The 112,325-nt window shown below is 34.8% G+C and overlaps 16 protein-coding genes and 1 non-coding gene across 29 annotated transcripts; 9 read left to right on the top strand and 8 right to left on the bottom strand.

Moving 5' to 3' along the window:
• Positions 1–5,459: 5,459 nt before the first annotated feature.
• Positions 5,460–6,953, top strand: LOC109009603. 2 transcript variants are annotated; one of them, XM_018990152.2, is made up of 4 exons: positions 5,460–5,569; positions 5,841–5,969; positions 6,074–6,288; positions 6,447–6,953. In XM_018990152.2, the coding sequence occupies exons 2-4, from the start codon at positions 5,880–5,882 to the stop codon at positions 6,727–6,729; spliced, it is 588 nt and encodes a 195-aa protein (XP_018845697.1). In that variant the 5' UTR covers positions 5,460–5,569; positions 5,841–5,879; the 3' UTR covers positions 6,730–6,953. The 2 variants fall into 2 exon arrangements, with proteins under 2 accessions (XP_018845697.1, XP_018845696.1); XM_018990151.2 differs by having other exon boundaries at positions 5,523–5,626; positions 6,447–6,926.
• A 2,038-nt stretch (positions 6,954–8,991) lies between these two features.
• On the top strand, positions 8,992–12,133 carry LOC109009601. 2 transcript variants are annotated; one of them, XM_018990148.2, is made up of 4 exons: positions 8,992–9,198; positions 9,761–9,879; positions 10,275–10,489; positions 11,627–12,133. In XM_018990148.2, exons 2-4 carry the CDS (start codon positions 9,790–9,792, stop codon positions 11,922–11,924), a joined length of 603 nt encoding a protein of 200 aa, XP_018845693.1. In that variant the 5' UTR covers positions 8,992–9,198; positions 9,761–9,789; the 3' UTR covers positions 11,925–12,133. The 2 variants fall into 2 exon arrangements, with proteins under 2 accessions (XP_018845693.1, XP_018845695.1); XM_018990150.2 differs by having other exon boundaries at positions 8,996–9,198; positions 9,741–9,879.
• Positions 12,134–13,265: 1,132 nt separating this feature from the next.
• LOC109009600 (protein arginine N-methyltransferase 1.5) lies at positions 13,266–24,354 on the top strand. The gene is made up of 23 exons (XM_018990147.2): positions 13,266–13,552; positions 14,617–14,734; positions 16,222–16,331; positions 17,200–17,289; positions 17,583–17,648; positions 18,661–18,740; positions 18,852–18,927; positions 19,025–19,111; positions 19,694–19,778; positions 20,062–20,153; positions 20,243–20,278; positions 20,913–20,981; positions 21,367–21,435; positions 21,541–21,594; positions 21,713–21,787; positions 21,873–21,965; positions 22,046–22,149; positions 22,398–22,446; positions 22,531–22,617; positions 22,831–22,936; positions 23,239–23,326; positions 23,639–23,732; positions 23,986–24,354. The coding sequence occupies exons 1-23, from the start codon at positions 13,415–13,417 to the stop codon at positions 24,067–24,069; spliced, it is 1,950 nt and encodes a 649-aa protein (XP_018845692.1). The 5' UTR covers positions 13,266–13,414; the 3' UTR covers positions 24,070–24,354.
• Positions 24,355–24,754: 400 nt separating this feature from the next.
• On the top strand, positions 24,755–28,864 carry LOC109009599 (protein starmaker-like). The gene is made up of 4 exons (XM_018990144.2): positions 24,755–24,937; positions 25,080–25,442; positions 26,270–28,236; positions 28,503–28,864. Exons 2-3 carry the CDS (start codon positions 25,090–25,092, stop codon positions 28,194–28,196), a joined length of 2,280 nt encoding a protein of 759 aa, XP_018845689.1. The 5' UTR covers positions 24,755–24,937; positions 25,080–25,089; the 3' UTR covers positions 28,197–28,236; positions 28,503–28,864.
• An 849-nt stretch (positions 28,865–29,713) lies between these two features.
• On the bottom strand, positions 29,714–34,380 carry LOC109009598. Of its 2 annotated transcripts, none has more exons than XM_018990142.2 (9): positions 34,195–34,380; positions 33,982–34,062; positions 33,630–33,872; positions 32,792–32,900; positions 31,810–31,855; positions 31,174–31,259; positions 30,940–30,998; positions 30,106–30,234; positions 29,714–30,006 (listed from the first exon to the last, which is right to left on the bottom strand). In XM_018990142.2, the coding sequence occupies exons 2-8, from the start codon at positions 34,050–34,052 to the stop codon at positions 30,120–30,122; spliced, it is 729 nt and encodes a 242-aa protein (XP_018845687.1). In that variant the 5' UTR covers positions 34,053–34,062; positions 34,195–34,380; the 3' UTR covers positions 29,714–30,006; positions 30,106–30,119. The 2 variants fall into 2 exon arrangements, with proteins under 2 accessions (XP_018845687.1, XP_018845688.1); XM_018990143.2 differs by having other exon boundaries at positions 33,630–33,863.
• Positions 34,381–35,044: 664 nt separating this feature from the next.
• LOC109009597 (ribosomal RNA small subunit methyltransferase H) lies at positions 35,045–38,509 on the bottom strand. Its single transcript, XM_018990141.2, has 5 exons — positions 38,006–38,509; positions 37,132–37,383; positions 36,770–36,838; positions 35,780–35,972; positions 35,045–35,568 (listed from the first exon to the last, which is right to left on the bottom strand). The coding sequence occupies exons 1-5, from the start codon at positions 38,381–38,383 to the stop codon at positions 35,147–35,149; spliced, it is 1,314 nt and encodes a 437-aa protein (XP_018845686.1). The 5' UTR covers positions 38,384–38,509; the 3' UTR covers positions 35,045–35,146.
• A 691-nt stretch (positions 38,510–39,200) lies between these two features.
• LOC109009596 (guanine nucleotide-binding protein subunit gamma 2-like) lies at positions 39,201–40,460 on the top strand. The gene is made up of 4 exons (XM_018990139.2): positions 39,201–39,571; positions 39,729–39,781; positions 39,893–39,937; positions 40,027–40,460. Exons 1-4 carry the CDS (start codon positions 39,362–39,364, stop codon positions 40,115–40,117), a joined length of 399 nt encoding a protein of 132 aa, XP_018845684.1. The 5' UTR covers positions 39,201–39,361; the 3' UTR covers positions 40,118–40,460.
• Positions 40,461–40,887: 427 nt separating this feature from the next.
• On the bottom strand, positions 40,888–53,237 carry LOC109009594 (ubiquitin carboxyl-terminal hydrolase 26). Of its 5 annotated transcripts, none has more exons than XM_018990135.2 (15): positions 52,890–53,237; positions 52,039–52,150; positions 51,349–51,942; positions 50,681–50,936; positions 48,686–49,440; positions 48,175–48,283; positions 47,315–47,493; positions 46,759–47,043; positions 46,475–46,682; positions 46,143–46,205; positions 45,657–45,887; positions 44,148–44,411; positions 43,679–43,820; positions 41,656–41,852; positions 40,888–41,289 (listed from the first exon to the last, which is right to left on the bottom strand). In XM_018990135.2, exons 2-14 carry the CDS (start codon positions 52,116–52,118, stop codon positions 41,758–41,760), a joined length of 3,261 nt encoding a protein of 1,086 aa, XP_018845680.1. In that variant the 5' UTR covers positions 52,119–52,150; positions 52,890–53,237; the 3' UTR covers positions 40,888–41,289; positions 41,656–41,757. The 5 variants fall into 5 exon arrangements, with proteins under 5 accessions (XP_018845680.1, XP_018845682.1, XP_018845679.1 ...); XM_018990137.2 differs by having other exon boundaries at positions 40,888–41,285; positions 52,039–52,134; XM_018990134.2 differs by having other exon boundaries at positions 52,039–52,134; positions 53,006–53,237.
• Positions 53,238–55,216: 1,979 nt separating this feature from the next.
• On the bottom strand, positions 55,217–60,764 carry LOC109009593 (uncharacterized protein At2g24330). Its single transcript, XM_018990132.2, has 6 exons — positions 60,239–60,764; positions 59,698–59,988; positions 58,655–58,799; positions 57,162–57,271; positions 55,893–56,316; positions 55,217–55,718 (listed from the first exon to the last, which is right to left on the bottom strand). Exons 2-6 carry the CDS (start codon positions 59,974–59,976, stop codon positions 55,441–55,443), a joined length of 1,236 nt encoding a protein of 411 aa, XP_018845677.1. The 5' UTR covers positions 59,977–59,988; positions 60,239–60,764; the 3' UTR covers positions 55,217–55,440.
• Positions 60,765–62,041: 1,277 nt separating this feature from the next.
• On the bottom strand, positions 62,042–66,657 carry LOC109009590 (pentatricopeptide repeat-containing protein At5g24830). Of its 3 annotated transcripts, none has more exons than XM_018990125.2 (6): positions 66,417–66,657; positions 66,147–66,313; positions 65,601–65,795; positions 63,267–64,863; positions 62,843–63,101; positions 62,042–62,481 (listed from the first exon to the last, which is right to left on the bottom strand). In XM_018990125.2, exons 1-4 carry the CDS (start codon positions 66,420–66,422, stop codon positions 63,417–63,419), a joined length of 1,815 nt encoding a protein of 604 aa, XP_018845670.1. In that variant the 5' UTR covers positions 66,423–66,657; the 3' UTR covers positions 62,042–62,481; positions 62,843–63,101; positions 63,267–63,416. The 3 variants fall into 3 exon arrangements, with proteins under 3 accessions (XP_018845670.1, XP_018845671.1, XP_018845673.1); XM_018990126.2 differs by having other exon boundaries at positions 66,147–66,298; XM_018990128.2 differs by lacking the exons at positions 66,147–66,313; positions 66,417–66,657 and adding an exon at positions 66,006–66,125.
• A 400-nt stretch (positions 66,658–67,057) lies between these two features.
• LOC109009591 (cryptochrome DASH, chloroplastic/mitochondrial) lies at positions 67,058–73,303 on the bottom strand. Its single transcript, XM_018990129.2, has 13 exons — positions 72,808–73,303; positions 72,505–72,644; positions 72,185–72,397; positions 71,948–72,073; positions 71,735–71,809; positions 70,772–70,888; positions 70,639–70,685; positions 69,919–69,995; positions 69,616–69,691; positions 68,863–68,932; positions 68,650–68,773; positions 68,179–68,228; positions 67,058–67,877 (listed from the first exon to the last, which is right to left on the bottom strand). The coding sequence occupies exons 1-13, from the start codon at positions 73,241–73,243 to the stop codon at positions 67,656–67,658; spliced, it is 1,773 nt and encodes a 590-aa protein (XP_018845674.1). The 5' UTR covers positions 73,244–73,303; the 3' UTR covers positions 67,058–67,655.
• LOC118343863 lies at positions 67,382–67,577 on the top strand. Its single transcript, XR_004797653.1, has one exon. It is a non-coding gene; the product is annotated as a U2 spliceosomal RNA (small nuclear RNA).
• A 648-nt stretch (positions 73,304–73,951) lies between the features above and the next one.
• LOC109009592 (putative RNA methyltransferase At5g10620) lies at positions 73,952–77,604 on the bottom strand. 2 transcript variants are annotated; one of them, XM_018990131.2, is made up of 8 exons: positions 77,468–77,604; positions 77,324–77,364; positions 77,057–77,199; positions 76,824–76,890; positions 76,094–76,171; positions 75,263–75,408; positions 74,705–74,779; positions 73,952–74,293 (listed from the first exon to the last, which is right to left on the bottom strand). In XM_018990131.2, the coding sequence occupies exons 1-7, from the start codon at positions 77,520–77,522 to the stop codon at positions 74,740–74,742; spliced, it is 570 nt and encodes a 189-aa protein (XP_018845676.1). In that variant the 5' UTR covers positions 77,523–77,604; the 3' UTR covers positions 73,952–74,293; positions 74,705–74,739. The 2 variants fall into 2 exon arrangements, with proteins under 2 accessions (XP_018845676.1, XP_018845675.1); XM_018990130.2 differs by lacking the exon at positions 74,705–74,779.
• A 1,733-nt stretch (positions 77,605–79,337) lies between these two features.
• LOC109009589 (probable plastid-lipid-associated protein 8, chloroplastic) lies at positions 79,338–81,785 on the bottom strand. Its single transcript, XM_018990124.2, has 4 exons — positions 81,502–81,785; positions 80,839–80,962; positions 80,344–80,523; positions 79,338–79,719 (listed from the first exon to the last, which is right to left on the bottom strand). The coding sequence occupies exons 1-4, from the start codon at positions 81,727–81,729 to the stop codon at positions 79,526–79,528; spliced, it is 726 nt and encodes a 241-aa protein (XP_018845669.1). The 5' UTR covers positions 81,730–81,785; the 3' UTR covers positions 79,338–79,525.
• A 3,269-nt stretch (positions 81,786–85,054) lies between these two features.
• Positions 85,055–88,590, top strand: LOC109009588 (selenoprotein H). Of its 3 annotated transcripts, XR_001999081.2 has the most exons (5): positions 85,056–85,359; positions 85,884–85,980; positions 86,957–87,016; positions 87,647–87,750; positions 88,043–88,590. XR_001999081.2 is itself a non-coding variant. In XM_018990123.2 (4 exons), exons 1-4 carry the CDS (start codon positions 85,124–85,126, stop codon positions 88,121–88,123), a joined length of 474 nt encoding a protein of 157 aa, XP_018845668.1. In that variant the 5' UTR covers positions 85,055–85,123; the 3' UTR covers positions 88,124–88,590. The 3 variants fall into 3 exon arrangements, 2 of the variants coding, with proteins under 2 accessions (XP_018845668.1, XP_035538620.1); XM_018990123.2 differs by lacking the exon at positions 87,647–87,750 and having other exon boundaries at positions 85,055–85,359; XM_035682727.1 differs by lacking the exons at positions 86,957–87,016; positions 87,647–87,750; positions 88,043–88,590 and adding an exon at positions 86,112–86,192.
• A 1,462-nt stretch (positions 88,591–90,052) lies between these two features.
• Positions 90,053–91,502, top strand: LOC109009587 (fasciclin-like arabinogalactan protein 14). The gene has a single exon (XM_018990122.2). The coding sequence runs from the start codon at positions 90,479–90,481 to the stop codon at positions 91,358–91,360; it is 882 nt and encodes a 293-aa protein (XP_018845667.2). The 5' UTR covers positions 90,053–90,478; the 3' UTR covers positions 91,361–91,502.
• A 14,748-nt stretch (positions 91,503–106,250) lies between these two features.
• LOC109009586 (flowering-promoting factor 1-like protein 2) lies at positions 106,251–106,695 on the top strand. Its single transcript, XM_018990121.2, has one exon. It carries the CDS (start codon positions 106,335–106,337, stop codon positions 106,665–106,667), a length of 333 nt encoding a protein of 110 aa, XP_018845666.1. The 5' UTR covers positions 106,251–106,334; the 3' UTR covers positions 106,668–106,695.
• Positions 106,696–112,325: the final 5,630 nt, after the last annotated feature.

Here is a 112,325-nt window from a genome sequence, read left to right as displayed (position 1 = left end):
TCGAGTTCAAACAAATTTACCACCGACTTTATTCTCAATCTTATTCGTAAAATATGTGCTCTACACGTCAGCACTTTCGATTCCATTTCCTTATTAACAATGATAGGCCTCTTCTTGTTTTTGTTTTTAATTCTGTTTGTCCAAACCTATGATCATTTTGGTATCATAGTTGTCTTGTACTTTTAAGTTTGTTGATTGATTGTTAGTTTTCTCCCATATTATATATACAGTGCGTGTTGACGTAAATAAGGTACCTCCGAGTTCCATCACAAGGGAGCTCTTTCTTGGGCCATTCATGGGCCACCGTCACATGCAAGGCAGACTAGCTTCGGTTCCAAAAATAATCCCCTTAACTTCCAAATTTTATAAAATAATTGATTTTTTTTTTAAATAGATCAAATTAAAATTCTGACCCAAGAGTTACCTAAACCCCTGGAATATATTCATATCGTGTAATAATTTTCTATTCTCCTTTTGTCTAGTTTATTTTCATAATTATTTTTAACTCATATCATTTAATTAATATAATTTTTTTAAATTCATACATAAAATAAAATAAATAATTCAATTATTTCAAATTTTAAAATAAAAATAATATTAAAAATATATATTCTAATAATATTTTATTTAATTTTTAATTTTAATTTCAATTTAACTCATCTTATGTACGAAAATAAACGATGAAATCTCGTTGAAGCTTTTTATCATTCAATTATTCTCATTTTTGTATGCAAGAATTTCCCTTTTATATTTTTCTTTTACTTTCATTTGTTTTCTATCTTCTTCATTTACAAAATTTAGAAGATAAACGTTGAATATATCAAGAGTGATGTTTCATTATTGTAATACGATTCATGTATCCTTGAGTTGATAAATATTGATAATATTTGTTTGTACTTGAAATATATTTATAATATTACTTGTTTGATTTATGTATCAAACATACAATATTAAAAAAAATTAATTAATTATAATAACAGTTCGAGCCTTCAAATATAAGTTTCTTGATCCATTTAGCTCATAGCCACTTCCTATATTTGGTTGTTTATTTATAATTAAGAATACTACAGTCATAAAAATATTTTATAAAAGTAAATCTATAAACTGACATAATTACTTCATTGATACTGTAGGTATTGGTTTCTATAATATTAGATCTATATTGATAAATTATTATAAATTTACATGTTGTATTTATTTTTTTCTTAAATTAAGATAAAAAAATTAAATTTGACCAATCCAGGCGAAGATGTCACACATCCACGTAAATTTATAAATTGACATAATTTGATACGATACGTTAGATATTGAGATTATTTTTACGAGATTTTTTGTGATTAGAGCATTTTTCTTTCTAAATTTATCCCCAGTGTTTCTTTTGGTCGGAGGTGCAACGTTAATTGGAGTGGTTATTGCTGGCACGAATCTGGCTTTGCAAGGAAAGATTTTATGATGTCCAAAATACGCTGGCACTGGCAGCCACCATTTATCCATTATACAATGCTGAATTTTATCTACTAAATTCACTTTGGTAACCGAAATTTCGATCCATACAAATTGAAAAATGCCGAATTTAGTAGATAACATTAACGTGTTAAAAGACAGTGTATAGCTACTTCTGAAATCGCACTGAGAGATTTATGTATCATTTGGATAGTAAGTTATGATTAGATGAGTTAAGATGAAAGTTAAAAATTAAATAAAATATCGTTACAATATTATTATTGTTTTGAGATTTGAAAAAGTTGAATTGTTTATTATATTTTGTGTATAAATTTAAAAATTTTTTAATGATGAGATGAGATAAGATAAAATACTTTTACTATACAAACGGCCCTTTAATACAAATTGCAGTTATGCAATACTCTTAATGACCAAGTTACCATTTTACTTGACTACGTACGACTAACCTTGATTAGTAGATACATGAATTGACTACGTGAAAGCAAACGGAACCAAATTGTGATTGAACGTTAACTATAGCCCTCGGCCAACGTTGTTCATCTTCTATGCCAGCTCGATTGATCCCACCCAAGACCTTATATGCCTCTGAGTGCACCTTATCAAATCTTCACCCCTGCCTCCAACGTGCAACTTGCCAATGATTTGAAAAATTGATAACACCAATGAAGAATTTAGAAACGCAACGCGATATCCAGCAATTGATTTTTCACGAAAGCATTTCAAAACTTTAGAAAATTAGCCTCAGCGTTGTTTTCTGCTTCAACTTTGATAACCTCAATAAGATGATCTATAAGAGCCGATATTCCATTTCTACAACCAATGGCGTCAACTATTTACAAAATTTTGCAGGAATGAAATCAGAGAACATCAACTCATAAAGAGTAAAGAAAATAAATACAAAAACTTTGTACAGAAAATTAAACACTGCTATGTTGTTTCAATAAAAATTTTCCACACATTCCATTGATGATCAGTACACAATATATACAGGAATACAAATCTATTTAAGGTAATTACACTAGTGTTGTGGTTGTAATGTCCCTGTATTTACACAATGCATATATGGAAAGGTTTGTGACAACCATAATTGTAGCCTAAACTTAATCTCATCTGGCTTTGACTTGATTTGTGCAATCTTACTTAATATGCTTCCACAAGATCGTGCTTCTATCTGCAAGACCAATCTTATGCCTAAGAATTTTTGTACGTTGTCGTGACAAGGGCTTTGTGAGCAAGTCAGCAAGTTGATCCTAAGTGTGAACATGGCGAACATGAAGAGTCCTACATTGAACTAAGTCACGTACAAAGTGAAGATTAATATGAATATGCTTCATCATTGAGTGTTTGTCGGGATTGAAATTGAGATATGTGACTCTAAGATTATCACACAATAGAGATGGTGGGGACTAAGTGGGAACCCAAGTTCATGAAGAAGATTAAGCAACCACATAGTTTCAGAGGCTCCATTGACAAGGGCTCTATATTCAGCCTCTGTAGATGAGCGTGCAACTGCTCACTGTTTCTTAGAGCTCCAGGATATTGGATTTGAACCAAAGAAGCTGATATAGGCCGAAGTAGAGGTGCGATCATCAACATTTATAGCCCAGCCTGTGTCAAAGTAGGTAGTTAGAATCAAGCTTGCAGTCTTTTGAAGGTGGATACCATGAAAGATGGTTTGCTTCAAGTAATGAAGAAGACGCTTCATAGCTGTCCAGTGTGTGACTGTTAGTTTGTGCATAAATTGGGACAGCTTGTTGACTGCAGATAATATGTCTGGGCGAATTAGAGAGAGATAATGAAGAGCTCCAAGTACACATCTAAATTCTGTGTTGTCCATAGAGGATCATCAACCATTTTAAGTGGTGTACTGGTGGATAAGGGAGTATAAACATCTTTAGCACCCACCATGTTTGTTCTGGACAGCACGTCATGAACATACTTGTGCTATGACAAAAATAATCCTGCACCAGTAGGAATAACTTCCACTCCCCTAATTAAACATTGCTCTGTTGTTTCAATGAAGATTTTCCACACATTCCATTGATGATCTATACAAAATATATACAGAAATACAAATCTATTTAAGGTAATTACACTAGTGTTGTGGTTGTAATGTTCCTATATTTACACATTGCATGTATGGAAAGGTTTGTGACAACCTTGATTGTAGCCTAAACTTAAACTCATTTGACTTTGGCTTGATTTGTGCAATCTTCCTTGATACTTTTCTCTTTATGAGTTTGAAATATAGAAATATGGATAGGTTTCGAAATTGAAATTTTTACACAATCTTTACTCTATGAAATCAACATAAAGAGTAAAATCAAACACAAATCTTTACTCTTTATGATTTCGAAATCTTCACACAAACTTCCATAAAAACTTCTACAAATTTAGAAATCTTCTCTGCAAAGTCTTTATGATTTCGATTTTGAGTTACGATTTTGTCAAATTAGATGAAATCAGAGAAAATCAACCGATAAAGAGTAAAGAAAAACTTCAAAAAAATAGAGAACAAGTTACTTTGAACTCACCCTAGCTTCAACGTTGAAGAGATGCAACGGTGATGAAGTGCAGCGCCAGTGATGAGCTTCTGCCAAGAGCTCCTGCCAAGAGAGAGAGAGAGATGAGAGCTTTTGTCGAGGAGGTGTCTACTACTTTACTCACTCAATTTTTGGCCATTTATTTTGACACCTCATGTATTTTATTTTTATTTTTTACTTAATAGTTAATAAAGTCATTATTAGTGTATTGATTTGAAAAAAAAAATTAAAATGATAAAAAAAATCTGAATAAAAAAATTGAAAAAAAATAAAAATATATTTTTAACCTAACGGTAAATTTGAATGGTGCACTCTGAGCGGCAGAGTAGCACCGCTCTAATAATAATATAAAGAAATCAATTAGAGGGACGTAATCATACCAGTACTAAATATGGAGATTTACAGATTATAGTTTTAGAATAATTTTATTTATCGTTCTACACACTACACATTATATTTATTGTAATTTTTTTTCTTATAATAAGTATATGGTGTATGGATAATAAGTAGAACAACTCAATTAGTTTAACAACAATGAAATAAAATAAAAAATAATTTTAAAATATATAAAATCTATGGTATAGAATGATGAATAACATTCCTCGTATAATTTCGGGTCATCATATTTTAAGAAATTTTGTAAGTCTATTATTTAAATATAAAGTCATGCAAAATGCAACATTAAATAATTTGAATTGAAAATGATATAATTCAAGACGAATTATAATAATATTTATTTAACAAATAATGTAGGTTAACGTTAAAGAAGGATATCGAGTAAAAAATAAAGAAACGTGATTATATAATTCCCCGCATGGTACGTACGTACAAAGTTATACTTTGGACTTGCCTAATGATACATCGGCTATTCCAAAAACTAAGTTAATATATCATATGGTCTAAACAACGCAGTTCATAACTTCATTGGAATGTCAGAGAGGAAAGAACAAACCAGAAAGAGCCAAACTGGCCGGAAACAAATTTTGATCACCTAACTATAGTCGGAACTAAATGAAAAATTATAAGGACTTGATGATTTTAATTAAGATGAATATTATGTATAAGCTATTATTCATTTTTTCACTCAATATTCATAACTTTTTTTATAAAATGTGAACGTATTTTTTATTAGATGTGAAAATGCTTTTTATAAAGTATAAAATATGAGGGGATGAATAATAACTAATAAGAAGATTTCTTTAATTAATTGATTGGAGGCTTGCAGGGCATAAAATTAGAGATACAAAATCTCAAAGTACCAACTAATTAACCGTTGATAAAATTAGGAAAAAAAATCTCTTGATTATAAGTCATGACAAGAAACAACAGCTCAAATACAGCTGGCAAGCGTTACGTTGGACTGACAGCCAAGTGGCATCCCATTTTAGGTAAATATCAACAAGATTCTGTATCCATACACTTACAAGTGCCCCAAATTCGAACCCTGAATTTATGCCGACAAATTGCCCATATGCTTAACCTTGCATCCTTTTATTTATAACCAACAAAACCTTGTTAATTTGAGCCCATAGAGAGTCGAGTCCTTGAGAGAGGACGCAGAGGTAATGTTGTTATCTCATTCATTTTACTTTCTCTCCTCTTCTCTAATCTCTTGAACGGTAGGTTTATCTTCTTCTTTTTTTTTTTTTTTTTCCCTTTCTCTGAATCTTCGTTTCAGCATTCAAACTTTCCCACATGTTTTGTTCATTCTGCATATTGTAAAAGATTTATGGTTGGTTTTTTTGAATCGTAAACTTGAATCTCTGCATCCCACTTTCGTTTTCATGCATATATCCTGTTATTAATGTCTGCGATCGATGACCCATTGCACAGGGGCTTCAGCATCCCATTATATATTTGTCATCTTTGAGCATGGCGGTCACTGCAACAAAGATGGCTCTAATTGTGGGCGCACTTGGTTTCATCTCCTTCATGTTCGGAATCTTTGCCGAAACTAAGAAGGTATATATAATATATTCATATGATCTTTCTTATAAATTAAATATAATTGCCGAAACAACCATTACATATGCTTTGATATGTGTATTTAATTGTCCCTTTTATAGCCTGCGAGTGGAACTCCGATTCCCGGAAAAGGTGTGGTGATTTGCAAGTACCCTTCCAGCCCGACAGTTGTTTTCGGTTATCTTTCAACGGCGTTTCTCGTAGCTTCGACGGTGGTGGGATACTTGTCCCTCTTTTATCCTTACAAAGGAAGATCTGTTCCGCAATCCGCGCTGTTCAAAAACTCTACCTTCACTGTCTTCTTCAACATTTCTCTGTAAGTCCAACGATTCTTCTCTAAAGTACGTGTAGTTTCACCATTAATGTATCATCCAGATCCAGGGTGGGTGGTGAACAATGATTTATAAGCGGAGAAAAATAATTTTCTACAAATTGGGTGTTAATTAAGCGAAATTTGTGGGCTCGCGCGATCAGGTTCACGGCGGGACTAGGGGTAGCTTTCCTGTTATGGCCAACAATAGCGGAGCAACTTATCCTGTCACGCAACGTGCATCATAATCTGGAGACCGACTGCCCCACAGCCAAAACAGGTCTGCTGGGAGGTGGAGCTTTTGTGTCCCTGGATTCGTCTCTCTTCTGGTTGGTTGCGCTGATGTTAGCTATCAATGCCCGGGAGGACTATCTAGATGACACGCAGCAGGAACCCATCAATGGCGCGATGGAAATGGCCGAGACACCGCAACGGGCTTATATTTGATTATCCAATATTGTTGGTCTTGACTAATGCTTGCTTGATAAAAAACGAAGATGTCTCGCTGTCGGACATTTGTGATTAGGTTGATTGTACAAGGATTAATTGTTCTGTATACAGGAAGCTGGTGGATTTGTAGCAACTCTCACTGTTAATAACGTACGTCTATCTTCGGCATTTTGCTCATCTCCTCTGTTTTCTTTTCCCGGATATTAGTTCAGTTGCTCATCTATCTTTTCTTTTTTGTGTTTATTTTCCTCCAAACGAAAAAACAACTTGATGGTATAAATACGTAATATGCAAGATGGACGTTTGGAATGCCAGTGATTTATTGAAATTATTAGTTTGAATATATAAAATTTCTCAACACATATCATCTTATTTTATCTGATTATTATAATTTTTTTAAATTTTTATTTAAAATATAATAAATAATTTAATTTTTTTAAATTTTAAATTAAAAATATTATTAAAAATATTTAATTTTATTAAAAAATATCTTATTAAACTGTGTAACTAAACGTAACGGCTTGGGCTGTAGATTTAAGAAGACGTGGAAGTCGAAAAGCCGGCTACTTCAACCTGCCTTGTTCGTTGGATCATCTTATCAATCTTTCTTATCAGCAATCCAATGAAAGTGAAATACAATTGTCCTATTGGGAGTTGTCTTCTGAGTATTTTGTGCCACTGCAATTTTAAAAGAGATCGCAGACGTCTGTAACTAGTTATTCTTGACATGACATGGCTATTTTTGCCGGCCATTAATTTGATTATTTATGATAGTGATAGGTTATTATTTTCGATCATCTATTATTTATAGTATATTTCAAGTTTTTTAATCATTAAAATAGAAATATAATTTTATTAATAATTATTTTCTTAATCATTAAATAAAAAATATAATAAAAAATATATATAAATTAATAAATAAATAATAAAAAAATAGTAACCTAATCATTCTCGGATATTGTTCTTATTAATCGAGGATGATATAATATATATATATATATATATATATATATATACATGAGCGGTTACAGCCCATGTAATACAAAAAAATAGAAGAGGATGATGTTTTTTAAGTTCTGCTTCTTTAAGTAATTTCATCCTTACATATTACGTTGCATAATCACCACAAATTAATCAATTACCATCTCTCTCCTTTTATTTTTAATAATTAAAGAAAAAACTCCCACGATGCCCGGGTTGCCAGTGGTTCTTCTTAATCCTTATAGCATGAAAGGAAAGTGTTCGCAACTTTCCGGTCACAAGTTGCTTTCTTAATTAAAAACAAATATTAAGTAGTTGAGAATATCTAATAATTTTTAAAAAAAATCAAAATTAAAATTTTATTTTCATAAATAAATACCTCTTACAAATCAATTGTGCTAAATAGGTGTTAAAAATGTGATAAAAATAATTGAACATACTTCTTCTCATCAGTTTAACCTTTTATGATTAGTGGTGATTTCACATTTTATTAAATATTGAGTTCATTCTAATTCTACACTTTATCTTATTTAATTAAATATTACATATATTGATAAACCACTCATTGAGAACAAATATAACTCACATGTGAGTAAAAATATTAAAAATATAATATAAATAATTAAATCTATTTATTTCCGTTAATTTAAATTTTTTAGATAAATAATAATTTATAGACATTTTGATTTGGAATTTTGTGCCTATCTCCTTTTACTAGGAAGTCAAAATATATTAGCGTGGAAAGTGGAAATTATCCGTCCGGCTACCCCACTTGCTGATTACTTCATTGATACTGTAGGTATTGGTTTCCATAATATGTAATATTAGATCTATGTTGATAAATTATTATAAATTTACGTGTTGTATTTATTTTTTTCTTAAATTAAGATAAAAAATTAGATTTGACCAATCCTGACGAAGATGTCACATCCACGTAAATCTTATTTATTAAGGTTTAGTTCCGTTTGAATTGATAAGTAATCTTAATTCATTTCATCTCATCATTATAATTTTATTAAATTTTTATATAAAATATAATAAATAATTCAAATTTTTTAATTTTAAAATAATAATATTAAAAATAATATTTTATTCAACTCATATAAAATCATCTCATCTCATTTTAACTTCTATTCAAATGATATCTTAAGCTACCATCCATTACTCTGGACTAAAATTTATCTAATATGGCCAAAAGTGCAATCCAAGATTCCAAATCCAATTAGAATATTAGATTATTATTATTTTTTTATACAATTACAATTAGAATATTAGATTAGATAAAGATAGATTCCAGGAACGACTTTTGAATCTCAGAAACAAACGGAACCAGGAAACCAAGAAAGACTTTTCTATTTAGCCATGTCTATAAGCTTGTGTATGCACTGACTCTCAGAACAAGGAGAGAGCGAGGGAGATAGAGACAGAGAGCGAGGGACTGATCTCTTGCATTCGTTCAGAGCTATTCCCTTTCATCGATCTCAGGTATAACACAGTTATACGAACCCCAACTTTGTAAAATATTCATGTATTTTGTTTAGATATTTGTCAGAAGCCCTGTTCGTTTAAGCAGATTAAAATCCTTTGAATTTTGATAAATTAGATTCAGCGAGAAAAATTTCCCATGATGATGATTTTCTGGGAACTTAAGCGGATGTAGAGCCACTTGAGGGGATGTGGTTTATTTTCATGAGAAAAAGTTTGCCTTTTTAATTTTTTTATTGACGATTACTTATCCTTCCGCATTTCATTCATCTCCGTTAGGTTTGCACTTAGCACAAATAAGATATCTTCAATTTCCTCCTAGAAAACACATCGCGTGGGTATTAGTTCTGTTTTGGATTGAGCAATGAGATGAGATGATTATAGATGAGTTGAATAAAATATTATTAAAAAATTTGTGTGAAAATTTATGAAAAATGATGAGATGAGATTACTCCGAAATCCAAAGCCTTAATCTTACTTTTCTTCATTTCATTATCCGCCCTTTTCTTTTTTTGTCTAATCCGTTTTGGTGGGACTGACAGATCTACACGATCGTTTGCAGTGAATCGGTAGTTCTTCTGTTGGGGGGCAATGGCTGTTTCCGTGAGACTAATGGCTCTCATAGTAGCGTGTTGTGGCGTCGTTTCCTTCATATTTGGAGTTGTTGCTGAAAACAAGAAGGTAAAAAATAGATTATGAGAAAATCTCTGTAATAAAAGGATTCACCATTCCACTGCTCTTTGCTCTATTTGTTTTCTACGCATGGAGAGTAATATACGAGAAAAGAGTTTCGATGTAGCAACTTCGTAAATAGTTTTGAATCCAGGTTTCGAGAATGCTGTTCTTTCACGAGAAGAGAGGCTCTTTCACATATATTTATTTTTCTTTCAGATTTGACTGAAAAAATTTCCCTACAGATTTTTTTATTAAAATATTTTGACTAATTATACCTACTTCTTGATTTGATGTTTTTGTGTAATTGTCTCAACTAAAATCAATAGAGATTTCTACTAATAATTATGTTTCCTTCTTGTTTACTGTCTCATAGTTCTTCTCGTTCTCCATGCTCTATACAGCCAGCGTCTGGAACTCCAATCACAGGGAAAGGTGTTGTTATATGCAAGTATCCATCTGATCCTACTGTCGTTTTGGGGTATCTGTCAGTAGTATTTCTCATTGCAACTACCGTGGTTGGGTATTTGTCACTGTTTTACCCTTACAAAGGAAAATCTGTTCCACAAGCTGCCTTGTTTAGAAGCTCCAACTTTGTTGTGTTCTTCAACATTGCCATGTAAGCATACTTTTCTCAGTTCTCACTGTCCCATACTTTTTGATATTCACATTTTACTCTGATCGCTGGAAGAGACAAAGATTTATCATTCAGAATGTCCAAAGAATTATTAATTTGGATGCCGAAAGGAGTTACTGCACAAAAAATTCTTTATAATTAAAGCAGACCAATACCAAATGTGCAATCCCAATATGTGCACGTGTGTATATTGTTTAATTTTGCTGGCGAATTGGAATTTTGGTGTATGTTTTAACCAACAATAATAGTAGGTTTTAATTGTTATATATCCAACTGAAGGTTATGAAAGTTAATAAAATCTGAATTTCTTATGTTCTGGTTGTTTGAATATGGCTTTGCACCCTGTAAATGTTGAACCCTACAGGGAAATAATTCCTCCCTTCACTCACCATAAATTATATAAAATAAGAGATATGAAACCCTTGGTTGGATGAGAGGACCATCTTTGCCTCTTTCAAATTGCGACCCATTTCTGTTTGGAGGAAAGCTTCATGAAGTAAATTTGATTTCTGTGAAATTGCAGACACTTTTTTTTTTCCAAGTGTAGCACAATGAATCGAATCTATTGATGCTCACTGGGCTGCTCTGTTGCTCTGATCAAGGCACTGGGAAATCTAAAATCCAGTAGCCTTACACCAGCCGTGTTTTCACTTGTGAAATCATCTATTTATCTGTTAGTCATTCCATTATTATGTGCCACTCTTATCGTCCTTATTTCATATGCATATTTTGTTTCAAATGTATTTAGAATAATTTCCCACTATTAGATGGTCAGACTTCTACCCCTGTCAACCCAACTCTTAACCGGTTTGCTATCCTGACAGCAGTTATATGGGTTTTGACTTGGAGCTTTTAGGTCCTTGGTAACCTTTATAGAGAAGGGTTTTTACTGTTATGATAGGCCCACGGGGATTTTTTGAAGATTGTCTTCTTGGCACTCTAGATGACTGACTTCAATACTTCATATTGGAGATGCCATTGGTGCTGGTATCTTATAACGGCTGAAGTATCTTATATTGGAGATTGTCTTGGCTAAACTTTGATGACCACCTTTAATAAAGTGGCTAAAGTATCTTATTGACTCTTCTTTTGTGAATTGGGGTTGGTTACATTACACAGATTTACAGCTGGATTGGCTGCAACTCTGCTATTATGGCCAACGATAACAGAACAGATTCATCTTACACGCAATGTTCATCACAACCTCAATACGGATTGCCCAACTGCCAAGACCGGTCTCCTTGGTGGTGGTGCTTTTTTATCCCTTGATGCATGCCTTTTCTGGTTGGTTGCCCTTATGCTAGCCGACAATGCTCGAGAGGACTACTTTGATGAAACAGAAAAGGACGGTGTTGTGGAAAGAGGTCAGGTTTTCGTAGATGATTATACGCACATACCTGCAAAGGCCAGTGTGTGAAGTATCTGTTGAATATGAGCACTCTTTGGGTTTAGGCTCCTTTAGTTTTCTATGCTTCTCTAGTTTATATATACTATGTCATCAACATCTTTGAACACCTTTATGGCGATTGGAGTTTGGTTGTAAAATGTAAATATTGTTTCGGCCTGGATTCTACTTTGTAGCATGCATAAGTTTGTTACAAGCCAAACTCTTTTATCGTTTTTTCATACCCCATCACAAGTAATAGCCGATTCCAAGTTGGTGGACTTGAGATTTTTGATGTTCATTAGTGGCCATCGGAAATTGACTGCCCAGCGAAGGCTGTGAAAATTCTGGACTTCAAAACAATGGTTTTCGGCTGACCGTGGTGCACTTTTCCAAGGCCTCAGTTTATTCGATCGATGGAAGAATATTAATCCATATTTCATACCCCATCACAAGGATCCTAAACATTTTTTATTATTTTCCATCTCATCTAATTTTCCTAACATTCCCTAATCTGGGTGAGAGGAAAAGTATTAAAGTTTCCTAATTACTCTACCATATTTTATCGGGTAATGTCATATACAGTCTTAGATTTTATCGGGTAATGTCATATACAGTCTTGGAGTGAGTGAGTTATGCTACATACAGTTATTTTAGCGTACTCTTTGTATACTCTAATATGATTGGTCAAAATAATTATTTTATATTAAAAAAAGTGTTGTAATCAATCACATAAATGGAGTGCACAATAAATATGCAAAATTTATTGCATATAGAATTTTTGATATGCATATATTAATATATGTGTATTGACAAGTTCGTTTATAATGTATTACGTACGTAGATCCCAATCAATATGAGAATTTCAAAATTACAAATAAGAAGTTGGTTTCAAACAATCTAAAATTATGAAGAGTTATTCTATTAATATTAAGTTGACGTGTAAAACATACCATTTACATCACTTAATTGATAAAATTTGATTTGTAAAATTTAATATTTAAAATTTATATTCCAAATCAAATCATGCCATATAAATACTTTAACATACCTGGTTGATAATAGAATTTTTCAAATTACAAATGAGGGTATAATCCTAGTATTTAATATAACGATCAAGAAAATTTTTGAAGGCGATATTGCGAGCAGAATGGTTTTTTTGTTGTTGTTGTTCATCATCAAATTAGGGTTGACTAATTTGGACTTAAGGATTGGGCTGGGCTTCCAGTTAATCTCAAATTAGGGTTCATTAAATGGGCTTAAGGGCTGGGCCGAGCTTCCAACCGAGTCGAACCCCCACCCACCTGGTTGCAATATCAGTTGGGTGAAACCCGCCTACTAAGCCATGCCCAAAACCCTAGTTCTCGGCTCCTATTTATACAGAGCATGAACGTTTCCATATAGGGTCAATAAAAACCCTACTAAAACCCTCTCGGCTTGGCGCCTTTACATTCATACCTCACCATTCCCCTAGGAACCCAAAGAAACTTCTCCCTGTCTGTGTGTGATTGAAGGTGAAGAAAATGCCGCTAGGGGAAAGGAATTGGGATAAGAGCGAATCTCGGTACTGCGGGGTGGAGACGGAGTTCCATGATGACATGCCTCAGCTTTTGGCTTACAACATTTCTTCTGGTGGCTTCGATTTCGTCGTGGCTCCTCTGGTTCGTACTATTATTCTCGTTCGCAATCGTTTCTAGCCTTAGTGCATTTTTATATTCGCAGGAGTTTTAAAATCGATGATAAATCATTTTTCAATCTGGTTTATGCTTATTAACTCACAATCTGCACGCAAATGAAGTGAAAAATTGAGAGTCGGGCTAAAATCATTGTCCACTCCGGCGTAAGCTTATGCACTTGTAAGCTCCTTGTACATGGAGCTTATATATTATGTGAATATGGATATATATGTAGTGACTAATTAGCACCTAGGTAGATCGCGTTATGTGTACTTGCATATAATTTATGGTGGCCAATTAGCCACTCACATAGCAGCTCAATGCTGAAGATTTTGTGTGAATGGTCAGTAAGCTCACCTAAAAAAACTCTTTGTTAATGGCCTTTGATGGTGTAGCTACTGGATTATAGAGTTTCACCTTCGGGCTGTTAGCTACATTCATATGAATATTTACTTCTGCCAGGGTTTTGATAAATTGTAGTCAGCAATGTGTACGATGGCAAGTACATTTTGCTTGATTCAAGTGATAGGAAGAAGAAGGTTTGTGTTGGAGGCACGAATTATGATTCTTGATAGGAACTAATTGAGGCACTTTATGCTACTTCAGTTACATGTTAGCTTTGTAATGCTGATGTTGTGCGTGCTTGGTTATTTGACAAGAACTTAGATGCTTTATTTGCTTCCGGTGGCCAATTAGCCAATCACATATTGCCTCATGGCTGCTGTTTTATGTGAATGGTCAGTAAGCTCACCAACAGCGTAGTGTGTTGTCAGCCATTAAGCTGTGACACCAAGGTCTGGTTTCACTTTTTGGCTGTCAACTACATTCTTGTATGTGAAATAATCTCTCTATGGCGTCGTTGGAACCTAATTATTTATGTTAGGGCTACCTTCTGTTGTGTTTTGATCACACACATGCACGCTCTTCTCTATTGTCAAAGTTAAAACTACTGCAAGTCAGATTCGATTTTGACTTGGTAATAAAAGACATTTTCCTGTATATTTGAGCACCCAATGCAAGTTACATATTTATATGGAATCATGGTGTAGATGGATCCTTCTTATCGGCCAAGCTTAATGGGAAAAGACTGTGGTGGATCTGGTGTTCTGCCATTTGCTGGGTCAGACTTGGTTTTGAGCCCTTCCCAATGGAGTAGCCATGTTGTTGGTATGAAATGTTCTGGACCACTTGCAGATCTACCGTCTTATCTCAAGATCAGTTTAACATTTGTATTCTTTTTTCCCTCTGGAAAAATGTTTGTTGGATTAATCTCATTTTTGAGTTGCCACTTGATATATGCTAGACTAGGTTCGACCTATATAGATTCTTGGTTTTCTGTTTTTAATTGTTCATTGTGGTGGATAGAAGGGCATTGACATACCGAATGAGAGAACTCGGTAGATTATTAATCATTGATGGAAATATATTGGAGTGGACTCAAGTATGGGTATCACTATCTCTGATTTTGTACTTGGTGCCAGCATGAATTTTGCATAAGTTACATGGATTGGCCAGTTTGGAGAGAGGTCCCACTTTGTTTGCTTTGGTGCTTGTTGTTGGGGAGTAGACAGACAATTTAAATGTTTGGTCCAGACAATTTTCTGGCATGGTATCATATATTTCACCCCTTGCAAAAGCCACACTAGGGCCACTACAAGAAATTGAGAGGGTTGTTAATGTGTTAAGTTGACATGCATGGTTGGCCCACCTTCTGTCTAGCAAGTAAAGGTTTTGGACTGTATGGTTTTGAAAGATGTACACAATTCTGTTATCAAATTTATTAGATATTTTTTTTGAGTATGTGCTCCCTACTCCAGAAGACTGTGGAATGATCCTCTATTCTATTGCATTATCTTTACAATAGATTTTGCCTTCCATTTAATTTCTTTCTTTTACTTCAATGGTCCATTGTAATAGATTTTAACGATCTAAGTTACTCATGTATATGTCTTGTGTACTTTGCTATGCCTATTATTTTATGAATAAAACTTCCTGATTACCTATATATATTTTTTATAAAAGACTTTAACGGTCTAAGTGTTCATGAATTTCCTGTAGCAGCTGTCAATCAAGCATAGGCGTCTCTCTTGTATATGTCCAGTGTACATCGGCTATGCCTACTATTGTCATCATTAAAATCTTTCTTACTTCGGGGAAAAAAAAAGAAAAGAAAAATGATTTCTTTCTTCCACTAGGCTATATATAATACACATAGGTTTACTGATGATCAATGGAAAATATATAAACCTTCATTATCGACACCAAAAGTTCCGTTTGATTAGTTAATTTGTTACTTTTTTCTATTGTGATGAAAAGGCTCACTGTGCAAATTTTATGATCTGGGCCATTATTAACTGAAATATGGTGAGACCTTATTAAGAATGCCCTTGAATTACTTATCAAAATGAATGTCGAATTCATTTTTCAGCCTTCTGCTGTCATCTAATGGAGTTTTACTGGTTATTGTGTGCTAAATGCTGTCGGGGCTGAGCTATTTGTATTTATACCTTGATCACGTATTTTCAGTGAATTAATGGACCTTTTAAGAGAGTAACTTTATATACTTTCATTATTGTAATTTGTGTAGTCTTACTGCGTCAATTTGGTTTGTAAACCTTAACTCCCTAAAAAAGTAGGCTCTTAATTCAATGCAGGAAAAGTTAGCCCATGGATTGATTTGGACTCGGAGGACGAGATCCTTCGAATCGATTCCGAAACCACTCTGAAGCAAGAAATAGCTTGGGCTTCTCATCTCTCCCTTCAGGTTTGCATGATGTTGATAGTTTTTCGGTTATTGATGCACGCCAATGTGTATGATTGACTCGAGAACTGTTCCTTTTTTGTACAAACTATCTTGCTCACCTAAGTATCTATTTACAGGATACTTTGGAAGGGCCACCTAACTTTCGTACTTTTATTAAACACCCCACCTCAATTGAATAACATATTGAAGGTTTTCCCCAACTGAATTGTGGCCTGAAGCTGTAGGTCTGTAATATGGGGAAAGTGAATGCATATAAGAGATATATGAACACGTTACTTGGGTCCTGAACTATTAGCTTTTGCAAGAAAGTCTCTATGAATTTGAGGAAGTAGATGTGTTTGCAAACTGATTGACATGGGACCGGAATCAAGTATTGAGGCTGGTTGATGAGACCAATAATTTATTTAGAATGTGTCTAAGACATGAATCAATATGGTCTAGGGGTTGGCTCAAGTGATAAAGGCCTTTGGCTTGAGGGTTTGCTCCCCCCCGGTCTAAGGTTGAAATCCCCTTGGGTACAAACAATCTCTATGGGCCATCGGACTGGAGGATTTTTCCCTTGAATTACCCGAGGTGCACTTGTGGGAAACTCTTTGCCGAGGGCCTGTTCACCCCTGGGATTAGTCGGGATGCTGTACCTGGACACACGGTGCCAATAAAAAAAAAATAATATGGTCCTTGCATTATGTATTATGATTTCATACTTTGACGTGTGGTTTGTACGATATGTATCTTTCACTTTATATAAAATTGTGTGTACACACACAATCACGTAAACATAACATCTACGCTCACTTATGTATATTTGTATATATACACTTCTGTGATTGAAGACTTATGTTTTTCAATGCTCACTTATATCCTTCAGGCATGCCTTCTTCCTGCTCCCAAGGGGACATCCTGTGCTAATTATGCTAGGTGTGTAAATCAGATATTACTTGGCCTGAACAATATGAAGGTGCCACTCTTAATCCTTATATATACATATTCATATTTATACACACATTCTTAATCCAAATTTATATATATTTTTAATTTATATATAGTTGATAACTTTTTGCTCTCTCTTACTAGGTGTATCTATTGTATACGCCTTGTGTAAAATAGATTGCGATACCCCTTAAGGGTATCTATGTACAAATGGTATACGTAGATGGTGCCTTTTTGCTCATTAATGAAATTATCTTCTTTATCAACAAAATCTTATTCGTATACCATCATTTCTCTGTTCTCATTACTTCCATTTTGAAGTTGTGGCTAAGGATTCCTTTGTTGAAGACTGATGATGACTCAATCGATGTCAACTCAATTCATCCGGTGAGTAGTCCCCTCCAAACCATGACTATAAATTTGTGGCATGTCTATTTCTCATTGTTTGTGTTTTGAAATGAAGAGTTGCCTTTGGTGGAGAGCTTGCTTTGTGCTTATGTTGTGTTTGGAACTGGGTGCAGTGGCTAAATGTTTTATTCTGCAATGTCCTCTGCATGAACTTAAGGCCTTTTCCCTTTCCAACCATTTTTTGGTTTGTGGCTGATTCTACCTCATATATCTTGCGTACTTTTTAATATTCTTAGACTCTTATTAGAGTTATGAGGTTATTTTTAGAAGCTATTTGGTGATAACTTGCTTTGTGCTTGTGTTCGTGTGTCTGGACTGCACACAGTAGCTTGTGATACCTCTTTATGATAAGTGATAAGGGTAGGTGGTGTATGGGATCCCATGTTGCTTGGGAAGAACCTTTTTTTTATTTATATATATATATATAATGTTCCAATGAGATTCCAATTGTATCATTGACCAGTTCTTTTGGAGTATAGACCATGTGACTTGGGCCTTCCATTGGGGCGTTCCAAATGTATGAGATCCCACATTGCTTGAAAATGAGAAGTTCTTGCTCTTTATAATGTTCCAATGTGGCTCAAGTTGTATCATTGACTAGTCCTTTTGGATTATAGGCCATGTGTCTTGGGCCTTCCATTGTGGCATTACATAGCTAAACTTTTTACTTTATGCAATGGCCTATGCACAAACTTCAGGCTTTTTTGTGTTTTTGATCATTATTTGTTTGAATGGCTGATTCTACCTTATCTATATTGCCTTTTTTTAATATTCTTAGATATGAGGCTAATTTTAGTACCGTTTTCGACAATTTTATCGGCCATTGCCTGAATGGTGAAAAAGTTGAAAACAACCACGAGAATGATGATTTACTTTCTTAAGAACGGTCTTTTTAATTTAGAAACATTCCAAGGCCTGAAGGTATTAGAAATTGCCAAGACATTTGTTTAAGATGCTGATTATATTTTATTAACTTCTGTTTCTGCCACAGGTTGATTCGTGGGAATTGTGGAATTCATTTCGTATGCTTTGTGAACATCACAGTCAGTTATCAATTGCCCTTGACATCTTGTGAGCTAAAAGCCTACGATTTATAGAATTTCTTTAAGGCTACTTTTGATGTGATTTTGCACCAGAATACAGCTTTATTATCCTCTACTAATTATACATGCTGTTCATTAGGAGTTCAATACCTTCGGCAAACTCACTAGGACGCTGGTTTGGAGAGTCTGTTAGAGCAGCGATTATGGATACTGATGTATGTCTGTAAGTCTTATTTTTGTGTCTTTAAAAGATTGTGCATGCTGCTTGTTACTTCACATATGTGATGTGATGTGATGTTGTTGCTTTGCCAGTCTTTTCTAACGAATGCACGTGGCTATCCTTGTTTATCAAAGCGCCATCAGAAGCTAGTTGCAGGGTATTTCAACCATTCTGTACAGGTATCTAGAACATGGTTCAAACTTATTTTCCTGTGAATATATTTTCTTCTGGATTCTGCTCATCCTCACACAGTATAAGAATCCTTAGTCCTTGAATCTCAAAAATATCTCGTTAAGTTTTATTTTTTTACATTTCCTTTTCTAGGTGAGACTGATCACATTGCAACTTGGCATATTTGTTTTTTTTTTTTCATGTTCTGTATTTTTTCAATTCCCTACTTGTAAAAAAAAAAAATCTTTTCAATCCCCTAAACGAAGGAGGTTGACTTCAGCCAAGCCATCCCTTCTTATGAAACGGCTGTGGAGATTTCCAAAGTAAAAGTAAAAGCCATAGTGCTCATATTTGGCTTTTAAGTACCTTCTGTGGAATTTACTGGCATTAATTGGACCGTTCTGTTTGATTTTTATTTCAAAAAGTCTCGATCAACCCAATATCTCTTTTGATTTTGTCATCATGGTTTTAGATGTAGAAGTTGATGATATTACGTACACCATAGGTGTTGCATGGGAACAATCACTATGTAAATGGTCCTCTTGTTATTTGAAATTCAGTCATTGCATTGAAGTACTTTCTTTTCTTAGATAGTTGTTTCAGGAAAACCCATACACGGTCTTCCAAGTGGTGGTACAGATTTAGCTGCTGATCATAATGATAGAAATTTTGATGGTGAGTCCCTACTTCTGGTCGATAACTGCATAGTGCTGAATTCTGTTGGCAATTGTTTTAGTAATTATTTCTTGGAGATTGAAATAGAGATGGTTCAATTGAACAATTGATATCTTCCTTGTTTTCTTTATAAGATTCTAATGATTGACTACTGTTATTCATAGTAGTTTATGACTTAATGTGTCATTGTGGTTATCTTGTTCTTATATCCTTTATTGTTTCTATCCATGATTGTCCATAGATCATATATGTTGTACGGTTTCTAAGTGTTCTTAACATTCAGCTGTACAGAGACATCCACTGAGGCCATACTTGGACTACATTGGTTATCTTTATCAAAAAATGGATCCACTTCCTGAGCAAGAAAGATTTGAGGTAGCTTGTTCTCTCTCCATCTCTCTCTCTCTGCAGCTCCGGATTAAGTCTCCCGTTATTTTCTTTTGACATCTTAATTTGTACTCTAGCTTGGTTACAGGGACTTTTTACAGTCACCCTTGCAAGTAAGTTTTCTCTGCCTAGTGACATTCTCTTGTATTTCCTTTTGTGCAGTATTCTCTATTACACAAGTTTAGTGCTTGTTTGTATAAAGGTAATTGATAATCTGTTGCCTCATTGTGAGTTAGATAGTGCTTTCTGGACTTACATCTTTACTCTATTTGGAGTACATTAGGCCATGCCTTGAATAGTGGAGGATCTCCTGCCGTGTTGGAAAGGGCTGTTTGGTGCCCATCGTTGTGAAGTTTTAGGAAATCGGTCCATCTTGCCCAATGTGGTCTATTTAGAGTAGAAAGAAATGACCGGAGCTTTGAATATTGTGATGAACTTGTGAAAGGGCTTAAGACTTTTTTCCTCAAAACCCTTTTATCTTTGGGTGGCTGCTTATGTTTTAGCTGTAATACCTTGTTTGAGGATTTTTTTCTTCTTCCACCTTTTTCTGTTTAGGTGTATGCCTTTGTATTCTTCCCCAGCTGATGATTTGAATCTCTTCTTCAATTTGAATAAAGTAGTACTTAAAAAAAAAAAAGTTTCCTCCTTTTAGGAATAGTTAATCCTACGTTGTCATTCATGTGTGGTAATTTTAACCCACTCATAGTGGTTAATACAAGCTGGATGTTTTCTGTTATTTATATGCAGCCTCTCATGGATAACCTTGAGGCTCAAACCTACGAGACATTTGAGAAAGATGCAGTGAAATACATTCAGGTATATTTTGTGAGTTCTATTTTCAACAAGTTTATCTTTAAATGTTGCTGTTGTTAATTATAAAAAAAAATGTTGCTGTTGTTGGCAATCCTGTTAGGCAATAATTCCTGTCAGTAGTAAGTGGACAGATTATGGTTATTATTTTTAAGAGAAATGATATTTGCAGTCATAGTGTGCAAGTGCCGTGCACTCCTTTTGAAAAAAGTAAGTAAATATGAGACCTATATTCAAAAATTAATTTTTTAATAGTGGACCACACTCTTGCACAACCCATGACTGTATCTAGCATTACTCTATTTTTAAAAGGCAGTATGTCATAATTACGACAGTGGAAACTAGTGATATGTTTGTTTGAATTAATACGTCGTGCGCTTACTGCTTGTAGTACCAAAGGGCAATTTGCAAAGCTTTGCAAGATACAGTTCCTGAAGAAAAAGCATCAACGTTAACCATTGTAAGCAACCCACCATCTTTTCATGATTTCATTGATTTTAATAAGCAAATATAATGCAGTTGGTATCTGACATCCATTGCGTCATTGTTTTTCTTGTATGCCTAGGTATTGATGGTTGTAGGAGCAGGGCGAGGACCTCTTGTCAGGGCATCGTTGCAGGTACATTCATATAGCTTCTGCATATTCAAATGTGGCTGTCACGTCTTTAGACTGCATGCTACATGGTGAGATCTCTTTTTTTATGTTATATTCTATATTTTTTCCTCTTCATACATAGGCTGCTGAAGAAACTGGCCGCAAGCTTAAAATTTATGCTGTGGAGAAAAATCCAAATGCAATTGTTACACTACATGTGAGTTAATTATATTTTGTATTGCAACCTTTGCTTCTTTGCCTTGGTGCCCTTTTTACTAGCAATCTTATATTTCTTGGAACAGAGCTTAGTCAAACTAGAGGGCTGGGAAGACACTGTTACCATAATTTCTAGCGATATGCGTCACTGGGATGCCTCCGAGAAAGCTGACATTTTGGTAAGGGCATATTACCTTGAATCTATTTTTTATTTCCTTTGATGCCTGCTCATTTTTCTTTGCCTTATGTTGGTTCTTAGGTTAGTGAACTCCTAGGTTCTTTTGGTGACAATGAGCTTTCTCCTGAGTGCCTTGATGGAGCCCAGAGGTTTTTAAAGGACGATGGGATTTCAATACCATCTTCGTAAGTATATTCTCTAAAGTCTAGTATTTTCATACTTATGAAGAAATATGGGAGTGTTATATTTTATGAATTTATCGTACCAAGGAAAATCTGAATGGGTTATGTGCTTGCTTTGCTTAATGGTTGTCATGCGAATGATGATAGATAAACTCATGCCATACAGCTGGCAAGACAAATTTTTTGTGTTGCAATATTTTTATTTTAATATCATATGCTTCTTTTATGAAATTATAATAGGCTTTTTTCAGGTACACAAGTTTCATTCAACCAGTGACAGCTTCAAAGCTGTACAATGATGTACGCCGCTTGTCCTTGTGCTTTAAAATTTCCACAATTTCCTGATTCAAGTATTTAATTTAAACTTTTGTGGTTATGTGGCAGGTTAAGTCACATAAAGATCTTGTGCACTTTGAAACTGCTTATGTTGTCAAACTGCACAATGTAGCTAGGCTTGCGGCTTCTCAACCTGTGAGTATTTATTTTTTATGCACATACTAACCCTAGTGTGCAAACATTTTTTCGCCCATCTTTTCTGCTAAATTCGCGGGGCTCACCGAAATATGTTTTTTTTTTTTTTACTAATTCGATCGATACATTCTTTATACATTTTCAAACAACTGTCATTTTATGTGCTGGTCTTTTCTTCTCCATGGTTTCAGTAACTTTTTTCCACTTGCATAGGTCTTTACATTTACTCATCCAAACAAATCATCCAAGGGGAGCAATCAGCGTCACAAGAAGCTTCGCTTTGAGATACCCAGTGATACTGGATCTGCCATGGTGCATGGTATGTGATGGCTTGGTTTGTCTCTCTTCTGTATCTGAAGATAAAATGTCCAGATGAATCATATCGCCACGAACTTGGTTTTATCAACTTGTGGGAGTCCACCACAGGACCCTTTTTACCACCTAAGCCAGGACCTTGGGGGTATTTTGCATGCAATCTGCCATTTTATATTTCTTTTGGTGTGTTTATTTTTAATATGGCAACCCCTAATGGCACTCATGGTGTTGGAGAAGAATTTTTATCTTCATTTTCCACAGAAATTTTCAGATTGACCTCTTTCATGCACCCACCTTAATTTACAGGATTTGCTGGCTATTTTGATGCAACATTATATAAAGATGTACATCTCGGCATTGAACCATCAACAGCAACACCAAACATGTTTAGCTGGTATGGTTCTTGATTCTAATTTCCTTTTACGTGTGGGGTACATTTTTACATTTAGTTTTCAATCAATAACATATAATTCAAGTACCCACCCCTCTTCTGTTATCAAGTAGAGTCCTGTATTTTTTTCCCGGGCTGTACAATGTGCTGGGGAGCTCAATTATTAATGTGAAATATTGGCCATTGTTTTACTCAACAAAATAAAAAGAAAATAAATTTTTGCACGTAGTTTACACAGAATACGTACTATACATGCTGAAGAAAATGAGGCGGCACTTCTGAATTACCTGTTGGTTGTGAACTTGTGTTATTCAGGTTTGCTATATTTTTCCCGCTGAGGACACCTGTAATTGTGCATTCTGGTTCAACTCTAGAAGTACATTTTTGGCGTTGTTGCAGTCCTACCAAGGTGAATTTTTATTACATTTGCTGTCTAGGATTCGTTAATTTTTTTTATTCTTAGACTTATCGTCAGTGGAGTAATGAGTTAATCATGAAAACTAAGAATGCAACTTTCATTGTCATGCATAGTTAAATTATAAGGATAGCTGCTCTCAAACTGTCGTCCAAATAACAATGCCAGTATTTGAGCAGAACAGATAATAAGTTGGGATAATTTCTGATGATGGGAACTTTGGTTTGGTTTTTGTGGAATGAGGCAGGTTTGGTATGAATGGTGTGTTACATCTCCCTGCCCCTCGCCTATTCACAACAGCAATGGACGTTCATACTGGGTCGGCCTATAAAGATTTATATGTTGATATTTGAACCATGGCATGTTCGAGAAGACGCCGTTCCGAGGTTCGCTATAGGGAGGAGATGATATTATTGTCATATGTGAAAGATATAAGCACTGTCGTGTGGTTACTGTGCCTCGGACCTTGTTGATGTAACAATTCTCTGGAGGTCGCCCCATTTAGGGGTGCTTTTAATTTTGTATCCATAATCTCAATCATTGGTAACGTAAAATACGTAAGCCACCGTGTTGTACTATTCTTTTTCTACGGTTATCGTGTTTCTTTTTACAAAAATCCATTCACACGTAAAATAATCGACATCGGTTGACCTTTTTCTTTCGTTTAATCTTCTGCTGAAAAACAGAATTGAATAATTCATTATTATTATTTACAAACAGTTAACTATTATTCACAAATTATTAATTATTTTATTACTATTTACGGGATTCCTTTAAAGATGCTTCGTGGTTTCAGGAGTCCATTTTTTTTTTTTTAGTGATGATAAACGTGGAACTTTTTATATTACTTTATAAGTTACTTCGTAAAAATATTATTCCATCTATCATTTTTCTTTTGTCATTAGTAAGATAGGGGCTTAGGCTTTCGAAATTTCTGTGTAATATCCGGCCCAGTAGGCCCGAAACCCATCCCTCTGGTTATTAAGGAGATAAAAAAGTGCAGCGCTTTTGAGGTTTCATTTTTACCCCTTCTTTCTCCCTTCCCGACGCCTCTCCCCTCTATTCCCTTGCCCAGCGCTCTCGTTCCATCCCTCGCGCCCTCTCTCTTCTCTCCGGCAACCCCTCTTTTTCTCTCCTCTGCGTTGCGCACCCCCGCGAGTTATCCAGCGCCGCAGCCTCCCGTTCGTGGTCTGTCGCCGGTAAGTACCCCCGCCCGTCCCTCTCTCGTTCTCTCTGACTCCTCGGTCTCTCCCTCTCCGTACGGTTTTCTCTCTCTACCTCCGCGTGTCCCTCATCATTTCAAACTTGGATCTAACTTTGTTTTTGATTGCTTGGACTAAGAGGGGCCGAGATGTACAACGGAATAGGGTTACAAACCCCGAGAGGGTCCGGGACCAATGGATACATACAGAGCAACAGGTTCTTAATCAAGTCAAAGACTGGGAGGATCGCCGAAACCACCAAGGGATTTGAGGAAAACCAGGGCACGGCTGGTATCACCAGGAAGCCAAACAAGGACATTCTTGAGCATGATCGCAAGCGTCAGATCGAGCTCAAGATTGTTTTACTCCAGGATACACTTGTAGATCAAGGTTACACTGACGCTGAGATTGCAGAGAAGCTTGAGGATGCCCGGAAGACTCTGGAAGGCGCCGCAGCCACCTATCAGGATGGGCCCACCGCCATTGATGTGGCTAGCAATAAGTAATTTCACTCTTTTCAGTTTTTCAAGTTCAGAAAGTTGAAGCGATTTGTTTTTTCACCTTCTTACATCCCGCAGTTGCTTGTGTACTAATAGTTTGTGTTAATTTTTAAAAAAATGCTGGTTTATGGCTGATACTGGTATGCGTTTTCATGATATATTAACAGTAAATAATGGACTAATAAGATTAGTGTGGTACGATGTAACACTCACCAAAATGTTAGTATAGCGTGCTATTGGAATAAACTGTTTGGCCCTCTTGGCAGCAAGGTGTAATGAATGAAGGCTTAATTTTTTATCCAGAGCTGGGGTTCAGTTGGGAATTTGTGTTTCTGACTTCTAACTGCAAAGTTCTCTTTCGAATAACTTTCATTTATTTATCTCATTTTTATGTTTTTACGTCTGTACATCTATAATTATTTCCTTAATGGATTTTCAAATGGAGCAGACTTGAGATCTCGCTTGTTATATTAAGCACAGGTATATTGCGATAGGCCCTTTCTTTTGTGCTTGCTATTCATCTATTTAGATCTGAAATGGCAGGTATGTGTGCCAGGAGACAAGGTTTGTCGTGTGAGGCTACATGTAACTTTGTGTATAAATTAAAAAAAAAAAAAAATCTGAAATAGGTTTTTTCTTAGAAAAAGAATTTATGGTAAGCTTCAAGGAAGAATTATTCTGTCCTGTAAATAAAATCCCGCAAAATAAAAGAAGAATGCCTTAAAAAGTAGTTCTAGCTATACTTACCACCATGATTTTTAGTAGGTTTATTTTTCTAGCTTTCAATGATGGGCATTCTTTGAGAGTTTTGTGCTTTCATTTTTACCAGGCTTTCAGAGACACAGACCCACCAAATTGCTGCTAGAAAAGAGAAGCAGCTGGAAACATTAAGAGCTGCTTTTGGGATTTCTGCACCGGAACTCGATGAACACAATATTGAAGGGAATGATGATGCAAGAGATGGCCGAAAAAATGTTCCTAGTGACAATATCAAGCGTGAACATGCTTTTCTAGATAGAGAGTTTAGGTCGAAGAAAAATATGGAGGAAGATCAGAAAGTTGAAAAAGATGATAAGAAAAAGGGTGTTAAAGAATCTGGGCGCCACAAGAAGGAAGAAAGTAAAAGGAGAAGGCATGAGACTGATTCTTCTGATACAGATAGCAGTGGGAAACATGCAAAAGGTCTTCAAGCGAACCACCACAGAAGTAATAGGTGGAGTGATCATGAAAGTGATTCTGACATTGCTATTGATAAGAAGCACAAGCCTTCAAAGAAGCACAAGAAAAGCAGGGTGCATGACAGTGATGATTCGGATTCTGCCACGCATTCTGGTGAGAATGTCGATGTGCGCAAGACGTCAAAGAATAAAAAGAAAAGCAGGGTGCGCTACAGTGATGATTCTGATTCTGATAGGTATGTTGGCAAGAAGCACAAGACCTCAAAGAAGCACTGGAAGAACAGAAAGCATGATAGTGATGATTCTGATTCTGATTCTGATTCTGATTCTGCTACCGATGAGGATGGCAATGGCCATGAGAGTCCCAAAAAACAGGCCAAGTACAAGAAGTCAAGTAGGAGGCATGGTTCTGATGATGATTCTGATTTTGATGAAGGCTCACCTAAGCGGCGAGGTCAGAATGGGAATCAACAAATACGAACCAGTGGAAGACATGACTCAGAGGATGAAGCTGATGATACCAATAATGAAGTAGAAGAGAAAAGAATTCAACTGGAGAAAGAGAATAATCAGCATAGTAGAGGCCGATGGAAAGAGGGAGGAGAGTCTGATGTGGAAGATCTAAAAAAAAGCAGCAATGGTAGACATGGGAAAAGAAGCAGAATGAATGATGTGGTTGATGAAAATGATTTTGAAAGAGCAAGTAAACATAAAAGGGAAATAACAGATAAAAGTCTGAGAAGTCGGAGGCATGACTCTGATGCTGATGATGATTTTGGTACTGGCACAGATGAACAAATAAACAAGGGTAGAATTAGGAGGCACAATACTGATGAGGACTATGGTGTCAGTTATGATAGGAGAAATGCTAATATGACTGCAGGGAAACATAAAACAGTTGAAGAGGCTGCAGTTTCTCTAATCGATGACATTGATAATGGTCTGTACAGATCAAGGAGAGATACTATCAATAGATCCAGATACAGGAGTCAAGAAGTCATGAAGGGGAAGAGGAATCTTGATGATGGAAAAGAAGATGGGCAGCCTGACTCAAAGTTATCAAGTCGCAATTATGTGAAAGAGGCAGAGCACGCTGGGGAGCAATGGAAAGACTCTAAAATCGGGTATGAATTGAATACCAGAGAACACTTGAGCAAGGATGATCATAAGAGGGACACAAGGCTTAGATCTGTGAGACAGCATGACAGCGAAACTGTTGAACAGGGTGGCAGAAGTTATAAAAAGGATGATGAACCGCAACGCATCAGTAGAAAGGATGACCGGGAGCATGAGGAGCTTGGGGGAAGGGGAAGACAAAGCAGATATGAAGAGGAGCATAGAGGGAGAAAGCACAGAAGGGATGAAGATTATGAATATACAAGGCATGAGAGGGCTAATGCAGAGCAGCGAGGTGGAAATAGAAGGCAGGCAAGGGGAGAGGAAGAAGAGCAAGAAAATAGAAGTCATGAGATGGACAGACGTATGGATTACTCCAAGAGAGCAAGATATGATGATTTGCGATCAAGCGAGAGAAAAAGGTATGATGACAGACGTGATGATGACAGAGCCAGGCGCTGAGAATAATACTGCCATTTATCTTGGAGTTGCAATGCCGATGGTGAGTTTAGTATCCTCCCTTGAAATCTATTTACATGCATTGCTTGTTAGAATGTTAGGAAATTTACCTTTAGAGGTTTTTTTGAAGACCTTGTCCGAACTTTGGGTATTTTATGCACGTTTAGCTTGAAGATCCCGTATGGCTGGAACAATTTTGTTATCTATAAAAGCTCAAATTTAGAGGGCTGGGCTGGGGTTTCCAACTGAATTTTGCGGTTTCCAATGGTCGTATTTGGTGGTTTTCTGAATTTCAATGTGTTGTTACAGTGCTTTGTCACATCGAAGGTGCTTAAAGAAGCTGTCGCCAGAGAGATGCTGAATCCTACATGCAGAGGGCTTACGGAGGTTGAAGATTCTCAACTCCAATGTACCAGACGATGGGCTATGTAGAAGTTTGAAACGTGGTAATATATCAAAACTTGGTACTCTGATCATTTCTTACTTTTCCGACCCCCTCGCGTACACTTTGAACAAGTTTGCAAGTAGTGTTCTTTTCATTGTAATGATGTGAAATGGGATTTTACTTTATAAACCTTGTCTTGATTATTTACCAGGAAGCTGATAAGGATCTTATCCAGTGTTTTTTTGGTTTTATGATTAGAAATATCATGCTTGATCCTGTTATAGAATTAGAGTCTATTTATCCCATCGGAAGGGATTTTCTGTTTTAGTGGAGCCTTTTCAATTTTAAAACAAAGTAGGACCTGTTTAAAAAATATCCATACGCTACCGACTCAAATAATCTCATTTCGATTTTAATTATCCGAACGGTAACACTTTTTTTGTGAATTCATGACTTCGACTCTTCCGTATAATGCCACACAATGGCAGCAGATATAATGTTGTGTAATGGTATCGAATCATCGATAGGGACAACTATGGACTGTTGAAAACCATTAAATTTTCTGTGTAATAAGAAAGTCACCTGATGTGACATTTGATCTTAGCCTTGGGGTCAATAGAACCCTGCAAAACATTTTCCAAGTCGCCCATTTAGAACATTTGCATTGGATTAGTCAAATATCTTTTCATCTTCAAATTTAACAAACATCATCTATATTTACTCCACATTGAATTAGTTAAATTGTTTTCATCCAAACTATAAGTTACAGTAAATCCATTCTTCTTTTCAAATATGAAAAGAACTATAGTAAGTCTAAAAGTATTTTTTAAAATTATTATATTATAGATATGATATTTTTATTCATATGAGATTTTACTATCTATATATATATATATATATGAGATTATTATATTATACATTGTTAGATTGTGAAAATAAAAATGAATATGATTTGTTGGAGGTTATTAAAGATTATAAAAATAAAATAAAAATTAATAAAAAAATATAAATAATAAAAAATAATAATATTTTATTATTATAGAGAGTGTGATGATAATCCAATGTAGACTTCAAGTTTTGAATGATTAGCTAAAGGTGAAAAAGTTACATATTAGTCAAAATTTGAAGAATAGGATAACCAATCCAATGCTAATGCTCTTAGACGTAACTGAGAAAACGTCTTGCTTTGTAGCTTTTGATGTGACAATAAGGCATAAAATGGTACAGAACTTCGATGGAGATTTGAAGGTCAATGTGCGACTTGCCCAAAATGGGATCCTCATTTGCACACACACACACAAAAACAAAAACGAAAAAGAGGGCAGTAAAAATCAGCACAGCTGTTATTGGAGGTCACAGCAAAATATGCGCCGGAGGCCCAATTGATACAAAACACGCGTGGGGTCCTCTTTTGCTCTAACTCTGCGCCTAAAAAATGCAAACACGTACGACAGTAAAAGAAAAAAGCATTTTAGCTCAGAAACAATATGTAATAATAGCACATACAAAGCTTTCATGAGAACTTACTTTAATCGTAGAGGTCAAGGATAAAGTTCATGGATATGATCCGATTGCTGTTGAACCCATCCGTCATAATCTTGTAGTAGTTGCTGCAGAAGCACGGGTACGAGCCTATCCACCAGGGCTTGCATCATTCTGTACGTTACCAAACTTACACTCACTGAATGGGGTGCATGTAATAGCTCTTGCGAGAGTAATAGAGGTACTAGAGAAGCAAAAGCGCAGCTTGCAAAACAGGGCATTCGTGGAAATGCACCGTGAAAAGACTAGCCGCAAAGCCTTAGTATAATCTTAACATTAGGAAAAGTTTGTGGAAGTTCCAAGATACTCGAGACGCCTAAACCAGATACCAATATTCAGAAACAAACAGATATAGTCTTAATAGTCCCCGTATATTTTTCCATGGGAGTGATATGCAAAGTTGAGTTCATCGTCATAGATTGTCAAATAAGGAACTGCATACAAAATGGTTCAAGGTACCAAGGGCCAGTTTACACCCTGGAAAACCGTGGTTGTTTTCAAATTCCAACACACATTTAGCAAAAAAAAAAAAATATATTCCAAACACACTTCTCTTCTGAGAGGTTCCTCTTTAAAGATAATGAATGCAAACATTGATTGTGGCACTTCTATTGTTTTGATTCTATAAAACATACACAGGATATTACCTAGGGTATAGCTAATGAGGTGATGAAACTGTGTCAGCCAAAATCTGTCTGTTATTGTATCATGCTGGTTGTCTACAATAATGGGCAACCATATATTTCATGAAAGATTGATCTAAGACAGGTAGGTTGCAATAGATGAAACTGCAATTAAAATTATTATTGAATCGCTTACAAATTTCCAGGATGCTCAACAGCTAATATAGGCATCATGGTAAATGGGCGTGTGTAAATCTGCAAGCAGTAGATAAACTTGTGATACACACCCTCAGCTCAATAACAGCCGGAGTAAGATTTAGATTCAATGAAGAAGTTATATGATTGAAGAATTGTCTGCGTGTGCCACAACCCAAGTAATTATCATAATTTTTTTTATATGTAAGTTAATCTTAAGGGGAATAATTACAACCTCAAGTGTGAGATTCAACTTCACATCAATCTCCAAAAATGACTCAAAATCATGTGTCTCCCAGGTCATGTGATTCATCATAAATGCTGCAAATCCAGAGCAAAAGTTAAAGAAATTTTAAATATTGCTATTATCATGTATGTGCATGTACATTAAATCTCAAACCAACGAGCTTCTGAGACCCTGAATAAAAACGTGCTGGAGCTCAACCAATCAAGCAAAAAGAGCTTCCTGGTATTTTCTTCAAAAATCTATCCTACATAGCGAGCTTCTGAATCCTAAAAGATTACTTTGAAGCTCCTGAAGAACCAGACCATGAGAATATTTGACCAAGAACTATTTTTTTCTTTGTGAAAACTATTGTGTTGTCTGCATCGTGTTAAATGTATACACTACATATATAGTTTAAGACCTTTTGTAGTAATGATTCTTGTAGGTCTTTCAATTAAGCCTCTCAATAGCCCTTGAGTATCTCAAGCAAGTTGACATTTTCAACTTTAATTTGATGACGCAAAGAAACAAAAAAGGAAAAATATAAAAGGTTCGTCTTGTGCAGTAAATTCTAGTTTTTTTTTTTTTTTCCTCATGATCAACTACCTATTCTTGTTATAGCTATCTCTACTAAAAACAAATTACCTGAAAAATGGTTGTTTTGGCGTTCCATGATCTCTGAGCCCTCAAACTGCATATCATATTCGGAAAAAACATCATCTTTTGATTGTATAAATATTTCATTGGAAAAATAGAGTGAACCAAGTGCTTAGGCATGCCACCTAATGCTACGAGATCTAGACACACCATGCCATATTATTATTATGGGACCCTCAAAGTGCTCGGTCAAAGTTGACATTTGACAGGAAAAATAAGACTTCTTAATATTTGAGCATGCCGTTTCTGCCGTTATTTTTCTTTTTCTCTTTCCTTTTTTTTTTTTCAATTATCTTATAAGGTTTATCTCGAAGCCCTCTGATCTTCTTCCTGGCATGTAAGCCTCTAATGTCCTGTTTTAAATAAGCTACAAGACATTTGACATCCACCATTCCATGCCTAAAACATATATATAAATTGTCTTTTATCATTACCCTTAATTATCAGCTGCCCAAAATAATACATGCGTCTTTTAAGAGTTGCATTTGGTTGTGCTGCCATTTTACTATTTTCCAAAAATAGGAAACAGGCCATTATCTTTTGTTTAGTTTCCAAGTATTTGAAAACTGAAACCATGATTGTTGATGTCGTGGTGGTGGTGGTAGGATGGTGGCCAGAGAGGCAACATGCTGGCAATGGCAGCAATTGTGGTGGCATGGTTGTGGTGTTGTTGGTGGGAAGATAGCATGGATTTGGTGTACCTAAACAGTAGTGATCCTAATGGAGTAGTTTTGCCTGCCGTTTTTGACAAAAGTATCAAATTATAGTCTCTCTTTTGAGATTATGTACCACATTCCTTTTATTTGAAATGAATTCTAAACCAACGTGTTTTGTTTTTTCCTTTCCTCTTATCCTCATTTTTCTGACAATGACAACAGAAATAGGAAAATATGATGCCACCACAAGAGCCCTTTTCTCCACCCGCAGTATTTTTTCTTGTAATATTCTCTAGTAGATAAGAGAAACTCACCTTGCAAGAAAGCATTTCAACTGTACAGTCTTCATTTGTGGGGGTCACTCGTAAGTCCAGCACAGGGGCTGCTTCAAAATCTAAAAGTTGAACTTTTGGGAGAAAGCATCTGAACCAGCCATGGGGGATTAATTTTGGTCGATACTCAATTTAAACAAAGAGGTAAGCAAAATATCCCTTAATAGATGTAAAGTCTAAAGTCACAGGGGAAGGTGTGTTTTCCATGAACACCTAGGTCCTGGGGCTCTGTATCTTATATGAGTTTTGGAACAACAAAAATAGACTGATTGTCTGGTTCATTTATATCGAATTTTAGAACTCTCATTTAGTTTGAGTAAAGAAGTGGACCTTCTTGAAATATCATTGAGGTAATCTGCTCAACTTTACACGTCATAATGACCAGGAACATTTTCTAATATAACTTGTATAGAAAGCATAGAAAATCAACTAATCACTTTCCATCCACAGCTAAAGTTACATTGGAAGTCCAATCTTCTGGAATACATCGTAAGGAAAATCTTGTAAATGGGACAACAAAAGACAAAGGGGCTCTCCGGAAGAATAGAATCGTGAGTCTTCTTACTTTGTTCTCTACAATGCTCAAGAAATCCAAGATCTAATCGTTTTAGGTTTAATTCAGTTTACAAACAACGCAACTTTCACATACGATAAAAGGATAGTAGGGAATATCCAGCACGCAAGAAGCTAGAGATATGATTTCTAGTATACTATAAATAAAAGTGATAAGTAATAAAGATTGGATTCCTATAAAAGTTTCCCTAAAACAATGCTTGTAAGCGCCACCAAAACAAAGGAGCAGGGAGGAAAAGAAAAGGACCTGTAAATGTTCGAATCAAGAGCTTGAAAGTTTTGCAAGGCTCTTGTGTTGAGCATTGCCTGAATTCCAGAAGGATGTCTTAGAAATTCGCTAATATGAAATGTCTTGCCCCCATAGCCATGATCATACTTCGGCAGCTTAATTCTCTCTTTCCTTGCAGCTGATAAATTTGCTTTCTTTGCATTCGAGTCTGATGGACTAGACTTCTGTACCTTGATTACCTCGTTTTTCTTCCTAAAAAAGCTTCCAAATAGGGAAAGTGACTTACAAATACTAATTAGCAGCAATAGCTAGTTCTCCGTTCTAATAGGATCGATTCTTGCTATTAGTAGTAACATTAGTAGTTCAAAACCTGTGGTTGGACTTTAGGAGAAACGGCGCACAGGCTTGTCCTCGTCCATGCCATTTGATAGTTAACATCATCAGTGTATTGCTGCGATCAAATAGCTACAGTTACAGAGCAAATGATGCTAAAGGAACCCCCAAAAAGTAGAGAAGAGAGAAGAAAAAAGAAACATGATTGAACTAGCGAGAATGAGCGAGACGGTAGTATTTGTTCATTTACCACAGCTTTCGTTTTTGTTTTTCTCGGAATTTGGAAGAAGAAAGAGATTGCTCGCAAGGATGATTTGATGATTGACGAAGAAGATTGAGAGAGACTGGCAATGCAAACCTCCTCGTGTGCGATTACGCGCAGAGCACTGAAAATACCACCACCTTTTGTGTGACTCGACGTCTTTCCTTTTTCTTCCTTTTTACCTCCAGTATCGTATCTCTGACTGCTAATACAAGCTGTGAGGCCACCGACTTACCACGTGTCTTCCTCCGAAATCTGTGTCCCTCACAAATTTTGTGTAACAACTAGATTTGGATGTAGGCAAAGGTACATTCAATGCGAGGATTGGACGTGAGTGGATAATTCGAATAACGAAAATGTTAGATGTCCCGTAGGCTCTTGTATTTTTTTATATGTATTTTTTTAATTCTTTTTTTATATAAATATTTTTAATAATTTTAAATATTTTAAAAAAATAAAATAAAAATTATAATATTATTAAAAAATATTTTCTTAATCACAAAATAAAATAAAAAATTATAAAAAAATAACGGGAGCCACAACGGGCCTGTAGCATCCCCCATTCGAATAATGATTCGGAGAGCAACGTCCATGCAGTTGATTTTAAAAAAATTAAAATTTATTGTTAAAAAATTAATTTTTATTTATAAATTTTATATTTATTTATTTTTTTAAAAATGATTATAAGATATTTATACTCTCACGCCTACGAGTATTATTTTTCTTAAACAATAAAAGATAAGTGTTATTTGTGGAGCTTTAAATTATATCATAAAATTATTAAAAATTTATTCACGATATTAATTATTTAATATTATAAAAAAATGATGGTTAAAAAGAGAAATGAATGTTTTTTTTAAATGACTATTTGAATAATATAAATTCGAAGATGGGTAGAACATCATGGATACAGAGTTATAATGATTACAGAGACGTTTGGCTATCTTTCAAGCTTCTGAATCACCCTGAGTTTAGCACTCCTACAGCGGCGGTTCAGTCTCTCTTCTTCCACCGATGGTGTTATAGGTCTCTTTGTTAGGATTATTCCTCTGCAGCCCCCTATCATTTGTCTAATCCACGCTTCATTTTCATCATCCTCGTTTCTCATCTTTTTCCTTTCAGTCCCACGCCTCTCTTCTTCATCCCCATCACCCTCATTCCTGTTAATGATGCCAAGAAATGTTTGTTTTACAATTCTGTCCTCCAAACTGTGGAAAGAGATGACGGCAAGCCTACCCCCGGGCGCAAGGCAGTCAAAACAAGAGTAGAGGGAATCCTCCAGTGTCTTAAGTTCGTCATTAACGGCTATCCTCAGAGCTTGAAAAACCCTGGTTGCTGTCTTTATCCAACCTTGTCTCCCTCCTGTTGCAATTGAATCCAATACAAACTTAAACGCTCTTCCTAGTGTTAATGGGGACAGTTTCTGCATCCCCTTGTCATGAATAGAGAGATATAGGAACGATATACAATAGGCATATAACTAGCTCTGGGCGTGTCAGGTAAAGGTACTATAAATTTACAAGGGTTATGGAAGGAAAAGCTGAAAGAAAACTGCAATGGAAGAATGGTATACCTCTTCTCCAAGGAGTCGCATTCTGAATAAGGTCTACCAGTTCGCCAGTGGTATGCAACCCACCATGTAACCTGGCTTTGGCAATTTTATTCTGAAGAGCGCGCCAATTGCTTTCTTCTCCATATTCCCGAAGGACTCGCCCAAGTTCAGTATCTGGCCAAGAGTTTAAAATATCTTCTGCTTTCAGACTTGCCTGTCATAAGCCTGTTCCAATCAGTTATATCAAACACAAATTTAAAACGACAGTTTAGCAAACAAATATAGGAAACACTAAGGCCAATTCATTCATTCCCACCATAAACAGTTATATCGAATACATAAGATAATAGACAACATATTGGAGGGAAAAGACATCTCTATCGAGAAGGAAAGCAGAGAACCATCAATCACTACAGGCTAGTCCTGGGATCCACGTACAGCATTTCCTTCTCCCTCTTATACTACTGTTATTCCAGAGACTCTTTTCATCTCCCGAAGTAGATATTCTCCTTTGTTCCCTCCTGTCACATATGAGGCTATTTGAAAAGCAAAATATCTAAACATTATGATTACATACCGATATCACACAGAAACCTCTAACAAGTGCCAGATTTAATTCCCATTACTAGATCTCCGCCATAAAGTTATATACCCTTTCACCATATTTCTCATAATTATATCCCCACTCTTGCAAATCAGACGAGGTATTTCTATTCTCTTTATTATCTTACCTGGAACACTACTTAATCTTGGCACATTTCCCTTTTTCTTTTAACAAAGTGCTGTAGAAATGGCAACTAATGTCAAACAAAGAAAAGCCATCTGTGGTTAATTGCGTGATACAAGTCAAAGTATTTCTTACAGGAAAATATTTAGGGAGGGGTTGGGGGGGGGAGTAAATTCAGAAATTGGACCCTACTTTTTAACATCACTGCATTTAAGTTTTTTACACTCTCTACATCAGTTAATTCTTTAGTGGCATATTAGCATAGAAGGCAAAAGTGTCTGGACCTGAGGATCCATTCGCATATCGAGAGGTCCATCGCCAAGCACACTAAACCCTCTTTCCGGATCATTCACCTGTCCAAAAGATAAGGCAATTTATTTAAAATGGGGTAACATTGTGTAATTCGTAGGAAACTGGTTTTCCAAAAATGGTTAAAAAAAAACGGAAAGCATCCCCCCCCCCTAAAAAAAAAAAAAAACAAAACAAAACACCTCCCTCACAAGATATATGATAATTTTCTACGAGATAAAGGACTAGGGGGAAAATAAAATCCAAAGTGATACGTGTAATGAAGATTGACGCAAGCAGACACACACTAGATAGTCCACTATAGCCGAGAACCAACAAATCGCAAATAAAAACAAACCTGCATGGATGACATTCCCAAGTCCATTAAGATGCCATCAACTCCCGTATCTAAGAGTTTCTCATCAACCTCGCTAAGCACAGATTTGATATGCCTAAAATTCTTCAAAATGGTCTGTGTTTTCACGTCTGAAGTTGGGTTACAAGAATCACCATGCAAGATGTCATCAATTCGAGCTCTAGCTTTCTCATGTGCCACAGGATCAACATCCATGCCAACATAAAGTTTCAATTCGGGATGGGCTTCAATTATCTGTGGTTTTCAATATACAATAGAAGATCAAAACTAGAACCATTTAGCAGGAGAAACTCAAAGTCAAAGATGGAAGAAACAATGTGAGATCAGGAAAAACTGACAACAAAGCTTCAGTGGAAAGACGAAGCACCAAAATTAACTAGAACAGGCATATTCCAGATAATATGAAACATATATTTTCTGTTTCCTGGGTGATTAGCTAATCTTTGCACGCCAGAACATATTAAGTTGGATTAGACGATGCCAAAGCAGTATAACTTAAGGACCTCAGCGAACCTACGCCTGACTGGCAAAAGCAATAAATGGAGCGCCAAAACGTGTACAAATTCTCAATTCGGGCATATTTTCTTTCTCCAGTATGCTACCAATAAGAAAATATATTCACAAGGATGACAGAGAAACAATGTATGAGGGAAGTAGAGGGCAAGAAGAAAAATTTTCTCATTAGGATTATATAAAAGATAGAATCCATATGTCCTGGCAAGGGTGGGCACGAATTTGATCAATTTAAAAGAGTCGCAAAAGGTAGAAAATTTGCTGCTTTTCCAAAGTTTCAAAATGAACAAAGAGGCAATCATATAGTAAAGAACAGTTGAATGGTAAGGAGGGAGCGACTGACAGCGGCGGAGTGTCCGGCGGCTCCGACGGTACAATCAACGAAAGAGCGGAGGGGTTTCGAAGATGAAGAAAACGAAGAGAAGACGTCGAGCACTTCACCAAGCATGACAGGGATGTGAGCGGCGGTGCCGTCAGCGTAAAGCTGGGCAGCGTCCTCGTGCAGCTCTTTTGGGGAGCGAGTCCTCTTCTTCTCACTCACCACAACCAATTTGGCATCCTTACGCTTCCTGTTGTTATCATATCTCTTAGAAGCACTAGTGGTGAAACTACAAGAGCAAGCGAGAGTTCTGGCGACGGCGGTGGTGTTGAGATTTCGAAGACGGAACGAAGAGGGAAATGGGGCTATGAAGAAGAAGAGTTTTGCGGTCGATTTTGCCATTTCTCTCGACAACTCCCAACTCCCTCTAACCTCTTAACTCTAACGAACAACAGCATCATCTATTCAAGCCACCGTCTCCATCGTTCAATCTTTGGGCAGCTCTGTCTCCAAACAACATTGATTTTAATTTTTATGGGACTTCAATTTTTGTTGTCTTTTTTTTTAAGCAAGTAAACCCTAGTAAGTAGTAGAAGGCTAACATTTGGGCTTTACTTTGGCCCAATTGGCTTATCTTGGTTGGGCCTAAATCCAATATCCCGTTGTAATTACCAATTTGAGACTACATCCGAATCAAATCCTTTTTTAAGGTTCATTTAACATAGAAATCGTTCTTCCAAGTTCTAATCCATCAAGTTGTATCGATGAGAAGGGTTAAAATTAAAATAAAAGATAGCATGCGTTTTGTTCAAAATTTGTGCATTATTTATTTTAATAATATTTTTGAAAATAATTGAAATTCAAAGAAGTTGAATTAGAAAAAATCTATTTATCATTCATGTTCTCATCATCATTTCATCATCACATGATATGGCATTAAATGATAGGTTCACAAATGAAACATAATAAATAATTTTCAATTATTTGATGTCGCATTATAGGATGATGAGAATTAAGATGATGAGTATAATTACTAGTTGAATTATGAGTAACGCCTTCGAAAATTCAGACCTTTGAATATGATGTCATTCTAGTCTTGCTGAGTTGCTGCGGTGGGTGGCTTACAGTCTGCGGTTCATAATATTCTATATTTATTTCGTATTGACCCACTGCTTCATTTCATTATAATATATTAGCATGTATCTTGGATAAGTATTTTTTATCAGATGACTTTCCATTTGTTAATATGATGACTTGCATTGCTTCCATCTCCCATCTTTCAACGTTTTATAACTGGTCCACTTTAGCCTTTAATCATGTGTACAAACTGGGTTCCCCCCTCCCCTCTCCTCTCTCTCTCTCTCTCTCTCTCTCTTCCTCATGGACATGGACGAGCCAGTAGTTCCAGTGGTGAAAGCGATAAACAATGAAGAACAACAGTCACAGGTGCCATCATCATCTCCAGGACTTGGAGTGCCTCTTCATGATGCTGAAGGTAACGCAAAAGCAGGGCCTTATTCCACTTTCCTTGGGAAGCATAGAATGGTAGCTGCCATATCCAATCTAGATAACCAAATCAACATGATCCAGGTCATCCTTTCCCCACCTTCTTCTTTCAAAATCATCCTATCTATATCATGTTATTCCTGTATAGACTTGTCCATATCCGGTATGCATTTTTTTTTTCTTTGGTTTATTGTGGGAAAACGAAATATAAATCAAGCTAATTAAACAAGTTGTGATGCAGAACGAGCTGGAGGAACTTGAAACATTAGGTAAATCCTCCATTGTATGCAAAGAGTAAGTGATTAGCTTTTACATCACTCATGCTCACCATTTGATTTAATTTCATCACACTCGGTACTCAGAATTCATGTAATGATCAACATCATCAATTGTAATCTTCCGCAGACTCATTTCAAGCCTCGACACTGTCCGTGATCCGCTGCTTCCATCGTAAGAAATTGCTGTTGTTGTTACCGTTTTAATAGAGTTGTTAGCGTTGTGTTGCTTGTTGCGATAAAGGGGTTGTATGGTTGATGTAGGAGCATGGGTCCGGCAGATGTCAGCTGGGATCGTTGGTTCCGAGGAGCCCGAGGAGCCCACAACTCCCGGAATCACAAACTCTGGATCTAACGTTATATTTCCCTCAATATAAGAATAAGCCTAATACCAACCAAATGCATTGAAGAAAAGCAGGAAGGCAGGCTGGCGGGCAGAGAGTGAGAGAGAGAGAAAGAGAGGGCTAAAATGTAATTTTATCGGTTGCTTTTCGTTTTTGGGGTGGGGGTCAGTTAAGATGTTAGATGCGTTTTCTATAGCCATGTTTCTGATTGGTGAGTACGTGCTAGGACAAGCTTTGTCAAAAGGCTACGCATCTGGAAAGCTTTCAGTCGTATACGGACCATTGTCCTCTAATGCAATTTCAATCTAAGCTATCATGCCTTTGAGAAAAGAGTCCATGAATCTAGTATTTACATTTCGAGGGACAAGGATTTAAATTTTAAACAATAGTGCGAGAGCTCACATGGGAAATGAAAATAGACACACGCCCCAATCATCAAGTGATACAATATTCGATAAAAATGTATAGAAAGTGTCTTGGACGCCAATAATATCCTTAACTTGGTAGGAATCCGTCAACGTGGTTCATTCCATTACGGCAATATAAATCTCGGTTTAGGAGGGAAGAAAATGGCTACAATAAGCAGGATTTGACCAAACTACGATACACCCCAACAACTCCCATTCTTCAAGTTCTCCAGTTAATTGTTTTCTTTATATGCCCGTGATAAACAGACGGGAAAACCACCTTGATGGGCATCATTTTTGGCTAAAAGTGGAGCAGGAATTGTTATTTGTTACGCCATTCTAGACACACTTCAATCAGTATTTGGACATCAGAATACGTTCAGAAATAGTTGTCATTCCGGCTCCAAGATCTGTCTGTTGACTAAAATCTTGTGTGTGTGTGTGTGTGTGTGTGTGACAGAGAGAGAGAGAGGGAGATGCAACGTGAGTAAAGTTTCACTTAGATGTACCTAATACATTAATACCCACATAAGCCATCCGCCAATCCGTCACAAAAGCACACAATCATGTACAATGGACCCTCGAAGCCCATGATATGGACAAGGTTAGGTAGACAGAAGGCAGCAACATCCAAGGGGAGCATTGAACTGAAGCCAGAACAATTGCACCCAAAAACCACGACTTTGACACAGCAGCAGGTATGAGTTAATACCTTTCATATCCTCTCTGTAGGGGGGGGACCACCACCAGACATTGGTACAGCTAGATGCTTCTGCCTAAGACAAGAAAAAATGGTCATCAATGCAAATAAAAATGGGATTTAGAAAAGCAAATCATTTCTCGCCAACAAAAACAAATTTCAAATTAATGTTCATTTGAACTTCAACCTTGCTGTTAAGAACTAAGCCTTTTCAACTTCAACTTTTCAACATTTTGAAAATTTATTAAAACGTGAAAAAAGTGTTGACAGTAAAGACCAGTTGAATATTATAGAGAAATAAGCATCACGGGAAGGATAAGAACAAAGAAATAGAGATATCTGAGGCTCCAAAAGGATATGGGCATTCAAGATGATAAGATATTCTTATCATGCCACGAAAGAAGGATCGCAACAAAATGTTAACAATGGAATAGCCACCTACCTCAAAAATGCAGCCCAAAATTTCAATTAGTTTCCTCCCCTAGTATCATGCCTACAATCAGTTGGGTGTTGCACGCAAGACTAAGTTTCAAAAGCATGTTTTTTAAACAACTTGGGATGAACCGTTTGCTGTCAAAAGTGTTCCGCGAAAGCCTTCCTCAATGAGTTGAACGTCCGATTTCTCGTCAGAGAGCTCATCTGTGGAACATTGACAAGGCAAATCAGCACAAACACGGTTAATTTAGTACATCATGACTAATCAGATACAACAAAAGACTGAAATTGGGCAATAAGTAGAAAGTATGTTGAAGTGCCCATAGCCCATATCTTAGACTAACTTGCTCACACACACCTCTCTAGATATGTATGTCTTGTTTTTGTGTGTGTGTGTGACACAACTGTGCATGTGGTGCAAGAGTGTTCCGCATGCAAGCATTTTTTTTTTTTTTTGGAGGAATGGGATTCTGATGACATATTTCATCAAATGAGTTAAAATGTCAATAATGCTAACACTTTATTACAATTCAAATAAGACAGTACAACACACTGAATGTGAATTAATATATACATTTCAGATCAGTTCCCTGTCAATACTGCTTGCACCATTTATTTTAGGGTCTGGTTTACAGATACAAGATTGCTCATTCTTTCAATCTTATATCTCAATATCCACAATGCCGTTCAAAAGCATTAGTCTATGTCATCAGTATTATTTCTTAAACTACTTTATGGTGACTCATAAAAATATTTAGTTCTTACTAATGTAAAATTACTTCCTATTTTTCCCCTATCTACATTTCTATTTAATTAAAAAAATAAACAACTCATGTAAACATATCTCTGAAAATCTCAGTTCTGTATTAAAGAGTTCGATGTCTTCCTTAATATTGTTATCAATACATGCAGCATCAATGTCCCCTTTTTGGAATCACAATATATTTGCACAGACCAAGGTTAGGACCTTTATTATATGAGGTAATGAGTTTGCGACCCAGTATGCACAACCTCCCAATCCAAAAAAAAAATTTGAAGAGGAATCTCCTATATTATATGATACCCCTAATTCTTTGATTACCTATCAAAAAAAAATATATATATGATACCCCTAATTAATCACAACAGCAAGTCCCATGGCATACTTGTGACAGAAACATGTGGAATGTCAATACAAAGGACGGGAACTATGGACAAGATTAGTTGGAGCCCCTCCAGAAAATGTAGATTCACTGTTAGATCATTCAATCAGAATTTGACAAGCCAAGGCATGAATGCCTTTCCATGGAGGAAGATATGGAAGACTAAAGCTCCTCTAAAAGCAGCTTTCTTTGTCTGCGCAGCTTCTTTAGGGAAGATACCTACCATAGACAACCTAAGAAGATGCCAGCTCATGATTTTGGATTGCTGTTGCATGTGTAATAAGAATAGGGAAACGGTAGACCACTTGCTTCTACACTGCAAGGTGGCCAAAACCGTGTGGAATGATTTTTTTTTTGTGGGAATGGGCTTATGGGTCATGCCTAGAAGGCTGGTGGGTTCCTAGCAAGTTGGAGTAGTCTCTAAGGCAATCCACAAGTGACTGCAATTTGGAAGATGGTCCTTATATGTATGTGCTGGTGTATTTGGAGGGAGAGCAATGATAGAAGCTTTGAAGGCCACGAGAGGACAATGGATGAATTGAAAACTTTCTTTTCTAAAACCTTGTTCCTCTGGGCAGGGGCAATATATTTTAGTAGGCTTAATGTCCATGATAAACTCCATGAGTTTATCATTTCAGTTCTAAATGTAGGTTTACTCATGTATACATCTTGTGTACTTGGCTATGCCTAATATTATGAATAGAACTTTTTTTTTTTATAAGAGATAAACTTTATTGATGTGAACTAATATTATGAATAGAACTTCTTGATTGCCTACTGAAAAAAAAACAAAAGGACAGTCCTTCTAACTGCTATCACCTGAAAAAACCAGTATATAATCACAAAAGAATATCTCTAATATCCCTATTAGTACAACAATGCTAATACCAGCAATATCTCGGTGCTCATGGATCTCTGAATCTATCACCCAAAGCTTATCTCCGGGAAATATATTCATGTCCGCAAGTGTGGCAGACTCCTTGTCAATTATTCTGGCACCTTTGTGAAGTATCTGATTTTCCTTAACAACCTGCACAATCAATTGAGTGAGATACACGATGCCCGTACACAAACTATAATTGACTGTGCAACAAATAGACCGACTTCTATAAACCATAACCATAAATTCTGTTTCAATTTTCTAAGAAGGAATCTAATAATCTCTCTCAAAGATTTTGTCCAGGTTTGAAATATTCCTCAACCTTGAGATCTACAATCTTGAATATAGAGCCCAACAACAGTTGAGAAAACAATAAACAAGCACATTAAGAATAGACATAGCCAGAGGGGAAAAAAAAGAAGATTTAAACAAAATAAATGCCTTCATTCATTAATGTATTTGCTCCAGGTAGCCTACCCCAAATGATTCCCATATCATCATTTTTAACTGGTACACTGATGTGGAACCAGAGACTTTCAAATTTATCAGATTTCCACTGTTTGTCTTTCGAGAGCGCTTGGAGACCCGGCGATCTTGCTCGATGGATGTATCAGATGCTTCTAGAAATGATTTTGGAGCTTCCTTGTCACGTGCAAAAAGTACATAAATGATCTCATTGCAATAGTTAAGTTTCTGCACTAACTCACAACTTTCTCTTTCTCCAATGCATTCCTGGCATATCTGGAAAGTTTAAAATAATAATCAGATAAAAGAAGCACAATAAGAGAAGCGGGCGGAGGGAAGGGGGGGGGGGAATAAAAAATGAGTTGATAATATGATTACAATTGATATTCTACATCACTGGAGCCCCTTTGGTAGAGAAAATGGAGAAGTCATGGAAAGGAAAAAGAAGGCAGGATGGAGAAAAGAGGGAAAGACGAGGTGGAAAATTGGAAGGATATAAAATGGATCTTAGCTTCCCTCGTTTGGTTTAGGAGAAAATTGAGAGGGACAGCATCTTACCATTATACCACTTTGAAAAGGGATTTAAAAAAAAAAACACTGAAAGGAGGAGAGCAAACTTGTACAAAGTTACAAACACATCATCCCTCATACCCTCCCAATTTCCTTCCTCAAACATTGAGAGAGATTCAAAATTATGGGCTGAGGGGGAGATTCCCATCTCTCCCTTTCCTTCCCATTTTCCTTTATGCCAAAAGTTGGAAAAATAACATTCGCCTTCATCCATCTTCCATCCCCTGCATATTGCATACCAGATGGACTCTGAACTAAAACTTTGATTATATGCAGAAATAATAATGTGCTCAAACTAAACAGTGAGTGGCACATCAGTCCAACAATGTTCCAAATTAAAAAGAACAAATAAGTCTTTTATTTATTTTCAGCAAGCATTGTTTGGAAAGTAGAAATTCTATTCAGTTCAAAAATTAAAAATAAAAACAAATTATACAGGAAAATTTCTTCCTTGGATATTTAAGAGATGTGCTCTATCTTTTGGGATAATAGATGTGGCTCCAATCAAAGAGTGTAACAAAAATATGAAATAAAAGCAAATAATACAGGAATCTCTCTCTCTACTCAGCTATTTAATAAAAAGTGATATTATCTTGGAACGTATTTTTCTAACAGATTCAACAAGCTGAATACACAGACAGGTTTGTGGTTTGTTTTACAACATTCACTAAAGTTTAAAAGATTATGCAGACATGTCGCCGGATTATAATGGTCTGATATGATTAGATATTTTTCATGAAAAGGTATTTGAAAAGTCTAGCATGTCATACATTTGAGTTCATCTGGAAGCCATACTTATGATTCTAATAGAATATATTAAGTCACAATTTATTGTAAATGAGAACCAATATTATCAAGTTTTTAATTTTGAAATTTTGATGGAAAAAACGAGTTAAAAAGGTCCCTCACCATGCAGCATGGATCAAAGACAATAGCAAAGTTTCAGATTACCTCAGGACAAGTCCTAATCACAGGTCGTCTGGACTCATTCTCACTATTCACTTCATCCTGCAAGGTCAGATGCTCTTCACATACTGGCATCTCTTCACAAGACCCAGCCAAAGTATTTTCAGCATTGTAACTGTACTCAATTATAGCAGAAATGCCTTTATCCTCCTCACCGCCCCACTCTTCACAGAAGCATTTCCAATCATTCTCTGTAATGATTGTCAACCCATCTGTCTAGAACCAACATGAGAAGGAGAAGAACAAGAAAATCAGCTTTTATACAGGGATTGACTTAAAGCAGAAAGTTGCTTCCTAACAAACATTTTGAATAGAAGAAAAAATAAACCCAATTAATAAACAATCTAAATAGGCAAGAACAGATGAATAAATTGCTACTCAAAGGCAGTAACTTTCAGACACTAAAAATACCAACTGCAAATTTACAGATCAAAGAAAGACAAGTCTGACATATCAGTTTCATATACTTACCTTCTGGAAAATTGTACCACGTTTGCAAACTAGTTCGGGAGGCCTTTCAAGAAGTCGCATGTGCTGGTCATAACAAAAATACAAAAAAGCATCTCATAAAAATATCAAGAACAGTGAAAAGAAGGGGTATAAAATCACACATGAATCTTTATGGCTTAAATGCCCGCACGCAAGCCTAATTTATATTCAGCAGTATATAATATAACAAGGATTGCAGCCAATTTCCCAGTAAATCTTCCACAAGCTCTGAAAGTTCTATTTGAAAAAACAAAAACTCATTCACCAACTACTCTCCACTAGAGACGCCAGAACACGACTTGCTAGAAACTTACCTTTTCACACTTCAGAGAATGAATTACACCATCCAGAGTCTCAGGTTTCACAGAGGTAGAAACATTCTTTCCACTTGCATTAATATAGTCCCTCCATTTCGAAAGCCACGAGGAGGGCACTAAGTAGTTCGTGCAGTGTGGCAAAAGTGGAATACTTTTTCCCATAGCTAACTTCTCATGATTCTGGCGCTGTTTGAGCTTCACAACTCTGCAGAATAGATTATTAAGTCAAAAAACTTTAAAACACTAGCTCTATATTCCTCGTACACGAAGAAATAAATCACCTTAGAGAATCCTCCATGAATGCAACTTCAGACAATTCATCACTGCATTGAGAACATTGTCTAGAGTCCGAAGGAAAAGTTGCACACCCCAAGGGATCATCAGGTTCTAATGCAACAGCATCTTCATATAAGAAGAGCCAGAGAACCTCAGGAACCAGAACCCGCTTAGCACCAGGAGCTTGATCAGGCATAAGTTGCCCATGAGGACATCTGATTGAAACTGTCGGTCCTGCATCAGCTTCAGAGGGAGCGTCAAGGATTTTTCTTTTCAACCATTGGTGCAACCTGCAAATATCAAAAGTGACTAGCATCACCACAAAACTGACAAACAGTATTATACACTATGAGCCCAGAATAGTAAGAAAATGGCTTTTTTCTTCTATATATGGCATGTTTTAAGTGAAATGGGTCACCAGAAACTAATGTTTTTCACTTGGTCAGTTTACTTTCAGACGAGAAAAGCTTCACCACAGGCAATCATATGCTTAGTCAATATATAAGCAACCAAATCACAGTAGAAAATGATGGGAAGCATTATGAGAATTAGCTGCCATACCATCCCTTAGATACATAATATGTTCCATCCACACAGTTCCCTTGAACTGCCTCATTTGCGATTTGCTTCATCATTGTTCTTCGATCCCTATAACTATCACCACAAACTACAGTGCGAGCTCCATCGACAAGGCAATTGTTGCAGTAGTCATCATTGGACAGTGTTGGCCCCCCATCATGCTGAATTTACAAGCATTTAGTACACCCAAACAAAAGCAATCAGTTACATGAAGTACACAGTAATGCATAAAGCCATAGAAGGATACCTAGAAGCAATGTGGTCACAAGATACATAGAATGTAAAAATATGAGAAAATGATACCGCCCCCATCTCATATGTCAATTGTTCTTCTCCAAAAACAAAAAAATTACCACCAATCTTTCCCATCTCTCAATAGCTGCAACTTCCTGATGTATATGCTACCACTTCCAACCTATACTAAATAGATTTCATTCATTAATATTTATGGCAAAAGCCATCATAGTGAAATTGTAGGAAGGTGTCACAAGAACAGCAATATAACATACTTAAAGGAGCTCAAAAAGAAAAAAATTGCAGTAAAATTAGAGGAGAGTAGCATTTAGAAATCTCATCTAAGCATTAAAAATATTAGTAAGAATATCCAAAAATAAAAGTGTAACAGCCCAAGCAAAAGGCCCGATCAAGGTTACACTTTGAGCTCCTTAAAATCATTATAAATGGCGAGAACTTCTCTCTCCCAAGCAAAGTGGGATCCCATTTACCATTGTCTCATACTAAAATTGGGGTATTACAAGAAGTATCTTAACGCAGCTACCTGAAGAATACAACAAAAGAACATCCAATGAAGTACAAAGTCAGAGTAACTAACAAGTAGATACCTTAGAAAGGATCATGTTCCAAGCTTTAAGCGACAATCGCTTCATGGAACTAACTTTTGAATGCAGGACTTTTCCATGCGGGCATTGGATTGATGTATTGTCAAGAACACTGCAGGAAATTACAAAAAGAGCCATAAAAGAATGCGCAACTCCTAGCCTTAAACGACACTGCCAGAAGGACTATCACCAAGGGAAAAATGGATACACACCATAAAAAGAAACATTGGTGAGGGCTTATGTGGAAATAAAATTGGTGAAAAAGAATCCTTTCTTGATGCCCTGAGCAGATACAGTACCTAATCTGGGGTTTGACCAACACAATCTACATTTTTTTTTTATAAGTAGACCAACACAATCTAAATATGTAGTGGGTACATGTATATGATATAGGTCAAAGTGATCACTCAACGAAAAACCAAGATCCCAGTAACCAGCTAATGACATACATAACATACATAAGCAGACAGGAGAAACCTAAAATGATGAAGGCAGAACTTGATCTTGTACTTACGGTGGAGTTATGTTGTCAGCCCATTGGCGAAGCCAGTCTGTGGAGATCCAAAAATAAGGTTCCTCAACTGATCTTACAGGTGCCTCAGATAGAACTGATCGAACTTCCAGTCTCCTTTTGGTGATATGATCCAACTCACTTTCCTTCTTTGATTCATATTGTTGGCAAGCATCATCATACGAAGCATTCAAGTTTTTTATCTCTTCACAAAGGTGAGATGGAAGAGAGACACCATTGTGTAAAGAATCCGTCTCGGCTTCAATTTCCATATCACTGGAACCAGACACCTTATGTTTTTTCTCATCATCCTTCCAGGTATGCCTAAGGTTATACATCAGCATATACGCATCGCCTGATGAAAATGTCCTTGTATTACTATTATTACTAGACTCTGAAGACTGTGGCTGAACCACATCTATGTGGTTTCCATTGGCAAGGCCATTCTTTGACTCAGTACAAGATGGATGAAGAGGCTCACTTCCAACAGTTTTAGAAGTGGAACTTGAAGACCCTTCTCCAAAAGGATGACGACCTAAGTTTGAGACATGTTCATCATCAAATTCCCACCATTGTCCTGTATCTTCATCCTTAATGTGAGCTACATAATGACCACTATTTACAGCAGTTCCCTTGTGAATCAACACAGCTGACAAATCATATATTAATTCTAACCGAGAAGGCTCAGACAGCCTCTGTCGCATATCAAGTTCTCCAGGGAAGCAAAAGGCAGAAGTGATTTTCTTCTTCATTGTAGTCTGCTGACAAAAACCAACATGTAAGTTTTGTTTTTTTTTTTTGGTGAATAAAAACCAGCATGTAAGTAGACTTCTAAAAATATTCAATGTACAATAGGAAATTGATAATTCATTTGCATGAATAAATTGACCGTATTAAAAGGCACCACATATGTATTGTGATGCTGACTGGAAAATGTAATTGATGACTCATTTGCATTCACCACTCGAACCACTATAATTCCATCATTAGTAATAGTAAACCAAGCAGTAAAAAAAGTCCCTACAAAATCAAGCCACCAAAAGAGAACTTCTAACAGCTTTACTTACTGTCCTTTGGAAATTTTTTCTAAATACAAAAAAGAACAAGCAAATTTTAAAAGATAAACAATAATATTTATCAGTAGCTTGCATTATTTAATAAAGAAGATCTAGGGCTCAATCCACCATTCTAGTTGATCTTTATGGAATTCAAAAGAACAAGTTCTTCTGAAAAGCTTCACCATCTCAAATGCCATTAAATAGTGGTTTCTTCATGCTTTACATCTCACTATGGTTGCAGCAATATACCTTCTTTGTAACAAAAAGTTAAACAAACAAACAAATAAATAAAGACAAGTATCTTCCATATATAAAAGCTTCACACGAACCCTCATAATCTAAACGAAAAAATAAAAAATAAAAGGACATGCAAAAATGAGAGCTGCTAGGGACACACACGGATCTCACTAACTGATGTGGCACAGTGCCAGTGTGCCACATCAATTAAGTTTTTCTTTTCATTTTCCCCCTTCCCTGCTCCCTTTCACAAACCCTCGAGACCCCCATCTGTGAGCCCAGCACCACCGCAACCCAGCCATCTTTCTCACCCCTCACCAACAGGTACACGTCTCTCTCATCTCTCTCTCTGGCAAGGCAGGGATGTTGTTATCGTCACCACGCCACGTCGTCGCCCCTCACCGACGTCTTTGAATCTTTGCCCCTCACCAGCAAGTACCTCTCTCTCTCTCTCCGTGGGCTTTGGGAAAGGAAAAGAACGGGTGGGGACTGAGGGAAGTGAAGGAAGGGGAAAAAAAATTTAACTGATGTGGCACACTGGCACCCTGCCACATTAGTTTTTGGGATCTCTGAGTCTCTAGTATTTTTCTTTTTTTTTTTTTATAAATTCTAGTATTTTTCTACAAAAAATTAGTTCCAAAATGTTCAGAATACATGCCAGAGAATGGGAAATTACTTTTTCAAAGAATTTATCATGAAGTACCTTCGGAAGGAAAACGCAACGCTTAAGCTGAAAATTAAGTACAGCAGGTAATGAGCGCAGCTTGATACTGCGTGTAGCATCAACTCTGGTGTTACATGATGCACAGAAATACTGATTATCTCCTTGAAGCTCTTCCACACTTAGATAATCATCTAAACTCTCATCTAGATTTTTCAAACCCTTAACATTCAACTCAAGCTCATAAAAGTCCTCCATGTTTGAAGAAGCCTCAGATTCTTTTCCACATTGTGAACACCTGCATGCAAAAATACAAGAGTTAATATATGTATATATGTATGTATGTATTACAAGTAACTAATATTGGCTGTGGAAACATCTAAAGATGAAATAAGTAGAAAATAATTAATAAATTCCGGAGTGAGATTAGTACAAGGCAAACATGCATAGTTTTTTTTATATAAGTACATGCATAGTTAATTACTAAAGACAATGAGAAAGAACCATGTGAAGTACATAAATAATCACAAAAACCATTTTGCATTCTGCTGCTCGTTATTTTCTCCCGTGTCTTGCTTTCTTTGGATCCTTACAAATGACCTTTGTATCATATTTGATAACATGTTGTAATAAACACAAAAAAAGTCTGAGAACCACAAGAAAAACCTATTATGCAGCTGCAATAAGCCTTTTAAAATATCCAATCTTACGTTGTCACATGCGACACTCTTCCACGGAAAAGGTCCTGGACAATTGTTCTTGCCTTGGAAACTTTGGAGTGGCCCAGACAACGTTCAAGCAAAGAAAGAAGCAAGGTCAAGAACTCATGGCTATCCTGCTGAACTCCATTATCTAACTCCAGAGTCTTTACAATCGGAGATGAGTCTATAAAAGCCATTCTACTGGCATGTAGCTGTGCAAAAAGCCGTGCAAGCTGATCCAACACTGGATTTTGTCTCAGAACATCTGGTTCAAGAGAGAAGATGCCTTCCCGGAAAGGTTTATTCATGTACAAGCACTGGAGAATGCTGTTGGCATAACATGTAGCACCTAGATTAGTCAAACCTGCAGGAGTTTTAGAAGCACGGAGATCCTTGGTTGGGTTCGGGCCAAGAGCTTGAAGAATATCTGACATCTTCTGCCAAAGGCCAGCTTTGCGACTTCCATTGGGCGGGGGAATCAGGCCACAAAAGCAATTTGGGTTATCTTTAGTATTCACACGGCAGCCTTGACAAACTGGTTTCCAAGTCTTGTACAGCTGATCTATATCGTCACTGGTTATTTCACCAGTTGTGTGAATTTTCCTGCATAAGGAAGCACGCATACATTTAACTGAGCGCAGTCATTTATCCAAATCCCTCTCTTTATTCGGAAAATAAGCTATACTTGCTTTGGCCTACCTCAATATTTCAGAGGTGATATCAACACCATCCTCTTGTTTGTGCCTTTTGTTTTTACTTCGCGTAGTTGGTCGGGTCATTTTACCAACCTAAACCCTGCAGTTAACAAAAACTTAAAAAACAAAAATCTAATGACATAAATATCAGACTACATTTTCTCAGAAAAAAAAAAAAAAACAAACAAACAAACAAACAAAGAAGATGTTTGCAGTTACTCCCAAATTTGAAACTAGGTAACACTCGCCCAATTTTGTTTGTTTATTTGAAAAGTTTGTGCTACATGAACATTATCTTGTTCTACTTTCTCAATTACAATAATTCAGTTGCAACCAACAGTAAATTTTTTTTCTTCATAAATTACAGAAACATAAAAGTTTAAAACAGGAATTAATCATTATAATTACCAATGTCAATTCGCAATCTCCAGCAAACATGGCTACAATCAAGTCATGCTCACTAGCTGCAGCAACGCTAGCAAGAATGACCACACTCAAATCACGCTGACTAGCTGCATTAACGCTTATTCTAGGGTTTCTTTTATCCCGGTTCGAGAAAGGATGTCATTTTACCAAAACAACAATCGTGGAATTTGATCCTTAACTTTCCTTCGAAAGACATTTTACCCAAAGAGGAGAAGGCGGAGTACGAAATTATGGTTATCAACATAGTACCTAAAATAAATACAGCGACAGGTAAGAAAAACCCTAGAAATTGGAAATTTACAGCGAAAATCGGCAAATTAGAAACTAAATAACAACTTGTTGTAAACAAAACAAAACAAGACAAAAACAACAGATATAAAATCTCTGTTTTACGTAATGAAGTGAGAGAGAGAGAGAGAGAGAGGATACCAGCGAGAGACGAGAGAAAGCGTAGGAAAGCTCTAGTTTTTCTACTTCTTTTTGCGTGTTTTTTGGTGTTTGGGGTTGAAGTGGAAACAAATGGAAGATCAAAAAAAGACACGAACCTGAAGCCTGATGATGATCTAATTCGAGTGAAATTGTTTGATTAGATTCCCGTGGGCTTGGAGTTTCACCCACACATAAAATTAATTACTGCCTCCGGGAATTCTTTTCTTCTCTTTTTTTTTTTCTTATTCTTTTTGTGTGCAAAAATAAAAAAATGGATACGAATATTATTTTGGAAAAGGAAAGGCCGCACGGTCTGAGGGAACGGAGGTAGACAGACAGTCTGGACTTTTCACACACAGAGAGACACAGGGAGAGTTTTTTTTTTCAATAATATACATATGGCGGGGGTTCGAGTTGGATTCAACCTCAAGTCAGAGAGCCTCATGGATACGAGACTTTTTACAGCGTAACAGTACTCTGACATGATTGTACAACTCCTGTTCACGCCCTTTGTGTTTTCCTTTTTCCTCTTTGAATTTTGAGGACTTTTGACTAACGTGGTTTGGATGAGAAAAGCATTCCAACTCATTCAATCCCATCTTATTTTAATATTTAAATATTATAAATATAAATATTTTTTAATTTTTAATTTTTAAATTTTCTATCTAATTATTATATAAACATTACAAATTTTTTAAAATTTTAAACAAAATATGAAAAATAATTCAAATTTTTTAAATTTAAAAAAAAAATTATATTCTAATAATATTTTAACTTTATAATATTTTTATTTAACTTTTTCTCTAAATTTATGTTTGGATAGTTGAGTGATTTACTATTTAATATTTTATCATTATTTTTTTACTACTTTTTTATTACTATTCACAAATCGTCTGAGATCAACATACTATCTAAACGTAGCAATTAATCTCAATCCAAACAATTGCACTGTTATTTACAAACAATTTCATTACCATTTATAGATTATCTCATCTTATCTCACTATCTAAATGAGGTCGAAATATATTTAATAGTTTCATTCTTTGTACATTTCAAATTTTTTTTTTTGTTGGATTGTAGATCATAGTATTATTATTTGAAAATTTTTACACCACACACTATTTATGTGATATAATTGTATTGGTAGAATTTAATTTTTTTTTCAAATCAAATTATACCACATATATAATACGTAGTATAAAGATTTTTAAATAAAATTATTCTTGAGATAATCTCAGATGAATAGTCACTGTTGTTATTTTCTTTGGGGATCAATGTTTTTAAGAGTAATATTTCATTTTATTTTTGTAAATGATGTATTTTTTGTCACCATGTATTATGTCTTGTTTTTAGGGAAAAAAAAATTTTGATGAGCGATATGATTTCATGGCAGTAGAATAAGAATTAGATGATATAATAATCTATAAGAATTTTGGTTTTTAATAATATATATATATTTTTTTTAACGTGTAGTCTCGTCAATATAAGGTTATTTGGATCAACCTCCCTCCGAGGAGTAAAATACTAAATACTCAAAGGACAATTGTAAATTTATTGTCCAATTCAAAAGTTTGCTTAAGGTTTCAAGATGTTAAACTGAGTTAAGTTATTTATAAATAGTAGTAAATTGAATGAGATGATCAAATGAATTTGATATGATTAATTTAGATGATAGAGTTTAGATGTTAAAATAAATTTAAATATATTTATAAAAAAATTAAAAAATATTATAGACCCTACATATAAAGAGATGTTAAGTTGAGAAGATTGTGAATCTCATATATAAAAAAATTTCAAGTTAAATAATGTTGAATAATTTGAGAGTTAAATATTAAACTTATTTTAATATTAAATTAAATTAAATTGATCTCAATACGTTTCAACATTTAAACCAAACCTAAATGTTCTTTATCAAGTGTGGTGGACCAATCAATGAGAGGAAACCACCAAAGCGAATGTATTTTGGGGGAGGGGGGGTTTGTCCGATTAGCAAATTCTCTGCAAAAATTAAGATAAGCAGTTGGGATGGGATTGGGACAGCAGCTCTAGATCTTCCCGCGCAATCGCATCATATGCATAAATATATGTACGAAGAAGAAACCTTCTATCCAAAAAGGAAAAAGCGAGTCATTCTCACCCTGATCCGACAGGGAGAGAGAGAGAGAGAAGAGAGAGGTGGGACCGATGTGACTGCAAGCTCCACTTCTGTGTGTCAAGCTTTGACGTGGGATCTAATTTGGCGTTGCAGTCTGGTATTAGAACAGCCAACAAAAGAATGCCCAAGTTGTAAGTTTGGAGAAAACAAAAAAAGCAAACAATTTCCATGATTAAAACCAAAACAAGTAATTATGTAAAGAACAAAAAGCTTCTCGGTAAGAAATCTCAAAACTTTTCTTTTGTTACAAAGACCAAACAGGAAGGAAACCCATTGGAGAAGTCCAGCACTCATTGTGGCCCGAAACAAGGTAAGAAAAAGCCCATATGAAGAGAAAAAACAAATTGTGTGACCCCTAATTACATAGTTCCACCCAGATCTGCCTCCTTTCAAAATTTAACTAGCTAACTGCTCGGAGGTTACCCTTTCAGTTACTTCCTCAATCTCTGAAACAGCTCTGACATGGCTGTTTGTTGTCAGACCACTGTCGCTCCCAGAAGCACTGGCATTGTTGATTGCATCATCACTGCCCCCTGTTCTCAAGGAGCCCAGATTAGGGGTATTGGAACCAGAAACGCGTTCCTGTTCCTCCACCGATAGTTTAGGCCTATTCAGGGCATGGCAATGTGGGCAGTAGTAGGTAATGTATGGAAACTCCTCCTTCCTAGCAAGCCCTGTGCATAAACATAAACATAAACATCAATTCACTTTCTCCCTGTCACCACACTATGCAGAGAAAAAAGCTAACAGGGCGTTGTAAGTGCATGTCTGTGCCGGCGTTTCAAGATTGAATTGTACAATACAAGGAGCGTATATCTGTAAAAAGACATGGGACGCAGGCCACTCACCGTTGTGCATATGGCAGTTGCCACAAATGAGTGCATAAGATTGCGTTGGATCCTCACCCACAAGCAATGCTGCGATGCGAGCAATCCATCCTCCATCATTTGTGACTGATCCCTGACTAGAATGATGACTAACTACCAGCTGTTTATGCTCGGAAGTCTGTGGGCCCTCGGTTCCCTCGGAACGAGGTGTTTCCTCGTCAGAATGATTCTTTGGAGTGCTACCTGCACTGCTGGATCTGGTTTGCACTTGTTTCCTATTTCGAAGCCCGCCAGATTGCACAAGTTCAACATCATTGCTTTTCCCTGTTGGAGCATTAAGCTTAGACTCATCTCCCAAATACACTTTCAGGCCTGAATCTGCACCCAACTTAGATGCAAGTACAGTTGCAGCAGCTGCCTTGGCTGCTGGATCAGAGTCATATCTCTGCACAGAGGAGCTTACATTAAGTACAATATGCAGTTCATAGGGCTGGTTTGGATTCAGTTATGAGATGGGATGGTTTTAAATGAAATAAGAAAGTTGAAAAAAATATTGTTAGAATATTATTTTTTAATATTATTATTGTTTTGGAATTTCAAAAAGTTGAATTATTTATTATATTTTCCGTGGGAATTTGAGAATGATGAGATGAGATGAGATGAGATGAAATGAGATGAAATGAAATACTTTCCGTATCCAAACGGGGCCTTCTATCCCCTCAGCCCCCCCCCAAAAAAAAAAATCGTCCATGAAGAAAACAAAAATGAAACCAAAAAGCATTAAATTGACCATATTTGTGGAAAAGGTAAAAGAAATAAATGCCTTTTGTTTCTGGTCATTTTAAACTCTTAGAGATTACTTCTGAGCAGCATTTCACATGAGATTTGCTTCATCAAAATTCAAAAAATAGGCTATCAGACCATTTATCTATTAATACATATGTTATCATTCAAAAAATAGTCAACTGAAGTAACTATGCCTCGCACAGCATCCTGCAATTCCCCATATTTATAACCTTTCCCTCTTATAAAACTGACAATTACATCATGAAAACAAGACAGGTGATATGTCCTCAATCCAGTGCCTCATACCAAATATTTCCAAGACTCTTGATTTTTTCACAACTTCAAATTACAAACTAAAGAAAAGATGGTTATGTATCTAAAGGCTTACTACCCAAGCTTTGCATTTTTTTTAATTGAAAGGCCTATAGATCTCAAAAAATAGTTCCAGGTTAGAAAAATTGATGAAAGCAACACACAACAACATTATAAGCTTCTAATTACAACCTGAATGAGCTGCTGAGTAGTGTAATAATTTGTCCTCTCTTTCAGCTCATCAATTTTTGCCTGCCTTTCAGCCCGAAGCCTTTCCAGAGTTTTCTGATCCTTCCTATCACCTATCCAATCACATGATGGAATATCGAATCATTAATATGCCACTTCTTTTTCCTATAACCACATCATGTACCACCAAAAGGTTAGCATTAAGGTTTCGAGATAGAAACCACCAGACTCTCTACAACACCCCTAGATTAGAAATTATACTTCCCAATTTTCTTGCTAATTTCACTTTCATTCTCCAAAAGAAATAGAATATAAATTCCGATAATGAATTGAGTTCATAATAAAAACAAAATCATAATTTCACGATGATGAATGCTAGATGGTAGTGCTTATGTAATGGTGCTTAATAGAAGATGGATGTGCATGAAAGTTGGTTAGCTTTGGGCTCACAATTTATCTGGCGCACGAGCGCGCGCGTGCACACACACACAGTCACAAGGGGTGTACATCAAAACAATAAAAGAGTTCATTAGTAGTAAATAAGAACTGAAATAATGTCGGAAATGATAATGAACTTTGGCAGATATTACATAAATATGCATCAGTCAAAAGAACCACACCCAATACATTGTTTTGAAATGAGTACCAAACAGTACTACTACCAACTTATGAGAGAATAAAATAAAAACTTCAATCTAAAGACTTTTCGAAACTAGGAAGCATTAATGACCTTGGTTTCCTAAGTGAATGGCCTGTAATAATTTCTAACTGAAACTTTAAAACCTCTTGAATGGCCAGATGCCAACGCCTCTGGGATGCTGCTTCTGCAAAGGTATCAGCTCCTTAGAAGATATGAAAGAAGGGAAAAAAAATGCGATAACCTCTGGACTATGGTTCCAAGAGTAGGCATTTAAACCAATGATCAATAACAGATACATGAACAAGTATCACATGGCCTAAAAGAACAAGACTATTGGAAGTCATGTGCCCTTCAGGGCAAGCAAGATGCCCCACATAAATCCTCCATTGGACAGTTTGAAATCATGAATCCCCTGTCCACATCAGGTCACTATTTGACTAAGGAAACTAAAAAACCCTATCATTAGTGAGAACGATCCTCAGCTCTTTCCAGTAATTATTCACCCATTTTGTCCACTTCATGAGTGTCTTCCTCTCCGTGTCACTATTTGACTAAGGTAACTAAAATATCTATTATTAGTGTCCTTTTCAAGTACCTGATCCATCTCTATTCACTATTCTAGTTGCCATGCTGAGATAACAGAAAAGGCAAAAGCACTCAGGCATGGGGAAGATAAGCGAGCTGTATCGTTTGGTCCAAAAGTCTGTTATAAAGACGAATTAGGTACAGAGGAGAAGTCCCTCGTGGCTACAACAAGGAAAGGAGTGAACGCAAAATTTTAGCATCATGTACAATGGGCATGGAACAAGCAAAAATTTTGAGAAATCAAATTAGACGTCAATTTTGAGAAACTTACACATCCTTGTGAAGCTTATGAATGTTGAATAAATAGCAGAAGATAAACCGGGCAAAAGAAACATTGGCAAAACCCGTAACGCTCTCATCTTCCAGTTCAAGTCCACTGATCTTGTTGTCATTATAGCATAACCAACGGCAATAACCTGAAAATTGAAGCTGATTTAAGTGAGACAGGGACAAGAAAAAAGGAAAGGAAAGGAAAGCCAACCACTATCCTGTACGGAGAATTTATGTCATACAACATTATAATGCCATATATAAATAAACACAGTCACCTCCCCCCTACCAACTTTCATCACAGATCAGTCACCATCTCAGATTTTTTAACAAGTGGATGGATAAGCACAAAGAGAATAAATTAGTTACACGCATACATACTTTCAAAATGTCACACTCCGCGAGTGTGCATGCGTGTGTATTTGTGTGTGTGTGTGTGTGTGAGAGAGAGAGAGAGAGAGAGAGGTGGATGGGAGAGGAGGATAACGATTACCTGGGAAGATAATAGACAACCAGGCCGATCATTTAAAAAGACGTTGTAATTTGGAACAGCATGCTTGTGATTAGGGACGTACAAATAGTCAACAAGGAATGCTACTGCGATCAAATTATCATAACATGCTATTGAAGGTAATGAAAAAGTGACATATCTACATATATATATATATTTATTTACCATGTGTACAGGTTCCTAATGTGTTCAGGAATAGTTGTATCGATATATTCATGCGCTGTTAGATATACATTCCAAAACCATACCCAGCCTTCATAGGCTAAAGCAGAATGACAAGTATTTTTTTGGTAAGTACAAAAACAAATTCCAAACATGGCAATGCGTGAAGGAAACATGAGCAAACGTGAGGAAGATTTCCATCTCTCGAACTGCAAGAAAAGTACGCACTCGCTATAAGAATTATATGGCAATCGGTTCTTCAATCGTGAATGGCCGCCAATCACAACAAAACAAGCTACCACTTCTTCACAGAGTTCTACCCATCAAGAAAAAAAAAAAGGGTACTTTTTCCTCTTACAGATAAGAAGTACCTCAAAAATGACAGAGAATATAATAAGATTGCGGGTCATCCGCCTCCAAGACTGCGATCTCCGCTTCATTCTGGCGAGAACAGCGGCTTCTTCCTTAGAAATGTATTGCAGTCTCTTCTCGAAATCATCACCATGTAGTCTAAAGATTCCCTTCCAAACGCGAGAAAGAAATCCGCGCTGCTTCTTCTTCTCATTCCCATCAGTAGTAGTGGTAGTAGTAGCAGCACCAGCAGCAGTAGGCTCCTTTTCACCTTCCCCAATTCCTTTGTCCTCCGCCATTTCCTTCCTACCCTAATATGCATTATAGACACAAATCGCACCCCCATAAGAGAGAATTTTGACAAAGAGAAGTTAGTTTTAAGCTCCATTATACAGAGACAATCTTCCTTTTCACAAGATATAAAATTACCACAATTCCACTGCAAATAAAATCATATTCAAAAAGTAAACGTAAGTTCAACCTCAGTAATATTGAAATTAAAGGTTCAATTGTGATAGATAATCATTAAGCACGTCAGATCACATCAGATCTAGAAAATACCAGAAACCGGTAGAAAAATAAACTTTCGGAATTGATCGCCGATCTAAGAAGCTTCAATTTGTTAATCAAGAAATCTCACTCCCCCGCTTCTTCTCCTTCAGATCTCTCTCTCTCTCTCTCTCTCTTTCTCACACACACACACACAAGAGAGGGAAATGATGAAAGCCGGTGAAGGAAGTCCGTGTGGGTGACGCGACGCTTTGATCGAGCAAAATACAGGAATGCGGGGGGAGCACGCCGAAAGGGTTTCTGCGATGGTGTAGGTGAGTGTCTGCCGAAAGAAGAAAAGCCTCTCTTTTTTCTTCTGAAAATCGAGAGTCTTGCCTTTGTATCGAACTTTTGACGAAGAAATTACAACTATCCCGTCAAAAAATAGTTGAATTCCGCACTCAATTTTGCTTTTCCCCAAATCCCCATGTGCGGACACTCCAATTCCCAACCCTTTAGATCCTTCTTTCAGTTCCTTCCAGAATGCCCAGCACATTTATTGCCATAACGCGTATAGTGAGAAGTAGTTGGACATTTTCAGATAACGGCTGCAATGAATAATTTGTATATTTATATACGTAATTAATATTACTGTCAGAACCCTAAAATCTACAATATATATATATATATATATATATTACTGTCAGAATGGTGAGATCGACAAATGTTCATTAATATTCAACATGGTTCGGAAGACTCAACACATATATTTTTTTTAAGATTAGTTTAATACTCTCGGATTTTAATAAAAATGGATCTATTCGATTAAGTCAATCGTGGATTAAAAAATGTGAAGCTCATAATTAACTCGCATAGTCTGTATAAACTCTTTAGTACTATTCAAAAGCCTTTACATCATATAACATCTACATAGTATTATTTAATTTATAAATTTCAAATCTTATAATTTATATTCTAAATTAAATTATGACACGTGAATGGTTTATGTTGTAAAGGTTTTTAAATAAAAATATGTTAATATTAAAATTTATAATTATTTTTTCTGTCAAATTTATCAATTAAGATTATAAATATTAATTTTACTATATTTTTTTATAAAGGGTGTTGAATCGATAACTTGAATGAATTCAACCCAGTCGGTGCAAAATAACCTTGTTAATTAATGAAAAATGCTCGAGAGAAGAAATCTAAAATGCATAACAGCAATTAATGGCTCCATTTTGCTTAGGTCCTCCGACAAAAAACAGCCTGAAGTCTGAACCCTTTCATGTTTCATCCTTGCCACGACGCGTCATTAAGGCTAGTTTGTTTTGATGACAACTTCTCTTAATTTATTTTATTTTATTTAATCTAATCGTTATAATTTTTTTAAAATTTTAAATAAAATAAATAATTTAATTTTTTTAAAATTTAAAATAAAAATAATATTAAAAAAATATTTTATAAAAATATTTTATTTAATTTTTAATTTTAATCTCAATTTAACGTAAATGCCAGCGTAAATTTACATGCCGACTACGATATATTTTTCAAGGCTAATGACAGACTATCAGCGTGAACCATACGTAAATTAGGTGTTTAGTAGCCACGAGTTTGAATGCCTGCAATGAACGTATTGTTCAAGTTGACTTGGCTTTTAGTTTTTTATTTTTTTCAAGGTGGCGGCAAAACAGTACTGACCAAGTTATAGCCATTGCAATGGAAAATGAGATAAGAATAACTATACTACTTACAACTATAAAAAAATTATTATTTTATTTATTTTGTACTGTTGCAAGTACAGAAATTCTGAATTAAAGTAGAAAATATTAATATTTTAATATATAATTGTAGTTAAGTTGTAATATCATTTTCTGCTCGCAAGTCGCAATATCCCTTGTTGTTCCCTTCCTTTCTACTTCATGATTACAAATAGGTTAACGGCATAAATCGAAAAAGGGTACAAAGTAGAATGTGCTAACGGCTAAGAGTAAGATCATGGGATGCCAAAATTTGAGAAATATAACTAGCAGTGTAGTCAAATTGGTGTGACTAGAAACAGTAACTTTCAAGATTAGTCCTTTATCCAAAGGTAAATTATCCACACTCCTCAAAATTTCTTGAAGTCCTGGTAATTAAAACTGCGGCACAAAGCTACGGTGGAGAAACCATATCCCTCTGCTTTTGATGGAACCCAAGATGAACTGTAATGGGAAGTTTTAACTATGGCGGTCTATGCCAACCACGAGCATGAACTTGGCAAAGCATGAGGCGTACGTGCTTGGTGCTGTTCCCGTGTGTCCACCTCTAACTTCCTGCAAACAACCATCCCGTATCAGAAACAAAAAAAAAAACGTGACGCATGAACATGTTGATTCACCTCATTCTTCCTTTTAAAGCAAAATAACACTCATCAGGAACCACACAGATTGTCAGAATAAACTAAAACCTAGAGACAATTATGGGAGTGATTCAGATAATACACCTGGACTCGACTCCCAACAACTCCTTAGAGATCGTCCATCCCAACACGCACAATCAGCAAAGTAACATTCTCATAAAGGAAGATTAGATTAATTTTTTATTTGATTTTTTGGGCTACAGAAAAAATAGTTCATTCATTTGTTTAATAATCAGGTTTCCCTGGAGATTGCGAAGACACGGAGCGGCACCTACCATGTGCAGTACCAGGTCCAAAAACAATAAAAAACTGATGCAGATATTCAAGCCAACTGGTGCCATCATTCTTCTTCTGCCCTCCAAGTCAGCATGTCACCTGAATACGCTGTTGAGCATGAATTCGTGATTTTACAGTTGATGATAAACCTTTGGTCACTTGAATCATATGGATTACTCAAATAACTTCTGCCATAAGCAAGATGTGCTCCAGCAATCCCAATACTAACTTCTGCCAACCCTTTCATTGTTCGTGCACCTAAATCAAATGGCAATGATGATGATAATGATAAATACCAAGACAAAGAGAAGGGGAGTGAAGGCTAGGTTAGAAACACAACAACTAACCCAAAAGTGGCAGTAAACACCAAAGAAGTTTCAGAAGTCCAAAATGATTGCATGGAAGGTTAGTCAAGAAACTTACCTCCTGGGAAGGGTATATGGAAGTTTGACATCTGTCACAAGCAAATATTGTCCATCATCATTACGAATTCTCAGGGACGGAAGCTATGAGTTGAACAGTAACATGGCCCCTATTTCTCAGAACCACCGACTCTCCATGCCTATGCATGAATCAAGCCCAGTGAAGATGATAGTCTCGTTGGTCCCTAGTTATCCACTTTTGATAGAGGTCATATGCCATGTCAAACTTGCCAATTTTGCAGTACTTCTTGATAAGTAACTGAAACGGAACGTGATCGATTGGTAGCCCAGTTTTCTGTATCTTGGCAAAAAGCTCTTCAGCCACTTCCATATTGCCTCTCAGACAGTGACCTCTAATAAGCTCAGTGTAAGTTATCATATCAGGTTCATATCCCTGTCTCAGCATTTCATCATGTAATTGAAGTGCTAACCGCATGTGGCCCAAGTTACAAGCAGCACCTATCAACATATTATAAGTAACAACATCAGGATAAAGACCAGAAAGAAGCATCTCCTTTTTAAGTGAATACGCATAAGCAATGTTCCCTCCTTTTACTTGAGCATGGACCAGTGCATTGAAAGTAAATACATTTGGTAGAACACCAAAAGCCAACATCTGATCTCTGATAGAGAATGCACTATCAGGGTCTCCCAGTCTTCCATAACAATCAATTATGACATTCCATATGTGAGGCTCCGGCACTATTGATTTTTGTAACATACAAACAAGAAAGTTATGAGCTCTGCCAACATTTCCATAAATGCATAGCCCTTGAATTATAATTTTGTATGAAATTGGGTCAGGAGTAACTCCAATTCTTGCCATGACACCATGAATGTAGGAAGCCTCTTCAAATTTCCCATCTTTACAAAGACCATTTATGAGTGTATTGTACGTAAAAACATCTGGAAGTAAGCCTCTTTTAAGCATTTCACAGAAGTACCGGTATGCAAGTTTCATTTGTCGACTCAAACAAAATCCATGGATAAGGACATTATATGCAACAACGTCTATTTGGATGTTTTTTTGGACCATCTCATCCCAAAGACTAAGAGCCTGAACCATCTCTCCATTCTTAAAATGACCATCCATAAGTATAGTCGAGGTAATCAAATCTGGTGATTCCTTGTCCTTTTCTTCCTCTAATATCTCCCCAAGAAGCTTCCATGCTTCCTCCAAAAGACCTTTCTTGCACAACGCATGTACGAGTATGTTACAAGTAACTCTGTTTGGCCTAATATCACTATTAACCATAACAGAGAAAACATAGAGAGCTTTATCCACGTTATCACTAAGACAATAACCCTTGATGAAAGTGTTGAATGTTGCACGGTTGGGAGAGGGACCCATTTCTACCATCTCCCTAATAAGCCAATCAGCCCTCTCCAGGTCACCGGTCTTACACAGTCCATTTACAAGATAGTTGTGTGTAAATACATCAGGAACAACACATTTATGTATCATTTTTCTTCGAAGCCATAGAGCTGCCCCCACTTTACGCAGTAAACATAAATCCCGAATTAAATGTACATGTTTAGCATAATTAACTTCCAAAGTGCATTCTTGAAAGCCTACATCTGGCAATGATATGCTCTGCCTGCATAGTTTAAGGTGAGAAACGAAAACATGTTATAATCTCAGGGTGCCATATAACAACAATGCTAAGAATATTCAGACGCTTCAAACATAAATTATCAAAGGCTCTTATCGCACAGAGCTATTTTGCTACATCTGACAAGCAGTCCTCCACAACATACATGGTAACCATATTTAAGATCCATCTGACCCAAAAAAGAGTCAACAACCATAATCAACAGTACTCCCAACTACTACAAGCAATTACATCTTTCACAAATTCAACTGCAGACAGTGGCATGTAGAGTTCTGTGAATTTAAGTAAGGATATTCAGCTACCAATACCTATTATTATTGATGATATTGATCACCATAGGTTTATGAAAATTTCACCTGCGATTGGTAGCACAAAATATAATGGGAATTTCAAGTCTATCAGATTTTTTTTTTATAATTAATAAGAAATTTTATTACCAAGAATAGGCACACCCAGAGTATACAGATTTTATTCCACCTGTTTAAGTTTGGCTGTAGTGCCACCCAAACTAAAACAGATTCAGTACAAGTCTATCAGATTTATTGTAACAAATTTCAAACTCCATGGTTTTCTGTAGAAATTGTTGGCCTGTGTAAAATTAACACGAAAGCAAGCAACAGTCCTAGACACATCTTAAACTCTTTCAAGAAAGCTGAAAGAAACTGATAGGGCCTCCAATTTTTCCCCTTCAGTTTCAAAGAGTACAATTATCAAAAGCTGACCTCATCGTTTTCAAACGTTCCAAACTATCCTTTAGCATTGTATCTAACACATTGAAAACTGCATATGGATCTCTTTTATCGTCATAATCCTTTTGCTTTGAATACCAGTCTCGAGCTCTCAGCTGGTAACGTTCATCCATAGTTGCCATGAGATGTTCAAAAGAAGGCGGCGGCGGATCCTCATCCCCGCAAGTCCTTCACATGTATAAATCGAAGAAAACTAATTACACTCACAATTAAAAAGAAAAGAAACTAAAACCAGTCAAAAAATACCTATACATATTGTTGATGAATTTCGTATAAATAATCCAATCACATTATGGAAAAAATGAAGAAATGAAAACATGCATTAATACATACAGAATATAGGTATATATAAAATATAAACAGATATGATTTAGTTACCTTATCTTATACTTGATCTACATAAATAGAGACAAGTTCTTAACCGAAAACCAATATGAGATTTTATCTTCGTCTTTCTAATCAGTTTTCTCAGCAACCAAACAGGTCGTGAAGAAGAAAAAGAAGATAGAAGAGAGCAACCTGACATTTGAATCAAATTTAGTCTTGGAGCAGAAAATGTTGGCAAAGATCTGAGTAATATCGTGCTTGATGGAGTCTAGGGCTCGATTCAGATATCTAAGAAGAAGAATATGGGACGCAGCTGACGAAGATTCTCCGCAGCCAATTAGTAACTGAGAGACAGACATCTATTTCAATCAATCAGCGACACAACGATAACAAGTAAAATCACAATCAGCAACGATTTCGCAAACAAAACAAAAAAGAAGATAAACTAGAAATTTAACTCACGGCCATTCTCTCTCTCTCTCTCTCTCTGTGAGTGCGTCTTTGATTTACCGCCGCTGCTACTGCGGCTGCTGCTTGGTCCCTCCAATGCTGCGTCGCGATTGAACCGTGGATTCGTAATTTTCATATGGTGGTGAAGTGATGACCCACTGGATTTCGCAGCACTTGGGCCAGTGTTGGCATTAAAGGGCTTGGCCCAACACAATCTATAATATTCCACGATTGGTAAAAAGACGGAGATAGGGACAATGGATAAACGTTATAGGAGTACTTCAAAAAAAACAAAAACAAAAACAAAAATCGTCTATAGAAGGAACACTTAATAATTAATTAATATTTTTTTTTTGGCATTTTTATAAAAAAGAATATGTATATTTTTATATATGTAATTTTATATGCAGTTTCGTGCGTATTCCCTAAAGTCCTAAACAGGAATACAATGAACCGGTTTGAATTGAGAGATGTCTGAATTCATCTCACTGTTATTTAAAAATTTCACTCACATGTCTCACTTCTATTCATAAACTATCTCATCTCATCTCATCTCATCTCATATCTAAACTTAAAACTTGACATTATCTGCACTAATATAGTAGATTTGCTTTATTATAAAAGAATTAAAGTGTAAAAAAAAAATTATAACATTTTTCCCTAATTTTTTTTTCTTTTGTTTCGTAGGCTTAAAATTGATTTATGAAAGAATACTTCACTGCGCACGCATTCATAAAACTTTTGTTTAGACATGGCAAAACAGCTACAATTGGGAGACGGAGACCGAACCAATGAAATATAGAATACATATTACAACGTTACTCCAGCGGTTCTGATCACCAGTATATTATTTTTTTCCCCTTGTAATAGAGAAGATGTCGTTTTTGCCGATGTTTTGTTAATCCCACACCGAGTAGATGAGAGAGGTGCGCAGACAAGGGAGGCTATAAAGGCAGAAGCAAACATCTAAACAATTCATACCTTTCTCGGCCTTTTGGCTAAGATCAAGTGTAGTATCTGTTCTTATCAGTTTAATATCTGATACGTGGCCCATCGGGTCACACGATATTAAATTAATTTTTTGAGGGGGAAGGCCCATCACAGTAGCTTGCTGCTGGGGTCTTCGAGCGTCGCCCATGCGTTGCACTATTGCACGGGCCTGGCGCGCCCCACCCAAAACAGTCTTAAAACGTTTCTGTCTGAAGTATAAAGATTACAGAAAAACAAATTTTAAGAGGAAAGCAAGCTCTTTTATTTGCAGTGCCCCTTTGTACGCATCCCTCCAAAATTGGTTCTTCTTGCAGCAGAGGCTGTATCCTGTGCCTTACCCTTACCACCAGCACTCTTGAACTTAAGTGGTACAACTTGCTCAATGTATGATTTTCCCGGAAAGTTCCTTTTTTCTTTTGGGAGTGATCGTAATTGTGGCAACCAGTACGCCACATACTCGCCTTCAGGATCGTATGTCTGTGCCTGCAATTTTTAAAGTATCTTGGGTGATAATTATATAATGATTAAAGTATACACATCTCCTCGCTCATCTTTTTTTCCATGACCAATGTTTCTCTGCCTCACTCATTCCACTTGCTTTCATTTACTACCGAACTAAAAGCATGTTCAACATTATATCTTTTCAATAGAAATCAAAATGGAGTTGGAAGATGATGAATGCTCTGATTTGCAGAGTAATTGCAATTCAGGTCTTTTACACTACACATCTTTTTGCTTACCATTAAACACAAACAAGAAAATCAAATAGAATATTTTCACTTACTTGCTTTGGGATTCTGAAGTAACGATCTTCTCTAGGATCGTTCCCAACTCCTAAACAAGAAGAACAAAGAATGAGGAATGGCGTAAAAGGTCTCTCCTTTACTTCAGGAACAAATAACGAAGATGATTGCAATTTTGATATTACATTCACTACTACAATAGTTATGTTACTAACGCTACCATCGTAATTCGTACCATCACCAATGTCACAGGCATCCACTGGAAATTATAGTTTAATTTTTTAATTTCAAAGTTTTTTAGGCTAATGCATGTTACTATATTAGCAATGTTTTGTGGGTATTACGTTGGTGTGCTACAAGGAAGAATAAGGTTGTTTAGTTTCCCATTGATTCCTGACTCCTTCAAAGTATAGAATCAGATATAAAGGTTTCCATGGATTTACACTATTTTTATATTGTTCCAACACTTTTTACCCACCTTTCTTGTCAAGATCTATGAAGACGAAATTTACCTGCGCCATATGTCCAGTTTCCGTAATTGGAACATGGGTCAAAATCCAATAGGCACGTCTCAAACCACTCAGCTCCCATACGCCAGTCAATACCCATATCTCGAACAAGAAAGGAGCATACTATCTGTAGAAATAGCATTGCTTGTTGGTAATTTACTGTCTTAATTAATATTGTGATTCAACAAGCAGTCTTTAGCCATTCTTGAGACTTACCTGCCGTCCTCGGTTTGACATAAATCCAGTGGTTGATAGTTCTTTCATGTTTGCATCAATGAGAGGGTACCTGGAAGTTCAGCAACCTCCATTATGTAAATCATGTAGCAGGGAAATCTTAATCGACTTCTGGAAATGTAATTTCAAAATTTGACTACATATTTGGTTCACAGGGCATTCGATCACCCGGTTTCATGTACAGGGAAACAGAAGAAAGAGAGAAAAAGGTTGACAAAAGAAAAAAAAGGTCTAAATCGATGGTTCAATTCAGATAACAAAGTGCTGAAGTAATACATATAATCAAAATGAAAAAGAGACTCCATAGTACAGTTGATATAACCACGAACACAGAGTAATCGCCAAAGATTTATAAATACAGTGTAACAATAGTATCAATAAAATGTAACTTTTCAGTCAGAAAACAAAAATGAAGCAGGATCACTACTAGTGCTGCAAAACCATATCCATTCATTTCCATGTGACCCTGCACCCAGGGGCAGAACTACACTTTGCATTTTGGGGGCAAAAATATTTAAAACTTCTATATAGTATATATTTGTATGAAGTAGTACCCCAACAGTTGGTTTCTTTGCCTCGTTGGTTTTGACAAACAGGTTGGCATCTCAACTCTCTATGTGCTTATATATTTATGTAGGTTCCTCGCCCCCGACAAAATAAAAATCTAGTTTTCATCCCTGCATGAACCTATAAAACAAGATGGCAACTGAGACATTTGGTGAAATGACAATGTACCCTGTATGGCCGTTTCTCCAGGACTCAAACAGATTCTTGTCTTGGCTCCATCTGCGATCCACTTTTCTTGGACCACCTTAGAAAAGAGAACTTCATGAGACTACATACTAAAAACATGTAACCTGAGAAAATTCCGATGTGATGCTTAAATTGATGTATTAAAAGTCACAGTCACTAACTCTCATGCACTTCATTATGTTATATGTTATCCAGAAACACATCGATCATTACAAAACAGGTTTGAATTTTGATGATCTAAAAACTGATAAAACACTAGGTGAATTTAATAAGTCAAATCTTTACCTATATGGAAGAGGGAATTCCCGTATTTGACCGATAGAAACCTGAAGTAATCTCTCCATATCAATTCGAACAAAATCCTGTTGTGTTAAATATTGATTCAGGGATAGAAAGGGAATAAAACATCTGATAAAGCTCAAACCAACACAAAGATTGTTTGTAATTAAGAATGTCCAATACAGTACTTCCATAATTAATGCTACAAATTAATATTTCTCTAGGCACCAACAAGTGTTTAGAGAAATGGATGTGTGCGTGCAGGGGTGTGTAGAAGAATAGAGAGATAGAGGAGGGAGGAGAGCCAACATGGGAAAAAATAAGAATAAGAAATGGAAACAAAATATGGAATGACAAAAGAAATTTCGGTAATGTTGGTAAAGGAAAGAAGTTATGATGTGGTCATCTCATTGCAAATTATATTTTTGACCTCCTCATCCAAATGTGACTTTTTGATAATAGTAAAGGAAAGGGTCATGTAAAGAACTTTTGGGACGAAATATTGTGATGTAAACCTGTCATGCGGTTTGCTCAGACATTGGTGCATCCACATACATACATTGATCAAAATCAGTCCCCATACAACATAAGGAAAGTGCCTTAATATTCTTCATCCATATTTGGCTCAATTCACCCTCAACTTAGGAAATCATGAATTCGATAGACAAAAATAGAGATAAAATCAAAACACTGCCAACATATTTATCTTGAGAAAAAGAATAGTACCAGTATGTGGAATTATTGGCTTGCCTTTCATTTTCATATCTCTTCACCTGTAAAAATATAAATCGGTCTCAGTCCTTCAAAATAACTTATATCTAGGAGTACACAAAAGCCAAAAATTTACAAAATTTTCAACCTCTTCATGTATGAAGCGAGGAGAGAGGCTTCCTGAAGCAAGCCATGGAGAGAATTTCGTTGAATAATCAGGTCCTAACATCCCATTCCGGGTCTCTTTGTATATCTTTAGCAAGTCCTACAAACGCAGGAAAGTAAATAAACCATTTAATTGGTGCTATTAGTATACCTTTAAACATCATATATTTTCTACTTTTAAGTCTATGGTTGAAGTAGCTCTATCAAAAATCAAATCTTTGTAACTACATGGTTTATTTTGAAACTGATAATCTCTCCATTTCATCCCAAGGAATTGGATCCCTTTGAAATCTTTTAGTACCAAATGCACAAATCCATCATCGCTACTCAGGTCATAAAAGGAACGTTACAACCAGATGAGACATTAAGGCCTGGTTTGGATGGAAAGATGCTTCTATCTTATCTCATCTCATCTCATCCTATCTCAATATCTAAACACTACAAACACAAACACTTTTCAATTTCAAATTTTTAACTTTTTCATCTGATCATTACCTAATTATTACAATTTTCTCAAACTTCCAAACAAAACACAAAAAATAAATCAACTTTTTCAAATCTCAAAATAAAAGTAATATTAAAAAATTATATGATAACAATATTTTTAATCAACTTTTTCTCTCTCCTTTCTCAAAACCCCATAAATCATTTTAACTCAAACTATGTTTCTAACTCATCTCATCTCAACTTAAATATCTCACTATTATTTACAAATCATCTCAACTCACTATCCAAATGAAGCCTAAATCTGAAGGTAATAACTCTAATGGCACCATACTTCAAGATTTATTTCTTTTTTTATTCCCTTCCATCATTCCTTAAGTTTTGTTCTGTAGCAACGTGTCTAAGATCTCAGATTTTCATTCATGTTGTAGTGTATAGCCGGCAATCTTGCTGTAAAAAACAAGCATCGAAGGTGAGATGATTTTGAGGGATTTTCCCTTACCTTTTTCCAGAAATACTCATTTACCCTGCCCAGTGCGGCACTTTCACCACCAACAAATTTCATTCCTTTGTTAACCTGTATTAAGAGGAAAAGATATGCACTAGAAGTCAGGAATTGTTAGATTATTATAGAAGTATGTATCTCAAATTTCTTATCAGAGTGAAACTTGATCTACATCTGTAGAGTCTAATATGCCAGTGTGAACAAGCCCACATTTTGTGACTGGAAGCCAAGCTGATCGATTGAAGGAACATATCCCCATTCGCTGACACTTGGTGGTGGCCCAAGAGATGTTGGAGTTTTGATACATCCCCGGATAGTGCATTTAGCTTCAACAGACTGCCAAAAAGTTTTATTACGTCAACAAACATAGCTAGCACATAGAAAAAGCTTCCGGCTCAGTATGATGCCATGTGATGATCTCAAAACTAATATTAAGAATCTTCATGCCTTGCGAAACTGAGTATAAACATCCGGTAAACTGACGGTATCGAAAGGAAGGTCATCAATGTGGTACATAGTAGTGCCCCAAATAAGCTGTAACTTCGGGTTGCGAACATTACTCGACTCCGAAGCTGGTTCTGGCATCACTTGTTGCAGACCTTTAGTGACCAATCTTTCGACGTTCAGCTCCTCACTGCAGGTCTCTTTTTGGGCATACACCTGACTAGAATAGATTAGACACAGACATTCCATTCCATTCCTTCAATAATAACTCAGAATAGCCAGTTACACTAACTAAACAGATAGGTATGGTGGAATAACTTAACTGTGTGAGCTCCATAAGCTTTGGCGAGAGAAGGGAGAATTTCCTCGGGTTTACCGTGTTGAATAAGCAAATTAAGGCCTCGCTTTATCAAATTCTTCTTCAGGTCAGCCAAACATTCAATAAGAAATTGTGCTCTCAACGCTGCGAAGCAATCATTCTTCCAAAAGTTATACCATTAAACTTGCATACTTAATATATGTGGTGACTGGAATTTTGAAGGCGTATGCAGTACCATCAATAATATAATCATTTCGTCACCGTAGAACATCCATAACTTTTAACATAAATAACTTAAGAAACATACCTCCGGTTTTAGGGAATCCGAAGTAGTACGTGGTGCCTAAAAGCCGAGGATCGACGCAATAAACCGGTAATACCATCTGGGACGAAACCCATGCCTCATACAAAGCCTCGTTATCCAACACTCTTAGATCGTTCCTGAACCAAACTATGGCGGTCCCCCCTCCTCGGCCGGTCCTCGAAGACGATGAAGAGTACATTTGAAAGGTTTGGTCGGCAATGCCGTACATATCGTCGGAGGCTAGTCCCGGAACCTGTTGGATTGTTGCAGAAGCCGATGATCTCGATTCAGGTTTCGAGATAAAATTCATGGTCTGGAAGAGATTAGCGAGCTGATTTGAGTTCGTGAGTAACAAATTTGGTTTCGACGGGAATAGTTTTGTCAGGGAAAGAGATGGGATTGAGGAACAGACAGTTGCATGTATGTATATTATACGCATGTTTCAATCCTCGTTAAGTTTGGATTTTGCAGAGAGAGAGAGAGAGAGAGAGAGGAAGATAGATTAGAAGTTGACAAACTGGCACGTCTTCAAGGGAGTTTGTATGACGTGGCTCAATGGTAGCCTATGGAGAGGCGATGCAGTACATGGACGGGGATTAAGTTAGGTTGAGACAGTAAATTAGTACGAAAGGAAATTTTGATAAAATATTATTAGAATATTAATTTTTAATATTATTATTATTTTAAAATTTTAAAAATAAATTATTTATTATATTTTATATAAAAATTTAAAATAATTATAATAATTACCTGAACTATGAATTCAAACGCTCTCATCTAAACGGGACCTTAAACAGTGTATGAAGGAGCGCAACACAATTCTGGTTCTGTTTGGAGTATACGAGAGACGTAGATCTGCAATTGACGGCTGTCGTAGAAGTGATAAATATTTAACCCCGAAAAGAATAATTTGTGCAAATCCGAGATATTTAAGTCTCGTGTGTGTGTGTGTGTGTTATTTGAAAAATATAAAATCTAATAGGAAAATCAATTTTCTTATATTGACATCCAATTTTTTTATAAAAAGTCTGCATGAGGTGTACATGCTTTGAATATGGATGCCCTCCACTTCATCTAATGTTTCTGATTGTTGAACCCTTCTCATCTTGCACAGACTACGAAGGGGGTAATGATAAGCACGTAAAAAAACATTTTAATTGTCGTTCTCAATCTGATTCATCAGGCAAAACCTCATTTTCAAAAGATTATGAAGGTTTTAATTTTTCTACAACCCATGAGTCAAACTAATTAAGGAATACAAAAATTGAGTTATGTCTATGGCATAGCCTTGCCCAAAAATATGAAGTATAGGACAACACGCCCAGTGACAGTTTTCAGTAATCTCATAGCAAGCATTTACAGCATTTGCACCAGGCTGAAGGGGGCAACTGATCAGATGCAGCGCCTGACATCTAATCTTCATGAGCAACTGAATGCGTCCAAAATCCACAACCATCCTCGGCTCAGACCCCACACCACATTAGATACTCTGATTGCACCCATTTGATTTAACGATCAACTTTGTTAGAAATCAGAGAGTGACACAATACCAAAACACAGGAAATATACAAGAAACGAAGAGAAGCTGAGAAGCAAAACAAGACAGACATCCAGTTAAGTTTCTTCAAAACAAGCTGTGTCAAAATTAAAGATATATTCTTTTCCAACCAAGAAGAAGAAAGATATTTTGATACTGTAGGCCTTGCAAGTATTATGTGCAGTGAGCAACTACCAAAATCCACAGATTCAGTTGCATGGCTTCGCTAGTCAAACAGAAATTAAAGACGCAAATTTTAACTAATAAAGGTGGACATAGAATTTTAATCATCACGCTGAAGCATATATTAAATAACAATAACCAAAGGTACAGTAGAAGAGATGGTGTCGATCACAGTAGTACCTGTCACTAATGATTTAGATCACGTGAAAGAATAGCTAATGATGGTATTTCTGTCCTTTCAGAATAGTCCATGACCTAAAATTAGGCAACAAAGCATGTGTTATTCTACTGAATTAAGAGCAGAACATGTTCTCAAGAGCCTCGCATATTGGTGTTTCTAGGGTGGCTATTGTTTTTGGTTTTGATTAGTGATGGAAATAACAGTGATAGCCAACAATGTTGCAGCCTAAGATGCGGGCCGTGGCCATCAAATAGGAGATTCAAAAACTCACCAAGCCTTCCAAATTGCTACAAGCTGCATTTCGAAAGAATGGTAACTTTAAAACCTATACAATTGCGTATTCGTGGTGTAGACAATCATCTTATTTTGAAGCAAGCACTCTGCCGTGTAACTGACCTCAGGTTCAGTATGAATTCATGGAGATAAGCCTTTTAAATTTATACGTGTTAAATATATTACATACAAGTATTTAAGAAAAAAGTAGAAGAATACACTTCAGAAATCAGGACTATATGAAGTAGAATTTCGAATGAAAATGGAGAACAAAATATTCTTACCGATATAGCTGCTCCATTAACACAAGCAATGCAATCTGATGATTTAAGACCAATGTAGACAACCTGATTGATAAGTTAGCTCGCTCACGCAATTGTTGTCCATGGCCATAAGGTCCACCTATACAAAACGATAATCTAGAAGCACCCTACAAAAACAAAAAAGGAAAAAGGAGAGAAGCCATGTGTTATCAACTAGAAAAATCATATAAATGCCTAGTTCAAGTTACACATACAAGTTGGAAATCAAATTTGTTGTTTAGGTGCTAGAGTATGAGTCAAAGCATCATGTTTTGGGATGCATCAATATACATATATGTAATATCAGAGCAACAATAGGAGAAGAAAAGAGCCATGGACTGCCCAGATTTTGAAAAGGATCATTGAGATGGCCACAAGTAGAAGCACCACTACTTTTTTTTGGCCTTTTTCACCAGGTCAAGAATGAGAGAATGTCTCCAAGGAATAACGACCAATCAATAGTCTATTATGTCATGCTTAAAATCTATAAGTCAATAACATTGCATCTTGGATAAAATTCAGCTGTGCTTCATTTTAAAGGTTATACAGTAAATACTTATGTGACATGTCTTCTTAAAGAGAAGTAGAAGTACATGTTCTGTTGATATATTGGATCATCAAAAGCAAATGAGATAGCCTGTTTACTGATTGGATGGTACAAGTCCATGTTTTGTTGATATAAATCACATTCTGCTTTTACTTCATCATGCCACCGAGCAAGCTCAACTTTCATAGAGAGATAATTGAAGATTTGTAGCAAAAAAAAAAAGGAGGACCATTTCAGAAAGCTATCAAAGTCAGGGGAGCTCATACTGTATTCCCCGCATCGCCAACTAGCTCTGCCATCTGCTCAGACCCAATGTCTTGTCCATTTTCATCCAGCATCACAACCTGAAAGTGTAAGATTATAGAATGGAGATATGAGAGGAAGCTGCAATCCATGAGAACAGCTTTGAATAATTCCCATATAAAAAAGTAATGCTACTTCCTTTTCTAGAGCTTTTGAGTTACAATTCTGTTTTCCTAGAATGAACTTATAGCAGAAAATTTGGAACAATCAACAATGAATAAAGTTCTTCTCCAATTCTCTGTCCAGATTAGATGTTCCAATTCAGAAGGAGATAGACACAACATGTAAGCCCTACAGTATGTAATGCTACTTGTGTGGGACCCTCTGGTAGAGTGAAATCTACATTCTGCCTCTATTCGAATGGGACCATCCAATTCAAACATAGAATTGAAAAATCCATGAACAACATTACAAGCTTAAAAGATCGAAACAATGGTGCTATAGAATTCTATGATAAATAATATTAAATGCAACGAAAAATATGCATTTAGAAAAAAGGGCAAAACAAGGTAATATGGCTTCAAATGAATTCGGTTCACTTCATTCAGGTTAGGAAAAATATAACAGCAAGCTCTAAAGGCCTAATAGTCAAGCAAAATCTTGCTCGTGAGAAATTACATGTAACCACCTAATAACAGAAATTCAGCAAAACAGTACAGAGGCGATCTAACCATATCTTGCTCAAGACAGTACCCAATCGTCAGGCCTGATAAGGTTCATGATAGCCGAGTCTTCATCGTCAACCTGAGCCCTCAAATCACTACAACACAAGGCATCGATTCTCTTAAATACTATTTTGATCATTATGCATACCCAATAGTGAAACGCTGAATATAATTCATAAGGAAGCATTTAAAGCAAGTCTGAAACTCGCTTAAAAAATAAAAATGGCAAAACAAAGAATGATCAGACAAAAAAAGCCATACTGCGCATTTCTTGGATTGGACCGTATCTGAACATCATCAACACTGCAATAGTGCTTAAGTTTCGCAATATATTCATCGACTACGAGTTGTGCTCCACGGGAACGCTTTTTCCCTACCGTTAATATCCGAATTGGAAGAGCTCTCTGCCAAGATTATTGGTAAAAAATTTGTGAATTAAAAACCCAAAAGTAAATTCAAATTCCAACCTCAATCACAACACAAATAGCAGATTTTGTTTCTTAGATAGAGTGGATAGACATAGTTTACCACTGATTGACCCGTGTATTTGCATTGTCTTGGTCCAGGTCCTGAATTTGTCAAGATCGAATATGAGTGGGAAATGCAGTATTGGTGATATAAAACTTATGCGCAAACTCATAGGTTATCAAGTGAGGTGAAGAGTGTGGGAACCTGGAAGAGGAGTTAAGCCCTTTGTATGAAGACTGGTACAGAATGAAATGGCCATTCGAGAGAATCCGAGGCCCTAAGGGGCGGACGAGGAAATATGTTGGATACCGAATCCGGACCGCTTTGAGCTTATTGAGCTCACAGCTATCTGGTGTCATTTCCTATTCTCTCTCTGTTTTTTTTTTTTTTTTGCCTTAAATTCTATTTTTTTTAAAGCATTTTTTAAAATTCTCAATTTTTTTTTTAAATCACAAATTCATTAAAAAATATTTTTTTAATCGTTAAATTAAAAAAAAAAACAATCAATGGAGAATCTCGATCGAAATATTATTTTCCTTTATATAAATCACGACTCAATATCACATCTTTTAGGTTTTAAAATTTGAAGAAGGAGAAAGATAGATAATAGATATACAAAATAAGTCGTATAAAAATATATTTTTTATTTTTTATTTTAATTTTTCGATCTTAAATAAAAAAGAGATTGATCTATGATATTGTTAGGATCATTTTATACATATATCATTCCTGTACGTGGTTCTCAATCTCGAGAGATTTTGATATAATGGTATAATATTTAATACAATTTGTACTAAATTTCACCTACTAATTAATATTTAATAAATATTATAAGATTCATTTCATATTTCTATTTTTTTTATTTAAGATTTTATAACTCGAATAGAATTAATAAAAAAATTGGGAAAATTTGAAATATCTTTATATTATAAACTTCAAGTATAAGTTTGATATGTGACTATTACTTTTTTTTTGTTTATTGTTTTTTTTTTTTTTGTGATTTTGTATTTTATTGCATTTTCTCTTTTGTTTGAATTTTTTCTTTTACATTATAGTTGCCCCACATCGGGCAGGGGAGCGAATGGGGGCCCGTCCCGAGATATGGTGGCGAATTTCAGGGGAAAAAATCCCCCCTCCCAGCGCACCCATGAGAGTTTGGGTGCCACACCTACTGCAAATGAATTTTTTCAAGAAAAATGATATAATAATAACTATATTATAATTTGTTTACAATTAAGTATAAAAAAAATTATTTTATTTATTTTGAACTGCTGCAAACACAAAAATTTTGAATGAAAGTAGAATATATTAATATATAATATTAGTTGTGTTGTAATATAGTTTGTGGTACATAGATGGATGCATTAAGATGCTTCGGATTTTATTTTGTGCGTTTTGATCATGTTACGTTTTGTTGTGTTGGATGATGTTATAGGCTTGTCAAGCGATCTTTGTCGGGAGGAAGATATGGATGAGACGGCGAAAGATGGTGGGAGAGTGCAGGCAGCTACATATGATGATCATCTGACACCGGCAGAGAGGCGGTATCTGCAGCAGAGGGAAAAGATTGAGCTTCCGATACTGGCCAAGATGGCCACCAAATCGCACCGTGATCGGATTCAGGAATTCAACCAGTATCTGGCTAATCCGAGCGAGCATTATGACATTCCCAAAGTTGCGCCTAGCTAAGCCCCCTCCCTTTTTCTCTGTACTCTTGGGCTGTATTGCACATGCAAAGAGAGCATTTGGACTCCCGACTCCCGAAAGTACTACTGTCTTTTCTAGTAGTTATTTCTAATATAAATTATCCAGATTTTATATTTGATCAAACATCAACGTTTTCCTGATTAATTATATTTTATTAGAGAAGAATTATAATTACAAAGAAGTTTTACAATATTCAACTACGTGATTTTATCTAATATATTAGATATATTTTATAATAAAAATAAATTTTGTAATCTGACATATTATTTTAAATTATTTTTATGATTATTTTTATAATTAAATTATTTCTTATTTCATTATATGCACATTGAAGTAATAAAATCGAAGACATTCAACTAAGAATGTGTATTTTTAACCGGCAAAAAAATCTCCGAATTAATATTTTTTTAAAATCACTAAATTTGCAACATATTCCTTGAGAAAAGGCTTCGAAAGTCAATCGAAGGCTATTAATACAAAACCACTGACATTAGAAATTAGGCAGTGCTAAAAGAAAGATAAATGTTCCCCAAAAGAAATAAACATTCCAAACGGTTAATAGTGGCGTCTTTGGAAAACAAATAGAGAACCTCGGGAGCCCTTCCCCAACCTTATCTTATCATCTATGTACGTGATTTGAAGTTCAACCTCACTCTGACCACCATATCTGAACTCCAGTGCCCCTATCTTCAGTTCAGGTGCCTCAAATACAACTTTTATCCATTTATCATCCAGAGCCTTCAGGGTTCCTGTCCATGTTCATGTAGAAATTCATTCATTTTGGTCAACCTTGCAAGGTAGACTATAAAACTTTACAAAGCATGCCTATGCTGGCCTTTCCCAGCTTTAAGGGAATGTTTGGTACATGTTTTTCATCTCATCTTATCATATCTCATTTCCTTCATAAACATCAATATTATTCAAATACAAACACTTTCAAACTAATCATTATAACTTTTTCAAACTAATCATTACAACTTTTCTAAACTTTTAAACAAAATACAAAAAACAATTCAACTTTTTAAATCCCAAAATAAATATAATATTAAAAAATTATATTCAAACAAAATTTTAATTTTATAATATTTTTATTCAAAATTTTATTTCTCCTTTTCCAAACTCCCATAAAACAGCTCAAATCATTTTACTACTATTTACAAATCATTTCACTACTATTAACATATTTATCATCTCATCTCATTCCCCAAACATCTCCTAAAAGTTTGTACAAAATGTTCATAGCAATTGGTTAAGCCATAGACAGTCCATGATTCAGAAGTGACAAGGTTTTAGTTTCATTCCCAAGGAGATCGATGTACAACGGTATGAATATGGATTTTCCCTTTCATAGAGTAAAATTGTTGATGGCATACCTGTCAAAGAGACCTCCCCATCTAGAAACCCAAAAGCAGAAAAGGAGATCTTGTTCCTAACAATATCGGGTGCTTCAACAACCTGTATCATTTCCTTTGTTTTGAAAACAAGGCGGCCAAATGTACTCCTGTAGCCACCACCAGGCGATGTTGGCCTTGAACAGTACACCACGTCCCAATCTGTAAAAATATTATGAAGGAAAAAAAAAAATAAACCTATGAAGTTCAAACTTCAAACTTCTTGTTTTGGAAGGAAAGTACTTATCTCATGCACCTTGTTTCAAGATGTCATTTAGCTAGAACTCATTGCATGACACAAGATATATAGTTTCAAGATGCTGGACAGGTGTCAAATTTCATCTTTCAACTAGATAGTTTAATTTAAAGATAAAAAGGAAAGAAAATAATAACATATTAGAAAAAAAGGATCCAATCCAGCAGCACTCATGGAAATTCCCGAAATCAATCAGAAGGTTGCAAAACTGTAGGTTTTACCGCCAAATATGAGAGGGCAGTTCACAGGCTCATTAACGCAATATTTCTGCAATGCTTCAGCCACTGCAGCCACCTCTTCGTGTTCCTCGTTTTTCAGCAAAACTCCTCTATCTGTTTGTGTGACCTGATTCGGAGATATAACTTAAGGGTCATATATTTAGGAGTAGTGGAAAAACAACATTGAGGAACTTGAAATTGAGGAACTTCAATAAAGGTTGAAATAAAATATATCCTGGCTACTATTACCATCGATTGCTAAAACTAGTCATAGAGATTCAATCTATGTCCTGTTTTAGGAACACTGAAATTAATTTTTTCTCTCTGTAAATCTAAAACAGGAAAAGAAATTAAAAGCCCTTAAGAAGAATAAGATGCTGCAGTGATTAGTTAAAAATTGCATCTGAATAATTTCGTTCTCCACCGATGTCTTATGCAATGCATAATAGTCCTCGATGCCTCATCATTCTTGGATGGGCTCAAGAATGAATTGGGAAAATATCTTCCCACAACAAAAAACTAGGCACGTTCTACTCCATCGAATCTTAGAAATTTGCCAAAATAACGTACGGCTTCCGTAATGGGTACGAATAAAATTTTGGAAAAATACAAGAAAATATAAGCAAATCAAGACATACGGGCTGAGAATGATGTAAATGGATATACCTTGGAGAGAATAGATGCAACAAGATCATCGGGACTGGTCCGCACCTCTGGGTTGGAGACCGACACCGAGGTCAAAATTCTCAATGTTTTGCGCTGGCGGCGGTGATGATGAAGTGAAACTATGGGAGGTGGGCTGGAGGGAAGTGAGCGAGGCTTTAGAAGTTTGGGTTTCGAACCCTCCGCAGCACTGAACGAGGTAGGTAATAGAGTTGAGGAATGAACTGCCATGGAATCGGACTTGGGACTCTCCTTCCGAAAACGCTTGCAGGCCAGGCAAAAGGTTCCGGAACATACTTCGTTACATTTGCTACGTAGGCATCGAAATCAACAGTAGGACCCACTACAATTGAAGGACTGGTATTATGTCGCCACGTGGACATACTTGATTTCTTGCCTTATCTTGGGAGCGGATTTGGGCCGTTCACCAGATAGATGAATAGACTGAAGTCTGAAATGATAATGCATCATGCATCATGCTTTTCGGCCCATTTGACCGAATTTTTTAAAATATTTTTTTTTAGCTTTCAATCTTATAAAATATCTAATTAAGAAGATTTTTTTTTATAAAAAAAAGTTAATCAAATGAAAGTTAAATGGAGGCAATTCCACCGAGTATGTCGTCTCTTTTCCGATTGGATTCATATAAGAGTTGAAATATTTTTTTAATATTATAATAAAATATTAATTAATATTATTATTATTATAATTTAAAATAATTTAATTATTTATTATATTTTATATAAAAATTTGATAAAATTATAATTATGAGATGGGATGAATTGAAATAAGTTTTCAATCCAAATCGATACTTAATATATATATATTGTATCTTATTATAAAATAAAAAATACTGTGATAATAGATGAATGTTACTCTTTATACAAAATACTCACATCCAACCATGCAAACTAATGTTATTTTTTTACAAAATGATTTAATATATATTCAACTAAATTGCGTACATCAGTTAACAAGTATTATCATATATTTTTATATTTTTTTTTCAAAAATTATTCGAATGTAAAATACTTTCAATTTTTTTAATTTTAAAACAAAAATAGTATTAAAAAATTTATATTTAAACATTTTTAAAATTTTATAATATTTTTATTTAAATTTTTATCTTTTATTTTTTAAAATAAAATAAAATATATTAACTTAAATTATTTCATTATTATCCACACGTATAGATATTTTAAATATCTAAACCGGATCTTAATAATTCCTATCAACTAGGTGTGCTTGAGGCTATCGCGCGCGAGTCACGTTCATTGACAATGGTGAATTGGCTGGATAATTAATCGTAACCCTTTTGAACTATTATGACATATGAAATTGATTTCTATCTCTCTCAAAACTACTAAATTCGTTTGGTGAATGTTTTTGTTACTTATAGAGCTGGAATTCCACGTATTTTGACAGTAGTGATGAGTTCAAACTTCTTCTTGTGTTTTTACTTTATATATTTACTTGTTTAGCATTGGACATAGTAAATATAGTTTTTAATTGTTTTGGATTTTTCGATTTCCTTCTAATCTCCAAACTCTTTTACTTGTAAAAATGTATTATTACTTCACAAAAATATAGGATTTATTGAGAAAACTGAGATATTATCCCTTTTTAATTCCCTTTATTCACAAAAAATAATTATTTTACGTCTGTCATATGGGATATTATATGAATAAGAAAAATTATATTCGTCATCCTTACATCATATATTACACATTATTTTTTAATTTTATGTTTTCTTACTAGATGTACGGTGTATGAATAATTAGTATAATAATTTAATTAATTTAAGAAAATAAAAAAAATAAATATTATGTATAGAAATGATGAATAACAAAACTCTATAAATTAATATAAATTGAAATGGTATTGAGTCTAATGACGCGTAGGTTAATACACTATCTTTAGATTTTATAATAAAATGTGTATAAGTTTATATGATTATATAATAACAAATTTGGTGGGCTAGTACTAGGTGAATGTTTGGAAAAGTTTTTCAATCCATCCTGTTTTTCATTTAATTTAATTTCATCTCATCTTATCTAATCTCGTTTTATTTTTTTATTAAATATTATTTAAATACAAACACTTTCAAACTAATCATTATAAATTTTCTAAAATTTTTAATAAAAAATAAAAAATAATTCTACATTTTCAAATATAAAATATAAAATATAAAAAATTTATGTTATAATAATATTTTATTTTCATAATATTTTTTATTCAACTTTTATATCTTATTTTTCAAAACTCAATAAATACTAAACTCAAACTACTTATATCTATTTACAAATTATCTTATTACTATTCACAAAATTATTATCTTATCTCATTCTCCCAACATCTTCTAAGTAGAAACATCGACAACTCTTTTACAATCATCTTATAATTTAATTTAGATAAATATAATCAAATCACTTTATTAAAAAAGTTTTAATTTGGCTAAACTGCACTCTATTTAATATAAATTAATAATTACTTAATCAAGTAATACGTACATAAATTAATTTATAGTTTTTACATATTCCTTAATAGCTAAAAATCACAAAATAAAGATTTATATATATTTGTAGAGAAAATTTATTTTGAAATATTATGTTTTGCACAATCAACACATTGTCGATGTGAAAGCTTCCAAATGAACTATGTTAAAAAATATTGATATTTTAAATTTTTTTTTTAAATTAGAATAATTCTTACTATAAATAAATTAATAATATGTTAATACACTGACTTATATGGTAACAATAATTGAATTTTTATTATTTTATCGTCGGATAATTCATCTAAGAGTATTCTTATTGGATTAGTCAAAGTTAAAGGACAATTTTGATGAATATAAGAGAAATTTAACTTTTGATTATTTCATTCACATAAATATTCACATTGAAATAACTATTTTTTAATTATATAATAATAAAATAATATAAGATAAATTTAATTGTTATTATTCACATTAAATATCTACATTAGATTATACATTTATTCATTATATAGTAATGAATAATTACTAATTTAAAAAATATTTAATTTTTTTAATTATTAATTTATTTAATTTTATCACATTTTACTATTTCACTTATTATATATTAATTAATAATTATATTTTTATTAAATTAATATATCACTAAGTAAAATGAATATATTAATTATGATAAAATATGTGATAAAAAGAAAAAGAGTGAGAAATAATTATAAAATATATATTTAATGTATGTATAGTAACTTTTAAATTTTAAATTTTTTTAAAAATTATTGTAATTAAATTTTAAATATTTTAAATTTAATTAATATTTTAATTTTTAATAATTAAATATTCATTAAATTTAATTTTTAACTAATTCAATAAAAAGGTTATGACGGGGCGAGCCGTTCGTACGGATTAGGCAGCGAGTCAGCCACGCTTCCCGACCCGAAGTCTCCGTTTCACTTCTTTGACGACACAGTCATCCGTGTACACGAAAAATCCTGACCGTCCGTTTAAATTCACCTAGCGGGAAAGCGTGAAAAATATCAGTGCGTTCTCCAACTGTTGCGCACACAACAAAAGGATAGTGCGCGCGTGTATCCTACAGAGAGATACACAGAGGGTTTCTATCTATTGGTTGGATTAATGGCGCCCAGAAAACGAAGAGTCGTGGAGGAAGAACCAGCAAAGCCCAAGTTGCCAACGAGGGTGACTCGGAGCGCGGCCAAGCGAGCGGCCAATCCAAACTCGGCTGACTTCGTGTCTGAGGGGCCCCGGACCGACTTACCGAAGAAGAAGGCCAAGAAGGTCGTGAGGAAAGAAGAGCAAGGGAAGGAAATTTCGAAAGCGGCGAAGACGAAGACCATAGTGATTGAGCACTGGTTAGTTTCTTGCTCAATTGAAAGAAAGTTTGTTAATTACTTCTTTTGGGTTGGAGTGCGAAGCAGAAGGAAAGTGAAACTTTGACGTCCTCTCTCTCTCTCTCTATTGGTTGTTTTGTTGCCGATAAACTATAGTAGTAGGGGAAAGATGATAGTTATGTTTTCGGGGGTGTTGTGTGGATTTCGTTCGGTATCTAGGAAAACTGTTGCATAAGCTTATTTGGCTGGGTTTATTTAGTTAATGTTTTTACTTTGTTATTATTAGGAAGCTGGTTAGGGCTTTCCGTAATTATGGCAAGCAAGGACCGAGTGAATCTGGTTTCGATAGCAGTTATTACATATAAAGCTACTGAGTCGAAGTCTTGTTAGGTGTAAGATGCCATTTTCTTTGATGATCATGGAGAATATTTCTGAAGAGGTTGTTCCATAATTTCTGCTCTATCTCCCTGATAGCAGCCTATTGCTGAGAAGAAATAAACTTTATCTGTTATTGTTCTTCTAATATATTTGTTGCTTGACTCTAGCAAACAATGCAATTCATTCAAGACAAGGGCCATTAGGGTGAAAGAAGGTTTGAAGAAAGGTGTTTCTGGTGTCACAGTGCTGGTCAATCCCAATAAGGTATCCTCAATGAATGTAATTTTCTTTGCCGAAAATTTAATTAGTAGCCATTGTTTCAATGATAAAGCCATCAGATATCATGATACATGTGATGAAAATAATGTCTCTGTCTTCTTCCATCCTACTGTCAGTTTACCAGGTCGATTGGATTTATGGTTCATTTGTTGCCGGGGAAAAAGGTGGTGCTTTTTATTTAGCGATGAAACTATTAGAATGCTTGTAGTCCAAACAGAATCAGACCTACAAAACTTCATCGCCACTACAATTACGAATACCTCATCTGTCATTTTCAAGGATCTTCAATTCGAATGCCTTATCTTGAATATGCTCTGCCAACCCATGTGATATATGGTGCCATGATCATCGACACATGCCATCTTTTGATTATCCACACAACTTCTGTGCTTGCCATATATGGCCACATTTTTCGAAGTCTCCCTTAGCTGATGAATTAAATCTAAATTTTGGCAAACTTTCTTCTTTTATTAACTTGTCAGTTATGCCATTCCTTGTTTGCTTTGTGCGTATAAATCATGTGATCAATTCCTGTTTTGTGCCACTAAAGCTTAAATCTTATTTTCTTGGAAGAAAATTTTCTTTTTGTCGTAAATACTAATTGATTTTTCCACCGTTCTGAAATAATCATGCATAAAATTGCTTCCAAATAACCCCGAAAATTATCAAAATATTGTATTGGTTACTGTTTGCAGCTCCAAAACAGCCACCTGGTTTTTCTCCTTGTTTCATTTCCAAATCCTACTCTTACATACCATAATTAACAATACATCCTTCGTTGGAATAGACTTTTTTTTTCTTATTAGATACTTCTGATCTTAAGAGACAATGAACTTAAAGTTACTAGAAACAAAAAGTCATCTTATAGGTCCAAATTGTCTGTTTCCTCACTTTTTTGAAGTTGGCTTCCGGTTCATGATGGGTATGGTGAGTTGATTCATTTTTTTCTTCTTTTCAACAGCCGAGAAAGGGTTGCTTTGAAATAAGGGTGGATGGTGGTGAGACGTTCATCAGTCTTCTGGTAAATGTTACTCCCACACAAGTAAACTTCATAGTTTTTTTTTTTTTTTTCAATTGTGAGATCTTTAGCATGCTTTGCGTATATCTTACTTTGATGTGGAAGTGTAACAGTGCGTTTATCATATATATGGCTCCACCACGGCCTTTTGAAGGTTGTGTGGTTTAGCCCTATACTCCCCAATCTTTGGCCTCTTATGATGCTTGGATTCTCTCCACCGCTTTGCCCAGCCAAAAAAAAAGGAAAATACTAAGTTCATAATATATATATATATAGAGAGAGAGAGAGAGAGAGAGAGAGAGAGAGAGAGTGGCTAGAGTAGAATATTTTTAGGAATATGCCTTTTTGAATGATATGTACAAATATGTATGCTTTCTCTTAGAGAAAATAAACGCTGGATCCATTCCCCATTATTGATTCTAGATAAAATGAATGCTCTCCCAAACAGGTTTACATCATATGATGTTCTTAGGATATTAATGTAGTTAACATGCATTTGTTGTTCCTTTGAAATTTAATGCCTTCGTTGTATTCTGCATGACATTGATGGTAATAATAAGTTGTAGTAGTCTGATTATAGGAAAAGGCTGCTAAAATTTAATCACTGAGTTTTGTCCATTATGGAATGTAAAGGTACTGGCAGCGCAAATGTCATCGACTGTCACAAATATTCTGATGAAGAATTAAGTTCATCATGTTTTGTCCTCTTCAAATATGGAGCTACTGCAAATATGATGGTACTTGGAGGCATTTGATGAAATATCTTAGAACTTGTTGCAATTGCTTGGTGTATGATGTGTGAGAACCTTTTGGTTGAATGGAGTTTCTCATTCAACCATGAATTTCTTGTCATATAATGATGGTAATGTTGTGGCTTTGTCATTCTTGTACGAGAGGCAGGCCTTTGCCTTTGAGATGATAAGCATATGACAAAATCTTTATTTTTCTCAATAAGGCTTTTTCAATAAACTGTTGTGGAAAACATCTGATCATCCTCTCGGTTGCCCGTCTCTGCCTTTTATTTTACAGGACATGAAGCGACCATTTGCACCAATGAAGGCTCTGGAGATTGACAAAGTCATCTCTGATATTATTGACAAGATCAAATGATAACCAAGTACTTGCATGTGGATTTTGGTGTTTGCCGTGACAGTGATTTTGTTGTAGTAAAACGCGAAGTTAAACACTTCCTCTTACGGTAGAAACCTTATTACTAATATCTGTTCGTTCGCTTTACTATTTTCCAGTAGTACTAACACTGTGAGCTGTGAAGATGAGGGTACTTAGACATTGACCGTCATTCTGGATATTGTCGACTGGGTGAGGTGATGCATACAGGTTAGGCCCATTTAACAATTTGATTGTCGTAACAGCACCTTTTTTGTTAGTGCTTGAAGGAAGCAAAGTTGCCTTCATGGTAAAAAGAATTTCCATTGATTTTGTGTGCTCTGTCCATTGCTTTGATAGTCATTGTTTTCTTGCTGCTTGCTTTGTCTTTCATTTATGTTTTTTGTTCCTCTATTGGGTCAATATTATTGTAATTGTTACTAAAATAATAACGGAAATTACATTTTGCACCTCCAAAGTACATCCTTTTTTTTTTTTTGTTCCAACTTGCAACCTCTGTCTCTATGATGCATTGAATCAGATAGATTTTCAAGCAGTTTTACAAAAGATTTTTCATTCATAAAAGGTTGAAAATAGTCAAAATACCCTCCAATTTTGGTGACCCATGACTAGGTTGTCATCTCTAGTCGTTGTTAGAGTAGTTTGATATCTTCTTTAACTACTAATGATATGATAAGTAGTTATTAGGATACATGTATCTATTTCTTTTGTTATACTCTAATAAATTATTGTAAATAAAAGTGATCTTTATTATTTGGGTAGCGGCTGACTACCCGTTAGAAATCGGCGGTACCAAGTTGGGCTCTTGAATTTTCTTTGTTTGTTCGGTCGTGGGTTCTGGGAGTTGGATTGTACCAGAATCGAATGTTCTCATATTACACGATGTTGGGCTCAGCCCAAAATTCAGAGAAGGTAAGGCTTAGGTATATATGTTCTTCAGTGCTATTCATCATCTTTTACATATTATATATTATATATTTTTTATTTAGTTTTATTCTTTTTAAATTAATTAAATTATTCTACTAATTATTCATAGGAACCTGCTATAGCCATAGAGGATTCTCACAGATAATCTTAACCGAAAGGAAAAACATTTTTTTTTTTTTGCTTTTTTCCAATTATTTTTTTAAACACTTTAAATTTTTTTAAAAAATATAAAAAAATCATGAATTCATTTAAAAATAATTTCTTCATCATTAAGTAAAAAAATTAAAAATAAAATAAAATAAAATAAAATGAAATTTGGTAAAAATTTTTGGTAGAAAGTTTGTGAGAATAGTATTTTCTTTATTCATATACCACATATTTGATAAGAACAAAAATAAAATAAAAATAAGTGATGTACGGGATGATAAATATAATTTTTCTATGTTCTTTCCTTCAAAGTTTATATTTTCGCACCTATTTCAGTCACCGAAGTCATTTGTACATGTTAAGATGCAACAACCTTTAACTTTAAATTTTAGACGGGGTAGCCCGAGAAGTCCGACTATAATTTATACTCAGATTTTATTTTATACGGAGATTTGACATTAACCGACTTTTGTGACCAATGCCTTTATTTATTTATTTATTTTTAATGTAAAAAAAAAAAAAAAAAATCAGTCACAAAAGTTGGTCAATGCCATCGGGCACAGTAGCGGCCTACGCATTTAAATGGGATGGAATTGTTAAAGCCCTAAATTTATGTTATGATATTACGGTAAATTACTATTTATCTCAATAAAATTTAAACAAATAGAAAAGAATAAATTTTAATTATTTTGAAACTTTGAGCTTAGATCGAAACCAAAATCAACCTTTGGGGTCTTTTTTTTTTTTTAATCTAATTCAACTTCTTCTTCAATGTTTTCACTGCATGTTAATAAGTACGGCAGCAAGATCATGTAATTACTTTCTTTTACTTTGGCTTTTTCCATGATCATTTAACTGACTTAATTAAACTCTAGAATTGCAATATGGTCAATCTGTAATTAATTACATTACATCCCCTCGTTTGGAAATCCATATGTTGGAATTTTGTCAAGCCCTCTAAATTTAGGAAAACTATATATGACAGACTACAGTATCATTCCAAACCATACATCCGCCAAAAATAGCCTATATAGCTTGTGAAACCCCAAACTCACCTTGCCCCTTGCCCTCCTTGTTGGAAGCATAGAGAAATTCACTCCTGATCCATCAAATCTGACACAATCTGTTTCCCTTTCATATTTACTAAATTAGAACTACCCCTCTACCCTATATATTAAAATCCATCAGATCCCTTTGAAACATAGAAAGGTTTTGGTTTCATATTTGATACATAATTATTATAGGTACACATATATATCAAACATGAATTCCAAAGCCTCTTCTCTCCTCTCCTTTGCTTTCGTAATCCTTTTCTTCTCCTCTGCCTCGGCCTTCAATATTACAAGGATCCTCAGCCATTTCCCGGAGTTTAGCAGCTTTAACGACTATCTCACCCAGACCCAACTCTTCCAACAAATTAATAGCCGCAACACCATCACTGTTCTTGTCGTCAACAATAATGCCATTGCTAGTCTCTCTGGAAAACCCTTGGATGTTATCAAGAAGATCTTGAGCGTTCATGTCGTGCTTGACTACTATGATGTTGAGAAGCTCACGACGCTACCCAAGAAGACCACCGTTCTCACCACCTTGCTTCAATCCAGCGGTCTTGCTGTCGGACAACAAGGATTCTTGGATGTTTCACTTGTCAATGAGGGTGAGATCGCTTTTGGGTCAGCGGTAAAAGGTTCAAGTCTCAACATCAAGCTCGTTAAACCCGTGCTTGCTCGACCCTATAACATCTCTGTGCTCGAAGTTACATCTACAATTGTACCTCCTGGTATCGATCAAGCAGCTGCCTCACCCAAGAGCCCACCAACTGCTCCAGCGACTGCACCAGCTCATGCTCCGGCAAAGGAACCAATTGCAAAGGCTCCTGCTCCCACTGATGAGGTGGCTGGTGATTCCCCTACAGAATCACCATCATCTGCACCAGAGGCTGATGCACCGAATGCAGATGCACCGAATGCAGATGCACCGAATGCAGATGATGCAGCACCAGTCAGCTCTCCTGTACCTAGTGCTGCTGATGCTGCTCCCACTCCCACTCCATCTGAATCAGGTTCTTCACGCACCAATGTAGCCTCGGGTTTCCTGAGTGTTGGGGTGGTGATGGGTTTGGTGGCATTGTTAGTGTCTTTCTAATTAATCTAAATGTATGAGGGATAATGAGAAAGATTAAGCATGACAAGAGGAATCAATGGGGAAAAGAAATGTAGATTGTTGAATGGAAATGCATATGAATAACATGACAATATTGATCAATGAATGCAACGTTTAAGCTTAATCAATTCATAACTGGCCGTGTATTTATAATTTATCTCATTAATTTGGCTCATGCTTTTCTATATCTATGTGAAATCGTTACGTTCACTTTTCTGCTTTAAGGGGGTATGCGGGACATAAACATCAATTATAAGTAGAGAAAATTCTCAAGGAATGCACGTCTTTGACTTTTTATTAATAGTACTTTACCATATCCGGCACGAAAAACGAATTAGCATATGGAGATCTCTTGTCCTGCCATATATTATATGGACAGTGCTAGGGGCCGTCGAGCATGTAATACTGGGCCTGCCCCCGAGTGCATTTGAAAATGTTTTTTTAAACATTTTTTAACATACTTAATAAAAATACACAACTTCACTAATATTATTAATTTAATCATTAAAAAAAATTAAAATATCTAAATAGTAACTTTGAGAATACAAGTATCAGTTTTTATATTATATACACATAAAAGGACAGGGGACTTAAAAGACACGGGAGTAGGGCTGAGCACCGACTGTTTCAGAGTCGGAGGGCCCAACCTCAGACTCCGACTCCGAGATGTAGAGAATTCGCTCCGCCTCCGACTCCGACTTGTCGGAGTAGAGTCGGATTTTTGGACTTTTTATTTTTAATTTTTTTTAACTTCATATTTGACCCACTTTTTTAAAAAAAAAATTTTGTGGGCTTTCAAATTTCAATTTTCCCAAAATTACAATCCAAACTTATTAAACTTTTGATTATAATAAAAAATACAACTAAATAAAACAAGTAACATACTAACATACATTCAAAAATTAAAAATTAAAAGAAAGTCCTATTTTTACATGTACTCCCATCATCCATGATTTCATATTCACATCCAACTAATCACTACAATAAACAAAGGCACCGTATATGAAATGAAGATTAAAAAAAATGGCACCGTATAGTTAGTATAGTATACTATTATAATTACTATGAATCTATTTTTAATTATATTATATATATGTGAAGATTCATAAAAAATATATGATATATATTATTATATATGAATATTAAAAAAAAAAGGCACCGTATATGAAATGAAGAATCAAAAGATAGTATTACTATTTTATATATAATATAGTATTACTATATTACACTATTAGTCTATTACTATATCTTATAATATAATTACTAATACTATAGTATCATACTATTAGTATGTTAGTGATTTAATATTATATATATATATATATTAAATCTCTAATCTCTTATACTTGATATATATTTTAATATATATATATATATATATTAGTAATACACTAATAGTATTAGTATATTAGTATTGGTATTAGTTATTATTAATACTATATATTATACTAATAGTGATATTAATACTATATATAGTTATAATGATTAATATAACTACATTAGTATTAGTTATAGTGATTCAGCATAACTGTATTAGTATAAGTTATAGTGATTTAGTATAGGTATAATACTATAAGTTATAACTATAGTCTATAATAGTATTAGTATAAATATTAGTATTAGTTATAATGATTTAGTATAACTATATTAGTATAAGTTATAGTGATTTAGTATAGGTATAATACTATAAGTTATAATTATAGTCTATATTAGTATTAGTATTAGTTATAGTGATTAGCATAACTATATATTAGTATTTGCTATAGTGATTTTAATTTAGTATAACTATATAATACTATTAGTATAAATCACTATACTAACTATATCACTGATAGTATTATATACTAATACTAGTATATCACTATAGTTAATAGTATCATATAGTAATATAGTATTAGTAATTAATACTATAGTGATTTATATAGTAATTTATATATAGACTTAAAGTGGATTACTAATAGTATTAGTATTAGACCATAAATCTAATTAATATACTAATGTATATTAGTATTACTAATATATTTATCAAAATGAATATGTTGAGAATTTATTAAGTAGAAAAATATAATTAATACAAGATATTGTTATATAAAATTTATATGAATAATACTTTAGCTATTCTACATTAGTATTATATGTTATTCTAAATTTATAGATTAGTGTTTATCCATTAGTATTACATGTTGATGTTATTATGCATCTTAGTGTTTATAATATATTATATATACACTAGTATTACATGTTATTATATTTATACATTAGTAATTTAGTGTTACAACTTACATGTAACATGGTAGTAATATTGTAAATTTGTAATAGTATGGTATTTACATATAGTCATATACTAAACTATTATTATTTATTAGTCAATTTAGTCTATATATTATAGTATAAATATATTATTTAACTAGTATATTATTGAGTTTAACTAACTATATAAGATATAATTGTATAAAATTCAAATGATTAATATATAGAAAACACATATATTTTTATAAAATATGTATAAAATCGGAGGCGGAGTGTCGGAGGCGGATCGGAGCGGAGTTGGTTCTTCAATGACTTTAACTCCGACTCCGAGGAGTGGACCCGGAGCGGAGTCGGATTGTCTGATTTTTGCTTAGCCCTACACGGGAGATCTCTTCCTGCAATTGCCAAGTGCCAACTACATATATAGGTTTGATGAGTCTTCACTAAATTTAGATTAAAGAAAACTAGAGACAAATTTTAAAACAGCGTGCATAAGCTGAACCAATTAGGTTGAGAAACCCTAATTCTTATACCTAGATGAGAGCATTTGGATCCCAATGCCTAACACTCCTAATTTCTAAATTTTAGCAAAGAAATTTAACTTTTTGACAAAAACCCATCTCCATTCGGTTCCTTATTTTATAGAAGTGAAACGCTTTGGATCGGTCCATCCGAAAATAAGGCTTTAACAGCATCTAATAATACTCCACCATGTCAACAATTTCATAGAAATTACAATAGACTCGTTACACTGAATAATGAAACACATCTACACATCTCTCCATTCAGAAATAAATTTGAGCCCCCATTAAATCGAAGAACACCATCTCCCCATCGCCCACCGTCGCACGACACCATTACCAGTCCATCAACACCATTAGTGATAAAAAAAAAAAAAAAGAAACGTAATTTTTCGAAGAGAAAAAAAAGTGACTTTCAAATCAGAAACACATAACATTGGAGGAAAGCACCGTGCTCATTGCATCATAGTTTCCTGCTTTGCTTCACACAATCTTCCATGTCCTACTTCTCCTCATCTCAAACGCGCAAGGGCTAGTAGTAAATTTCCCACCTTAAAAAATATAACCAAAATTAATTATTACTTGTGATTACAACTATCCAACAACTGAAAACCAAACCTAAATAAATTGATGAAGTAGCCTTTTACCCGTTGGTTTTGTTCCCTCCCAGATTCCAAAAATCTGGGACAATTGCAGAAGTAGCCTTCTACCTTCCATTTTTCTTTGTACATTTCCTAGCCCCAAAATCTCGAGCAAAAAATAGAGAGGACATACGCTTTATTCTCAGCTAACCCTTCTTTTTAATTTATTCAAAAAATATTATGTATTTGTTGTGAAGTTGTTTGCCTTTTTGGACCGAAACTTTTTTTGATTCAATTCAATTACCTCCTTTCTGCTCGAAACTGGATTACTTGGGGAGAAGGTGGCCGTAGAGGCCACGCCCAAGAAGGTGAGCAAATCAGAGAGGAGGGATTTTTCACATGGGGAGATTTCGGGGGAAGAGGGAGACGAGGAGGCTTCGATTTGAGGAATGGCTTTTCACTTAGGAATTTTTCACTTATCACCTGTAGACAGGTCCATGAAATGAGAAATGGAGGAGCATCGTGGCAACATGTCATTGGAGGGCTGTTATTTGAACTTCAACAGACTGACCGCTTTGAAGATTTTCTCTTTATAGAAAGGTTTTGTGATATGAATGGTGGCTCCCTAAATATGGGGAGTCACTATTCATCCCTAAATCGTTTTTTTATAAATATTTTATTTTAATAAATAAAACAATTCCTTATTCCAATCACCTACACTTTCTCTCATATTTATATTTGAGTAGTAGTTAAGTCAAATTTTAAAAAATTTATAGAAAAGTCGATATGAATGCTCTGAAACAAGGGAAAATTAAGAAAAAGTTCCCGAGTTTGCGTACTTGTGATTTGTGAAAAATGGCACAATGCACTTACATTTTAGTCCTTAGGTTGTGGATTTTTTAAAATTATCCCACTACTTGTGTTAGCTGTTAATCTAAAATATAAATTAATGGAAATGATCATGACGTACGTCGACACTTTTTTTTGTCATTTCATGCACGTGTCTAACAAAGATTATAAATTATAAATAGTTCAATTTTTTTAAAATGTTTTAAAAATCATTTAAAAATTAAAAAATGCTTAATACAAAAAAAAAAAGAATGATAAACTTATTTAAAAGAGCCTAAAAACTCTTGAGAAAAACAAAACTAAAAAATTTCAAACATTAAAAATCTTGTCCCCATTAAAAATTTCAAACGTTAAGTTGACAAGTGAAACGGCAAAAAATCATATTTTATAAGGAGTCGTTTGGATTGAGAAACACTCTCAACCTATCTAATCTTATCATTACAATTTTCTCAAATTCACACACAAAATATAATAAACAACTCAACTTTTTCAATTCTCAAAACAATAAGAATATTATTCTAACAATATTTTATTCAACTTTCAACTTTTATTTAAAATCATCTGATCATCTCACTATCCAAACAGCTCCTAAATGAAAACTATCAATATTCTAACATGAAATAAAAGATGATCATCATAATATATTCAGTAGGTTAATTGGTAAGAGTTGATGTTAAGAAGTGATTTTGTTTCAGCACCCAAAATCTAATAAGCATGATCGAGAAAAGTTTGAAGTCACCATGATTTTTTTTTTAATATTGCTATAAACTCAGATAATTTTTATTCTTATAAAACATATCTGTAATTCTTAATCATGTACAAAATTAGTACGTATATGCATCATGTGAACATGAATCATGATCGGAGATTTAATTGATCATATGTCTTACAACACATAAATCTAGATAATAATCATATGATCTAACTTTATACGTGTATATATATATATGTGTGTGTGTTTGTGTGTGTGATTCTTTAATTGTGGTGTCTTGGTTGAGAGATAGAGTTTGTACGGTGTGGTATCTTTGTGATTTCTGGGATCATTTGTTAACTTTGTTGGTTGGGTTTAATTTTTCTATCACTCATATTTTTAGGGAGAGAAATAAAGTGGGTGATGAATTTGCTAAAGCCGGGGCTTTGGGGGAGGAGTTTCTCATGTTAGAGGCAGTGGATTTACCACGTGAGGTGCGAGGTTTGTACATGTTAGATTTAATGGGTATGGCTAATATTTGAAGTCGGTTTTAATTTCCGGCATGTTTTTGGTTGTAAGGTTTTGTTTACCAATGTTGGTAGTACATGAGTGATCAGTTGAGTCTTTTTGTTAAGGTATTCCTCCACCATAAGTGATGATTTTTTAATAAATATGGGGAGGGATCACTCATGGACTTGTGACCCTGACTCTTTAATATATATATATATATATATATATATATATATGCACGCATACAATATTATTATCTCATAATTTATCGAATTGGTTATTTTATTTTTCCACCACTAAGATCAGATCAATCCACCAAGGGGAGTAATAATGCATGGTTGACTCCCAAAATTCTGATAATCTTGCGTAAAAAATCAACGCCTTTTATTTTCAATATAATTAGTATCCCTGCAATTTGAAACCACCAAGGGGAGTAATAATGCATGGTTGACTCCCTGAATTGAGACATTAAATATGATTATTTGGCAGTACTACTACATGCAGGACACGAACTTACAAAAGTATCAAGATATTAGTTATATAGCTAGCTGGCTACCATATATTAGTAGCGGAATATACTTTATATTAAGTGCACCATTAAAAAATTAAGATCTAATAATATTAAACAGATCATCATCATCATCATGTATTAATACTCGGAACCAGCTAGCTAGCAATATCCTGACGATTAATGTAAAATCACGAAACGATTGATCCTCTTTTCTCCCATTTATCTAAATTATTATGGCTTCTGATGATCATAAATCCATGCAGAGAGTCCTAATTCATCACCTAATTTAGTTAGATTTAATTTATAATATCTAAGTTTCAATGTCCCATCGAATTATGAATTAATCTTATATATACAATAGTATTAGATACAAATTTCAAATATACAAACTTTTTGTAAGAATATCAGCCTCATTTTGAAAAAGTGAGTTTATAAAATTTTTTTCCGATGAGATTTACTTTTTTATAAAATTTTTGCAGAAAACTTGTGTATATTATTTTCCTTATATATATAAATAGAGTAATGTTACATATAGTCCTTAAAATGAGGACTGTATTGTAAGCCTAATTAATTTTGTCTTTAAATTTTTTTAAAATTATAATAATATCTTTATCAAAATTGTATTTTTTTCTATTTAATAAAAGACTTGTATATGCAATCTTTTATTTAGAAATTGTAAATAGAATTTCTCATATATATATATATATATATATATATATATATATATAAAAGTACACTGCCGACCTAGCTGGCTAGGTAGCTAGAATTCTAATTCCTCAACGTAGGTTGATAGTTAGCTACGTTTTCCAAATAGGATTTTTCTTGAATTTTCTGAAAGCATCAAGGTTTCAAGCTGCCTGCTTGGAGATTCCAAAATTCTAAATGCTTTGGGGATCACTCTTTCCACGTTAACATTAGTTCTTTTGTAAAGGTCTCTTACACAAGAAGCATAAGCTCGTTTAGATTAATATATATTTGCAATGTCTATTATATTTTATATATATATATATATATATATATTCTAGGGTCATGTTAGGCTGCTTCCCAGCAATGACAGCTGGGCTTGTCGCCTAGCACAAACTTAATTTTTTTGTTTTTTATTTACATATATTTTTAAAATATTTGAATATTTTTAAAAAATAAAAAAATACATCAATATATTAAAAATCATTTCCTTAATTAGTAAGTAAAACAAATAATTTAAAAAAAATTGAACACACAAACGATCAAAGTGAGTGAACAAAATGAGGGGACAAAATAGTATTTTCCTACTAGTGATGCTACTTTCACGAGTTCCTGCTAGTTGTTTTCAAACTTTTTTTTTACATGTATTTTTTAATATTTTTAAATATTTTTTAAGAGAATAAAAAATTATAATATTATTAAAAAAAATAATTACTTAATCGTTAAGTAAAAACAAAAAAATCCCAACGGAAGACTATCATTTTACTTTTCCTATATTCTAAGTACGTCCCGATCATATTCTATGATGTGCACGTGATTAGCTGAGCTCAACCTCATCCTAGCATTCTGGGACCTTGTCTCATTGTCGGTCGAGTTGGATTCTTGATTCGACAGAAACATTAATATGTGTACGTGTGCTGAAGGTGACTGGAGGGTATGATCTAATCAGATCAGATCATCATCATCATAAAGTACTTCCCAATAATTGGATAATATATTTATTTTATATATATAATTAATATACTAACGGAGAAACATTCCCACACCACTCATGTCGGCTTAATGCGCGTGGTCCACTGTCCCTCTCATTTTAATTTTCTCTTGAGATGATCAATTAGTTAATGAGTTAGTCTATATAAAATCTTAATAAAGAGATTTATATAAGTTTATATAATTATGTTTAAAAAAAATTAAAAATTATAATAATATATTTTTAAAAATAATATTTTTTATTTTTTATCTTTATTTATCAATGAGATTGGCTCTCACTTAGGACTGTAAATAAATTTTTTCTTAATTAATTAGTTATATTTAGTTGTAAGGAGGAATAGCTACTTTAATTCCTCATTTTATTCTTTGTGCCACGTATTTGTTCTTTTTAGAATAGGAATATATATAAAAGTTCCGATGGAATTAATTAAATAAAATATCCTAGTTAGTTTAATGTTTGCGTTTTTCAGCTTTAATTCACTTTTGAGAAAATTCTCAGCTAGCTTTATTAATTAAGCTAAGTACTTTTCTCGTGGTTATCTTATTATATATATATATATATATGGAGATATCGATATATAATTAATTATCTATGCATGCTATGCCGACTTTAATTGGAGGATCAACACATTTAACTTTAGTTTTATTCCCCAAATGGTGCTTAATTAATTTGATCCGCTGCTAAAATAAATAAAATACATGCCGATCGAGTACGCATATACCTCATGATCATGAAGCTTGAATTTCATAATCAACACGCTAATGATAATATCCTCTAGATTGTACCATATGTTATTAATATTTATATAGGTTGTAATGGAGTACATATCCGGCCCGCATTTAAGGATGATTTGTCAAGCCCAAAATACCCTGCCACTTTCTCGGAATAGATCAGCAGGCAATGCAGGGAAGATTAAGAAAAAAAAAGAAGAGATATATATATATATATATATATAATTCCCACCTCGATCTTTCTTTTTCTCCCTCATCAAACACTAACTTATATATATATATATATATATATATATATAATGGCGGTATATATCCGTACTAGTGTTTGTTTAGGCATCAAGCGAATATCAATCGATGGCTTGTTCATGAATTATCATAACTTCATTGGTATATATATATATTATATAAATTAAGGTGCTCGAGATCCCGAATAAAAAAGCTGCACATCAACATGCATGCATGCATTCTATTTGTGTCAAAAATAGAACTAATATAGACATATAAGTATCTTAATTTTCTTTTTGGTTGTACGTACGTACAAATATTTCATACATGATTGGAAAAAAATAATTATAATATATAAGTGGGTTGGTGAAGTACGTATACATAGATGATTCATGATTGGTACTCATGCATGAGTGGTACACAGCCATATGCATGTGTAATCGACGTCCTAGCTAGCTAGCTAATTAATAGGGACGCTAGCTATTTAGCTGCTTGTTTAAGATCAGAAGAATATTAATTGCGGCTTGTCGACCAACTTTTCAAAATGTTAACTGCATGCATGCATCTTAATGTCATCATGTACTCATGACGTGTAGCGAGCTTAGAGATCGATGGAGACGAGCAATGGATATTGGAATCTAGCTAGCTAGGCCTTTTCTTTGGATCTCCCCCACCAAACTCCTTTTTATAATATATAATAATAATAAAGAGCCGTTACCGACGCTGGTTTTGTTTTTCCAAATCCGATGTATGAATGCATGCAAGAGATGACAAATTAAATCATTGTCATCAATTAATTTAGTTGGATGTATATGGAAACTGAATCTGGTACATACGTAAGTGCCAACTTGGCGCCTTCTTATGATCATGCGGCCACAAGATTCCTTGCCTGGAGGCTGGAAGGATATTCAAATTTCAAAGCACGTAAACATATATGATGATTTTGCAGCCAATTAATATTACACTATATATCGATCTTAATTTCTCTTTCCTTTACAAAAAAATTTTAAAAATCACAAGAGATCTCTAATTAACCTATATATCGAGTAATTTAACTCATTAATTAGTATGAGAATTAATGTTCAGGATAGGAATTCTTGTATCCTTTATTAATTAGTAGTAGTGCGTAGGATAAGAAAAATAAATTAAAGGCAAAAATCTGATTACTTGTACTGATCTTAATTATTACAGTTAGATGTTTTATATATGAATAATGGTATATATCACACTCACATCTCACTTTTATCTCAATATTATATAAGATGTGACACATTTAATACTATTGGATGATTAATAATCATTCAATAAAAGATTATTCAATGGTAATAAATATCACACATCTAACATAATAAGATGATAGTATGGTGTATAAAAATTTCTATATATATTTGGCTCCAATTAATTGATAATTAGTTATTTTTTCCTTCTTTAGAGTGAGCTGTAATTACCCAAAAACGTTTTTTTTTTCCTGCACGTTGCTTATAATTATTTGGTTGATTCCTAAAGAAAGAGACGAATTACAAGAAGAATATGTATGTATGCATGATGTGTTTGGGTCTAGTGGAAAGTATGCATGTACAGTACGCATATACGCGTGCATTTCCAGAAGCAAGAATACCACAAAGAAGGACTGTAGCAGAACTTGTCTCACGTTCGTGCTGCAGGAAGTAAGAGTGCATGATGATCATGTGGTACAGGCAGGTCAATTAATCATGAATTTGAATGTTTATCCATTTGCTATAGTACGATACTGGGTAATGGAATTTACAACTTTCTATGATATCTGCTGTTCATGAGTACTTGAATCTTTATCCAGAAACAAAGAAACATGCCCAGGTGGGAATTCTTGCTGTTGATAAAGCTAGCGAATTAGAAAAATATAAATATTCTGAGATCATAAAGGATTGTGAAGGGTCTGTGTCATTTGGATCCCGTGGCATGCATAAAGAGGGACACCACAGAAACAAGAGCAGACCTTATGCTTGAGGATTGAATGCCAAAAGGTGTGCAAAAAGTTTGCATTTTTGTCTACTGTTCTTCACTGGGTTTTGGTCTGTAATGGCACCTGCAGGGAATATATATAATCTCTGTTCAACTTCATGATTGTAAAGTTGAGAGGACCACCATTATTGGCTAAAGCCCACGATCGATATGCACCACAATGCCACATATTGATGTTTGTTCTTGACTAAGAATCATGCATACCGATAAGAATAGAAATCATCATCATTTCTATTATTGGTATTACACACGATCAGATCGAATTGATAGACCAGTCGACCTGCTGGTAATGTTTCACATTACAGTTGTGTTTGGATGTTGAAGTGAGTTGAGTTGAGTTGAGTTGAGATGATAAAATATTGTTAGAAAATTATTTTTTAATATTATTATTATTTTTAGATTTGAAAAAATTGAATTGTTTATTATATTTTGTGTTGGAATTTGAAAAATTTGTAATGATGAGATGAGATGAGTTGAGATGAGTTATGGAACCAAACAACAATAGCAAATTAACTATGTTTTTTTCCAGTTTCAAATATACTTTTATTTGAGATCGGTGTATTATCATCTGTAATTCAACTGGTATATATATCATTTCTTTACGGTAATGCTTTAATCACAAAGAAAGTCTACACAAATAAATAAATAAACAAATTGACAAGCTACCATATTATATGAAACCATGTCAGTTAATATATATATATATATATACACACACATTCGGTGTCTTAATTATACATGTATTGATCAACACGTTAATTATAACTATTGTAGTCTGAATAGGAGGGTAAATTTTTTGGTCTGCGTTGGTAAAATTAATTCATATCTACGTACATGATTAATTAATAGTCAATCCGTATCCCATGCAGTAGTCATGTTATACGTAGAAAATGGCTCGATGTTTTTCTGCTTATCATTCCTATAAATAGAAATATTTGACTTAGTTTTTATCTAATTTCTTTATTCTCTCTAAAAAACTTAGAAAATATTAAGAATCTGTTAACTAGCTAGTTAACGAGGAGTAGAAAATATTTGATCTTCTACTCCTTGCTTAATTTCTTCCCCTTTCCCTGTTTTTTTTTTTTTTCCTTCTTTTTTTTCTTTGATCTTTCTCCCCCATTAATGTTTTGACATAAAAAAGATGTCACAAAAATAACTATATTAACTGACGTGTATTGATATGTTATATTAAATTATAAAATTATTTTATTATAAAATATATCGATTTAACGTATCATATAAAATTATTTATTATTAAACGACCTATCACTTCATGTGACCATATACGAGCCCCTAGACCATGCATGTTCTTAGCTAGCCTTGTGCTCGAAGTCGTGTATGATTTTATTTGTCAGAGCTTTCTGGTGCTGGCTCCCACGCGCAAATCACCCCACTTTTTGGTAGAGGAAGATGCTAGATTTGGCTGGTACAATCTCCTTTATCTATAATTGCACGTGCTAGCAATGTCATGCCATCTGACTAGCTACAATCTTAGGCGGGCTGCATGCCATGGATCGAAGACCAATATTGAACAGTCGCTCTTCCAAAACTTTACCCACTTTTTGGATTGAACCCTTGTATTGGCCGCTGTGTGTCCAATACATATCATCCGGGTTCTGTGGCCCTTCCGAGGCTTAAATTTACACCACTTTTTTATTTGGTTTGAAAGGATTTTCGATCACTTGATTTATCATGTATTAGGTAGATGCCAGCTTTTCTTTCTTATACCTTATTCTAGCTGTATTACATTTATGCCTCTAATGTTATATATATATATATATATACACTGTCCTAGCTTCCACATAATTATAGAAATAAAAACATATTAGACAGGAAAAATATAATTACAAAAAACATGCAAGCCGGCCTAGCTGTTGTATTGATGGATAATTGGATGGCCGATCGATGGCACACCGCGCGCATCATGTGAAGAATTCAAGGAGGAAAGGTCCATGATCGATGCTAATGATAGATTTGACAAGACGCTGCAAAAAGGTTATAGATGGAGGACCAGAAAGCCCATGTGATGCCGTGTGGGCATTTTAATGCCAAATATTCTGAACTTGTAAGCTGTTCAGACAGGGAAAACAACCCTCTCTCTCTCTCTCTCTCTCTCTCTCTCTCTATGATAATGATAATTATTTAAACCAGCTTTTGCATATGGTGGTCCTTTTGAAGATTTACGTACTCAAGGACTCAGTCAATTCTGAATTGACAATGATATCAAAAAGCTTACATATAAAAGCTTTGGTTAGTCAAATGATCATGTGTGAAAGCTAGCCCAATCATAGAACTGATTGTCCAATAATTGACCGCCCAATCATCCAAATTAGACCTAAGGATCGGGAATAAGTTTTTTCATTAATGATTAGGGTACTGCATGTATACTAAATTCACGTAACCCTTTTTTTTTTGGTAATTTTCATAATCAATAGTAGTACTGATATACCCATGGAATGGATCGATAACATGATCTATATATGTAAAGCAAGAAATTTAAAAAAAAAAAAAAAAAAAAAAAGAATGGATATCATCAGAGAATCTAATTCAAATGCTCCACCAATATTTTTTTAACATCTTCTTTCCTCTATTTTTTTCGTGGAAAAAATTCAACCTAAGAACCATTAAGACTAGTTAATGGTAATAACTCTTGAAACTCAAATACCATGCATATTCGATCTACCGATTAAATAGGTTTCTTCACGTGCAAACTACATCATAAGCGATCTGATCTTATATATATATTATCGATCGTTTCAAGCACTGAGCACGTGAAAGATAGAATTGAAGTTTTTTTTTTTTTTTTTTCACTTTCAGTTTAGGGCCGAGAACTAGTGCTTGTTTTCAGATTTTGAAAATAAAATTGATAGAGCAATCAACTTATTTAGTGAGTGCATATCTGATCTTCGTCGAAAATGCTATATATCTTTAGTCGCTCACTTGTTAAAATTCTTATAATTATATGAATGAAATCAAAAGTACTTATCCAGCTGAGTGATATATATTAATGCAAATCAGATCGCTAATCATGCATGGATCAATGTGACCACCTTGACATCGATATTAATTATATCTCATTAACCTTGCTTTAATTTAGTTAATTAAAAGATGCGCAACACCACAGTACCACTACAAGAAAACTGCTTATTTGTAGCCATTTAATTCCAGCGAAATGATTATTTACAGTCAAAATGAGTCTGTTTTGGTCACAAATAACATTTTCGCCGCAATTAAATGGCCACAAAAGCCTATTTTTCTTGTAGTGTACGTAGTACTATATATGACCCATTCAACTGATCAACTCATCTCAACTAATATTTAAACTCTGATTCCAGTTAATTGGAGTGATCAACCCAATTAATGACGCTGTCAACCAATATTATAAATATTGTAACCCTCTTCCTCCATTGTGTGCATGTGAGCTTTGGAATGGATCATCTACAAATTACAATTCATGATGTGTTAATTGGAAATAAATCTGGTACTGATATATGCATATATATATATATATATATATTGCTAGATCATTACAAAGGATTTTTGGTCAAATCATATGAATACATGAGGAGTTTAATTAATTGATCATATAGTATACAGATCATGCTTATAATTACGATTTGATCTGTCGTCCTTGGCCAAATATCCAGATCATCATCATGATCTCATTTTAGGAACCACAAAATTATGGAACATGATGAATAATTGGCGCAAAAGTAAGTAGTTAAAACTATACAACTTATGGTTTGGGTTATGATCTTATCCCCACTGATAAGAACACATGCAACAAAAGAAAAGTACCCCGTGTGCACGTTTCAGTGACACTACTAAACCCACCAACGCCATCGATCTCTCAAGAACCTAGCTAGCTTAAAACGAAATATCTCACAATCTCCTCCACTCCCTTCACGTGGACAGCTCGTGATGATCAGTAAGTGGGTGCAACTTCTTTTATTAATTGACTTATTGAGAGGAAAAAAAAAAATGAAAACTTCCCCTAAATTAAAGTGTCAAAAAGATTCCCCATTGAAAAAGCAAATGAAAGCTTGCCAAAACAAAAAAGATTCTTCCAAACCCCCAACCCACTGATAGTACCTGTGCCCTAAATCATGCCCTCCGAGCATCCTTGCACCCTCATTTTTAAACCCATCCGGACCCACGACATCTAGATTCTATACCAAAGCCCAACATGCCTATCATCACCATCCTTAATTAAACTCCCACTCCCTCTCCAAGGAGTATTTTCTTCTTGTTTTATCTGCCCCATGACACATATAAATACCCCACCATCCCTTGCTTCCTTCACCAACTCAGTCTTTCCTTTATATATTCATCTCTGGCCTGATCATCTATAACTAGCTAGCTCCATCCCAAGAAACTAAAACTGCAAAAACATCTTCCCTAAGAAAACATCATGTCAGGAGTTTGGGTTTTCAGCAATGGCGTATATCGCCTAAATCCTCAAGCGGAATCCTCCGATGGAAAGCAAGGTAGTAGTTCAAAGAAAAAGGTTTTGGTGCACTTACCAACCGGAAAGGTGGTATCATCTTACTCCTCCCTCGAGCAAATCTTGACCGGGTTAGGGTGGGAGAGGTATTACGAAGGTGACCCCGACCTCTTCCAATTCCACAAGCCACCTTCCATCGACCTAATTTCTCTTCCTTGGGAATTCTCCAAGTTCTGCTCCATTCACATGTACGATATTGTCGTTAAAAATCCCAATATCTTCCACGTCCGAGATATGTGATCAGCAAGTCCTAGCCGCTCTCACGTACTGTGATCTCTTAATATAAATATATATATATATATATATATATATACATGCATGTCTCATTAGTTGTTGGTTTTTGGTAATTTCTGGTTCCTGTGCTTTGTCCTAGAATTAAGAATGTTAGATCGGGTGGACGAGGCTAATTCCTCGCTTGTTTGCTGTAATAAAGTACATGGTGGTGTCTGTGCATGGTAGCTGATCATTATGTAATATATATTGCTTTGTAACTTCATGGTGTGGCTTTGTATTGTGTGGTATACAAATATCTATAAAGTACTAATGCATGTCATGTAGATTTCACATCAGCTGGGCATGCAGCTTAATCATTAATGTTTTCTGATCTCCTACTTTACTTATTTCTATATATGTCTGGCTCTAAAAGGATAAAAATTAAAAATATTAATTTAATTGTAGTGTTTGTGCCATGTCAGCGATCGAGTTGATATGGGCGTGTGTGTTCCTAATGAAGAGACAGCTAGCGAGCAACTCAGCAAAAAATACTGATCATTAAGATAATTAATTAGGTAACGAGCAGTACTATATATATATGGTGGGAATTAAGATAAGTTTTCTTATTCCTATGCAGAACTCTGTAAGGTTTCTGATGGGGGAGAGGTTTCGTTATTGCCAAACAGGCCACGATCCAAAATACTTGACCAACTGATTAATTATAGAAACGAGTAGAAAACGAGATCGAGTGAAAATGATGGCGCGCATGCAGCGTATGAGAAGTACTGAAATTCGATTGAAAGTTGACGATCGACCAGAATATGTTTTTGGCAAACACAAAATTATAAGAATAAATAAGCAGAGAAACAAAATGACGAGGAAAAAGATGTATAAAAAATAAAACAATACGTAATCATAAGGAAATCAAAAATAAAGAGAGGGAAGTTAGGAAAATAGAATTATATATATAAAGAATCAGTAATCCTTTAAACGTATATAACCGTCAGTTGTCCAAACTCCAAAGGGAGTTTTCTGATTTTGTGTACGTCGTAATTAATTTTAGTGGTCCCATATATGCATACATATATGTCGGAATATATAGAAAGACGAGGATAGATACATATGGGGGTTCACGTGAAGTGGATGGTGACAGTGCATCGGAAACCAAGCGAGGAGTGACACTTGTCCAAAGGGGATGTGGAATTGACCCACTCTTCACATGTAGTTGTTGTGCGTGGGCATGCACGTGGAACAATATCCTTAAATCAGCTCCTTCATGAAAACGAAATCTACGTACGCCTTTTCAGTATTTCTAATTTGATTGACCCCAGCCAATGCCAAGGTCGTCTTTGACCAGCTGTGCATGTGTGACCACATATATACATTGCTCGGTTGGAGATGCCATCATCATCAAAAGGCTTGCTAGCTACATGATCATCATCGTCATCATTAATTACTCTCTCTTTAGTTTGTCCATATCATGGATTACTAGTCTCCATGTTACATATATATATATATATATATACAGTACTCATCATGCATTTCTATGCATTCACTAACAATAAAATGGCTACAGTTCATATCTTTTAGATTAATTGGCAATATCTTAATTTATTATTAAAAAAATCAAAAATCGAATCTCCTCTCTATCATATATTTAAAAAAAAAACTACAGATCGATGTTCAAGATAAATTAATTGTTACAGGTTAGAACTAATAAAAACCATTATTTGTATAAAAAATTTAAGTTCTAGGTAGTTAAATTTAATTATTTCAATTATATCTAACAGTCTTCGATCTTAACATGTTGGTCAACTTTCTCCTCAATAAGTCAAACACGCAACCAGTTAATTGGTTTATAGTTTAGCATGATTTCTATTTATAGTAAGAGTTAATTAATGATAATGTGAAATCCTAGGTTCTGACTTCTGATTATCAGAAATGTCGTACTCTTTTTGTAGTAAATAATATTCTAATGGTAGCGATCAATGCGCACTCGATCGGATGGCCTCATCCCGTCAATTCATTTCTGTAGTTTGACTGGTGGAAGCAGGCTAGCCGCTATAGATAGATAGCTGGGTGTCGGAAATAACTAAAAAGTCAATGGATTAGATGCACGTGAAGACCCAAAGACTCAACTGAAGAAGTATCGGAAGTGTCCATTAGTTAGTTGGGCCGATTAGTTGGGTTCTATTCTTAATTAAAGGCCCTTAGCCCATATGTTGTTAATATCAATATCCCTTTGTGTTACGTACGGGCTTAGTTACTAAGAGCTATATGATCATTTCGTCAAAATATAAGAGACCGGCCCATATATAGTTGAACTCAAGCAATAACTTTTCCGAGTGTATTTTCTACGATTAATTTGGAGGCAGAAGACTAGACCCCGAATAGAATACAACCCCAAGTTTCTTTTGATTTTCCTTCATTTTACATTCAGCCAAACACCATGTTCCATCGGGTGCATTTCAAATTTTATAGAACAAAAATTAGCTGATTAGGAAAAGACTTCTGGAATGTTATAGATAAATAAAACTACAGCTATATTAATTTCCTAGTACTGGACTCTAAATTTCTTAACAGAATAGTCTGAACTGGCTCAGAGGACAGAAGCATGGAATATTTTGGACATGTACGTACAGATGTTGAAATAATAATCACCAATCCGCATGCATGCATGATGCAGACTCAAATAATTCAGATATTCATGTAACCATATAACAAGCTTAGGCCCTTGAGCCGGCCCTGGTTGTCATTAACATCATCGTGAATAATGATAGGCAGTTTTTTCTTGGGACTAGATGATGTGGCGCCTTATGGGAATGAACGTAATTGTTTTAAAAAATTATCATATTATTTTATTATTATTTATAAATTATTTATTATTATTTTACAATTATTTTCACTACTATTTATCAATCATTTGAGATATTCTTAATATCTAAACAAACCTTTTGATAATTATTAATTTCATTATCAATCCTCGAGACCATCTAGGTACAAGCACACATCCTGCAAGCACTTTAAGTTGTTACTGATTACGTATCATATTATTGTACCATGGAATAGAAGTATGATGAAGATATAGTTTGAAAGCATTTATCGTACTTGAATAATGTTATATAAAATTGTAGAATGCGTAAACATCACGCAATCGTTTTGAAAAATAATAAAATTAATTATTAAAAAAATAATTTTTTTTTTAATAATTAATTTTATGTAGATCCCGTATTTATTCATTTTTTTCAAATGAATTACCAGACATTTGCGTTCTGTACGAATACAAATATCATTTCTTTATATATATATATATATATATATATTACCACCTTTTTCTACTAATGAGATCAAATGTAATTCATCCAGGGAAGCCTGCAGCTCTTTCCACATCTCTTGAGCCCTTCATGCAAGGGAAATCACCCGCATGAATTCTCTTAGTTATATTACATATTCTTAACGAAGTTGACAAAATAAGAAATAGAACTATGGCGTCTACATAAGCATTTTAAGAAAAGCTTGATAAATTATTGACTTAGAATAATGTTAACTCAAAAATTAAACTTAGGAGAAAATTGACTACACATCAACCTGTAAAAGCATTGTTGTAACTTGTAAAAAAACAACTTTTGTGTAGGCAATTAAATGATTCTTTTAAGACAATAATATGATAATGTATACATATATTAGCTTATTAGTCTATTATATTATTATATAATAATCAATGCGTACTAATATAGTATTAAATTTAAATATATAATTTTTTTATTTTTTATATAAATAAATATAATCAATATATAAATAATACATATTTTTATAACGTAAGAGGTGTATGTTGGTGCGGAGTTAGAGGTCAGTCAAACAACAAACCCGATCTGACTCCGACTAATCGATAGCGAAGTGGAATTTTCATATTTTTATCCAACTAATATCTTCTTCCTTAAAAAAAAAAAAAAAATCTCCATCTTCCGAAAGCATATTCCAATATGAATAAAAATATTATGTTTTATATTGCCACTTCATTAAAAGTATTAATTTCTTATTTGAATTTAAAGATTTTACGTACTCAAGTCTCACCCTTAGTTTAAAATAAATTATAAAGAATTTATATGCTTATCATTTACGACCAATCATTTGCTTGTGACAACTGCCCTATCGCTTGCGTTTCTATTGATTATTAGCAGGGCTGAAAATCGAATATATCGGTGGAGTTTTGGTCTAACCGCACCGACATAGAAAATATATATTATTATCAATTGAAACCAGCTAACAAGGAGAAAGTGAACCAGTTGGAATTCGACAGTCGATACCAATCGGTTTAATGGTTCGGGGATCAGTTTTCTAATCACCATATGACGTCACGCAGACACTACAGACACAAAAAACGGAAGCTCATTTTCCATCACCATTCACCAAACACAATCCATAAAACAAAACCATTAACCCAATACAATAAAACAAACCACTTGAAGTTTTAAATTTTTTCATGGGTGGTGAGATGAGTGACGGAGGTTCGAGGGGAGAGAAGGAGGAGAGGTTAACATAGGAAAGCTAAGCTATGTGAGAGAGAGGGCGAGATGAATTGTTAGAGGGAAAAGCTGCGTAGCGCGAGAGATGAGAGACTCACAGTGATGGCGGCAGTTGTGCGTGAGAGAGGTGAGAGAGAGTTTGAGAAGATTCAATTGGGGGAGAGGAAGAATGAGATGGGGAGTAGGGGTGCAAATGGTCCGGTTAGACTGGACCGGACCAGACCAAACACTCAAAGAGACCGGACTGAACCTATAGCGGTCCGGCCTAATTTTTTTTAAATAATTAATAACAAAATTATTTAAAATACTAAATTAAATTAAATGACTTATTAATGTGGATTAAATAACAAACTCAATAAAAAAATATTTTATATGGTCAATGATAATAAATTAGATGAAAATTATATTATTAGTTTATATAATTACTATATAATTAACTAATTGATATTATATATTAGTTAATTCATAGAATATTAATAAGTGTTAATAATATATTTAAAATTTTATATTGTTAATAGTGATAGGCTAGATGAAAATATATAGAAAATATTGTTAATTTATAGAATATTAATAAGTATTAATAACATATATAAAATTTTATATTGTTAATTGCACAATTATTATATATATAATTTTTTTTTAAAAATTTTTCATTCGGTCCGATCTGGAAAAACCGTGGACCGTGGACCGAGACCGACCGGACCAAGTCTTGGTCTAGTCCGGTCCGAACCGAAACGGTCGGTCTATTCGATCCGACCGGACCATTTATCACCCCTAAGGGGGAGGGGAGATGCGAGGGTATTAAACTCTAAAGCCAAATGACACTGTTAGGTGTATTAAAATAAATGACATCGTTTCATTTTAATTTGTTTCTATAAATGGTAGGTTAAAAACGACGCCGTTTCATTTACTTAAGTGAAACAACGTTGTTTTACATAATATATATTATCGACCAGTTCGGCGGTTTGAGTTTGGTTCAAATCGGAACCGAACCGACCTATGTCAGTTTCATTAAATTTATATCGCCGACTGATTGATTCTCTATCGATTTCGGCCAATTCTGGGCTATGGCGCAATATTTTGAATACCGTACCGGAAGTCGTACCGATCAAGGCATTGGAACGAAATATTTCGATACCGGTACCGTTTCAAGATAGCG

The sequence above is a fragment of the Juglans regia genome, chromosome 11 (genome assembly GCF_001411555.2).
Source record: "Juglans regia cultivar Chandler chromosome 11, Walnut 2.0, whole genome shotgun sequence".
Classification (NCBI taxonomy): domain Eukaryota; kingdom Viridiplantae; phylum Streptophyta; class Magnoliopsida; order Fagales; family Juglandaceae; genus Juglans; species Juglans regia.
The sequence above is the reverse complement of the archived record's forward strand: the minus strand, read 5'-3'. Positions and strand labels throughout refer to the sequence as shown.

Coding starts and splice junctions, on each gene's coding strand:
- LOC109009586 (XM_018990121.2), top strand. CDS start 106,335: ATGTCAGGAGTTTGGGTTTTCAGCAATGGCGTATATCGCCTAAATCCT.
- LOC109009603 (XM_018990152.2), top strand. CDS start 5,880: ATGGCGGTCACTGCAACAAAGATGGCTCTAATTGTGGGCGCACTTGGT. Junction 5,970..6,073: donor TCTTTGCCGAAACTAAGAAG/GTATATATAATA, acceptor TCCCTTTTATAG/CCTGCGAGTGGAACTCCGAT. Junction 6,289..6,446: donor GTCTTCTTCAACATTTCTCT/GTAAGTCCAACG, acceptor TCGCGCGATCAG/GTTCACGGCGGGACTAGGGG.
- LOC109009590 (XM_018990125.2), bottom strand. Junction 65,796..66,146: donor AAATTTGATTCAAATGTCAG/GTTGCTCTCTTC, acceptor ATACATGTGAAG/GACTTGCGGGGATGAGGATC. Junction 64,864..65,600: donor GAACGTTTGAAAACGATGAG/GTCAGCTTTTGA, acceptor TAAACTATGCAG/GCAGAGCATATCATTGCCAG.
- LOC109009597 (XM_018990141.2), bottom strand. CDS start 38,383: ATGGCAAAATCGACCGCAAAACTCTTCTTCTTCATAGCCCCATTTCCC. Junction 36,839..37,131: donor TGGGAATGTCATCCATGCAG/GTTTGTTTTTAT, acceptor TCTTTTGGACAG/GTGAATGATCCGGAAAGAGG. Junction 35,569..35,779: donor TGCGACTCCTTGGAGAAGAG/GTATACCATTCT, acceptor CAATTGCAACAG/GAGGGAGACAAGGTTGGATA.
- LOC109009587 (XM_018990122.2), top strand. CDS start 90,479: ATGAATTCCAAAGCCTCTTCTCTCCTCTCCTTTGCTTTCGTAATCCTT.
- LOC109009596 (XM_018990139.2), top strand. CDS start 39,362: ATGGACATGGACGAGCCAGTAGTTCCAGTGGTGAAAGCGATAAACAAT. Junction 39,572..39,728: donor ACCAAATCAACATGATCCAG/GTCATCCTTTCC, acceptor GTTGTGATGCAG/AACGAGCTGGAGGAACTTGA. Junction 39,938..40,026: donor CGTGATCCGCTGCTTCCATC/GTAAGAAATTGC, acceptor TGGTTGATGTAG/GAGCATGGGTCCGGCAGATG.
- LOC109009594 (XM_018990135.2), bottom strand. CDS start 52,118: ATGACCCGACCAACTACGCGAAGTAAAAACAAAAGGCACAAACAAGAG. Junction 50,937..51,348: donor AGAGTGTCGCATGTGACAAC/GTAAGATTGGAT, acceptor TTTTGCATGCAG/GTGTTCACAATGTGGAAAAG. Junction 46,683..46,758: donor TTCATGGAGGATTCTCTAAG/GTGATTTATTTC, acceptor TCTATTCTGCAG/AGTTGTGAAGCTCAAACAGC.
- LOC109009600 (XM_018990147.2), top strand. CDS start 13,415: ATGCCGCTAGGGGAAAGGAATTGGGATAAGAGCGAATCTCGGTACTGC. Junction 17,290..17,582: donor TTGGCCTGAACAATATGAAG/GTGCCACTCTTA, acceptor TCCATTTTGAAG/TTGTGGCTAAGGATTCCTTT. Junction 23,327..23,638: donor ACACCAAACATGTTTAGCTG/GTATGGTTCTTG, acceptor TGTGTTATTCAG/GTTTGCTATATTTTTCCCGC.
- LOC109009592 (XM_018990130.2), bottom strand. CDS start 77,522: ATGGCCATTTCATTCTGTACCAGTCTTCATACAAAGGGCTTAACTCCT. Junction 77,200..77,323: donor AATACACGGGTCAATCAGTG/GTAAACTATGTC, acceptor TAATCTTGGCAG/AGAGCTCTTCCAATTCGGAT. Junction 75,409..76,093: donor TTGGCGATGCGGGGAATACA/GTATGAGCTCCC, acceptor TTGTTTTTGTAG/GGTGCTTCTAGATTATCGTT.
- LOC109009591 (XM_018990129.2), bottom strand. CDS start 73,243: ATGCGTATAATATACATACATGCAACTGTCTGTTCCTCAATCCCATCT. Junction 69,996..70,638: donor GCCAATAATTCCACATACTG/GTACTATTCTTT, acceptor TTAACACAACAG/GATTTTGTTCGAATTGATAT. Junction 68,774..68,862: donor TGTCAAACCGAGGACGGCAG/GTAAGTCTCAAG, acceptor CTATTTCTACAG/ATAGTATGCTCCTTTCTTGT.
- LOC109009589 (XM_018990124.2), bottom strand. CDS start 81,729: ATGGCAGTTCATTCCTCAACTCTATTACCTACCTCGTTCAGTGCTGCG. Junction 80,524..80,838: donor CTGCCCTCTCATATTTGGCG/GTAAAACCTACA, acceptor ATATTTTTACAG/ATTGGGACGTGGTGTACTGT. Junction 79,720..80,343: donor TGGGGAGGTCTCTTTGACAG/GTATGCCATCAA, acceptor GAACATGGACAG/GAACCCTGAAGGCTCTGGAT.
- LOC109009598 (XM_018990142.2), bottom strand. CDS start 34,052: ATGATGTTAACTATCAAATGGCATGGACGAGGACAAGCCTGTGCGCCG. Junction 33,873..33,981: donor CTCCTAAAGTCCAACCACAG/GTTTTGAACTAC, acceptor CCTATTTGGAAG/CTTTTTTAGGAAGAAAAACG. Junction 32,901..33,629: donor CTTGATTCGAACATTTACAG/GTCCTTTTCTTT, acceptor TGGCTGGTTCAG/ATGCTTTCTCCCAAAAGTTC.
- LOC109009593 (XM_018990132.2), bottom strand. CDS start 59,976: ATGGCGGAGGACAAAGGAATTGGGGAAGGTGAAAAGGAGCCTACTGCT. Junction 58,800..59,697: donor TATTCTCTGTCATTTTTGAG/GTACTTCTTATC, acceptor TTCAATTTTCAG/GTTATTGCCGTTGGTTATGC. Junction 55,719..55,892: donor CAACTGCCATATGCACAACG/GTGAGTGGCCTG, acceptor GTTTATGCACAG/GGCTTGCTAGGAAGGAGGAG.
- LOC109009599 (XM_018990144.2), top strand. CDS start 25,090: ATGTACAACGGAATAGGGTTACAAACCCCGAGAGGGTCCGGGACCAAT. Junction 25,443..26,269: donor ATTGATGTGGCTAGCAATAA/GTAATTTCACTC, acceptor CATTTTTACCAG/GCTTTCAGAGACACAGACCC.
- LOC109009588 (XM_018990123.2), top strand. CDS start 85,124: ATGGCGCCCAGAAAACGAAGAGTCGTGGAGGAAGAACCAGCAAAGCCC. Junction 85,360..85,883: donor ACCATAGTGATTGAGCACTG/GTTAGTTTCTTG, acceptor GCTTGACTCTAG/CAAACAATGCAATTCATTCA. Junction 85,981..86,956: donor TGCTGGTCAATCCCAATAAG/GTATCCTCAATG, acceptor TCTTTTCAACAG/CCGAGAAAGGGTTGCTTTGA.
- LOC109009601 (XM_018990148.2), top strand. CDS start 9,790: ATGGCTGTTTCCGTGAGACTAATGGCTCTCATAGTAGCGTGTTGTGGC. Junction 9,880..10,274: donor TTGTTGCTGAAAACAAGAAG/GTAAAAAATAGA, acceptor TGCTCTATACAG/CCAGCGTCTGGAACTCCAAT. Junction 10,490..11,626: donor GTGTTCTTCAACATTGCCAT/GTAAGCATACTT, acceptor TACATTACACAG/ATTTACAGCTGGATTGGCTG.